This window comes from Amphiprion ocellaris, chromosome 15 (genome assembly GCF_022539595.1).
Source record: "Amphiprion ocellaris isolate individual 3 ecotype Okinawa chromosome 15, ASM2253959v1, whole genome shotgun sequence".
NCBI lineage: Eukaryota > Metazoa > Chordata > Actinopteri > Pomacentridae > Amphiprion > Amphiprion ocellaris.
In genome coordinates, this window is record NC_072780.1 from 23,065,652 (window position 1) to 23,207,180 (window position 141,529).

General features: G+C 39.2%; 9 protein-coding genes and 1 long non-coding RNA gene across 18 annotated transcripts in view; 5 read left to right on the top strand and 5 right to left on the bottom strand.

Moving 5' to 3' along the window:
* Positions 1–1,108, bottom strand: part of ssr2 (signal sequence receptor, beta) — a 4,646-nt gene extending 3,538 nt beyond the window's left edge. Inside the window, exons 1-2 of the mRNA XM_023294847.3 lie at positions 957–1,108; positions 195–355 (exon numbers count right to left, since the gene is read on the bottom strand). Coding sequence (XP_023150615.2) covers positions 195–355; positions 957–1,007 — 212 coding nt within the window. The 5' untranslated portion in view covers positions 1,008–1,108. The remainder of the gene's footprint in view (positions 1–194; positions 356–956) is intronic.
* A 66-nt stretch (positions 1,109–1,174) lies between these two features.
* On the top strand, positions 1,175–2,758 carry LOC129350724 (uncharacterized). 2 transcript variants are annotated; one of them, XR_008604211.1, is made up of 3 exons: positions 1,175–1,413; positions 2,010–2,058; positions 2,414–2,758. It is a non-coding gene; the product is annotated as an uncharacterized LOC129350724 (long non-coding RNA). The 2 variants fall into 2 exon arrangements; XR_008604210.1 differs by having other exon boundaries at positions 1,175–2,058.
* A 3,390-nt stretch (positions 2,759–6,148) lies between these two features.
* On the top strand, positions 6,149–11,078 carry LOC111585302 (sclerostin domain-containing protein 1-like). The gene is made up of 2 exons (XM_023294747.3): positions 6,149–6,394; positions 7,945–11,078. Exons 1-2 carry the CDS (start codon positions 6,214–6,216, stop codon positions 8,352–8,354), a joined length of 591 nt encoding a protein of 196 aa, XP_023150515.1. The 5' UTR covers positions 6,149–6,213; the 3' UTR covers positions 8,355–11,078.
* A 17,133-nt stretch (positions 11,079–28,211) lies between these two features.
* On the bottom strand, positions 28,212–40,474 carry LOC111585722 (ankyrin repeat and MYND domain-containing protein 2-like). Of its 3 annotated transcripts, none has more exons than XM_023295323.3 (10): positions 40,208–40,399; positions 38,814–38,878; positions 36,490–36,628; positions 36,305–36,403; positions 35,430–35,590; positions 33,473–33,687; positions 32,299–32,407; positions 31,928–32,056; positions 31,566–31,689; positions 28,212–29,141 (listed from the first exon to the last, which is right to left on the bottom strand). In XM_023295323.3, exons 1-10 carry the CDS (start codon positions 40,272–40,274, stop codon positions 28,972–28,974), a joined length of 1,278 nt encoding a protein of 425 aa, XP_023151091.2. In that variant the 5' UTR covers positions 40,275–40,399; the 3' UTR covers positions 28,212–28,971. The 3 variants fall into 3 exon arrangements, with proteins under 3 accessions (XP_023151091.2, XP_023151084.2, XP_054874218.1); XM_023295316.3 differs by having other exon boundaries at positions 32,272–32,407; positions 40,208–40,397; XM_055018243.1 differs by lacking the exon at positions 36,490–36,628 and having other exon boundaries at positions 32,272–32,407; positions 35,430–35,541; positions 40,208–40,474.
* Positions 40,475–43,329: 2,855 nt separating this feature from the next.
* Positions 43,330–47,211, bottom strand: agr2 (anterior gradient 2). The gene is made up of 8 exons (XM_023295260.3): positions 47,081–47,211; positions 46,243–46,359; positions 46,069–46,132; positions 45,913–45,965; positions 45,625–45,701; positions 45,026–45,089; positions 43,759–43,842; positions 43,330–43,592 (listed from the first exon to the last, which is right to left on the bottom strand). Exons 1-8 carry the CDS (start codon positions 47,157–47,159, stop codon positions 43,543–43,545), a joined length of 588 nt encoding a protein of 195 aa, XP_023151028.1. The 5' UTR covers positions 47,160–47,211; the 3' UTR covers positions 43,330–43,542.
* A 7,596-nt stretch (positions 47,212–54,807) lies between these two features.
* On the bottom strand, positions 54,808–65,225 carry ppp1r10 (protein phosphatase 1, regulatory subunit 10). Of its 3 annotated transcripts, none has more exons than XM_023295184.3 (18): positions 65,099–65,225; positions 61,354–61,462; positions 61,160–61,246; positions 60,280–60,415; positions 60,141–60,192; positions 59,971–60,060; positions 59,754–59,882; positions 59,567–59,672; positions 59,344–59,447; positions 59,092–59,219; positions 58,604–58,763; positions 58,319–58,462; positions 57,960–58,206; positions 57,678–57,753; positions 57,353–57,571; positions 57,065–57,188; positions 56,559–56,924; positions 54,808–56,268 (listed from the first exon to the last, which is right to left on the bottom strand). In XM_023295184.3, exons 2-18 carry the CDS (start codon positions 61,458–61,460, stop codon positions 56,108–56,110), a joined length of 2,436 nt encoding a protein of 811 aa, XP_023150952.1. In that variant the 5' UTR covers positions 61,461–61,462; positions 65,099–65,225; the 3' UTR covers positions 54,808–56,107. The 3 variants fall into 3 exon arrangements, with proteins under 3 accessions (XP_023150952.1, XP_023150951.1, XP_023150944.1); XM_023295183.3 differs by having other exon boundaries at positions 64,889–65,197; XM_023295176.3 differs by lacking the exon at positions 65,099–65,225 and having other exon boundaries at positions 61,354–61,480.
* Positions 65,226–65,830: 605 nt separating this feature from the next.
* Positions 65,831–70,328, top strand: mrps18b (mitochondrial ribosomal protein S18B). The gene is made up of 7 exons (XM_023295297.3): positions 65,831–65,979; positions 66,248–66,416; positions 66,507–66,604; positions 66,690–66,758; positions 69,120–69,186; positions 69,286–69,345; positions 70,002–70,328. The coding sequence occupies exons 1-7, from the start codon at positions 65,899–65,901 to the stop codon at positions 70,196–70,198; spliced, it is 741 nt and encodes a 246-aa protein (XP_023151065.1). The 5' UTR covers positions 65,831–65,898; the 3' UTR covers positions 70,199–70,328.
* Positions 70,316–98,210, bottom strand: abcf1 (ATP-binding cassette, sub-family F (GCN20), member 1). The gene is made up of 25 exons (XM_023295285.3): positions 98,037–98,210; positions 95,878–95,924; positions 95,696–95,773; positions 91,802–91,922; positions 91,677–91,708; positions 91,496–91,585; positions 88,256–88,345; positions 87,236–87,307; positions 86,980–87,075; positions 84,682–84,804; positions 84,401–84,501; positions 82,434–82,519; positions 82,199–82,338; positions 80,339–80,487; positions 80,153–80,236; positions 78,599–78,723; positions 78,091–78,203; positions 77,799–77,973; positions 76,985–77,059; positions 76,534–76,604; positions 76,414–76,446; positions 72,078–72,246; positions 71,920–71,984; positions 71,767–71,839; positions 70,316–70,690 (listed from the first exon to the last, which is right to left on the bottom strand). The coding sequence occupies exons 1-25, from the start codon at positions 98,095–98,097 to the stop codon at positions 70,524–70,526; spliced, it is 2,436 nt and encodes an 811-aa protein (XP_023151053.1). The 5' UTR covers positions 98,098–98,210; the 3' UTR covers positions 70,316–70,523.
* Positions 98,211–102,201: 3,991 nt separating this feature from the next.
* c15h6orf136 (chromosome 15 C6orf136 homolog) lies at positions 102,202–118,452 on the top strand. Of its 4 annotated transcripts, XR_008604185.1 has the most exons (9): positions 102,245–102,455; positions 104,590–104,828; positions 108,764–109,444; positions 111,893–111,981; positions 112,096–112,296; positions 112,489–112,558; positions 113,799–113,969; positions 116,536–116,579; positions 116,875–118,452. XR_008604185.1 is itself a non-coding variant. In XM_055018049.1 (8 exons), exons 2-7 carry the CDS (start codon positions 104,730–104,732, stop codon positions 113,940–113,942), a joined length of 1,284 nt encoding a protein of 427 aa, XP_054874024.1. In that variant the 5' UTR covers positions 102,245–102,455; positions 104,590–104,729; the 3' UTR covers positions 113,943–113,969; positions 116,536–118,452. The 4 variants fall into 4 exon arrangements, 3 of the variants coding, with proteins under 3 accessions (XP_023150658.2, XP_054874024.1, XP_023150650.2); XM_055018049.1 differs by having other exon boundaries at positions 116,536–118,452; XM_023294890.3 differs by lacking the exons at positions 116,536–116,579; positions 116,875–118,452 and having other exon boundaries at positions 102,202–102,328; positions 113,799–114,106.
* Positions 118,453–123,172: 4,720 nt separating this feature from the next.
* Positions 123,173–134,531, top strand: LOC118469206 (mucin-2-like). Its single transcript, XM_035941235.2, has 7 exons — positions 123,173–123,312; positions 124,214–124,356; positions 126,283–126,362; positions 126,828–126,967; positions 127,076–128,334; positions 132,692–132,853; positions 132,989–134,531. Exons 1-7 carry the CDS (start codon positions 123,258–123,260, stop codon positions 133,034–133,036), a joined length of 1,887 nt encoding a protein of 628 aa, XP_035797128.2. The 5' UTR covers positions 123,173–123,257; the 3' UTR covers positions 133,037–134,531.
* Positions 134,532–141,529: the final 6,998 nt, after the last annotated feature.

A 141,529-nucleotide genomic window follows, 5' to 3' on the forward strand; every position in this document is an offset into this window, starting at 1 on the left:
TGAATTTATATAAATTTGTATCACTGTTTCAGGTGAACTCAGAAGGTATCCACACTAATAGTAAATCCCAAAACAGGTTACTCGCAAAAAAATATTTTCATATAAATCAATGACGGGTTACACACAGTCATTGACGCTACACATTTTTTCACACAGTGAAAAAATGTGTAGCGGCTAACTCTAAGACATCTGACCTGGAGCCCACGTTGTAGATGCTGTATTGAAGGGTGAGGTCCCGGCCTTCCACAGCATAGCGGTTCAACAGAGATTTAGAGGCCAGCAAACGGGCTCCCTCTTCTCCTGAGGTCAGACTGAACAGAGCCAGGACCAGAAACGTCTGTAGCACCTTCATCATCTATAGAGGAGACAAACAGCAATGATCAACATAATGACAATCTACTGGTGAGATGGAGTATAAAGACACATGCCGTATGTGGCTACAAAATGTGGACATCTAGGTCATTCCAGTCAGAAATCAGACACTTGGTTTGGAATGACTTATGGTAGTAATACTTCAGTGTCCAAACAAATGTGTTGCTGTGAAGAAGGGATCCTTTGGGCTTTGATTATTGCATTCAGCAGTTCTATCATCTACAAAGGCAGAAGACATTTAGAGTCTTTTACCTATAAACGCACCCTGCCTTCCAACTGTTTACGAATACAACAAATACAACAGCAGGGCCTTGGTTTAAAAAGCTATTCAGAATAGATGATGTTATTTTGTTACATGTCAGACACAAACTGCACAACACTGACAGTCACAGACGCTTACGTGGACCAGACGAGCAATACCATCGGTAGTCAGTGACACAATTACAATGAAGAACAGCGCTTACTGTCGAAATATACATGACAGACACGACCTCGATACTACTGATAAAGCTGGTCCTGAAATATTACATTAATAGATTAAATGATTTTGTAGAATTGGGAGAAACAGAAGAGCGAACGGTTACCTTCCAATAGTCGTGTCGAACAGCAGGAATTGAAGGGATTGGACAGCGCATGCCCAGAAGCTTTAACTGCTGTTTGCATGACGTGTATCGAGGGAACGTTGAGGACAGCTTCAAACTGCAGTGCCCCTGCTGTCTGGGAGGAGGACTGAAGAAGATGTGAAATTAAGGCTGCGTGGACATAGCAACCATGACGTCACCGGTTGGTTTCAGAGTTAGCTCCTTCTTGGTTGACATCTTGGATTTTTGGAGATTGTTTTCCACAATGTTTTGTTAAATGAATTTGTCAATAAAGGGGAAAAAATATCTTGGATTTTTGGAGATTGTAAGAGGGCTGAGCCAGAGAGCAGTGATTGGTCAGACTGACTGAGAGCCCCGCCCACACTTACCGGCTGCTGCCGTCTTTACCAACTCTGCATCTAACAATTTTAGCATACAAAAATGGAGCTAAACTCTTCGGGTAAGTGTAAAAGTCATCTTGGTAAGTTGTTGTACTTCTCTCCACATCTTGACAATATTCTATATAAAGCAATGACCTACGTTACTGTAGCTGAAGTTACTGGCAGTTAACATCAGACTGGAACCACTGATGGTAAAACCATAGACTGCATAGTCTATGGGTCAAACATGTTCTAATATCGTGTTTTAAAGTCATATTGTAAATCTCAGATGACGTATCTTAATTTTGTGTCAACAGTGATGAAAAGTCAGGTTTGTCAGTGTCAGAAATTAGTTAACTGTTAGTTGTAGCTAAGTGTCCTGTAGGTCACAGCTGATCAGTTATAACGGATCAATAACGTTCTTACAGTGTTTTAACTACTGCCTTCTTGCTGTTCGTTAATGATCAGCAGATATAAGTTAATCTACGTTGGCGTTCCTCCACAGAACACTGTTACTGATTAATGTTGATCTCTCAGTTCAATGAATGAAGCTCAGTTCAGTTCTGTGAGTTCATGTCTCTGTTCTGTGGTTCAGTATCAGACTGTGGACAGTTTTTAACAGCTTCTGTTCTTTCACTGAGAAAAACATCTGTTGAAATGATTGTTTGTCTTTCAGAAACAGTAAAGTTACTGAGGTCTACACACCATCACACTGAACCACAGAGGTGAGTGGTGCTTTGCTGCTATTAAATGTAAAACAGAACAGCAGAACAGTGTATTGTCAGATAACTGTGTACAGCTCATGTAGTCAGAGTGCTGTTTCTCTATAGCTCACATTATGATAAACTGGAACTGAATACAAAAAAATAAAGTTTATTGTCCATCTAAGGCAGTAAAATGTTCTTCAGCCTCAACCAGGAAAACATACATTTCCATAAGATTAAAAAATCTGGCAAACATCACACTTTCTATTGTTCCATTCATATCCTGCTGCATTCACTGTCATAGTTAATGTTCCAGCAGTCTGAATGAAAGAACCTTGTAGATCTAGTTCTCACTGTTGGTGTCTTTTCCTTCCAGCCTTGGTCTAAATCATTAGGAACACCTAGTCTGATGTGGACTGAGTGCTACAGTGAGTATGAACATTCAAAACATTTGGTTGTCTGAGGTCTTCTCTCCTTCTTCATCCCTGTGAGGAAGAGCAGCACCGATGTTCTCGTCATCCTTTCCAGTAAGAACAATAATGTTGCAGATTCAGCTCCTCTCTTCATAATACAGCTTGTCTTGTGACTGTTCAGTATTTACACTTCACTGTAAGCTGGGAAACACATTTATTTCATTCATTTAATACATACTTTTACACATCTTGCAGTTCGTAATTGTTAAATAATGTAGTTTTAAATGTGCAATAAAGGTAGTAATAAAGTTCTTGTCCCAAACGTGTTGATGTTTTAATGCTGCGTATCTGCTATAAGTGACAGCAACATCCATCCATCAATCCATTATCTATACACCACTTAATCCTCATTTGAGTCGCCAAGGGCTGGAGTCTATCCCAGCTGACTTAGGGTGAAGGCAGGGGACACCTGGACAGGTCACCAGTCTGTCACAGGGCTACATGTAGAGACAAACAAGAACACTCACATTCACACCTATGGACAATTTGGAGTTACCATTTAACCTTAGCATGTTTTGGACTGTGAGAGGAAGCTGGAATACCCAGAGAAAACCCATCATTACTGCATCACTGCCCATCCACGACCCCACCCAACTCAAGTTCACAGACAAAATATGCGCACACACATGCATGCACACACACACAGAAACTGAGATTGTGTGTGCTACTGATTGATCTCAGAAAAACTAAAACTTTCTTGTGCAGGTGCCGCATCACCCAGCAACAACAAATCTCAAGTTTTAACGATTTCAAACAAATGAAACATTTCTTGAAAGCATCGTGTACTAATGCGGTACGTGTTCAGAGGTTATAAAGGTGCTGCAGATGACAGCACCGCCAGTTCCCTCTTTACTGAAGCTATGACTGCAGTTTTCAGTCAACAGCAGATCATAGATCAGCTTTTTCACGCATCCAGGAGTAACAAGAAGGACTGTAAAACATACTGTGTACTGCACATGTGAGGAATACATTTGTAAAGTCCATGCACACACACCTGTATGCTGTTATACAAGTGCTAATTAGAGTTTAATATGATCTTCATATTTTTATTTTGCATCTGTTATTCTATTTTATTCTTATTGTTGTAGGTTATGCACCTTGTGGGTGGGGGCAATGACTCAAAAGATGTGAGAAGACTAGTATTTTGGAGCTGAGTTTTGTAGTAGTTTACAGTACACTGTTGTTTCCCTTCAAAAAGCATTTCAAGCTACTTTCTGCACATTTTTGGTACTTTCTTAGGATACAAAAGTACTATCTCTTGCTAAACAAATAATGTTTACACCTATGCAGTACCTTTAGCAGCAATGATAGTGATAATAAACCTCTACTTTAGTAAAGGAAACAGTTATAACGTGTGATGTAATAAAAACGAGTGGTTTCCACTGATTAAATACAGTCTTTCTGCTCTCTGAAGAACAAAAAACTCAGACATTCACAAAGTGTGTGATGCAGGATGGGCTGTTTCTTCATGAAAAATAGATTTTTGGTTAAAAATTCAATTAAGCTGCTCTATTTTAGAGGCTCAGTGGAGGCGGGTCATTTTTGACCTTGAGGACAAGGGGAGTGTACAGGATCTTCAGACAACATGAAGGTTAAGCTCAAAGAAGTCTTCCTCACACTGCAGCTGCTTACCTTACCTTGAATCAGCATCACACTTTTACTTAATAAACAACAGTGTGTATCTCATTGGTGTTGTGATCCATACTAGTTAACTGCTGAGTTAATTAAATCTCTTAAAAGGTGGAAATTATTTAAATATTTGGCTGATTTAATTTAATTATTTTGGTCTCAAACTAAACAAAAACAAGCAACATATTAGCTTATTAACTAAGTCATTTTCTGCATTTTTTAAGAGAGGTAAATTGCTAAAGTATGACTTACTTTAAATGTAATTTTGTATGGTCAAGATCAAGGTGTCTATATTAGAAAGTATTTGATGTGACATACAATACCGTTCAAAAGTTTGGGGTCACTTAGAAATGTCCTTATTTTTGAAAGAAAAGCAGTTTTTTTCAATGACGATAACATTAAATTAATCAGATATACAGTCTAGACATTGTTACTGTGATACATGACTATTCTAGCTGGAAACGGCTGATTTTTAATGGAATATCTTCATAGGGGTACAGAGGTCCATTTCCAGCAACCATCACTCCTGTGTTCTAATGCTACATTGTGTTAATTAATCATGTTGAAAGGCTAATTGATGATTAGAAAACCCTTTTCATGGAAAACATGAAATTGCCTGGGAGACTCCAAACTTCTGAACAGTAGTATAGCTGTACAAGCTGAACTCCTGTCCTTTTGAAATATGATATAATGTGGACTACCTCTCTCTTATTCAGAAGTAAAAGTCCCGTATTTATAGCAAAAGTATTCACTGCAGAAAATGGCTTCTGTGACTGTTGTACCCCTACATATTGCATCGCAAGATTATTATTACTTGTCTATTCAAATGAAATCTAATTTTACTGTAGAAGTCGACTGACATCATTTTGACGTATTTTGCATCAGACTGCAAATGAAAATTTTCATTATACATTAATCTGCTGTTTATTTTTTCATCAGTAGATTTTTCTGGTCTGAAGATAACCTCTCCACATTTCTTGCATTGCCCACCAAACAATTCCAGTTTCAAAATGATGTTGGGCCATATTATGAATAGTTTTCATGAAACTGAACTATATTTGTCACTAGGTGGAGACAAATAGCCTTCTTTATAGCCTTTAAAAATCAGTCACCCTTCTGTATCAGGTGGTCACTGTTTCCACTGTTGTCAGACATCTAGACATCCAGTCCAAACAATAGGAAAGCATTGACAAAGTTTCACGTGTCCAAATCTGTGCATTCAGTTTGAAATACAAAAAATGGACGCTACATTTAAGCACCAAGTTTCAGAAAATAAATTCAGTGGAACTCGGTTCAAAGTTGAATATAGACAAAATCTTATGTTTAGTGTAAAATACTTCCAACTAGTGACTGCTTTAAGTCTCAGACCCACAAACATCCGTCTTCCTAGTATTACTGTTCCTTTGATACAGATGACAGGTGGATTGCAGTTTAGTTGAGCTGAGATCAGGTGTAAACTCAGCCAACAAAGCTAATTTTGCCTCTTCACCCTACAGGTTGTTTTGGGTATATGCTTATGATCGTTGGTCTGCTCAGTGCTGAAATGTGGTGTAATGAGGACACAGAATGATGATTTTTATGAAGAACATTTAGTAATTCTTTAAAAGATACTTACTCCTGTGAGTAAATATTTCATTTTTTTTATCTTCATAACTTCCAAGCAACTTTTTACTCCTAATTTCATAGACAAATGCTCCTCGGTCTAAATGGCACTTGTGAGCTGTTCTGTGCATGAGCTAATGTTGAATCAGGTGCCAAGCATCCAAATACTATTGCAAATAGTGAATTATGAAAGGGTTTCTAGCCTCCACAGTTCCTTCCCTATTGATGTAAAGCTACTCAAATGGAAGTAGAAACTTTAATGTCGTTTCCATTATTCACTTTTGAAGTGAATGTTTTGGGGACAGACAATGTGGCAGCAGTAGAAGTCACTCAAGCCTAATAGGCTGACATGCAGGTGGGTGTGCCCAACCCAATACATAATGTGGTGGTAGATGATATATAAAGCAGCTCACTCCTTCATCAGGTGCATTATTGCCACTGACAGTAGCACACAGATCAGTCAGGTTAAGCCATGCTCCGTCTTATGTGCGTCCTCCTGCTCCTGCTACACACCAGCAGCTCAGCTGTCCACAATGACGCCACAGAGTCCGTCAGTCCTCAGCCAGACCTGGACTCTCAGGACCCCCCAGCTGAGGAAAACTCTAACCAGGCGAGGAACGGTGGGAGACGGGTCGGAAACACTATGCGTAATGGTAAGACCATGGACACACACGCGCGCACACACACACACACACACACACACACACACACACACACATGCACACACACACACATACAGCAGCAGCTTGACATGATTTCAATAGATAGCTGGGTGACTGATGTCCAAATAGCACCATAGCTGCAGTATCGAAAGAAAGAAAGAAAGAAAGAAAGAAAGAAAGAAAGAAGGAAAGAAAGAAAGAAAGAAAGAAAGAAAGCTCAAATTACTCTGACATCACCTGTGTTGTGTGTTCTCCCGGCCAGTCTCTGAGATGAATGCAATGGAATCCTCCATGGCATCAAAGTATTTGATAAATTCTTGGCGTGACCTCTCACTCCCCTTTTTGTCCCCATGATATTGGACAAAAAGATTTGATAATGGTGATCAAATAGTACCCAGTCATGTCTGAGAGGCAGGGCATATACAGTCATGTTGATACTCAATATTGCCATAATAAAAATGCCCTGTTCACAGGCAAACTTGTGTTTATTTATCCATTGCAAACAAGTAAACAAACAGTAAAGAAATGCCAGCTCCTGTTGCTCTAGACCCAACAGCACACTGATGTTACACCTGCCTCAAATGAAAAATGAGCAAATTAAAATGCTCAATCTCATATAATGCAATATACAGTGCATTTTAAATTATTTACAATAATGCAGGAGCTTCGAACAAACAACATATTAATACCTTTTGCAAGTACCTCACATTCAGATTTTAGGCAGACAGTTTTATATCTGTGGCCAATTAGTACACAGTAGTGATTCAAGGTGCTTTACAAATTATATGGATATGTAACATTTATATAGATTTGTCACTGAAAGAAAATTAATAAGAAATTAATTAGAGAAATTAATAATCAGGAAGTAGAAAACAAAAGCGGAAATAAAAACTGACGTCACTAAGATCATCTGTGTGTGCATATTTACTGTGATTTTAACATACACCTTCATGGAAGGGTTCGTGTTGAGAAAGCAAATACATGTCAGCCCTGTACAGGATCAAATAGCAGTATATCGGTTCACTTCACTGATTGTCATTACAAATGGCAGAGATGAGAGACAGAGTGCTGTATGGTGTTTTTAAAAAAGAACAAAAAAACCCATCTGCCATGTGCATTTAGAACAAGATGGGGTTACTGAAAACAAGACTAATTCTGCATAAGATGACTGCATGGGTTAGCCTTTTTGTGATCCTGTGTTAGGGAGCGTCCTCCTTCTTCCCCTATATAGTTTCGTGGCTGTCACTGTAAGGGCGTGTAAAATTCTTTTTAAAGTGGTACCCCTCCAACTGTTTAGCATTTGATGGGATTATTAGAAAGGGATAAAAAAAAATCTTCAAGCCAAGCTGTTTCACAGATTGTGCAGTATTCCCTATAAATTTGATTCATGTGTAAAATTGGTGGAATACCCGCTTTATTCTGCCAACTCATCTGCAGCTGTGACATTTTCTTTGAAATCAGTATGATTAGTACCATATAAGCACAGTTTCATGTAAGTGGGTCACAAATATAGTATATGTCATTCAATTTTAATGTCATAGGACCAGACCAGAGCCAGGTGGGCTGCAGAGAGCTGAGGTCCACAAAGTACATCTCTGATGGCCAGTGCACCAGTGTCAACCCCATCAAGGAGCTGGTGTGTGCTGGTGAGTGTCTGCCATCCCACCTGCTACCCAACTGGATTGGGAGCGGAGGTTACACTGGGAGGTACTGGAGCCGCCGTGATGCTCAGGAGTGGCGATGCGTCATCGATCGGACCAGGACCCAGCGAATTCAGTTGCAGTGCAATGATGGCAGCTCGAGGACCTACAAGATAACTGTGGTGACCTCCTGCAAGTGCAAGCGGTACACTAGACAGCAGAATGATTCAGACCACAAGCAGACACCTGCCCACAGCAGTAAACAGACTGGACTCCCTGATGTGACAGCCAGGAGGCAGTCTGACAATTAAAGCCCATGTAATCAGTTACTACAAATGGTCTCATAACAGCCACTCCTGCCTTCACCATAAAATTTATGGTTGAATTCTAAGTGTGCCAATAGTCACCCAATATTTAAGGACCAGGCTAGATAGAAAAAAAAGATGAAGAGTGATGACTTGTCTCTAAACTTAGATTATTGTGAAACAGAAAGATGTTATGAAATGAGTCTATGGCTCAAAACACAGATCAGCATTTTGAGGAATATGCTCATTTGCTGTCTTTGAGGGAATGAGATATTTAGACTGATTTTAGTTCCATGTCTGAGTTGAACCTGCAGTGCAAAACTTTTGTTTCCCCAGTTAGAGTAATAATTACATAAACACTGTCGATGCATGTTTAATAGCATATAACTCACCATTGATAACTTTCCTTTTACACTATAAGTCATCTTCTAAACATCAATTTTCCTTATTATCTGGATCATCAGAGATGTTTCTTGAATACTTTCTAGGTTTTTCCATCATGCTCCTAGTTACTGTTGCCTTCAACAGCTCTTTAAAACTCTCATATACTGTGAAATACAGAGACTTGCATGGTACTGATAGCCTTAATGACCTTTGTTAAGACTTGTTTGGCTTGAACGATGCAGACATTCATTTATAAATAATAGTTCTGCACTCCAGCTTTAAGTGCTGGCAGACAGTCTGGAGAACATCTCCACTTAACAGGCTGTAACTTGTTTATCCAATCTGTACACACATATTACAAAAATATGTGGAACAATTGCTGGAGCTGGGACTTCTATTGATTAACACTACTTATCCACTGAGCAGTTCTGTAGCACTTCATTCACTGAACTGCATGTTGCCTGCTATGGTCAGTGAGCCTAGATTTGGATGTTAGTTTTCATATAGGCACTATAATATAAAATAAGCAACTTTGCTGTTATGTCAAGACCTCAGGAAGCTATGTACAGTCACTGCACCTGGCTCAAGAGATAGTTCCAGCATATAATAAAGTATAAGCTCTATTCTTGTAAAATGCAGCTAATGGCAGTTCTAACAGTGGCATCTATTAGACTAGGTTACATTTGTATAAATTTGACAGTTATGGGCATCTGACCACATGCTGCAGCTACAAAACAACTTGACTCTAGAGTATTTAATATATCGCGAGTGCACCAAATACGCAAGTGTAACTATTACTGAAAGCCCAGCCATTACATAGATAACCAAATGTGCAGACCTGTTCAGCATGTATGAAATGGGATTCTGGCATTGGCATAAGTGAAGATGAGAATGTCCCTGTAGAGAATAATGGAAGAAAAGTAGATTCTGATCCAATTTAATAATTTAACTGGAATAATTTTAGACTTAATCATGAATTTTGTGATTACTCCACACTGTCTCTTGTTTCAGTTTTCTGTAAAATAATGATTACATTATCACTGTTTTTAAAAAAAAAAATATATATTGTGGTCACAACTGTGATCATTGGCTGGATAATGTTCACAGTGTTTGTTGTTTTGTTTTGTTTTTTTTTAGTTAATGAAGAGCTACCTTTATGTACTTTACTTAAGTCACATGGAGTGGTTGGGGCAAGTGTTGGGCAGATAAGTTAATTTACATTTCCTTTTGTTAATGAAAACTATATGGTGTATGTATGTGTAGTGTATTTGGTCCTGCATGTTTGTCCTGATACTGCCCAGAGATATGATGTTAATGGCAATCCAACAATGCCAAAACGATGAAAGTTCCCACCACAAGGACTCACAGATTAGGCCTATTTCCCAAATAATGTTAAAGGAGGTTTGGGTGGAACTGAAGGCATTGTGTAATGTAGAAATATGAGACAGGCTGTCAGTATAGGAGTTTTTGGCTTCTCTTAAAAGGGAATGTTTCCATAGTTCTTAGTTTAGGTTCATTGCATCACAAATGGCAGGTAGTTTTGCAATAGAGCATGTTTATGGGTGTGTATATAATAGAAAACATTTACTAAGTATTTCAGCCTTACCAGATGTTGGATACAAGACATGCTGAACATGTTACTATGATCAATAAAAGTTTCAGATGTGAAGTTAGAGTTTTATAATATATAGTGATGCCTAGCATGAACATAATGTAGAATATGCGCAAAAGTTTTATAGAGTTTTCAGAGTGGATAGGAAGTATCTTTTGTACTAGCAGAGTTCAAGTTTGTTTTTTGTTTTTTTTTAAAATATTTTTGTCATTGTCTGAAGTAATGAGAGCTGCTTAAAAGGCTGTGGTTCTGACATAATGCTGCAGGCATGCAGGATAGGAAACAGGAACTCCTTAACAACAGAGGCACTAGTCAGTGATGACTCTATTTTCAACAGCTTCCATACTTTGTTTCATTGTACAGGGGATACCTTCACCTCCAGGCTACTGCAGCTTGTTCCAGCTGCAGCAACATGTTAAGACCCTTTGTCTCATATATCTATTCATTTTTTTCCTATGAGAACTGTAGGCAAAGATAGGCAGTGAAAAGAGTCACCTGCACTGGATGACAACAGGATGTTTAACTTGTGTTACGTGCAGAGGGAAAAGGATTCGTGTCTCTTTGTCTGTTATATCCTGTAGTAGAGTGAAGGAACTTGATGACAAGATCAAATCTAGGAATGTTGGTCAGCAGGTTGGTGGGAAAGCTCGCCTGTTTAGGGCATTGTTTGAATTGAATTTGTATGTATTTGGTACAAAAAATAATTGAGGTGAAAATAAATATATTTACTCAAATACACTGGACTCTTTGTTTTATTCTACTAATTTTCATATTTGAGTATTGTATAATGACTCCGCACCATGGTGACTGTAGATATGTTGCAGTTTTAACTCAGTAACATATGCCACCCATATACAGTACCGTTCAAAAGTTTGGGGTCACTTGGAAATGTCCTTATTTTTGAAAGAAACACAATTTTTGTCAATGAAGATAACATTAAATTAATCAGAAATACAGTCTAGACATTGCTAATGTGGTAAATGACTATTCTAGCTGGAAACACCTGAAATTTAATGGAATATCTCCATAGGGGTACAGAGGCCCATTTCCAGCAACCATCACTCCTATGTTGTAATGGTACATTGCGTTAGCTAATCAAGTTGAAAGGCTAATTGACGATTAGACAACCCTTGTGCAATCATGTTTGCACATGAAAAAAGTGTGAATTTTCATGGATAACATGAAATTGTCTGGGTGACCCCAAACTTTGGAACGGTAGTGTATGAAGTAGAATGGCAACACTGTATTTTATCTTATAGACACTAAAGCTAAACTGCCTGATACCATAGCATTGACATCACCAGATATGTTTGTTATGACTGTTGTCATAGCAGATTATTCAGTATTTTAACATCCAGCAGCTACAGAGCAACATTAGCATTTTACTGGAGGCATGTCTGTGTCTACCTAATAAATATAGGACCAATAATCACTATTTTTAACTCTAAGGAAAACTGGCTCTTTAGCTACTAAATCCTCCACTATTTTACCAGCCTCTAACTGTGTCTGTCTGCTTTTAGATATGATTACTGAAGTTGAGTAGCTTCTCCCTGAACACACCTGTTAATTGACTGTGCCACTAATCTATGCCTCAGGAATGGGTCAGAATAGTTGTTTCAATGAGCATATATTTAGTATGCTGTACTTAACACCCGTCCATCCAGTAGCTATACCCGCTTTATCATGTCTGTACTTCTGAGATGGAGGTTGGAGCTTGTCCGAGTTGACACTGGGTGGAGGCAGGGAATACAACACCACTCACAGGGCTAACGCAAGAGACAGAAAGTGACAACCAGTTACACCTACGGACAATTCAGAATCACCAATAAACCAACCTTCCACGTGTTCATGGGAGAAAGCTAGGCCACCGAGAGAAAAGTCTTGTGGACTTTGATAGAACATCAAAACTCCACACAGAGAGGTCCCAATTTTGTCATCCACCAAAGTCCACAATTTGTAATATTGTGAACTGTCCTTATTGCAAGCCAGCTAGCCACACGCACAGATCTTTATAGAATACAATAGAACACATTTTTTGCGTTTTTCAGACAGCGTTTCTGCTAGTAATTTTCTAACTGCATACAAACTAATGAATCGGGATGAGCTAGCGAGCCAACCTGAAGAAAGCCTGCAGAGAAGTTAAAGGTCAAGGAAGTGTGGCCATCGAAACAGCAAAGGATTTTTGAAGAAAGACCAAATAAATGTGTTTTTAAAATGTTTTATAGGTAGACTTGTGATGACACAGTGAGTCTGTTACTCTGATTTTATCTAGAATGTAAAAATCTATTTCTTATAACATCACAACCTCAGAGCAGACAAAGCTGTCGCTGCCATGCCTTCTTTACTGTTGCTGTGGTGTTGGCAGTCCAGGAAAGATCTTTATCAAGGTGTATACCAGCAACCTGAGGGCAGGGACCCTTTCCACACAGTGTTCATTGATGGTAAATTCGTCATTAAAAGAGCTATAATTAAAGCAGTCGCTGACAGATTTTGGAAGTGCTTTGATTTGAAGAGAGACATTACAGTATCAGCATCACCAACAAAAGTTCATTGTAAAGTAACCCTGGAAAGATTTCCTATTTCATATACAGTTTTCCAAACACTTAAAGGAAGGCCTGTTGTTGCCTCACATAGAGGGGACAGTATTTTTTTCTCCTTCAGTTTGTCTCTGCTGTAGTTTAAATGTTACATGTAACTATAGTGTCAGCTATTCCTTTGGTCATATTCTGGGTGTTTATTCTTCCAATCTACAGTGCAGCAAAAAGTACTACACCATGTGAATTTGTTTTACCTCTATATCAAACTTCAGAAAGAATGTCTATGTTGAAAAAAAATGACATATTCCTTTACTTATTTTGTATCCTCCATAATAAACATGTAAGTGGAGTCAAACACATCAACATGTGAAATGAGAATCGGTTCACAAAAGATTGTAAACTTCAGTTGTTCCCGTCTATTCACTACTGCCAACAACGTAGAACTTTAACTTTACTGTTTTAATCATGTAGGTTTTCTAAACATTATGTCAACGTGAACCAGTGTCTACACAGACAGTTTTATTAACTTAATATACCATATTAGAGTAGCAACACAAACATTGTTAGCTTAATGCTGCTACATTTAACTTTTCAACATGCTACGACTGAGCAGCTAGCTGGGTTAGCATCGCTAATTCACATTAAAGGTCATATTTACTGAATGCTAACCTCTCTTTTCTGGTCAACACACACAGAAATAAACTGCACCAACTTCTGGAGTGCATTGCACACATTATATCTCACACTAAAGCTGCATATAAAGTGCATTAAAATGGGCACCAGTAAGAAAATAAACATTTACGTGCCGATCAGGCAGGCAGAGTCCTTTTAGTGTCTGCTGGTACAATCAGCTGAAGAAAACTATGGAAAATGTGCTGCTTATCCACCGATAAAAAAAAAACAGTTATCTAAATTAGAAGTAAATCCAAGCTAGATGAGACCAGAGCTCATGGTGAATCCATCCATCCATCCATCCATCCATCCATTGTCTTCTGCTTATCCGGGGCCGGGTCGCGGAGGCAGCAAGTGAAGCAGGTCATTCCAGACATCCCTCCCCCCAGTGACGCTTTCCAGCTCTTCCTGGAGGATCCCGAGGCGTTCCCAGGCCAGACAAGATATATAATCCCTCCAGCAAGTTCTGGGTCTGCCCCGGAGTCTCTTCCCAGGCGGACGCGTTCGGAAAACCTCCAGAGGAAGTCTCCCCGGAGGCATCCGAATCAGATGGCCAAACCACCTCAACTGGCTCTTTTCGACGCGAAGGAGCAGTGGCTCTACTCTGAGCTCCCTCCAGATGTCTGAGCTTCTCACCCTATCTCTAAGGCTGAGCCCAGCCACCCTGCAGAGGAAGACTATTTCAGCCACTTGTATCCGCGATCTTGTTCTCTCGGTCACTACCCAGAGCTCATGACCATAGGTGAGGGTTGGGATGTAGATGGACTGGTAAACTGACAGCTTTGCCTTATGGCTCAGCTCCCTCTTCACCACAACAGTTCGATACTACACTTGCATTACTGCTGACTCTGCACCAATCTGCCTGTCCATCTCACGTTCCATTTTCCCATCACTCATGAACAAGATCCCGAGATACTTGAACTCCTTCGTTTGGGGAAGCAACTCCCCCCTAACCCAGAGGGAGCAATCCACCAGTTTCCGGCAGAGAACCATGGCCTCAGACTTGGAGGTGCTGATCCGCATCCCCACTGCTTCACACTTGGCTGCAAATTGCTCCAGTGCGTGCTGAAGGTCATGATGTGAGGAAGCCAACAGAACCACATCATCTGCAAAAAGCAGAGATGCGATCCTGAGGTCCCCAAACCAGACACCCTCCTCACCTCAACTGCGCCTTGAGATCCTGTCCATGAACACCACGAACAGTATTGGAGAGAAAAGGGACAGCCTTGGCGGAGTCCAACACCCACTGGAAACATATTGGACTTTGTGCCGAGTATGCGGACACAGTTCTCACTTTGATTGTACAGGGACTGAATGGCTCGTATCAGCGAGCCTGGTACCCCATACTCCCGCAGTGCCTCCCACAGAGCCCCTCGGGGGACACGGTCATAGGCCTTCTCCAATTCCACAAAACACATGTGCACTGGCAGGTCGAACTGCTGAGGGGATCATGCTCCTTCAGCAGCTCCGCAAGAGTAAATAGCTGATCCACCGTTCCACAACCAGGACGGAAGCCGCATTGCTCCTACTGAACCCGAGCTTCGACAGTCAGTCGGAGTCTCCTTTCCAGCACCCAAGAGTAAATTTTCCCGGGGAGGCTGAGAAGTGTGATACCCCAGCAGTTGGAACACACTCTCCTTTTTGAAAATTGGGACCACCACCCCGGTCTGCCACTCCCCAGGTACTGTACCTGATGCCCACATGACATTGTAGTGATGTGTCAGCCAAGACTGTCCAACAATGTCCAGAGCCTTCAGCATCTTAGGGCAGATCTTGTCCACACCTGGCACCTTGCCACCGAGTAACTTTTTAACTACCTCGGCGACATCTGCCATGAATATGGACGAAGATTCCCCCGAGTCTTCAGGCTCTGCCTCCCCACAGAGGACGTGTTTACCGGGTTCAGGAGTTCCTCAAAGTGCTCTTTCCACCGCCTGACAATATCCCCAGTACAGGTCAACAGTTCTCCACCCTGACTGTACACAGTCTGATCAAAGCCCTGCCTCCCCTTCCCGAGGAGTCGGACGGTTTGCCAGAACATCCTTGAGGATTCTAGTTCCAGAACCCTTGCTGTGCGTGGAGGTGAGCCCAACTATATCTAGCCGGTATCACTCCATCTCCCGCACTGGCTCGGGTTCCTTCCCTGCCAGTGAGGTGACGTTCCACGTCCCCAAGGCTAGTCTACACCACCAGGGGGCGGTGCGCCTAGACGCCCGCTCCTGCCTACTGCCTGGTTGGCATAGCACCCGACCCCGACTTCCTGCCTGGTGGGTGCTGGGCCCACCAGGCTGCAACTCCATGTTACTTTTTCAGGCTGTGCCCGACCGAGGCCCACGGAACCCCAAAGCTTGGCCACCAGGTGCTCTCTGACGAGCCCCCTGGTTTCCCTGGTCCGGGCAAAGTAGCGGCTTTCCTCTTGTGTGCTGTCATCAGGGTTTTCTGAATCGCTCTTGTCTGGTCCCTGCGCCTAGGACCAATTTGCCTTGGGAGACCCTACCAGGGGCTATTGCCCTGAACAACATAGCTCCCAGGATCACAGGGACACTCAAACCCCTCAAACCCCCTCATGGTGAATGAGTCTACTATCTGCTTTGTCCAGATGACCTATCAATCATTATTTTTAATTGTATTTTATTATTTTCAGATTGACCACTTGATCCCTGGGTTTGATCAGAGACATGAATGAAAACAAATGTCCTGACCAGTGGAAAAATTGTCTTTGGTGATCTGTACATTGACCTGTAGAATTGGGATGTATGGAGCCAGAGCTTTTTGGAGCCAGCCCCTGTCAGCCATGGTGTTTGACATTTCTGGGTTGCCTTCAGTTTTCAGGTCGGTTGCTGCGTCCGACTCTCTTGTACAGTCTATGGTCTACGCATGCATACATGAAAAGCAGGAATTGGTCCTTCTTGGTGTTACGCCTCTCTTTTGTTGTCTGCCTCCAAGGAGTTCGGATCTGTATTCAAAATTATTCAATTCAATTCAATCCATTGTTGTTCTGCATTGTTTGCAAATGGCCTTAAAGTTAAATCTTCCATTCTGAGGATGCAATTAACCAATGCACCTTCCTGAAGTGACAAAAAGTCCACTAACCAGATTGAACTGACCCATTAGGCACCATTACCATTAGCATTACCATCAGATTTTTACTGTATTCCTACAATTTCTATAAGTGCAGAACAGGCAAGTAAATTTCCATACATTCTTCCCTGGAGCAACATCCAAGTGATGATTCTGTCATAGTCTTATCATGTAAGGATGAGTTATTGAGGATTTCACTGCTGAAGGAAGCAGGGTGAAGATAAAGATAAGATAAAGATAAAGTTCTTTATTTCTCCCCACTCCAGGGGAAATTTACACTGTTACAGCAGCTTTATTTACAATATATACAAGGGTGGCAGAATTTTTTAACAGAAAAAATAAAAATAAAAATAAAGTTTAAAAGTGCAGAGATGAAGGTGAACCCGAGATGAAAAGGTGGAATGTTCTAAGTGGCCAAGTTAATCACCTAATCTAAAGATGACTGAGCTGCAGTCCACCTGCTAAAGACCATATGGAAGGTATAATGAATGTCACTGGCATTTTAAGTTGCTTGATTTTCTGTTTTGCTTTATTACAACACATCTGTTAAACTTCTCACTGCTACATTTTCCTCTCTCTCATCTCCTTTTACTTTTTCTTGGTTTGCTTTGACATTTCTTCAACATCCTCATGCACATTTCTCCACTCATTCATGCCCTCATGTACACTACTGTTCAAAAGTCTGGGGTCACTTAGAAATGTCCTTGTTTTTGAAAGAAAAGCTGTTTTTTCAATTAAGATAACATTTAATGAATCAGGAAAATGTCTGGACATTGCTAATGTGGTAAATGACTACTCTAGCTGGAAATGAAATTTTTTTAAAAAGATATTTTCTAGGGCCTTTTGTTGGCTTTATTGGATAGGTCAGTAGAGGCAGACAGGAAAATAGGGAGAAGAATGGGGGAACAACCTGCCTTCGAATCCAGACCGCTGTGTGAGGGATTATAGCCCCTGTTTATGTATCCCCTGCTCAGCCAACTGAGCGATCTGGGTGGTTTTTTAATGGAAAATCTACATAAAGGTACAGAGGCCCATTTCCAGCAACCATCACTCCTGTGTTCTAATGGTACATTATGTTAGCTAATGGTGTTGAAAGGCTAATTGATGATTAGAAAACCCTTGTGCAGTTATGTTAGCACATGAATAAAAGTGTGAGTTATCATAGAAAACATGAAATTGCCTGGGTGACCCCAAACTTTGGAACGCTAGTGTATATCACTGATCTTACAGATTTTTCCACACCTTGTTCTATTAATTACCAGCTTACTGAGTGTGCCTCTTTGCTTAATCAGGACTATGAAACATCGCCTAAAAGCTACAAGCCATAATTACATGTATATTGATGCACCTCTTAACCACAGGATTCCAATGCTTTATCTGAACTGACCACACATCCTGTCAAACCTATTTCAAACACATTTCAATCTGCAGAGGTTCGCACATAGCTGAATGGTAGGATTACAATACTGTTGATGCTGTTGTTTTCTCAAAAGTAGTGGATGTAATATTACAAAGAAGTGTCAGGAAGTTGTGTGGTAACAATCCAGACCAGAGCAAGCAGAAAATAATCATGTGCCACTGCTTGGTCACAGCCACATTATATTAAAGCCTCTCTGCTTTAGGAGTTAATCTTCTTCTTTCCTATATTATGAATCATATTGGTGGCATTTTGTTGTATTCTATACATCAAAGAGAGGATGGTAGCCACATCAAAAGCTCCAGAAATTCATCTTCTGCAAACATGTGATGTATAAAGACAAAAATAAAATCATACAAAGGTCTATTTTGTTGAATGTCCTGGGGCCTGAAGCTGTGAAAGGTACTTGCTGCTTAATGTCTGCGTGTTCTGTAGTCAATAGCCTGAAATAGTCAAAGAGAGTTTAATCTCTCTGCTGAGGACACACCTGTTTCTTATTCAGGCAGGATGTAAGCTAAGGATGCCCTCTCAGCCACAATACTCAGAAAACCCTCGCCAGACAAAGACACTGTGTTTCACAGTCACATTGGGATCGCATGGCTTCCCTATCTAGCAGATCCAATTATGCTGCTATCACTAAGGCTGAAATAGAGAATACAAAAACGAAGAAACATCTTTTAAACCAGTTTCTAAGTTGCACTGTTTTTGCAATCTTTCTATGTTGTGCATGAATCATTTAGAGAAACACACAAGGTCAGTTATCATTACAGTGCATATTTTGTCAAGAGGGGTCCCATGATTATTAAAGATTTCCACAGTGCATAAGCTGTAAAGTATGTGAGGTTTTGGAGAGGTGTGAGTGTTACTTTTACTTGCAATTAGCTTACCTGAGCAAAAGCAAAACAAGAATTTAGTGATAGATAACTGCAGGAAAAAGACTGGGTCTGGATGACCTTTTCAGGTGCGCAGTAGGTTTGCCAGCTGGAGCTTTGCAAGACTTTGCTCTGGAGTTTAAATTTATTAAATTAAGTTTATTGTGTTTTTACTCACAATATAGATGATGACAAATGAATGCACATAAGCCACAACTCCAATATTTTATGAACATGATGTTGTGAATCAGTGAGTTACAGACACAAATGCAGACAGCCACAACAAACGCGAACTTTGTTCAAAAGCTGATACAAAAAACAAATCACAGTCCAGATAAATCAAAGCATGGGGAGCTGGCAAAAAAAAAAAAAAAAAACTTACAAAAAGGTGACACAAGAATGGCATGCACTGACGCAAGAAATAAGGAAACACAAAGACTCTCAAAAACTAAATGTACACTGGAGGCAGGTGAACAGAAGGTCTAAAATGAGGGTAAAGAACATAGCAAAACAACAAAGACAGAGGGAGGGTGTAGTATCTGATCTGATATGGGTTCTGATAGGAGTTGTTTACCACAGAATGGGACCTGACTACAGGTGTTCATTAGTACGTGTTTTTCTGCTCAAGAAACTCTATGCTGTGTTGATTTTGGGGTCCACTGTCTAGCTAGAGCTGACTTGTGGCCCTTTAGGACATGCAGAGTCGAGGAGTCTGGTCGAAGGGGGGTATCCTGTTTTTACCAAGTTTTCTAACAGAGACCAGATGTTGTGACCTCATATGTCACCAAAGGGTATAAAATGACCACCAGCCCTTTGTTCAAATGGGATTTTCACATTGGCTCTGAAGTCTCCATGGTACCTGAACAGATGCTGTCTTTATTATATAATAAAATCATATTATTATATATGTTATTATATTATTATTATTATTAAAAGCAACAGTGTCAACGGACGTTTTCTTCAACATCTGCACATCCTTGAGGTCTAAGAGAAACTACGACAAGGGGCAAGACTATTTCAAAACTCACAACTGATTGAGAAGTCGAGACAGGTGATTGTGAACGCACGGGTGAAACTAATCCAGCCAAACAACGGGAAGGGGAAAGAAAGACAACAGAACTAAGTAAACAAGCGGCACACAAGGAAAAATCAATTTCAGAATAAAACAGGAAGTAACTTAAAAGGGACTTGTCAAAGAAACTTGACAAAACAGAGAAATTGACAAAAACAGAGACACAGGAAACACAGAAAAGGAAAACACAGGGATGCATCTCAAACCACATCCAGAAACCATGACACATGACTACAAGTGGCAAAATAGAGAACTCACTGTAGTAATCTATCTGCTGTGACAGAACAGTATTTGTTTACAAGACTGTGTGCTTGCATTCAAAGAAAAGGTCTGCATGATTTAATGTGATGTTAAGAATACCACGGTCAAGGTCTGCACTTCTGCTGGAACTGGCTGAGCATTTCATCAAAGCTGGAAACCTACCCTTGAATTTATCTACCATTTGAGATTCCACAGAGTGAAGGTTCCAAACCTAGAACAGACGGAAAATTTTGGTGGTCACAGATATGGATTACCATAATTGCTGTTGATAGGGAGCACTGCTAAAATGCATGTAGCAGTGCCTCTAACTCTTGCTAAGCCAGTTTAGCACCACCTAGCAAGTCATAACAACGCCAGAGCTTCTACCTACTGTTAGCTGGTGACACACCGATACTAGCTTAGTAGTTTGCAGAGGTCTGCTTTACTTCTTTTTGCCCAGTCAGAAGATAGGATTGAGTTGCTCTAAGTGTGGATTGAACTCATGCTAGTATTATATTCCATCCCCAAAAAGAAGCTGCAGCATTTGCCTTGGAACAGGGATACTGGTAGCCAGGTCTTAACCTGTGTCACAAGCCTCATGAAGAAGTGACTATCCTGTGCACCCACCACCCACACAGCCAGGCATTGGACCAGAAGGAAAGAAAGTTGAAGTGTTACTAACCTGCAGCCTATGCCTGGGCCACTAGCGTTGTTGCTTCACAGTCCAAAGTAACTGCAGAGCAGTAAGGAACAGACATGATTATCTGTGTGTGACCGCTGCAAGCGTTATTTTATTCTGCCACTAACATGACCAAAACATATTTCCAACATGCTCAAATTCAAATTCCATATTTCTTGTATTAACTAAACATATTCATACCTACCATGTACATCATATTCACAATTAACTAGCTTTAACCTATTAATTCATCTGATCCAAGGTTCTTCTTACAGAAATTTAACAGTTGCGAGACAATCTCATTAGTGCAAAATCACGAGGCAGCTACCATTCGTACACTACAGCGTCACAAAAGTCATAAACTCTCCAGAATAGGACAGATAGCAGCCTTTTCAGAAATGACCATCTTGGTTCCCTGAACTAAGAAATTAACATCAAAAGATTCAACAATCTAAACACACAAATCCGAAGCAGGAGAGGAATACAGGGAGAACTCAGGCAGGTGAACAAGAGATCAGCGAACAGACAAACTGTCAAATGGCAATGGAAGGTGCAGAGTGATATATACACAGAGAACTAATGAGGTAATGATAATAATGATAATGAGGGCAAGAAAGACAATCAAAAAGGTGGGAAAACACATGCGCACAAAACCCAAAGACCATGATAAGTTAGATATACAATATGTGTCTTAGGGCTAGACAAAGGTCTTATCTGTGCCTCAAATCACTCATTCAGTCATCCACTGTTTACTAATCTGGTTATAAAAAAACAGATTAGTAAGCTTAACCCTTTGCCACTGATAGACATGTATAGGAACACTAGACCTATGCAGGACATTTATAACACTAAAAAACTACAAATTAAACTTGCAAACTAAAAAAATATAGCCCAAACATTTTACAGTTAATTTGAAGCTACGTGGTAAAACTTTTTGGAAGTTAGGTGGTAAAAGTTTGCTGCTTATAATTCCCATCATTTAATGAGGGTTGTTGACAAATTATCATATAGATTTACACTATAAGGTTAACCCTTGTGTTGTCTTCAGATCCTGTACACTCCCCTTGTCCTCAGGGTCAACAATGACCCGCCTTCACTGAGCCTCTAAAATAGAGCAGCTTAATTGAATTTTCAACAAAAAATCTATTTTACATGAAGAAACAACCTGTCATGCATCACACATTTTGTGAATGTCTGGGTTTTTCCTTCTTCAGAGGGCAGAAAGACTGTATTAAGTCAGTGGACACCACTCGTTTTTATTACTGTGTCCTTTACTAAAGTAAAGGTTTATCATCACTATTATTGCTGTTAAAGGTACTGCATAGGTGTAAACATTATTTGTTTTGCAAGAGATAGTACTTCTATCTCTACGAAAGTACCCGAAAACTACAAAACTCAACTACAAAATGCTAATCTTCTCACATCTTTTGAATCATTGCTCCCACCCACAAGGTGCAAAATCCATAACAATAATAAGAATAAAATAAAATAATGCAAAACAAAAACATGAAGAACATATGAAATTCTAATTAGCACATGTAGGACAGTATGCAAGTGTGAGTGCATGGATTTGGCAAACATATTTCTCATATGTGCAGCACACAGTATCTGTTTTACAGTCCTTCTTGTTACTCCTGGATGTCTGAAAAAAAATCTGATCTATGACCTGCTGGGTACTGAAACCTGAAAACTGCACTCATGGTCAGAGCGGAATCCGGAATACAGGTGACGGGAAGCAGGACTGGTAGAACCGGGCAGCTGGGCCAGCGGAACTGAACAGAGAGAACAAGGTTAGTCAGGAAAAACTTTCTCAAAAGAGAACACAGCAAGGTGCAGAAGACGAGACAAACTGCATGAGCAGAATTTACTATCTGGCAGGGTGTGGCATGTGAGACCGGTTTTTATGGAGAGGATGATCAACAGGTGTGCTGCACCACAGCTGCCCGGAGTTCCGTCGATGAGTGATTAGAGATGCACGGCAGCTGGGCAGAGCCGCTCTGCCAGGCTTCAGCAGGAAGGTGGAGAGAGGGAGAGGAGGAAGGAGGATGAGGGAGGTCAGGTGGAGGCTAAAGCTGGGACAGAGGAGGGAGCCCTGACAGAAAAAGCTTTGCAATAAGAACTATAGATAATAACTATAACATAAAAAACTACATTACACATACAAAATCTGTGTTTGCTATCCAAAAGCTTTTCCCCTGCAGACAGAGAAGCATAAAAGTCGCACTGTTTGCTTTTCATCAGGTATTAGGTGACTTCACAGAATGCTTAAAGAGCATTTGATAGCCTTGTTATGTTCTTGGTGATCTCATCCCTTGGCTCTGAAATCACAGATCAAAACTGAGAATGCACACAGGTCTCATTTACTACCTTTATTTGTAAAACATGTTTGTTTTTTTATTAGATACATGGATTAATTTTCAATACACCATTTTTCCCTCTGTAGGAGTCATTTCAGCTGACTCAGGGCAAAGGCAGGGGACACTCTGGACAGGTCACACAAGTGCATCACAGGGCTACACAGAGACAGACAAATTCACACCTATGGCCCATTTAGAATCACCACTTAACCTAACCTTTCTTTGGAGTGTGGGAGGAAGCCGGAGGGCCCACTGAAAACCTAAGCAAGAACAGGGGGAACATGGAAAATCCACACATTCATGTACTGCTATACGTGTTACATGATGACGTGGGGACACATGAGGACGGAAGTGAGAACCACGGAGGCGGCATGTTGGTGGTCCACATTTGTTTAATAAAAGTACCGAAAAGACAATGCTTCATGTCTTGAAGTTTTACCTAATTGAGTATCAAGGTAGACGGTACAAAACACACACAGAAAGACCCCAGGCCAAGACTCGAATCCAGGACCTTCTAGCTGTGAAGAGACAATGCTAGCCACTGCTTCACAATGTTGCTCTTTTTTCTACTAAGTGACAGAGGTAATTTCAATATATCACTTACTGGATCTTCCAGTGTACTTTCAGTATTGAACTGATTTGCTTTAAATATCCTGGGCTGGTTTCAAAAAGACAGATTCAAATTCCAGTGGTATGAATGTAGAGACATTCATCACAGCCATCTTTAACACAAGCAACAAAGACAGCATGTTACAGGGTGCAAAACACAAGGGTGTAAATTTCATGGAGGGAATACACGTCCCTTTCAACTGTAACTTCTTTTCTTTCCAACCAAGCCTTTGCCAACACTGTCCAACCAATGTAGTTCTGAGATCAGAAAAGTTGCCAAAAGTGAGGCAACTGAGTTGCCTTCAGTTATTACTGTGCACCCAACGCAGTCAGCTTGATGAGCAGAAGCATGGTACACTGTATGTTATTTAGACTTTTTGCTCTGGATTAACCTCTCAAGCCAGGTACAGACTACATAAATAATGTGCATGACAGTTGTTAACATAAGACTTTTCCCATAGGGAAATTGTTCTCTGGCACGCAGAACCAAATAAATTAATATAGAGGAAAACCAGCTGCACAATAAACCATACAGATTTTTTATTTTTTTTAAAACAACAGAAAACATACAAACAAAAAACAACAACAAATGCACATGATTCTGGAAAATATAATATAAAACACATGATGATACTCAAGTATATATATATATATATATATATATATATATATATATATATATATATATATATATATATATATATATATATATATACATCTGTAAATCTGCAAAGGCCCCTTTTATTCTGATAAGACTAGTTTTTCTGGTTGCTAAACTGTTTTCAGTACAGTTAGTATTCTCCTAAGTTCAAGACTAGAGAGAAAGCACATGTTTTTCAACTTCTCAGCCATTCCAATTCCAAAAGCAAATCTACACTCTTGCATGAATAAAATGCTGTTACAAAACAGGTGGCATATTTGTCAGATACTGTAGTAAAACTGTAACTGTAATGAAAAGGATGTTTGTCAGATGTTCAGTTCTATGTCACATGTACTTAATTATTTGCATCTTGATAAAATTCCAGTACAGTAGTCTTACTCTACAGTATTAAAACTACCTTTACAGAGTAATAATATGAAGGCATGATACACTATACATTAACTCTGCATGAGGAGGCACATAAAGCAAGTCTGTAGGATGAAAATCCGGAACATCCTGTCTCAGAGTGACACTGGCTCCCTGTCAAATTGTGCTTTTAAGATTAGGCTTAAAACTTTCCTCTTTGATAGAGTAAGAGCTGCTCAGGATCACCTGAGCCATCCCTTAGTTATGCTGCTAAAGGTTTAGGCTGCCTGGGGGTTTCCCATGATGCACTGGGCACCTCTTCCCTATTCTTCTCTCTCTTCCTTCCATGCAGTTTTACACCACCATTAAATATCACTAACTTTGTATCTTCAACAAAATTCTGTTTGTTCTCTCTGCAGGAGTCTCTGGATCTAGAGCTACATGTCTCTCATCTGCAGTTTCTGGCCTCAGTGACTTCCAAAATATCCATTGCACTGTTTGTATTGCTTGTCTGTTCCCATCTGCTATCCTGCTATCCCCATCTGAACCCCTTCCTGCTATCCCACATCCCTCTCTTCCCCACTCTTACCCCAACCAGTTGAGGCTAATGGCTGCCTTCCCTGAGCCTGGTTCTGTCTTAATTTTTTTATTCCCCTCCATGTTAAAGGTTTGTAAATATATGGGATCACCCAGGCAATTTCATGTTTTCCATGAAAACTCGCACTTTTGTTCATATGCTAAAATAATTGCACAAGGGTTTTCTAATCATCAATTAGCCTTTCAACACCATTAGCTAACACAGTGTAGCATTAGAATTCAGGAGTGATGGTTGCTGGAAATGGACCTCTGTACCCCTATGGAGATATTCCAATAAAAATCAGCCATTTCCAGCTAAAATAGCCATTTACCACATTAACAATGTCCAGACTGTATTTCTGATTAATTTAATGTTATCTTCATTGAAAAAGACTGTTTTCTTTCAAAAATAAGGACATTTCTAAGTGACCCCAAACTTTTGAACAGTAGTGTGTACATACAAGCACTCTCATATTCACACCTACAAACAATTTTCAATTACCAATTAACCTAAGGTTGTTTTTAGCTCAGTTTAACTCACAAATGAAAGCAAATGCTTCATGCTGTTGTCTTAATAAGATGGAATACATCTCCAATCTTAGCCATAACCTTGACCGAATTCCAGGAAGGATAAACAACTAAGAAGTTGAATGGCGCATAAAATCATATTTTTCATTGTGTGAAAAGAGTTTTGGTTTGTCTACCAATTACTACCATACTTGATGCTGCTGATACAGTATTTAACCTCAAACAAATATTCAGTCTATAGATAAGAGAGGGACAATGCTGCCATCTAGTGTCATAACTAGAATAATGTTACAATGCAGAAGGTCGAGGAAACACCAACCATATACACTATCAGTAAAATGTTTGGACAAATATACCTATGTAAGCCTTTTTCTTACCATTTTCTTCAGTCTATAACTAAACTGAGAACAGCAAAACTATGACAGAAAACATAATTCCATATATGGAATTATGTTTTGAGAAAAAAGGCTAAATAAAAGTAGCCCACTGTAGTATAGTGTTGTATTCAGGAGTTCATGACAACTTTGCACATTTGACAATATCTTAACCACCTTCATGATGTCATCATCTGTAAGGGTTTACAGTTACTGGTGAGCCTTGGCAAAATTTGCCACAGAATTTCTTCCTTCTTCATGAAACAAAGTGGTGTTAAGGTGGTTTTATCAGATACATTCTACTTAACTCAGGAAGAAGGTACAGGGTTCCTACACAACAGATACAAACACTCATTCATTCCTCTGTCAGTGAAGCTCATTAATGAGCAGATAACCTGGGATGAACAGATAGACAGGAAGCCAGGAAGGTCACCTAGATAACCATGTATGTAACAGTGTAAGGGATGGGTTCTGTTCTGTATCATTTTTATAAATATTGCTGAAATTGCACATTGCATTTTTGTTCTTAACCAATGTGATAATGCATTGCACTTTTTTTCACTTATTTATTTTTAAATTCTGGATGTTTGTTATTTTTTTGTTGTATGAGTGGTATGTGTTGTCTGTGCAGCAGACCCCTCTGTCCAAGACAAATTTCTCTCAAGGGAGACTAAAAAGGCACGTTGATCTTGACCTTGGTGCTGGCATACAGCAGAAAGTCCTATTCAACTACTGTAAGACACAAAGGTCAGTCAGTTCAGAAAATTGCAAGAACTTTGGAAGTTCCTTGAAGTCCAGTCACAAAAATCATCAAAATGCAACGAAGAAACTGGCTGTCATGAGAACCGCCTCAGGAAAGGATAACCAAAAGTTCACACTCTGCTCCAGAACATATTTTAAGAGTTAGTGGCATCAGAAATCGACAGTAAATGGTACCAAAGAGTAGAGCTCATATCAGTGTACCTCAGAGTTGAGCAGCAGCAGGACTGCACTTTTTTTTTTTTTTTTTTTTTTTAAGAAACACATCACTTTAAAACTTGGTACACAAGTCAATGCAGCTGTATTAAAAACTTCACTCACCCTTTCTGATGTAAGCAATCTTTATTCAATTGAAATGGTAAGGCAGATGGCCTAGGTAAGTAGACACCAGTGTTTTATCAGGTAAAACAACTATGGGAGTAATCTTACATCCTTTAATCCCATGATCTTGTTAGGTTGATAGACATAGATATTCCAAAAACATGTCAAAAAAGATAAAAATGAACATTACTACATAAAATACAGCCTTTCCAAGACCACACAAATAACACTGTTAAGGTTACATGATAAAAAACTGCTACCATTTCACAACCATATTTTTACACATCAGTTCCAGAAATAGATTTTTTTAAATATATATATATATATATATATATATATATATATATAAATACAATTATTCAATTTGTAATTCAGTTATTACAAAACTTTGTATGATCCTACATGCAGGGCTGAAATTTGTGCTTTCTTTATCGGTGGCAAAAACAGCCTCTAAACAATGCACAGCTTGATATTCTAATCCACTTAAAGCAAAGTCTCCTTCAAGGTATACGCATTAATGACTCCTAGGGATAACAAATGTGTATAAAAACGGCTGCCACTCACGGGCTGTTATGTACAGTCCAGAAAGTAACACATTTATACTCTTCAGGCTCTGATCTTATATAACATTCTGTTGAATCTTTATCTGCCAGATGGGGACTAGTGATGATCTTGCAGCTTCGTCCAGAAACTTCTTCAAAAATCACTTCTGGATCAACTATTAGTATCTTTAAAGGTCTTCACGCAAAAGCCTTCAGTCATCTGAGTCTGATGCGAATAATGTTTATTCAATACATCAAGTTAATATATACATATAAGCAACAACAAACATGAGCAAAATCTTGGGATTTCAACAGTTTAAACAATGCGTTCCAAGTTTTTTATATTTTGCAACTTCTCCAACTCTCCTCCTTCTCCTGGAAAAGCACAACCCATACTTGTTATAAAGACCAAATCCTGATATTTCTGCCACCTGCCATGTTTGAATTTATTCATATCTGAGGGTGTGACCTAATTGTGGTAAACTTCCAAATGCCTCTTTTTGAAAAAAAAAAAAAAACAAAACAAACAACACTCCCATCTGCGGCCTACTGGACCTCGAGGGAGGACCACTCACCCTCTACTAGCTGTCGAGAGAAGACTGCTGGAGTGTTGCACCTGTACCTACTAGATATCTATTAGATGCCCACTGGACAGACAGACGTCCATCAGACACCAAAAACATAACAAGGGAGGACTGCCAGTCTGTTGCTAGGTACCACTGGCATGACATCCTACTGAGGCTTGCGTTTTAGCTCATCAGGCCACCATAGCCCACCAACACACACAAGCCCCACACACATAAACTCACAAGCCCAGGTTTCACTCTAGAATCTCTCCTCTGCTTCTGTTTGTAATCCAAATCCATCTGTGTGGCATGTATAAATCTATACAGGATGTATCCTGCTGGCATGGTTTCTGTTTAGCCATGCCTTTCTATGTTTGGCCTTTTTTGAAGACTCACAAAAACAAGTCACTAAGCATCGTTCATTGTTCTGCCTCAGTCTTGGGTGCAAGATGTGGTCCCTCAACAGAGGTGGAGGAACAGGCTAGCAGATCTGCAGGACAGCCTCCTGCAGCAGCAACCTTCTCCTCCGCTCGCAGACACAGCTCCTGCAGGAAGTTGGCTGTCTCCGTTACCAGGTTACTTTCATCCTCTAACAAGGAGCAGAGATACACAGAGTAATTGTGCTGTGGTAGCTCACAGTGCATTAATCATCAGAGAGGGCTCAACTGTGGCAACTGCTGCTCAAGAAACAGTGCAAAATAGATTAAGATACAGTACTGTTTTCTTTTGCAAAAATACAAAGGAAACATATTTTGACAATTTTAAGAGGAAAGATATGAACTAAACACTGTTGTGCAAGTACTAAAATGACAGCAGCTGTTGCAGCACTAGCTGAGGCTCAAGCTTGGGAAGAGTTAATGCAGGAACAGCCACAGGTGGACACTGGGGTGCCCACTATCAACTCAACTCAAACAACATTATGTATATGCATGTGCAAGAAGATACAATTCGATTATTGTGATCTACAGATAACACAGACACGGGCTTCTGTTGAGCCCCCTCCTTCATCAGTACAACAGCTGGTCAGACAAACTGATAAAGTAGCAGAATGCCACAAAGAATTGAGGGGCCACGGTTGGAATCAATTTCGTAAAGAATGGTTTGTCAGGTTTCAAGTACTCCACTCAGCATTGTATGTGCTTGTATAAAAGTGAAAAACTCTCTCTGCAGGCACTAAAAGCTTTATACAACTTTTTTTCATATGTGCAGCGTGTAATAGCCCCTGAGGTCATCTTGAGGGTGGCTCTAATAATCTGTATTTCCTTTAATGTGACTAGGAGCAGCTATGGCATCCAGTGTGTTCCTGAGATACTTAAGTGGTGGCTGCAGTCCTGTCACTCTCTCTCTGCTTCACTCCACCGGCACATCACACCCAGATTTGGTGGTTTACACTTCATGATTAGGTTTGCACACTAGAACACCTGCACCGACATCATGCACACACATACCACGTATTCTACTGATATCCACAACCCCATAATGTGCTTGGCTACTTTTGCTTTAATTTGGCTTGATTAGATTTAAACAACATGTTACAACTTGGTAAAACATGTCAGTTTTTATACTTGGCACATCTCCCCTTCTGTTGTGGCCATTTGAGCTAGGTCATGACAAGCAGCATTCCCAAACGCCAGTAAAAACAAAAAAAAAAAAAAAAAGCTTAATGTGTTTTAAGGAGTTCCCTTTTGAGGTAATTATAATGAAGCTCATTCATTCAATCTCAGGAAGGGACTCACCCATAGGCATTCACAACAATATACACTACCAACCCCCACAACCCCCTCTGTCAACATAAAAGTAGTGTTGGAACACACCGTGGCACCATACCCTCACGAGCATTATCTGAACTGTACTGTACTGCAGAAAGTAGCGTGATGCTATAAAAGTGGTGAGGAAAAGGCAATTAACAATAGAAGAGAGACAGCCAACATAACACTTAAAAATGTAGGTCTTTCCTACAGAGAAATTGTGAAGAAAGTCAAGGTGTCAGTGAGTACAGTTTTCTTCACCATTAAAAGGCACTCAGAAGCTGGGGGAAACTCTGACAGGAAGAGGTCTGGAAGACCCAAAGCCACAACAGAAAAGTTACCAAGTTTCTGAGAGTCAACAGCTTGGTGATAGGCAGCTCACAGGACAACAGCTTCAAGCACAGCTCAATAGTGGTCGTAGTAAGCAAGTCTCAGTTCCAACTGTGGAGATAAGGCTTGGAGTTGTAGGTTTGACAGGTAGAATTGCAGCAAGAAAGCCATTGCTAAGACATCAGAATACGAAAAAGAGGCTTGCCTGGACCATGAAAAACCGCCAATGGACTACTGAAGACTGGAAGAAGGTACTATGGACTGAATAATCAAAATTTGAAATCTTTGGAAGGATGGGTCCTTAGTGTGTGACATCAACTGTCAAACATGGATCCAGGGTTGTTGACTTGTACAGAATGTGAGGTACCCTGAACCAAAATGGCTACCACAGCACTTTGCAGCACCATGCAGCACCTTCTGGTATGTTCCTAGTTGGCCAAGCTATGCCAAAACTACCTTAGGAAAAAAGAACAAGATGGTGAGCTTGAAAACATGGAGTGGCAGCACAATCTCCAGACTTAAACCCCATGGAGCTGGTTTGGGATGAACTGGACAGAAGAGCGAAAGCAAATCAACCTTCAAGGGCCACACATTTATGGAAACTTCTGGAACAGAGTTGGGAAGAACTTTCTGAAGAATACGTGATTTACATTGTGGAAAGAATGCCATGAGTGTGTTCAGCTGTTATATTTGCCAAAGGTGGCTACTTTGATGAGTCAAAGTTTAGAACACATCTAGGTTTCTATATTGATTTTGTAAAACTTCATTTATTTGTTCGATGCTTTCATTTCAGAGTACAATGAGACATTAACATGCATAATTTCCAATAAAAAAATGGAAAAATTTGGGTGTTCTAAAACTTTTGACCGGTAGTGTATGTTTAAACAAACAGGTCTACTTGACATAACTGTAGAGCAAAGATAAAAGCAGAGCACCTTTTATTTCTTTCAGCCTAGGAGTGTTCTTCTCCAGGTCAGCATCCGGGTCTTGCAGAGACCTACACATCTTGCTGTGGGTGAACCAGTGGAGCTTTTGGCATGACAAGCTGCAGTATGTCACCTTAAAAGACAAAAAACAAAGATCATGACCTTCAATGGGTGGGGATAAGGGGTGCGATTGTCATGCATGGTTGTTCGTCTCTCTCTGTGTTGACTCCCTGATGGACTGCAGCCAGTCAGAGGTGTACCCTACCTCTCACCTTAAGTCAGCTGGGATAGGTTGTAGTCTCCCCACAACGCCCCCACATGACAGACAAACAGATTTTTGATGACATGATATTGGCTTTTAACAGACTTACTGCTTTACAAAGGGAGCACCATTTGTCTGCTCCTCTGTCTCCACATGTAGCACAGTAGTCAGCATCTACAAACACCACCTGACCTGTCAGGGCCTGGGTCAACACTGAGTACGCTGTTGGGTCATTGCCCTGGAAAAGAGATGTCATGATATTTGGAAGTTCAATCATGAGCAGTAATCGAAAAGAAGGTTATTCAATAATCTACAGAAGAACACCCCTATCAACACTACTACTAACTGTTCTGACGCTGTTCTTCCTCATAGATCCTTCAAAAAAAGGATTTTCTCTTAAAAAGTATCAATTCATTTAGTCCACTTCAATTACCTGACATCTTCTTAACTTACAATATCAACTGGTGCAATGCTCCTCACCAGCTGCTGAAGGAGTGTGACCTCACAGTAAGGAAACTTCTTGATGCAGTCCCGAATAAACTTCTCCTGGTACTGTGGAAAACCATCACTGTCTCTACCCCTCAGCAGGCTGGATCCCCACAGCAAGTCACAAGGACAAATGAAAGAACATTTAGTATGATTACAATAACAATGCAAATTTTCATTTTAGACTCTCAACGAGTTACACTGTAGAACAAAATCTAATTGTACATAATATACTGCTACGATTCTATTAATACTTGTAGACACTAAGGGTCCCAAGAGGATAAACCTGGTGTTTTTGTTTGACTTCAGGTCAGGCATTCTCAAACTGTGACAATGAAACAGGTGTAGGAGAGTTGAAAGGGTGACACTTCACATGACATGATAGGGACAGGGGCATTGCCATTGTTACTCTGCCAAGGAATGCGACAGAGTTATGTGACGATCAGCGTACATTTGTCTGTCTGTCTGTTTGTCTGTCTGTTCACAACATGACTCAAAAACAGACTAACGGATTTGGATGAAATTTTCTGGGAAGATCAGAAATGACACAAGGGCTAAGTGATTAGATTTTGGCAGTGATGCGGTTTATAGTCTGGATCCATGGATTTGTTAAAGATTTCTGTATCACTGCGAGATAGTCACTGTAACTACTACAAGCAAACACTATGTCAGCTGCCTGCTGATGATCGTATGACTGCGATCCTGCTACAAATTGACTGCTGCAGACCACAATTTTTTTAAGGATTTCATCTGTCGGAAATGATACAATGACTGAACAGACGTGGTGGAGAACTGTGCTCTCTCAGTGCTTTTCTTGTTCTCAATGTGAAGTTTGTTGAAATAGTTTGGCACTGATTTGGCATGCCTAACCACCAGTCAGTAGCTTTAACAGTGGGTGTGACACAGCTCACAGAGGATATTAAGGTTCTTAAAAACCTTTAGCACCTCACTGCTGTAATTTGTGTCAAAAATGTGCCCATTTCTCCTACAAGATGTTTTACCCTCAAAACAGCATCCTACATCATCTCATTCTGCTAGACTTTGTGCCACTACTAATAGTCATGGGTTCAAAGCTGTGCCTGTAATCAAATTACTAAAAGTACAATGTTGGACACAAAGACATAAAGTATATTCAGAAAAATAGACGTGGTCCACTCGGAAGCCTTACCACTTGACAAGTGTGTCCAGTTTTTCATCTTGTTTCTCTAAGGAGGCCACACACTTCTGCAGCACACAGCTGATGTAGTGCATCTTCATAGCCAGGACCTCGTTCATGTCTTGCTGCTTCACACATTGCTCACACAACAGATCCATCACCTGGTAACACTTTTCCAGAGCTGCCACATCCACCAAAACAGAGTTCTCCTTCACCATCATGACTATCTGACAGATTAGAGAGTTGGTTAGACAAATATTTTTAGCCAAAGCTGTTCTGAAGGCAGAAGTAATGTTAGTAAGACAGAAAGATAAGAGTGTGTACAGTATATCCACAAATAATTCAGTCTCTTTTATAGCTTTTGCAGAGTAAATTCTAAAACACTGCAGTGCTGAGGCAGGCTGTAAAAGATGCTTGACACTAATCCCAGTCCAGTGGATGTCAAAGAATGCAAAGTGTCATCGTCTTGTCATTTTCCTCTGGCAGTTCAAGCTTTAGTTTAATATACATCATCCACAATTGTATATTACATGTGCACAAACAATAGCATGATGAGCTATTGGGGACCACAGGACCTATCTTAAAATATGACTTAAGAATTTACAGCACAGTTATGCTTTAATCTAAATGCTAATGTTAGCACGGCATGTACATTAATAACTGGCTGCTGTTTAGTGGGTAAACTTGTTCATAAATGTAGTTTAGTGTCATAGTATTGTAACATTTGCTAATTTGCACTGAATAGAAAGTTGAGGCTGAGTGTTGTTAGTTTTGCAAATATTGATCAGAAGTAAAATTTTGACGAAATAATGATACTAGAAAAAGGCTATGAGATTTACTGTGAGTGGAATGTGAAGTCTGTACTGAACTGCATTCAATTTAATAGCTGCTGAACCATTCCTTTTAAAACTGCTCATTTGTCACAATCATGACAGAATGGTCCGTGGATCACCAAAATTAGAAGGGTTATCTTCTCGTCACCCTACATGTACAAGATCACAAAAACAAAAATTCAAATTCATGGTTGAAGAAAAGTCAAGGATCACTTGGATTCCTGATTTTGGGAGTATGAAAGTCTATATAAATTGTATTTATATAAATTGGTATGGCTAAAATGTCATATTGTTTTTTTATATTTTTGGGATACTTCATATACAGTGCAACACTGTCTGCTGTCTCAATTATTAACATTCAAGGGCAACTCAATATATCTGACTGACTCCTGGTCAAATATATTTAGATGAAAGGTGCCACAGTGCTGGTGGTGGACTGATTTTTGGGTTCAAGTAAAATGTCTGAACAACCAGGAGAAAAGGGGAATTGTAAATCTAGCTCCTAGCTTGCATGATCTTTACTGCATGTCAATCCCTTACTCTCTCCCTGCACTTCCTGTCTACCTCTTCTGTGTTGTTCAAACAAACCCCAAATGCTCCAAAAATGTACTTTTGAAAGAAAAAAAATTTATAGATAAATTGCCATAAGATTTAATACAGATTTTCATGTTCCCTTCAGGGTAGATTGTAAAAACATGGTTGACATGAACTGATTGGCGTTTGTGACTTACCTTGTCAATCGAATGCTCTAAACAGTCTGACATTCTCGGGAAAATGTTTTGACTAGTCACACGATGAGTAATTAACTTGCTATGGATACTGAAGGTCCACAGATAATAGTTCATTGTTCTTTCATGACTATTTCTTTATTTTTCATTTCAACATGTAATGGGTAGGCTGGCAGGAAATATATTTAGCACCCTCATACTTACACATTGTTTATCCAATATTTTACCCATGTTTAATAAGATTTGGCTTTTTCTCTAGAATAACAACCTTTACGTTTTTGTCCTTACAACCAAGAACAAGGAAACAATTATTTGTGCTTTTGAACTTTTCAATAAGACTCACTTTGTCACTAAGAAGGGTTTGCGCTGTTAAGTGTCAGTATATATCAACAATTTTGCAGACCTCACCTTGACTGGGTTGAGGTTGGTGGTCATAATGATCTTGTGCAATGGACCTGCCAGTCTGGGAGGCAGCTTGGGCTCCTTCTCCTGCCCCTGTGGTCTGGTGTAATACTCCAGCCTCGCACGTGAAAAGAAATTGTTGATCACTGTTACACAATCATGCTGGCCTAGAAGAAGAATTCAGACTAAGATGTAACACCTGGACAGTCACATGTTAATTATCAGTACTGTTGTTACGACTGTTGTCGTCTTTGTATAGTTTTTTTCTGTTCTGTGTGCCTCCTTTGATTTGCATCTATTTAATATACAAAGAGGCCTGTGCCGTACTGCCCAGGAGCGTGGATGCCAAGGTGTTGGGTCAGCGCGGGATTGGTTGAAATACCAGCAAAAACTGGTACATAAGGTGGAGGAATGACGTCGCCTCCAGGTCAGAGGATCAGATGGATGTGCTATCCTTCACTGAATTCCAACCAGCACACACACATCCAGTACAGAGTGCACTCTGTTTAGTTGAATCTAATAGTGTGGTAATGTATGGTAGGAGTGAGCTGCCACTTTGGTTTAACGTGTTTTCTCATGTTTAAGTTAGAAAGGGAGGTAAGACTCCGTGTTTCCTTTACCAATTTTACTTTGTTAGGTAAGTCTTACTCCAAAGAATAGTGCGGGTTTTGTTTGTTGTTTTGGCCTTGGGCTCACTCTGTTTTTAATTTTTAGTTTTTTCAACGACATCCTTAGTCTATCACATCAACTTTATTGTAAATAAATTATTACTTTCTCTGAGAAAATGCGTTTTGTGGCTGCTTGGGACATATGAAGGATGGGGCTTCATGTTGCGTCTGAGCAAGCCCTAGGCTGGGCATAACAGTCTATGCCTGTCTTACCTACAAATGCTGCCATCTGAGCAGCAGTTCGACCAACAGAATTCACCAGTTCTGTCTCTGCTCCTGCATCCAGTATCATGGAGGTGATGTCTGTCTTCCCTGGAGGAGGTGCAAACAGAAACTTAATATTTAGAAATACAGTAAATCCACTAAATGTTGCAAAGCAGATTGACACACAGTTATACCTGAGAGGCCAGCAAACATCAGAGCAGTGTAACCGTATTCATGCTGGTTGCAGTTGACATCAGCCCCATGCTGCAGCAGCAAACGACATATATCTGCTTTGCCATTATAGGCTGCATGCATCAGTGGAGTCATGCCATACTTAAAAAACAAAGAACACAGACAGCATTACAAAAGGAGTTGCTTTATATTTATGCTGACAAAAAAGTATTATTAAATATTATAGAAATATTAACTTTAAATAACACTACAAGTAAACACTACGTCAGCTGCCTGCTTACGATCATATGATTGCAATCCTACTACAAATCGACCGCTGCGGACCATGAATTTTTAAAGATATCATCCGTCGGAAATCATAGAACGACTGAGCAGCCTTGACAGAGTACTGCACTCTCTGAGTGCTTTTCTTGTTATCTTGGTTGTGGTGAAGAAATAAAAAATATTCTTTTTGTGGATATAGAGACACTTTACCATTTCTCCAAAAATATGCAAAAGTTAACCTCTCTCAGCCAAATAAATGGAGGTGTGAATCCAGACCCAGCATCTCTTGAAGTAATAGAGTTGTGTTGTTTGTGTTGTTTGCATTATCCCAGAAAAAAAGCAAGAAGTTAGCAAAGGCAAAAAACACAGAATTCTAGTTAACATCAGTTACAAAGGACTGAGGGCCAAGATCAGCTGTTTGCCTTTCAACCTTTGCTTGACTTACAAGCTCACATTACACAAATGTGCATCTATCTGAACGTACTTCATCCACACCAAGAAATCTGACCAAGAAGCAGAGTAAAGGAGTACAGCATCAAATGACCTGGCCTCTACAATCACCAAACCTAACTCTGATGTGGCTCGGGATAAGTCTGAACACAGAATGAAGGACAAGCAGCCAGCAAGTTCTGAATGTGTTAGGGAACTTCTACACTGTTGAAAAGCCTCTACATGATGAAACCTGTTTAAGAATGAAGCTTGTGCTGGTATTTAAGCAAAAGGGGACTACTGTGAAGAAACATATATAACACAGAGCATTTTGTTTTGTTTGTACTTGTTGCTCACTGCATAAATTCATGTGTTATTTTTGGGGTTCAAGTAGCAAAGCTAGAGGAGCCCTTCTGTTTTTGTCCTTCTTTTTGTTCTTCTCAGCTAAAAGTGTGAAGGAAAAATTGTAAGACCTGAGCTTGTGGGTTGCAACGTTTATATTTTTGTAAATATCTAGAAAACAACTTGGCTTGGAGTCAACGTTCTTTAAACATCATATACTTTTAAATCTTCTGCACCTTTTGCTCCTTTGTCAAATTTTATTCTCCATTCCTTGAAAAATCTGTTTTCAGTATTGGTCAGAACTTGCTGGACCAATCATGCAAAAACTGAGTCAGAATCATGTATAGACTGTGCTGATCTTAAGTTGTTCATTTTTTTTCAAAAAGATTGCAATAACTAATGGATGCACAAATTTTAGACACAGGCATTTTTTCAGCACACTGATCTGTGACAAATGTTTGCCACACTCCTCCTATGGTCGATTGAGACATCACTCATTCTCTATTTTTTAATGTATGTAAAATCAGTTAACATCTATTTCTTCACAAGTCTTTATTCAAATGTTACCAAAATTGACACATGATTTTTTTGGATCTATATAATCACATTTCAGATGTTGTTCAGACATGCCAAGTGATGAATCTGCAGTGACATTCAACATTTTTCTATAATTAGCACTGTATGAACAGCATTTTCTATTTTACTAAATGTTTAATAAAACTCCACTAAAGAATTTAACAACACACCCAAAGCCAGCAGAATGATGTGTGATTTTTTTCAGAATTTTTTGACCAACCTTTTCCTTGAAATACAATTTCAAACACACTTTTCATTTCAACTTTACTTCTCTTACGTTTGTTAAATATGTCAATGACTTTAAGTAGAATTTTAGGAAGTATGTGTGAAAATAATGTTATGATTCTTAGGCACTAAATGAAGGTTTCAACATACCACATGAGCAAACTTTGAATTTTACTCTATATGTATAAATTTCCTGTTTCCCTTTGACTTTGGGCATCAATGTGAAGCTCTGTCACCACACCTGATTCTGACAGACAAGCAGTCTAAAGCAGCCTCTGAGGCACATGTAGTGACATGATGCTATTATCGAACACCTTCGAGGACCGTCTGCCTCTCAAGAGTCGTCTCCATATGTTTTCATCACAATGGCCAACATATGTCACAGTGATATAAGTCTTGGTAAAAGCGTGTGTGTGTGTGTGTGTGTGTGTGTGTGTGTGTGTGTGTGTGTGTGTGTGTGTGTACCATTCAGCTCTTTCTATTTCCATACCTCATCCAAACAGTTGACTCGTACTTCTTTGCTAGCAAGCAGCTGGGCAGCCTCCTGTACATCACCTGCAAGCCAAAAGAATCACAAATCTTCTTCTTTTAAGGTTGGCCAGAGTTGTGATAGAGTATATAAACGAAAACAAATCTATTATATCCTAATCCTGACACAAATTTCATGGAAACAATTTTTAAACATATTTTTAAGGGAACATCTATGTTGACTTGCACGTCTAAAATTCCAATTCCAATTCTGTATGTTTCGCTGTACTGCTGTGACCCGACTCAAGACTGTGTAGGTTATAGTTAATATAATGAATGAGCGTATACATACATATATACACATATATATATGTATATATATATGTGTGTGTATATATATATGTGTGTGTGTGTGTGTGTGTGTGTGTGTGTGTGTGTGTGTGTGTGTGTGTGTGTGTGTTTGTTCTCACAGTGTGGTCAAGTATGCCATGGACTCGACTGCAGAGACTGGTACTTGAAAAGGCACCATGGAAGAGGCCAAAAACGAAAGCTAACTGAAGCAGATTTGAAGTACTCGAGACAAAAGGAAGACCACTGCTGATCTTCAGGCAGAGATTAATGCTTCTAGATCAGAATCTGAGAAAGTCTCAAGAATGACCAAAAAGCAGACCAGTGAAGGAACAAGGCTTAAAGGGAAGAAGAGCTGCAAATGTAGATATGATATGATGTTCTATTAGTGGAAACGGCATGGGCAAATTAGTTAAAATGGATGGCATCATGGATAAGAAGTTCTATCGCAACATCTTTGTGCATCATGGAACCCCTTCGAGATTGAACCTGATTGGTTGTGGGATCATAGACCAAGAAAACAACGACCACAAGCATACTTCAAAGCTGTGCAGAGACTACTGGGCCAAGAGAAAGGAATCTGCAGTACTGGAAATGATGGACTGGCTAAGTCAAAAGAGACTATGGAAAAGTCCAGAAAAACAATGGCAGCAAGAATGCAAGCTGTTATCAGGGCCAAAGAAGGTCATACAAAATATTAAGATATTTGGTTACAATATACGACTATTTAGTTGTTCCAGTTTGATATTTGCCTCATAAATAACAATAATTTTTTTAGTTTGAAACAAGTTTCTAAAATATTGGTGTTTTCTCGATTTTATGACAGGTGGTCTCATAAATTTGTTTATATATAAACATATAGATAGATAGATAGATAGATAGATAGATAGATAGATAGATAGATAGATAGATAGATAGATAGATAGATAGATAGATAGATAGATAGATAGATAGATAGATAGATAGATAGATAGATAGATGAAAATTGGTTTCAATACTTTTCAATATATTGCAGAACAATATAATGCCTATACAATAAGTAATAATAGAAGGCTACAGACTACATACCAGCAGTGATAACTTGCAGAATCCTCCTCTCAGATGCAGACAAGTCTCCTTTCTGCGGAGCAGCCATCCTCTGTGGTCAGCTCTGTTGTTCCGTAGTCTTATGATGTGTTTCTTAGGTGAATGTGTCCTGCTAGTCAGTGGGTGAAATTTCACAATCACAACCTGCACTACTGAGCTGATCCATGCTTGGAACATACCACAATCTGAAACGAAGGGGAAAGACCGGATGTAGCTTGAGTAAAAATGCTAAATAGAATTGTAGCGAGTACTCGTGCACTCATCGTACATCATTTGGTTTAATTCTTACATTATAAAAATAGGAAATGTGTGGGCAATTCCCTCAAAAGTCCTCGTGTCTACTGCAGTAAATGCTTACATAATGGCAAACCCCTCTGCAATGAAGCGGGAGGTCTGTCCGTCCTGTTGAAGAGCACACGCACCCGTGGACAGTAGTAGTAAACATTGTCAAAGTCTGCCAGAAGCTGGGTTGTGCAGATCAGAAGAAAACGGCTTTGTCACTGCTGTCTCTACACTACGTATGCAGAGTCATTTAGGCCGGCTGCATTGACAGTAGTCTGAACTGTACAATCATTTGGATACATGTATTCCCACAGCTTTCTTCTCATCTAATGATTGGTATATTTAAAGTAGAGTCTAAAATCACTATAGATCCTGTAGGCTTCATTTCACTGTTTATCGTCACTGATGCTGGCATAATTATGTTGGTTAGTTAAGATCCAATAGAAAATACGTCGCATGTTGACGTCAGTTTTAGGTTCACATTTGAACATTGTTCTACTGATGTTGCCAAACTGATGCAGTTGGATTCCACTTGTTAATACTTGAGATTAAAATGGTAAGCCAGCACCTTGCATGGCAGCTCTGCTGCCATTCATATGTTAATTTGTCTGTGTGAATAGATAAAAGAAATCTAAATCTTTATATGCTCTACACATGCATACCATTTGCTCTTCATCAGTAATGTAATAGCATTCTTTTGGCAATTAATTACACACCAAGTCATGAGGCCCGTAAAGAGGCTAGTACAACTTCTCTATAGTTGTATGGGTACTTTAATTCACTGTGTTTATGTTTATGGAATTTTATACTAAAACTCATAACATTGTTCTCCTTGCTCTATTACATTTAGATGCCCATTACGGTGAGTAACTTCGTGTATTAAGATTTGGCTTTCAAAATATGTACAGTACATACTATAGCTGGCAGGCAAGAATGAGAGCTCCATACGTCTGCAAAACAGTTATTGAAGATGACTCTCAAAACCAGCTATAGCAGCAGCATCAGATAAGAATCTTGAGGTGACCAATGATTCTAGTGGGTCATTATAAATGAAGATTATGCCATTTCAATGCCTGTACAATGGTGGCCCACTGTAAATTTGATCATGAGTCTTCATGTGAAGATGCAATGACCAAAACTTATTTGTGGTTTAGACAGGTTGAGAAATCAGGATTATTAGATATGGGCATTAACCGACTTAGTTTAATACTATGGCTAAGATGCCAGGGTATTATTAAATATAGAAATTAACCTCTAATTTAATGTAATAGCTCATAATCATGACTGTAATAGGGTCTCACCCCTATATTTAAAGTAGTTGGGTTAGTCTCCAAAATCAGTGGTATTCTATAGTTTATACATACATACCTATAATAGTAAAAATAATAATATACTTAATGACTGACTGATGGTTATGGAGACCAAACTGAAGCCAAAGCACCTGGCAAAAACCCACACAGGCACAGGCAGAATATGCACACAACACACAGAAAAACCCCAGAACCTTCGAGCTGTGAGGTGACAGTGCTAACCACTGCACTACTATGCCACCTGCACTTGCTATTCTAATTAGTGCAAGGCCTGATATGCATTGAGTAGGTGAAAGAAAGCTGGCACAGAGCTGCTTTGAACCTCTTGGTCATGGGGAACTGATAGGCCGATGACCAACCTTACTATGCCACACTAATGCAAGTTTTACCTATAAGCTTCAAAAGCTACCTTAAACACAATCATTTTAATATTCTATAACAGCCTGGAATCATGATCTTGGGAATAGCAAATATTTCAACACAACCTTGGAGAGTTTTCCTCCCCAGCCTGATTCAGATGACATCAACAGAATTTGAAGGAGGCTGATATTACTGGCTGCCAGTACCTAGCTGCAGAGGTGAGGGCACAAAGCTGTGGCTGGAGGAAAAGGGTCACACCAGCAGAGGGTTCTGGAGCTGCAGGAGTCACAGTGCACCGGTGGATCGACTATGACGTCACTCTCATGGGCAGAGACAGAGGACCTGAACTTGGAAGCTGTACAGCAGGTAACCGTAGTTGAAGAAGTTTCACCAGTTTATTATTATAGTGAATACTAATGAAGCACAGAGACTTACGTTTTACAGTTGCAGGGTTTAATACACACGCAGTACTTGTTTTGTACTTTGTACTTTCCTTGGATTTAGAATACGTTCTGTCTTATTGTTCAACACAAAGACAAGCAGATGTTATTGTTATCTTTGTTTTTAGTGTCTAACTGGTGCTCTGTGAGTTGCACTACTTCCAGGCCCTCTACACTGTCACCTCACCACTTCTATGCACCTGTAAATACAAGACTGAGCTCTGTGTTAAATAGACATCCTAATAGGCAATATCATGAGTAAAATTTGTTGTGCATTGCTTATTTTTCACATTTGGTAGAGCTGCAGTTGAGAATTTTTAGAACAGCTTCAATAACATTAGTGTCATTGGTTCATTGATATAAGGCTGTTTTGACTTTCAATGGTTTAGATCAGTTTAGTGCAGTTCCTTTAAGCCCAATGACATGTTCAAGTCTCTGTAATAAAATGTTGTGATAAAAATGTCACACGCAGCACTGAGATCCAGATACTGTAGACTCCAGCCATTCATGACCCTAATGAGGATTGAGCAATGTATCGATAGTGGATGGATGGATGGATGGATGAATGAATGAATGAATGGTTTAGCACTAAAAGCAGTGGCATCAGTAATGTTTTTCACAAGTATAATATCTTTTTGTATGTATTTGTCTTTTTAAATTTCATACTTCTCTGTAATCTGTTGGCAAATGAAAAGGCAGAGTACCTGTCATATGTATGACGAGATACATACATTTATTCAAAAGACACTCTGATTGTACAAGAATAATAACAAACGTACAAATCAGGAAGGGAATTCAAGGAGGAAATGTTTCAAGTGAAGGTGAGGAGCTGGTTTTCCATGTGTAATCTTCAGTGACATCATGTTATCAGCATCCGTGGCGAAAGCAAAGTCTGGACCAGGGTCACAGTGGCTCCTCATGGTGCTCACAGCTCAGACTTCAGGAGCTTCTTAGCCTTTTGCATGTTACTCAACACTGTGGGTGGACAGGAAACATTTAAATTCAGAATAAAAGTTCTTTTTATTTATAAAGCACCAATTCAATAAAAAAAAAAACATTTAATCATGCTGCATTTCATGGGCACACACAGACACAATATACATGTGTGCAAACCTCATAGTGTGTTAGCTGCAGCACTTACAGAGTTTGATGTCACTTGGTTCATAGGCATACATCCGGTTGGAGTAGCGACCATTGATGTCAGCCCTCACTGTCATTGTGGGGTCTGCAGAGAAATCAGTACTGGGTGAGTAAAAGACTTTTGGGATTCACAGGAAATGGTTGCATCTATTGCTACTGTATGTTTGTTGAACTTGAATGGTGAGTCTACTGGTACCAAGCTAAACGATGAGTTGATTTATATGTGTAGAGTATGTTGCACTGTATTTGTTTATTTGCAGGTTGCACTGACATCCACTTTAAAACTCCCCTTGTCACTACTTCTGGGTCAATAAATAACACAATCTCCCTCTTACAAATGCTATGCTAAATCTGTAAGCTACCAGCAGCAATTGGTTTAATTTAATTCAACAAAACTTTTTCTTCTACAGCTACCATTATGTTGTCACTTGTGGCCAAACAGGTCAAGAAAAAGTTCCTTCCTTGATCCACTACAGTAAATGTATGTGATTACAGTGTGCATGTATGTATGTATAATAAGTACTGAGTCGTAGGTCAAGTACGATAATTAAGAACAGATTTGAGGTACTTGTACTTTATTGAGTATTTCTATCTGAAGCTGATTCATACTAATCCCCTAGGAGACAAAGGAAAATACTACATATCAAAATTACAGCATGGTATTGATGAAAAGGTCCATCAAAATTTTAGTTACACATTAGTGCATCAATAATAACTCTGAAATACATATATATTTATACACTATATATATTTTACTTATGAATGCGACTGTAAAATAGTTTTTTCTCTCTGCATTAATATGAGTGCTGTGACTTTTGATGCTTAATTGTTTTTTCTCTTTACTTTGACTTCAGTGATAATTTAAAGCAGAATTTTAGCTTATTTAGCAGTTTGCTACTTTTAAATAAAGCATCTGAACACTCATTCCTCAGTTAAACATTACAACCAACATTATAGCTTTATTGAATTACTGAATGCAGCATACCATTAAACTATTTGCCCTAAATATGTAAAAATGTTCCCCTTGGAGAACATAAATTAATTACTTCAATGTAATAAGCATCTCCTACCCCATGCATGACATTCTGAGGGCAGAGTGCTGCTGTGACATTGCAGATTCCCTCTTGTGGGATTAATAAAGGATATTCTATTCTATTCAATTGTATTCTAAAAGCATATGATGTAGTTTACATACATTAAAGCTTAGTACTGTAATTTATGAAAGGGATATATGAACTGTGATTGGCATCACCAGACAAATCTCTTACCAACAAAAAGGATTCTGGGAACATACTGGCCATCAGGGGAGAGATGTTTGTCTGTGGTTTCATACTGTAGATGAGGGAAAAAACATATTCAGCATATTTAAGTCTGAACCATTACATCTTTTAAAGGCCCTCTACATCAGCTTATTACTCTGAGCAGTTTTATCAGCATTTACCAAAGGCAGAACCCTTCCTTATTCATTTGACATGAGGTACTTCTGTATTTGGTGGTTTTATCTAAACTCTTCCCACTAAAACTGTCAGTAGGAGGAACTCAGTTTAAATCCACCAGTTTGAAGTCACAGTTTTGCCACATTTGAATGACAATGTGAAGACCGTTGGTTGGTACTTTGCTTTCTTATATAAACTGTTAAACTATTAGTACATAATATCTAAGAATTTTTGAAACCATGTGTGTAGAGTATTTAATGCTAAACAGTAAAATGACCAGGGCTGTACGATAGATCAACAAGTTTATTCTTTGCTGGGTTTTATTGTTGTTTTTGCTTTTATTGTTCAAACTTGAATACAAATACAGTGTTAAGCACCTTTAAGACACTCTCTTTAGCAAGGTAGTATTATCTGAAATGTCTTGGACCTACCACCAGGTTGAGAACAACAAAGTCCTCATCAAGAGTTCTCTGGAGCTCATTGTCCTCAGAAAACACCTTCTTCAGTGCTGCCAGAGAAATAAGATTTTAATTACACAACTCACATAAGTTCATGCATTGCAGCACCAGGATGTGTGAGGTGACATCACACGTGAACAAACAAATGCCTGTTAGCTCTTCAAACAGGTTTGGCTCTTAATTCAACACATTTTTTTTTCCTTTGCATGAGTAACTCCATAACTCAAACAATAGCATCTTTTTCCTGGGAGTTACACTTACCCAGACTATGTGGGCAGTCCTCCAGGTGAAAGAGGACCATCAGAGGCTTGTTCCTAAAACACAGAACAGCTTCACTTACTTCATCATTATCCCCAGTAAATATCAGTGTTAGAGTTAAAGAAATATTCTGATGTCAGTGGTAGAACAACTTCTTACCTTGACCTGGACCAGTAAAGACCCTCCTCATAAGTCTGAGCCCAGATCAGCTGATCACCCCACCCTAAACAGACATGGACATCATTTCAAATTAGTGAGACTATGCTTTATCTCAGTATTTGTCATGATATAGTGAGTTGTACTGCCTTGGAGATGGAAGTGATTGTCACAAACCTCTGGACAGTGTCTGAGGGATCCTCTTCCCAGTCTTCGGGATATATTTAGCAAAGGTGGAGGACAGAGCCGCCAGGACCAAGAGCACAGACAATGCTGCTTTGATCATCCTATAGACTAAATGGAATATAAGTAGTAGACAAAGACAGGTAAAATCAATTCACCAAATCTGACCTTTTTTAATCCTTAAGCTGATCAAAGAACAGTATGGGAATTACATTACACCTGTCAGGAAGGACAGATAGTTAAATGCTTATTCCTTCATAAAAAACTCACCTAACTTTTCTCATGGATCTTACCATGAGAAACATGCATTTTAAAAGACTGTTTTAAAGGCATTTTGATTGACAGACAGAAAATAACTGATTAAGTGCTTTCAGGTTACCCAGTATCTCCTTTTATGCCTACATGAACAATTACTATTATATTTGAGTTGTTTAAAGATAGACAACAAAAATTACCTGATGTTTGAAACTCAGAAAAGGGAACACAGATTTGTTCATCAGCAATAAATCAACTCTGACTCAACTTATCTGAATAAAATGTCTTTCGAATGCCACCACACAGGGTGACTAAACTGAAGAGACCCTTCCATGCACAAGCTGTTTTTTTTTAAATTGTAGTCCTGATTTCAGGATAGCTTTGCTTACTTATTGTTTTGTGTTTTCAACCAGGTTTAGTTCTACTGTTAGTTCTATTGAACTTGAAGCTAACTGACCAAGCAGCAGAGTGAAACAGATTAATATGGCATTTGCAAGTGAAATACCTGGTAAATTTCATTTTCCTACAATTCCAATGCAGCATGTAAAGGTCCTAGAGGACAGGTCCTGGAGCTTACCTGTTTCTGACTGGTCAGGTGAGAATCTGACGAACCGCGGCTTCAGGATCTGCTGCAGAGTGTAACTAACCTGTCCCATATTTAAGCACCTGTTCTCCAGTTGTCCCTCCCTCCCTCTCACCCCCTCGTGTTCCAGCCTTCTCCCTTCTCCATGCCCAAATGCCATGATGACACAAACTTTTTTTCTTTTTTTGCAAGCCAAACTGGGTAAGTGGGTAATCTGAGCTTTCCGTTTGCATTACTAAAGACATCCTGGTATAAGAACATGACTGTAAATATTTTAAGTGATGAATCAGCAAACCCTTAAAATCAGCGCAGCCTACAAACCTGTTTTAATTACTATCAACTTACAATGAGGACCATCAGTGTGAGTGGAAGGGAATTAAGACTTTCATTTTTATGCCCAAAGTATCACAAGACTGCGCTGTGCCAAATATAATATGCAGCCGTCTTCTTCATTTATTGTTAAGACAATGTTAAGCACTCTGACGCGACCCAGTTTGCACATTTATGGGTGACACAAGTTGTTTGGCTCGGATCTGAGCACATGGCAGTATATACTGGAGGAAAGCCATCCAAAGCTGATGGATGACAAGTCTATAGCTTTATGTGATTGCCTAAACACATAAAAGTGCAACAGAATATGTAACATATTTGCTGCAAAGCATTGATACACCACGAAAATGAGCAAATACACATCCAACAAACAACAATTAGTTTATAATTTGAGCTGTTAAGTTTAAAGCTCGGTGAAATACTTAAAAGCCCCGCCCAGGCCATAATTACGCATAAAGGTATAGATAATAAAACATGAATGAATTCAAACACACAGCTGCTCTGTGCCTTTTCACTGAGCTTTGTCTCAACCGTCTCTGTGTGCTACAACAGTCAGCTCGGTATCACCTGGCTGCTGTCAATGGCAGCTTTGTTCAGGCTCAGCCCAAGACGGGCCTCCTGATAACCAGTGTGCCTCTCACTCACTGAATTAGCCCTTTCTCTGCAGCAACTTTGCATCCTCCAACAGTAACCTCTAAGGTCCATGTCATGTTTACCCTCTTTCTGCGCACACTCTAGCAAGTAGCTGCAGTCTAAGAGTGAGCATCTTCTCTGCTCACTGTCATCAAGAAAGCTAGGTTTTCATGTGTGGTTTTTATGCTATTGTTGACTTAGCTGCTGTAAATTTAAATTTACCTCAAAATCTTACAATGTGCAAAGTGTTTTTCTGAGAATATTCAAGCCTTTAGTGGTCAAAAATGGCATCACTTCTGATAAAGCTGGCTTATAAAGGGATTATACTCTGAAGTTATTGATTAAAAATCCCATATTGATGATTTATTAATAAGAACAGGTTTTGAGTCACCAAATCTGGGAGAACTCTCTTCCAACTGGATGTTTGCTTTTACTTTAGAAAGAACTCTTCCTGAGAAAGACCCTGACTTCTGATGATCTGGAAATGCTGCAGAGGAGTTGGACAAAAATCTTTTTAAACCCTGAGTACTTAGAATTGTACATTTAATGTACTAGTGCCAAAGAGCAAAAATGTATAGTTAAGAAGACAGATTATTCGCTTACTTTTGAAGTTCACTTATTACCAAGCCAGGAAATCTGAGATCATTTGTTAATGCCTTTATTTCCATTCTGCGAAACAGCAGGTACAATTGTGATTTAACTAAACTTAGACATCAAAACAATACAGGATAACATTTGTAATTGTAGACTTACAAAATCTTATAACCTGATCATTTATTAAAAAGAGAAAAGTCATGTCCATTTATTAATCATTATATTAATGACTTTCCCAGACAGAGAAATCCTTCACCTTGGGACCTCAAAATTTACATGTCACTGAAGTGTTTATAATAGACCTGTTTTGTTTCTATTGTAAAAAGTCTAGTAACATCATGGCAGATTGCTACACTCTCAGTAAAAAGCGGAAAGCTGCTAAACCAATATTACTGATAGCTTCTGTACAATGTCAGTTGCCTTTTGTAGAAACTGGTTCTATTAAGTCCATTAAAGACATCTATGAGAAGGATTCTTTTGCACCATTTTGCATGGATGGTTCAGTTGCCATCGCTGAGTCAGACAACCTTGTTCCGATCCGCATTCTAAGGGATGCAGGAGCTGCTCAGTCATTGTTGTTGGAAGGAGTCTTGCCGCTCTCTCAGGAGACCTAGATGGGTAGCAATGCTTTAGAACAAAGTTGTGGAATGACCTGTTTACAAACCCTCTACATGCTGTGTATCTGCAGTCTGGCTTGGTGACTGGCCATGCAACAGTAGCTAGTTGTCTATAGCTTCCATAAGAAGAGGTAGAATTGATCTTGAGTAATGAACAGGCTAGTAGGAGGGGTTTTTCTCTGATTGTTGATAATCCAACTGTTTCTGTCACAGATAGGCAGGATGACCTGTCTGTTCAGTTGCCTACAGTTTCCTGCATATCATGTGTTGTGCTCAGTCACATAAATGTGAAGATGTGGCAGACTTTTCAGAGATGGCGACAACTTACCACTGTGAAATTCTAGAGCCTGTCTGCTAATTCTACTCCTGAGTTGCATGTGGCTATTTAGCCCACTAATTCTCCTGTTACTGAATACTGAAATGCCTTGTCTCATCCTCTCATCTTTCCTGAGTCAAGTTAAAATTGCTAACGAACAGCCTATAGGATCACAGATGTCATATCCTTTCTTAGCTAAGTGCACTACATAAGTATTGGCTAAGGATGGTGTTATTCCCCATGCTGTCTACTACAGGGAAGATGGCATCTTCATGCATATGCTCATGCATAGATGGAATCCTTAAGATGATGACACTTAGTGGAATCCTGTCTACCAGATTGCTGTTCCTGTTTAGTTTAGTTGGCACAGTGTTTGACATAATTGACCACATCCTTGTCTTGTCCCGCTTAGAGAAGTCATATGTCTTTCACATCTACGATGCACTGTGGGGTTCCTCAGGGCTTTAATAATTGGCCCTACTCTGTTTGCCATTTATATAGTGCAACTAGAATGGCTTGTAAGATCACACAATTTCATGGTGTGATCCCTATAACTTGAATGGATTTTTTTCCACTCATGAAATGTCTCAATGACATTCATAATTATCATTGGCAATTGGGTTGCCAATGATATTTCTGAAAGAGTATCTTAACTTAACTTAACTTTCCAGAAGAGATTAGGATAACTAAATTTTAAAATAAGATATTGTCAAGCAGTTTAATATGCATTTTATATCAACTGGATCTATTTTTAACACATAAAGAGCAGGGTCTAGGAACTCACACTCTAATACTAGAACACTTCTATCCTGTACTGACCTACCTAGGGTCCAAGAAACAGAAATGGACCTATTTCTAGTTGTAAAGCTTTAAAGGATATTAATACAAAAAAGTCATGTGTGCCTGACCACTTAGTTTTCTTTCTCCTAAAGCTTGCAGTTGACTTTATTACTTAGCCTGTTGCTCATATTTTCAATCTGTGCCTTCAGACAAATTATATTCCCAAAATCTGTAAAGCAGCCTATGTTTTCCGCATAGTGAAAGGTGAAGGCTCTTCAGATGTAAACAACTATCGCCCTATCCAAAATTTCCATCCTAGCTTAGATTCTAGAATCTCATGGAAATTTTCAGTTGAGCAAATTTTTGGTTAACAATAACATCTTAGGTGTAACTCAGTCTGGCTTTACATCAGGTCATAGTTCAATAACAGCAGCTGTGTTAGTCACAAATTATATTATCAATGTACCTATTTGTTGATCTGTCTATGCTTTTGATTCCATTGACCATGAACTGCTGCTGAAGAGATTCAGTGACATTCATATCTGTGAAAACTCTAAAAGTGGGTCAAGAGCTACCTTGCAGATAGAATCCAGTGTGTATACACAGATGGGCACAAGTCGAGCTCTATGGAATTTTCTAAAGAATTCCCCCAAGCTTAATTGGAGCTCCTGTTCCATTTTCTCTTTTATAAATAACAGCGGGAGAAGCATGAATGCAGCTGAAGTGCATCTTTATGCAGATGACACAATGGTGTATTCAGTTGTGTATTCTCTGAGCCAGGCTGAAATTGGCACTGCTTTAATCTACCAATGAACAAATCACTTGAACAGGCTACATTCTTGATGGTTTTGGAATGTAGGGACATAATTTACATGCATGCTGCTGACTCTACTATTTGCTGCATGGACTGAATGTATTGCAACTCCTTACATTTTATGTCAATCTCACTTTCCAGGACACATCACTGTGAGGCCAAGGAGACAGCCGCACTGGTAGAGCAATACTGGGTAAACTCACCTTTTGTGTAATTTTCTGTCACATACCAAAGCTGCTACAACTCCTGCTTATTAAAATGGCTGCTATACAATGTTTCCCAAATTTGCTCTGAACTGAGAAGAGCAGCCTTCTTCTGTTTTGGTCCTTGGTCCTGAAATAACCTTTAGAACACACAACAGCTTCATGACCTCGTCACACTAGGAGAGTTCAAAGGTCTGGTCAAAACATGTGTAACTGAAGAATGTAATTGCTAGCTGGATTTTATTTTGTGTAATCCCCTGGCTTTTCTAATGTGTTTGACATTTGTCCTATGCTAATTATGTCATGTTTGATTTTATAACATTTGTAACTTCATAATGGTGTGCCTTTTTGGAAATGTCTCCCTCAAAAAAGAGATTTCAATCTCAAGGACTTGTTGGATAAACAAAGGTTACATAAATAAAATAAATAAAAACAAGCTTCCTTGAGTTTGTATAATGAAATGTTAATATTATTTGTAAAGCATTGTGGAGCCTAACAACTGTACTATGAAGCAAGTTTGCTATAGCTAGGCTTTCTTTGTGTAAGTTGGCTTGACAAAACTAAAGCCCCAGTCAGAGATAACAGATATCAGCAGGAGGTTATGAACTTCCTTTGTCAACTCAGACCTTCTGCTTCAAACTCTGAGCATGTTCACATGAAAGGGGGGCATTTAATGCGCCATGTGACTCTTCTTCTGCACAAAATGAATCGTGTGCAACTGCTTCAGTCAACAGGTTGTTTTAATGGCGAGCAACAAGGAATATACAGACATATGATGTTAAAAAAAACTGCTGCAAATGATGAAATACAGGAATGCTGGTATTTCTAAATGGCAGCTGCACATTAGAGCTGTTAAACTTTAAACCTCATGTATTTAAACATGATATTGAAATATCTTAATGTTTTTTTTTCAGTTGTGTGTGTTTTGTTGATATTCTTTATGTTGCATGAACTGGAATGGCAGGCAGCATTTTTTTTGTTACACTGTCACTTGACCCCAAAACCCACGGACTGTTTCCCTCCCCTAGACTCACACAAATGATGCTGGTTCTGCTCTTGCCCTTCTCCACACCACACTGGTGCTAAACTGAACAGATGTGTCTGAAAGTTCTCAGTCGAAGCATCATTGAATTTAATTTCTGTTCCTCATAAAACTAGTTTGACCACAGTGAAAGTCAGCCTCTTACTTGTAAACAAAACAGTGTGCACTAATCAATATGCAAGTGATTCGGTCCAGTGGCAAGCATCCCCTGGATGAAGACCCCTAATGCAGTTAATGAAATGACTGTTCCAGGTTGCTAAAATCCGTGTTCACCTTTGATCAGACACAAAAACAAACATGTAAAATGTTTCATATAGAAACCACCTTTCTTTGGAGGGCTACAGGAAACTCATGCTAACGGTCTCATCAAACATTGCTCTTAAGCTGTTCTGTGCAACTTTTCAAAGCCAAATATTTGTGACAGCGTGGACTGTCCACACTGCGGGTTTGTCGACTATGCGTGTGCTGGGAACACAAGTCATGCTCGAAACGAGGGCTTGTTGGGGAGTGGGACTGTGTGGGGGGAGTCTCCGTCATTCACACCCTAAGAGTGCTTTAATGGGAGCTGTGACTGGGGTAGTTACTGCTGAGCCTTGGAGGTGCTTTGATTTGTAGCTACATTGTATTGAAGTGCATTCAGGTCTGACACTGTTCATTTTTGACCAAATGAAATTGTAATTAATGTAACTGATATTTCATGTACAAAATATCACCCATCCATTATCTATACGCTGCTTAAGCCTCTGTTGGGATGTGGGCCTGGAGTCTATCCCAGCTGGATATTCTAGCCGTGAAGTGTGAACAGTCTATGCAGGACATCAGTATCAAACATAAAAAAATATTTATGGGATTTCTGCATCCCCAGCTCATCACGTCCGGTTCTGTGGCAATACAACACATACAGTGTGCGATAGTCTAACTACATGGCTTCATTTAGTGGTTTTAGCAACACACAGCTCAACAGGTTGTAGATGTAACACATTCCTTCAGCTGAGAATCTGTATTGCTCATAAAAAAACAGCCAGGACACAATTTGGTTAAAGGAAGACTGCATTTTTGAGAAACTAAAATCTAAAACTCTGAAAAGAGATCAGATGTACACAAATTACAAAAAACAAAAACAAACAAATAAGACAGAGGAGAATGCCAACAAAGCCAGCTAATCAGAAATAAATGCTTAACTAACAATAGAACAGTATGGAGTTGGAGTTGCAATGCGAGAAAAATGTCCCCTTTGCCATTTACACCAATAACTACATCCCAATATTGGGTTGAATGCTATTACATGTTAAATTATTGTGGTTCTCCCAGATAGTTGAGAAAAACAGATCCTGTGGTGACTTAAAGCATTACGTTACCTTATTATTTATTCCATATGACAATAAGATTCGTGTCATATTTTTATTTAAATCGTACAGTAAAAAAAAAAAAAAAAAAAAGGCTGACATACAATTTAATAATCTTTCAAGCTAAAACCACCGAAAGCATTTACAGCAAAGAGATTAAATTTCATCACCCAGGAGTCAGGAAGACATTCACTGAAGACCATCTTTGAACAGAGACAGATTTTACCTCTCTCCATCTATACACAAGAAAATTGTTAAGTTCCACAACAACTACTGTATGTCTCATGTGGCTGTACATTCAGTCAAGTTGAAATACTGTTAATGACTTGTGCACATATGCCCCATGTCCTGCTTTGACTTTACTTCATGATTTATGTTGTGTAACTGTATGTAACATTGACATTGCATGTAAGTTCTGTAAGGCTTCATGCTAATTTAATTTCTGTTTAATGACTCTATAAAGCCATTTTACACACATTAATCTTCTGGTTTTCAGTCCCTTGTTAAAACAAGGAACTGAATAAATAATCATTTTTGATGCTGCTTGCAACCAGGATGTGGGAGCAATTTAGTGCTGAGGTGTCATTACCCCCATTCTTTCTGCACTCCCTTTCACTGTGTCTCCCTCTGTTACTGTTGTCACAGCACCACGGTCAATATTTGCACTAACAGGCAGGGTAAAAAGCCACTCCTATTAACAGTTCACATTCACCAGCTGCACTCAGCCCTGCCCAGATAACACGGATCTAATGTTAACTCTCGAGACACACTATTGACTGGCCTGCTCAAACAGCGTGCATTTCCTGGTTTGAAGTGATGCACAAAGCAAGCTGATGAACACTTCAGCTTACCTTAGGCAGAACTTGGTAACAGTTAACATGACGTGTAACTCCACAAGTCTGAAACGTCACACTTTTCTGCAAGTTTGATCCAATTTAAATGCATAATTCATAGTTGAAGAAATATTTTGTGTAGAACTGAATTCACATTTCATCCAACCTGCTTGTTGCTTTCAGCAGTCCTACTTTTGAAAGAAAACACAACAATTATATTTCCACATTTATTCAATGCACTGCGTACAAAAGAATTTAACTGAAAACATGTATGAATTGGAGTTCTGTATTCATACAAACGTCATGCTGACAAAAAATTAACCCACCTGAAAATGGGGCAACAATAGTAAGATTTTATCAAAAAAAAAAAAAAAAACAGTGTGGAGGAAGCATCAAGAAAAATTACATTCTTATAGTCCCACAAGAGACGCAAAATTGTTTGTTTTCACAGAAAACAATATAAGTGACCTACAGAAGGATTCACCATTCCTATCTTTAACACTGACAACATAAACCACTCCGGGGTCCAGATGAGTACAGACATTACAGGCAGCAGCTCTTGGATCAAGGAGAAACTGTTCTTCTGACAGGACCACAGTATGCCCTGATTGTCTCGCTCATACTCATCCTTCCTCATACACACACACACAACGTTCGGACTGTGAGCTGCTGAGCCCACGCGTGCGCGATGCAAGTTTTACAAAGAACTCACACTGCTGTTGCTTCCATATCACTGTTTCACATTCAATACCAGCTGCTGTAAGTAAAAAGCAAGGCCCTCCCAAGCAGGTCAGCAGGGTTCATTGCAGATATTTTTAAAACTGGGCACAGGTTATACATTATGTCATTACTTTTCAGACCAAGTTTTAGTAAATCATATATGTGGCAAAATTCTGTTTGCCTTTGTCATTATAAAGTGCTCCTAAACTCTGTTTTACATTTAATAATCATGAAGGAAGGGAAATATTTCAGTTTTGTTTTTACAAACCTCATTAATGAAGTAAAAAAACTACAGAAAATAGGAAAACAGTATCACCTTCTGAACACAGAACAGCCACAATAAAAGGGACATTCACTCAAGTGGAAAGCTTTCAGTTGAATAGGACATATCCATTTGGTCGACCATGTTAGTGGGGTGACGAGTGACAACAGAGATAGGAAGCTAGCTGCAGCAACTCAGCAATAGTGGTCAAATGCAGTGGCTTGGTTCAGTCACACTGTTAAAAATAATCACAATAAAAGCACAGTCCCATCATCGATCATCTCACAGCCTTTGAGTCCCTAATTTACACTTCTGTTTTCTCATTTGTTCTCCATCAGCTGAGGCAGAGCTCACTTTTTCAAGTAAATCACCTGCATAATGACTTCAGAAACTTCAGAGTGTAGGACAGAAAGTCATACTCTTTCAGTGCCTGAGTCTTAAGCTGCAGTCCTGAAACCCTGCACTGATGTGATCACAGAGAACAGCTGTTCCAGCGGCCAACAGTCATTCTCGGGCTTGCAACACTGTCATCTAGTGGCCATGCTGTGGGTGCTGGTTGTGTTGGTTGTTCACTGGGTAGTTGGGGGGCAGTGGTGGTCCGTTTACACCAGGGTGGTAGAAAGCACAGTTGCTCTCATACCTGCAGCTTCCCTTCATCATGAAGTGACGGCATACAGGCCTCTTGGACATGTCTGGCAAAAAAAAAAAAAAAAAAAAAAAAAAAGGACTATGATGAGATATTTTTAACTGCTCTTTCCAAGGTCAAGGATGAACTGCAAGGTTCAAGCACGTGTGTTAAGCAGAGAAAGTAAAAGCAGAAGAGTGGTGGGTATGAAAGGACTTGTTGCAGTCAGGGTTAGCAATGTATGCTACTAAGGAAATAAACTATTTCACCTCTACTCCGTTTAATGCAAATTTTGTGCTGGGTGTGGCTAACATTTAAGACACAGGGAATATCTGAGAATAAAGCACTACCACATACCGTTCATATTGTTGTGCCCTCCTCTGGGCCCTCCTCGTCCTCTGCCCCTAAAGCCTAGCTCTCCTCCTCGCCCACGACCTCCTCGGTGGAAATGGCCCCCTCTGTGGGGCCCTCCTCTCATGGCGTCTTCTCCCCAGTAGTTGCCATTATCTCCTCTGCCCTGACTTGGCGGTGGTCCCATCATGCGTGGGCCACCCCCGGCGTTGAACGGTGGTCCGTGGTGAGGGGGCAAAGGGTGGTTAAAACGGGGACCACCAGGTGGGTTGTTGGAAGGGTAGCCACCATTCATTGGCATTTGCATGTGCATGTTGGTCATGTTGTTCATACTGTTCATGCCTGGACCATGTCCCAGAAGACCCTGGTTGGCTACATAGAGAAAAATACAGGTTAAACAACAATGCGGAACAGGAGAATATAACACAAAACATGTCATGCTATGACAAAATGCTTTAACAAAATTCCTTTTGTATATTCCTCTCATACAGTGGACTGAAAGACGAGGTTACCTGGTGGAGGTCCACTCTGGTTCTGGTTCTGAGTCTGCTGCAGGGAGCCCAGTAACTGTTTAATCTTATCGGAAAAGTCCGGCTGCTTTATTAAATCTTCAGTTGACTGGTTGCCAGAAGCACCCTGGTGACAGACAGCTGTTATTAGCACATCATGACACCAGACACTTTTACATCCAACTAAAGGCATGTTTTATACACGATGGACAATGGGATTTAGGTGCACTTTGATTATCAGTTTTGATAACTGAACAAGGATGCAGAATGTCACAAACTAAATATATTTACCATGATGGAAGAGAGCAGCTCCTGTACATTGACAGATGGAGCCACAGTGTTGGTGACAGTGTTGGTTGCTTGCGGGCTGCGTGAGCTGTTGCTAAGGTTGTCCATGAGGTTGGCCAGGACAGGAGGCAGCTTGGAGGTCTCGTTCTGTGCCGCAGCAGAGTCCTGTTGTGATGTGGTCTCCAGGGGCTCAACATAGCCATCATCCAGCATGGAGGAGTCCTGTAGTGACGACCAGACTAACAGCTTAGCGGGCTAGGAGTATATACATATGTGGAATATTACTGAGAAAAAACAGATAAGAGAAACAGAATGTGCATGTGCTAACCTCATCCAGTGGGATAAGACGAGGCGGCATGGGTTCATAAGGCTCTGGATCTGGTTCATGTGGACTGTCCGGCACACTATTGATAGGTAAAGATGGGAAATAATCAATATTAACTTCGTACAGAAAATGTTTAAGTTAGACATATGAACAAAGAAATTTTCCAGATTTCCTATGAACGTTGTCTATACTGTTTGGCATTTGAAGCGGTTGTAGTTTGACACAACACAATGGAAAAAACTACAAAAAACATATATGCATAACAGGCTTTGTCTAGTATCCTACCTCTCTTTGCTGAGGAAAATCTCTTGCAGGATGCCCATCTCACGGTCTCTTTGGGTGAGCTTCTCTGTGCTGTATGCCCCAGGGATAACCAGACTGCCAGCCAGCATCAGGGGTCTTGGGGGTGACCAAGGGACCCTTTCTTCCATGGTGTCATGGGAAAGTCGACGAGCCATCTCAAATGTTTGCCTGTCCATCATCAGCTCTCGCTTGGCAGCCTCACCGAAGTCCTTGATCTTGTTGACGTTGACTGTGAATTCAATGCAATATAATTAAAAATTCATATTTTTTTCAGATGGCTTACAGACCATCTGTAAACTCTCAACTTAGATACATTAAGTATTCAAAACCGCTTGCTTCACCTCTCTCTGTCTCATCTAGATCAAAGTAGAAATAGTGCTTAAGCTGCTCTTCTTCAGCCCAATGAACCGTCTTCTTCTTCTTGCCCTTCTTGGTTAGGCTTTCTTCTTCTCCATGTGGTTCTGCCAGAGCATTAGGCTTCTCACCTATAACCAATAAGAGGTGATCAGAAAGAAATATTTTCAAACATTCTTCAGCAGAAAAGCACATGGTCATATGCTGTCAAAGAGGCTCATAAAAACCTATTATCATCAAGAACCATGCAGGTAAGCTTGCAAGGGCCTTACCATTGTCAGAGGCCTCTGGGTCCTCTGAGGGAACAGGGGTCCCAGGCTGCTCTGGTTCCTGGTTTTCATCAGCAGCAGTGTTGGAAGCAGCAGTTTCTGGAGATGATGGTTTAGTAGAACACGAAGAATATGCAGAAGGTTTGCTATCAAACGGACTCGCCTGAGGACAAAACACAAACAAGAGTGAGTGGCTGGTATTTGATGTGTAAAAATATTTTCTCATTCTTTGAAAGTCCTGCGTGAGGATACAGACCAGTTTTCAGATTTAGCGATTTACATCAGAGTGGAAACTATTACAAAGCACAGCACAAAGTCTATCATGAGCTATCGTGCAGAATCAAATCTATTTTGAAGATCTGCAAAAAATAAAATAAATGTAACTAATAAATAAAATCAAAATAAAGAAAATATTCTAAGGATGTTTTGGCCAGACAATGGCCTTAATACTTGTTCATTCTTTGTCAAAATCTTTTGAAATTAGTCTGTACCTTGTTAGATGTGGGGGAGACAGCCTTGGTATTGGCTGCAGTGTTAGCACTAGGTTTCTTCTTCTTGATCTTGATCCCAGGCACTGGGGCAGAGTTCAGAGCATCTAGGAAACCTGTGCACTCCATTGCTGCAATAAACACATAAGAGAGCACCGAACACCACTTGCTGTTACATCACTCTCGTCTATTTACAACAGAGTTGTAAAAAAAAGAAGTGTTTTTTTTCATTGAAAGCAGGATGTTTGAACTTACGCTGTGCTGGAATGATCTTAACTTTAATTTCTTTGGCAGAGTTAGAGGGCATATTTAAAGGTTTGTATTTTTTCTCCAGAGGTGGAGCATCTGATGGACCAGAGCTGATGATAGAAAACAAATGTAAAGGGAAACATGTTAGTCCTATGATCAGCCACCGATAAGCAGGGTGATGCTTTGCACAGAGACAGTAAGGCAACAGACCAAATGGATTGTGCATTACCTTGGCCTCTTGAGTACTGGAGGCTTGATGTTGTACTTGTCACCCAGCTGTGGGGCAGTGGGCGTTTTCTTAGTAGGCATTGGGTTAGGAGAGTCCATCTCCAAACCTAAACAACACAAAACACACTGATGATCATTTCTAAAACAATAAAAACTAGCTGCATCACTGTTAATCAGGTAATGGTTACCTATGGAACGAATCTTTGTGTGGCTGGGTGCATGAGCTTTAGGTTTCTCTTTCTTTTTCTCCTCTTCGACACTCTTTTCCTTCACATCCCGCACAAGCACCTTGCTCTCCTCTTTCTTCTTTTTCTTATCTAAAGGATAAAGTCAGAGTGTGTTACAACCTGCTGCGAGGAGAAGCTTTTCAGGCAGAAATTTGATAAGTGAAAATTAAGTCTGTACCAGCAGGGGAGGTGCCACTGCTTGAGACACTCTGTGAGCGGATTGTAGCCATCCAGCCATCAACCAGCACAGCTGCCAGCTTCCTCAGGTCTAAAAATAAGAGAAAAGATTATTTGTGGAATACATGTGTTGATACAAGAATTTGGATTTTTGATGTAAAGGACACTGACCGTCGGTCTCTGCACTCTTGCTCAGCTGCTTCACCAGCTTGGCTGTATTGTTCTGTGATAACATAGAAGCCAGTTAGAAACTACAGTTTGCTGCATAGAATCCTAGAGCAGTGTTCTGGTGGAAAAACTGAAAACATACCTGTTTGAGGTGATCTACTTTGAGAGGCAACTTCTGCAGTGTGAGCAGGATGAGCTGAAGCAGAGGTGTGTTGTTAGTGGTTTTGGAGTAGGTGAGCCAGGAATTGAGAAGCCTGTAGCCACCAACTCTGATAAACCTGTATGAAGGAGGGAAATCAGACTGTTAATGAAGAAGGCCTGCAATGATGGACAGACACTTGCAGACCAAGAAATAACAGTAAAACATGGTAATATTTGCTGAGATAGTCCTAAGTGGCTATTTTCATTTAAAGGCATTTTTCTGATTAGTGTGATGAGACTGGAGCTCTTGTGGTCAACACATTCAATGTGCAAAGCCAAATCCTAACAACTGGCTGCAAATATACCATATGAAGCAATCCAAACAGCTGCTGAATGATTATATTATCAGAAACAGTACAGAAAATTCAAAAGATCATTATTCCAAAAAATGAGGTTCCTATTGTTTTCTTTAACAGCATAAGTAAGCTACAAAGTACTCATCCCTGATTACACTGCAAGACTGCAAACAGCTCTAGTCATAATACTGTGTGGGATGTGCAGAAGCACTGTACACATGTAAACATAGAAATAATGATGGCAACCTCATAACAGTAAGAAAAAGAGTTCTGTTGTTTTTTGTTTGTGGATTAAAATTAATACAATCTTAAAAAGTCAGGATAGAAAAGAATGATACATTTCTGTTTAAATAGTCCACTCACACTTTACAACTTTATTTAAAAATGTACAATTTGTTCACGTAAAAATGTATGGTTATTTCAGTAACATTTAGTGGAACTCTTATTTTGTCAGAGTTCACAGTTCTTCCAACTAGGAATCCAAGAACTGCAATATACAGCATACAAAGTAGAATAAAGGCCTACCTGTTAAGAACATCATGGGATTTTGTCTGCAGCAGTATGTTCAGATACATACATCTACTGACCATCTTAGTTGAAGCTTTCATTAAGCTGCATTGAAAAAAACAAAGGTGTTAAAATATCTAGTAGCTTAAGAGTCATGATCCAGTTAACACTGACAGCAGATAAATGCACCATGTTGAATTTCAGGTCCTCACCTAAACACCTTTGGGACTCCTTCCAGGCTGCGGAGCTCTCCATCCTTTCCTAGCAAAGCCTCCACACCTTTCAAAATCTCTCTGGGGTCTACAGGTCCCCCCGCCATTTCTGAAACACACATTTCCAAGAATCAACACATGCCAAAGGGATGCCTTTGAATTACATTTTCTGTTATGTCCAGGAAATCTTTAATCTGTAGTAAATGGTGTAAAGTGTTAAGTGCGGACTATTTGCCTGCCAAATACAAAAAGTAAATCCATTCAACAGAATTCCATTCAGACTACTGTGGATTTTGGACTTAACAGCTCCAACTTGTTTGCTTCCAAAAAAGTCACATCTGGCCTCAAAAGCAGGTTCACATCAAACACAAAAATCCAAACCATATTAGGCAAACAAGGTCACAACAGTGAGATTCACCTCACCACACACTATCAAGATTCCACGATGAATCATCTCCCTTCTGACTCACTGATTTAGTGTTTGATAACACCAACCTGGTCGTATTGAGGGCATTTTATTAACATCGCCATCTAAATAACTGATGCACAACACGATGAGCCAACAGACAAAATCTCATCCGATTCGTCGAGGACCTGACCAGCAGCGCATTCATCAAAGTGCAAAACAGCCCTACTTAAAAACCACTAACACAGTAATTACTCTGAAGACTACTCTGATGTACTATTCTTAGCCAGCTGTATGTACTTGATACATCTGGCTAAGAAAAAAACACAAACATCAAGAATGATGATCTGGGTAACATGGTCCAATACAAATCATCCAAAGTACAGATACAGAACTCTGGTGCTTTGACAAACATCCATAATCCATGATGGCTTCAGGATGCTGTCTCTTACTTCAGATGTTTACACAATTTCATTGGATCAACTTGACACCTGCTTAGCAGGGATAAGGGCAGGATGCTGTAACTTACTGCTCAGTCCCACAGTGTCTCTTCTCTCTGGCACTTTTACTTGCAGGACAAGACATAGTCTGATATAACAGCCATTCAGCGTGTGAAGCAAAACTGTTTATTCCAGTTCCGGCTATGATAAAAGAAGCAGGAGTAATGCAGACAACAACTTTTCATGTTTGAAAAAAAAAAAAGGATGTACCAAACATAAATTTGACTTTTTATTATAAGATTTAACTTACATATACCTCTAATCAAGTCATAGACTGTTATGAAAAACCTCATTACCAGGGTATTAATATGTATCTAATATCTATTATTTGTGTCCACATATAAGTATATATGGATAAAAACAGGTTGAAAGTTTAAAATAGCCAGTGAGTACTTTTAAGAAACATTACTGATGATTTATAATTTTTTAATAAGACACATCTATCACAATCATTCACATTTTTGAAAAAAAAATGCTACTCAGGTAAAGAGAATGACATAAAAAGATCAATAAAGTCTTTTAAAAATCTACCATTAACTATTATGATATCAGATGAAAAGACAAATGGCATAAATTCAGACTACTTGCAAAAGGTAACTGCATGAAGTATGAGATGCTTGAAAACTGTGGAATTAATTTGTTAATGTTTATCTGTGCCTTTCAATGTGTGATACGACTGAAAGTAAATCTATAATGGGCACCGTGTTATAATGACAGTAGTCAACGATCCAAGGGTACAAGATGGGTCACTTACTGCCACCTACAGGTAAGTTTATGTTTTCCAACTGGCCCTGAACTGTCTGTATAGTTACACAATACAGATATGCAATTCAAGTTAATTCAGTTTTTAGTGCAACATTACATGGAAATACTCTGATCTGTAAAAAATGAAACTGATTGAAAAACAGATTTATGACTGACAAGTGTTGGATGTTTCATAACTTCAGTAATGTACATATTATCTTTGAAAAGACAGATGTGACCCAAAAAAATAGCCAATACCAACTCAGTTGATCACGATGAATGTCTTCACTTTAGTGGATTTTAAAAACTATCATGACTACAGGTCATCTGCATAACCTCCAAAACGGTTCATAATTTAACTGCTCAGATTGAGCTTTACATGCATGCACTTATTTTTGTTTTATGCATTTTGTGAAAAAACTGCTTTTGTGCCTATTTGTCAATTTATGTACAGAACCTACAGTTCTGGTGGAAATCAATTCACTACAGATGTCATGATGTGAGGAATCAGTTAGGTCTTACCCGTTTAACTGTTGTAGGAGAAGTTTTATATAGTCTCAGACCTCCACAACACTGCAAATAACCCAATTCCTGCAAATGTCACAAATGTTATACATATACACAAAATCAGTGTTAAAAATGGCCTTGGCTCCTGGTTCAGAGGGGGAAAAGAACATTGTCATTACTTTTACTGCCATCTTGTTGTGTTACTATATATCACTAGGAGATTATGCAAAAACAATCCATGTCTGCACACAATGACGAAGTCTTCGACAAAAATCATACACTGTACTTTTTATAACAGTTGCAGAACAACAGATTTGGCTATGAGTGAGGCAACAAGGTAAAATAATCAAGGAGACGCATAATGAATCAAGTGTAAAACGTCCTTGGTTATGAAAGGGCGTTTCACTGCCTATAAAAGGCTTGTGCTTAACCTGACATCTGTCAAAGCTGACAAGAGGCCCGCTCCTGGGGCTGAGCTGCTTCACAAAAGGGAGGGAGCTAGAGGCTGACTACTAATCAGAGCCCTCCTTCCATTAACCATTTCGACGACAAACCAGTTCCTTCACAAGCAACAATAGCTCTCCGAGCAAAGACTGACCGTGCAGACTGTTCGAAAAAAAAAAAACAGGGCAACGGCCACCAAGTATCTAACGGAACACCCGCGGATCGAAGTCAGACAAAGCGATCTATTAGACCCAATATTCGTTAGAAGCATATTAATATTCCCAAATGTTGTACCGTGCAAAACACGACTAGTCCCCGGATCTGTGGAGGACGACAATCAAACCACAACCAGTCCACCATGTTTGTCAGTCCCGGCAGTTTGTGCTTCGAAAGACCACTTCGCGGATCGTCCTGCAATCTTTATCCGCAGATTGCCGAAAACATGATGCGGAATTTCGGGAAGTCCCTGTGCGATAATTATCGGCATTTCAACACACACAATGCTTGATAAAATATGTCCACAATCTTCACCTAACGCAATCTTTATGTATAGATTGCTGTGTATATGATAGTTCCGTGGAGCAGCTCCTACAAAACAAATCTGGCAGGCAAAAAGTCCGACATCATGAGCTAAAATTTGTCTTCTGTGCCTACGGCAATCTTTATCAATAGATTGCTTATGGTTATATTACGAATTTACTGATTATATTTAGTTTTATTTGTCCATTCCGTCTCACACACAAAGAAACGGAGCTTTGTGCGTCCGTCCACTTTCCTGTGTGAGCTCATACTATAGTAGTCTCCTTTGAAACTGCTTTCCAAAAATTAAGCTAACTCACGGTGCCTGTTAGCCAGCTACAACTAGCTAGCCTATTATCTACGGCTGTTTTCAGTTTATGAATCTCGATTCAATTTAACTCCAAAATCAACTTACTATTGATACTATAGGTCCTCAGCGTCTCCAGTATATTATAGTATGCTTTTCAGGCACTTATATCTCTTATTTCATCACGTTTATGTCGTCAACCTTCATGGTTTTAATAACAACTGAAATACTTCTTGTGGGTGGGGCTGTGATAGCTAAATGCTAGCTTTTCCTTCAGGAACAAACTGGAGGCAAAAATAGTAATCAAATGTCCATTACTTGAAGAAAAAATATGAATTTGGGTAGAGGTGTTCGAAGTCCTCGACGGTTCAGTCTTCAGCAATGCAAATTCATACCTGCAAAACACACAAAAAGCAAACGTTTAATTTCTAAATTCTGTTGCATACCCTCTAACTTTATCTATACCCAAGTCTTTGAATGTTTAATCACAAATTCAGTACAGCTCTTCGCAATAACAAACACACAATGTTAAAAGAAAGCTTAGCTGTCCTTCTGACTTCACTTACCTTTCACCAAATCCAGGAATGAGCTCCAAGGGGAGGGACTTACTTTTTATACTCCGTGACGCTTTTTACGTCACGGACAGTGTTTTCCCCCCTGGTTTTGCTGAAGCAAAATGGTGGATAACCGACCTTCAGTGTGTAGTCAAAGGCATAATGGCGTATCTGGCATTTTGGAAAAAGTTTTTCTATATTACTACCTATATTCACCCGTACAGTGTTGTATTTTCACATCATTAAGGAGATTGATATAGACAGCAACACATTTTGCTGATTAAACCGGGTTGGAGTCCTTTTTTAATATATAAATTTAGTTACTAATATTTCTTCAAAATGGCTACTGGTTTGTCTGTCACATGTGGCAGTCAGGCAAAAAAACATGCATTTTTTACAAACGTCTACACTCAGCAGAATAATATAAAAATGTCAGGATGGGGTTTTCGAGGCAATGTGAGTGATTTATTATTGGTTTGCTTTTGATATAAAATTTAACACTTGATACAGTTACGTATCGCTTGAGCTTTGACCTTTCACCTAAAACCTCACTGGCACACAGAAATGGCTGCCTCTACACAGTCCTTTGTGAGGGTATTGTGCCGTCTGTCGCCTTTTACCTTCCAACCCTTTCGTCGGTATCCGGTAATTTTTTTTTTTAGAACATTCTGTTAATGTGCCTAATCCATGAACGTAACTGGGACAAGCTCGCGAGATAATTTTTTCATGGTGAAGATATGAGAAACGTATAATGTATACCTATTCATATGCGATGTATTAGCTACCTAGCCAGTTAGCTTAGCAAAGAGTAACGGTAGTACTGTGGTGTTATGTCCCTTAAAGTTGTACACGTAAATGGCGTTTGGCATGCTGTGATGGTGGTGGCAGTGAGGTGATTTTCCTTTGCATTCAGTTCTGTCAACAAAGGTTTCCTGTGAGGACATGTGCGGCACTGTCTCCATTTGAGCATCCAAGTCGCCTTTACTGCAAGACAGCATCACTGCAGGATAATGCTGCAGCTCAGGCTAAGGAGACTCTGCAACGTTACAAGGACAGACCCTGGGATTACCTGGGGAGTGAAGGTAATGTAAGGACAATCAAGAGCCTTATCTCAAGCCCTCACGTTTTTGTTTGTAGGATGGGGTTTACTATGTATTCCTTCTCCATCACAGAGTACATTGAGAAGTATGGAACCAATCCGGTGTGGGCAGGGTACAGGAGGAACCACAAAGGAGGCATTCCCCCACAGAAGACACGCAAGACTTGCATTGTAAGATTTCTATTTTATTCCACAGGCCATCGAAAGCAGTACCCTAGTTATCTAAAATAACAGTGATAATGTTTCTGTTCTGTAGAGAGGAGACAAGATATGTGGAAATCCCTGTCCAATTTGTCGGGATCCGAACATTATTATCCATCATCAGGTGGGTTAGTCCTCAGTCTGATCGCCTCATCTGATGGCATGTTATCCACACGCATGCTGCTGATTTACAGTGCATTGTAGTGTTCAGTTATCAATCCTTTGCCATCAAGGTCTGAAGAGTGCATATTTTCAGTTCAAAAGCAGATATTGTGTTATAGATGGTAAGAATCTTTAATTATAACAGGGTTCTTTTACATTTCTACTAAGGTGTCATGTCCAAAATTATTCATAAGCCCAGAAATTGTCACATTTTTTTATTTATTAGTTGTAAATTAGAGCTTTTGCACCATCATTCCAAATGGTCCTAGTAATTTCAACCATGTTCGAGAGCACTGGTTCTCAAGTTTCTTTCTACCAGTGCTCCCTTACAAGATAGAAAATATACCGGGGACCCCCTCATGTGTGTCCCTTGGAAATATTTGATGAAGACTATTTTTCACTCTTCTATAGTCTTAGTTGTGTAAATGAGCAACACATGAGAAATGTATTAGGACAATATTTGACATGTAATGTAAATACCTGCATCATCTCAAAATAGAAAAAAAACAACAATGCAGCTGAAATTTGGTAGCTGCACATAGTAGAGCATGGTAATAATTCACCTTGCATGCTGATAAATAGTTACAAGTATAAATAGTCTTACTTGACATACCGTTGTTTTTCATTGAGGGAAGGATTGACAGTGACTTGACATATACAAAATATTTTAATCAGAAAATTTGTTGATTTTGTCAACAGTGTTTTCCTAGATGTTGTCTGATATCACTGCTTTAAAATGACCACAGGCTAAATACTCACTAAACATGAACAAAACTATTTATTGACATACACTACAATTTACCATTGTTCCATAAATGTATCACATGCCGGCTAAGGTAGATGCTGCTAGGCAGCTGCAAATCATTCAGATAGGTGTGTGACAAAATGCAGTAAAGTCAATAAATATTTGGACATTGACACAATTTTCAGCATCTCTGCTCTTTACACCACCACAATGGATTTGAAATGAAACAATCAAGATGTGCTTCAAGTGCAGACTTTCAGCTTTAATTTGAGGATGTTTACATCCAAATCAGGTGACCGATGGAGGAATTACAACACATTTTAGATGTGCATAGAAAGCACATCTTGATTGTTTCATTTCAAATTTATTGTAGTGGTGTACAAAGCCAAAATGCTGAAAATTGTGTCAGTGTCCAAATATTTATGGCCCCAACTGTGCTTGGATAGTGAAATAATATGAAACTCAGTGGTTTTATGGACATGGACTGTTTTCTATGAGCAGAGCACATTTTACAGGGTTTCTGCAGGGCATTAAAAAGCATTAATAGTCATTAAATTGATTTTGTGAAGATTAAGGCCTTAAATGGCATTAAAAATCATTAAATTTGATTCTCAGTGGCATTAAAAATTCTTTCTGCAGTTTTCAAGAAAAATATTTTATAATAATATGTAATTATAGACTGCGATTCGTCAGATATGTGCATCTCCGTAAACATGCCGAAGCATTGCAATAATTGTTTCGGCTGGTTGGGTACAATTTCCAAAAACTGCATGTTTTTAAAGTGGCCAGCAGGCTGAACCAGGTAGAGGAGAGCTGGGAAATGGGGAAATGCAAATTCCAGCAAAAAATGGCTCAAAAAGGTGGATTTCAGAGAATGACTACAGCCCATGGGTGGTCAAGGGTGGTTCCCGGATTCAGAAATAGTGAAATGTAGGGACAGGTTTCATATAAAATCATCTTTTACAAAAAATAAACCTGTGTAATTTGTTGAGTTCACGGTCATGGCATTGACATTTTTACAGTATAGCATTAAAATGGCATTAAAAAGCATTAAATTTCACTGGTTGATTTCTGCAGAAACCCTGATTTAACTGTCAATGCTGCAGTCGATTGCATTCATACAACTGTGGGATGCCAAACTCATGATTATGATTAGTGTTCATTTAATTTTGCAGCCATAGTACTGTGCTTTCCATCACTAATGGCTAATGCAGCTTTTGGCTGTGCAAGGCACAGAAGCAGTCTGCTAATCGTAATACACTGGCATGTATGTAAACACGTGAAAGTCACAAACCCTCAAAACTGGTGGCATATGTGACAATTTGGAATGTCGTTTGGGTATTTTTTTTATACATCATGGTCATTTAAATTAATGAATCAATTTGTTTTCACTTACCCCTGACAGCATGACCCTTTAAGAATATATATTCATGTTTATTTACAAAAAAAAATGCAGTTAAGTAGCTGTCTTGAGGGTAAATAAATTCTTATGTATTGATAGCTTTATTTTGCAGTTCAGCTGGTTGCCTTGTTTTCCCTTATGGTACACTTCTAACCCATGTGTATGTTGTCGTGTAGAACGTGAAGCTCCTGCAGCAGTTCATTAGTCCCCACACTGGAATGGTGTTTGATCCCACTCAAACTGGTAAGTCACCATATTAATCAAAGTTAGCACATTTGTTAATATACAGCAGTCTCCCTGTTGATTTAAAGGTCACTCACATTGTAATGATTCTGTCTTCAGGTGTGTGTATGAAACAGCAGAAGATGTTAAATCAGGCAATCAACACAGCACGAGACCACGGTATGTAACACAAAGCCAAACCTACTTTGAACTACGGAGTACCTTAGCTTCGCTCTGCCCCTTTAAAGTCTTTTGCTTGGTTCTCTCTTGTCTACATATACTTTAATGATCTAAAAGTACATTTCCTGTCTGTGTAAGTGACTGTAATGCTATTTAATGGCAGCAGGCAAGTATAACTATTGTCATGTCCTGTACAACCCAGTATGACAATATATAATATGATGATTTGATTCTGTATTGGGTGTTGATCTCCAGCTAACTCCAAGTTGGGTATCTGAAACAGTATTTTAGGACTAAGGCTGCCTAAAGTGACAAGGACAAGTTGCTCTAAAGAACTTGAAATCCAGTTAGTTCACAGCTGACTCTGGTGAGATGGAGCTACAGCATCTGAGCCAGGAGAAATGGTAAAAGATGTACAAGTAATTCCCAGCAAATACTATCGCATGTTTGCAGATTTTAGGCTCTCAAAACAGAAGAATGAATAATATTTAGTGGATTCCTGCTCATATCTTTTTTTGCTGGAAATGTCCATTGCAGCAGCAAAAAAAAACTGCTACTTGGAATTGGTTGAAGGTCTACCTACCTAGAGTAGATAACTGGCTAAAATTAGATTAGCTTCATATGAAGAATGACACTGCCCATCTGCCCTCTTTCAGGCTTACTTCCCTTTCAAATTCCATATGTGGAATTTTCAGGAGAGGACTACTCCAATTCCCATGATGCTGTGGGGTCCACACCACCTCCCCCATGCTTAACCACCAGTGATACCTGGTATACCTGGTATAGGGAAATTACACCTGATGACAATGAAGTGGCTAAAGTTAAGACGACATACAAGGCATTTTTAAAGTGATAGACAACAGAAATTATACCACTGCTCATGAGTTCTTTGCAAGTATAAGTTCTTTGTTTTGCTATACAATTGTATAATATACAAGTATGCATATCAAAATTGCTCAATAAAACCACATGATGAAAGATGACTTTATTTTCTTGTTTCGCATTAATAGATCATTATTTCAAGACATTTCATCTGACTGTATTTCTAGAAAGTCTTCAAAGGATTAACTCTGTGCCATAATCCATCTTTTTTTATTAGAGTATTAACTTTGAGACATGCCAGACAGCCTACATGGAGTGCAGCTAGCATATGATATACAGACATAGTGACTCTGTGATCACGCATTGACTTTGTTGATCATGGTCTCGCCCAAAGCCTCCAGCACCTCCCGCTTGTAGTCATCAAAGTCTCCGTCAATCTGGTTGACTGTACAGTCCTCTACGACCCAGAGCTGGCACTGAGTTTCTGTGATGAGCCGGGCGTCATGACTCACAATGATCACAGCTGGACGACAAGGGACAGAGATTTAGTAGCATATAATAAACACTTCTATAAGTGTTGTGCTGTAAAGCTTTATATAGTCTTGGGTTCAGGCATCACTCACTCTCCAGTGTCATCCTCAAAAAGTATTTGCACATTTCAGTGTAGACCCTATTGCACTATTAATCAGGTTCTACTACAGTTTGATAATGTCATTTAAAATTGTACTATTGTTTTCAATGTAAGCCTAGTTCCACTAGGAAAACAAAAATTCATGAAATTTTCTGTGCTAAAAATGTCATTCAGTTTAGTATGTCTTTCACAACACAATAAGGACTTTTCTGATGTGATTACTTTCTAGTATCCCCAACTTTTCATCCTTTTTTCTAGCAGTAACAGCTTTTCATGTTAAATGAGCTGAACAGTGCACGGCAGCACAGGAAGTCAAAGATGTAGATCACGAGTATTTAGACAGCTGAACAAGTTTTGTTCATCAGGCTCTGCTTCAGCACATTTGCTTTGAAATAAAATAATGGATACTAAAATTGAGTTTCAAGTCTCAGCATTCATTTATGTAAGCTAAGTATAAAAAGTGCTATGTAGAGCCCTTCTAACATACAGAGCCGAAAGTTTAGGGGATTTAAAGCGATGACAGATACACATGAAACCTAACAAAATCCTTTGCAGACAGTAACTGAAGTCTTGGACCTATGGACAATAGCAGACACTCTTGGGCCCTTGTGATGCTTACAATGCAGTCAATGTTTAACACAATCACATGACATGTTTGGTCTAAGTATGTAGGAGCTCACAAGACTATGGAACTAGACCTCATGCCAACAGTACTACATCTGGCTGTACGAGTAAATGGAACACTGCAGATGCAAACTGAGGTAGAAACTAAAATTTAAAAAAGGCAAGTGTACCTGTTATCAATACCAAAACTTTGGTATTGTAATTTGTTGAGTGCTTATGGAGCATTTCCTGCCTCTTGACAGCTCTTTTAGTTGAAGAGTCACTCATTCGTGAATTAATTCCTTTCTAACAAATGGCTCACAGAAAATATACAATAAACATTCTTCCTTAATCTTTCTTCTTACCTCCTTTGTATTCATTTATGGCCTCTGATAAGGCATCAATAGACTCAATGTCCAAATTGTTGGTCGGTTCATCCTATGACAGAAAGATACAGAATCATTTATACATGGAATTCATTTATCAACAGGAAGGATAATAGCCCGTATGGCCCTTACCAAGATCAGTACATCTGGCTGACGGCATGCCAGTTCAGCAAACACTACTCTGGCCTTTTGACCGCCTGTTAGAGACAAATTCCAGACACGTTGCAATGAAATGTTTTCTTCATGACAATCTACAGTAAATGTTCCTATTGATTAGTTCATTTTCATACCAGAGAGTTTAGATATCTGAATGGTGTGGGCGTGGCTCTCAAGGCCGAAACGTCCCAGGCACTTCCTGCCATCCTGGTAGGGAAGGTTGAAGTTCCTCATCAGGTACTCTGTGGCTGTCTCCTCCATGTTCAGCTGGTCAGCATACTGTTGGTTGAAGAACCCCACTTTCTGTAGGCACACAAAAACAATCCATTTTCAAATTTTTCTTCATACAAACTGACAGTGCTCTGGAGCCACTGAAACATGATCTCAGTGACCAAAACACAGTACAATATTCAATGGGAGCTAGGTGTTAGCTGTCCAATCCTGTGCTAACACCTTGTAAAATTGTGAACTCGCTTCCAGAGTTCTGTTTAATAAAAATCGAACACAGCACCACTGGCAACCTTGCTTTTGCAAGGAAACTGATCAGTCTTCAAAACCAGTAACTTTTTTACTACATTTGCTATTTGCTTTGAATGAAGATAACATCAAGAAACAATTCAGGCAAGTAACAGCTACTTGATCCCTAAGAAAGTTCTTTTCTTCTTTACTGAATTGTGTGAGACGGAGAGCTCAGTTGACCAATTACTATTTCCCATTTCCCCATTCTATAAAAAATAATAATTAAATAAAATTGGTATTGTTTATGTAACATGCCCAATGAACAATGGGCCATTCCATATAATTACAATCAGATTTTTATGGACAATAACTTATATACATATATTCAATAAAGCCATGCAAAGTTACACCATCATAGTATGAATATTTTCAGTTATGGGCCCTTGAACTTTGTAAGGCGCAGGATAAAATTTTACACCATAGAATTGGTGTTACTTTTTCCAACACTTTCGAGCCCTCGTAACATCATATGCAAATGAGATAGTCACATAAAATGTTCAGTTCTGAGAAACACATTTGGGCCCTGTTAAAAATAACCAAATTAATTTTACATTCACTCCAGGTGTCACAATCTTAAGCCAAACTCTTGGTTTTGTTCAGCACGTTTCTCTCAATAACCAACTTTAACAATGAATATAATGGGTTTCCCTACAGTCACCTCTAATATTTCCTGCAAACACACAACATACAAAAAAGTGTATATATATTACCAGTCAAAAATTTGGAGACACCTACTTATTTAATGGTTTTTATTTCATTATTTTGTACATTGTAGATTAATACTGAAGACAAAACTATGAAAGAACACTTATAGAATTATGTTGTCAACAAAATGTTAAATAAACCAGAAGTTTTATATTTTAGATTCTTCAAAATAGCCACCCTTTGATTACTGCTTTGCACACTCTTGGCATTCTCTCGATGAGCTTCATGAGGTAGTCTCCTGAAATGGTTTTCAATTAACAGGTGTGCCTTGTCAAGAGTCCATTTTTGGAATTTCTTGCCTCCTTAATGTGTTTGAGACCATCAGTTGTGTTGTGCAGAGGTAGGGTTAGTATATAATGAATAGCTCTATTTGACAACTGTTAGAATCCACAGTATGGCAAGAACCAATCAGTTAAGGAAAGGGAAACAATAGTCCATCATTGAGAACTGAAGGTCAGTCCATCCGGAAAATTTCAAGAACTTTGAATGTATGCTCAAGTACAGTCGCAAAAACCATGAAACGCTATAATGAAACTGGCTCTTATGAGGACCACCCCAGGAAAGGAAGACGAAGTCACCTCTGCTGCTGAGGTAAAGTTCATCCGAGTCACCAACCTCAGAAATCACAAGTTAACTGCACCTCAGATTAGAGCCCACATAAATTCTTCATAGAGTTCAAGTAGCAGACAAATCTCAGCAACTGTTCAGAGGAGACTGCATGAATCAGGCCTTCATGGTGGAATTGCTGCAAAGAAGCCACTACTGAGGATGAACAAGAAGAAGAGAATTGTTTGGGCCAAGAAATACAAGGAATGGACATTAGACCAGTGGAAATCTGTACTTCGGTCTGATGAGTCCAAATTTGAGATCTTTGGTTCCACCTCCCCTGTCTTTGTGTGAAGGTAAACGGCTGGTCTCTACATGCATGGTTCCCACTGTGAAGCATGGAAGAGGAGGTGTGATGGTGTGGGGGTGCTTTGCTGGTGACACTGTTGGTGATTTATTCAGAATTCAAAACACCATGAACCAGCATGGCTACCACAGCATCCTGCAGCGACATGCCATCCCATCCAGTTTGCATTTAGTTGGACCATGATTTATTTTTCAACAGGACAATGACCCCAAACACACCTCCAGGCTGTGTAACGGCTATTTGACCAAGAAGGAGAGTGATGGAGTGCTGCATCAGATGACCTGGCCTCCACAGTCACCTGACCTAAACCCAATCCAGATGGTTTGGGATGAGATGGACCACAGAGTGAAGGCAAAAGGGCCAACAAGTGCTCAGCATCTCTGGGAACTCCTTCAAGTTGGAAAATCATTGCAGGTGATCACCTCATGAAGCTCACTGAGAGAATACCAAGTGCGCAAAGCTTTCATCACAGCAAAGTTGGGGTACTTTGCAGAATCTAAAATATAAAACATATTCTGGTTTGTTAAACACTTTTTTGTTTACAACATAATTACATATGTGTTCTTTCATAGTTTTGATGTCATTAATATTAATCTGCAATGCAGAAAATAATTAAAATAGATAAAAACCATTGAATGAGAAGGTGTGTCCACACTTTTGACTGGTACTGTACTGATGTACTTTGTGTCTCCAGCATTCCTGAATTGTAAACAGCAGCATTTCATACAGACTATAGATACATTATTTTCATTTGAAAGGGCTGTGGTAATAAGCTGACAGAAAAATAAAGCTTTTAACAGTTGAATTTTTCCTGTCAACGTGCACATCCACTGAATAGCTACTATTGTCAATGAACGTGATTTGTTTCATGAACAGCATTATTAAACCCATTAAGATACAAAGCAACATAAATGTGTACCTATGCGTGTGTTTAGAGGGCAGCTTAGGTCAAAAGTGGGTTAAAGGTGTCATATGGAATTCTAATCCAGTATATTTTTGTCAGATTCAGTAAATATTTCCTCATAGACAGCTATGTGCTTTTTTTTGTTTGTTTGTTTACTGTTTTTACCATTTTACTGTATGTGGTTTTTACTTTTTTAAATTTGTTTGTTTTTATCGTTTGCTTACTGGAATGCTCGTGTAAACTGCTGTAAAACAAATCGCCTTTCATTGGACAAATAATAAAGTTGAGTTGAGCTGAGTTGAGTGCTGTCAGCTTCTCTGTGCAAATTTTTAAAAATCTGATGTTCACATGCAGTCATGACTCTGTAACCTAACCAATCCACATAACCCTATTCTAGCTTGTAATGTGACTGTTAGAGCTTGCGTACAGGACATGGGAAAATAATAGAGGGGAGATCAGCAGAAAGCAGACAGTGGGAGCAAGAAGACACATGCCAACTATCTAGATATGTTACCTCGTGAAATATCAATCTTACTCCAGAATCATAGACTCCATCTTTAATTACCCCACCAAGGAATATGGTTGAGTTATGTGATGATCAGTGTCTGTTTGTCCTTCTGTTGACTTGTCTGTCAGTCTGTGCGCAACATTACTCAAAAACAGACTAACAGATTTGGATGAAATTTTTAAGGAAGGTCAGTAATGACACAAGGATTACCTCATTAGATTTAGGGCAGTGACGCAGCTTACAGTTTTGATCAATGGATTTGTTAAAAATTTCTGCATCACTGTAACTATAACAACAAGTGAACACTACGTCAGCTACCTGCTGACGATCACAGGTTGCGATCCTACTACAAATCGTCCGCTGCGGACTTACTGGGACTTATCTGTAGGAAATCATGCAGGGAACAACTGATTAAATTGTGGGGGTGTTTCTGAGTCCCATCACTTCCCACCGCCCGCTACTTATGTAAGACACGCCATTTGGTATCCGCACATAACGTACACATGCATAACACACGCCTGTTCTCAGCACAAGGTCATTTTGTTTGTCGGTGCATCTATATTAAATGGTCACATTCTATGTTGCTCTGATCTCAATTTTTTCAAGATTTTAGCTGTTGGAAATGAAACGACTGAGCAGCCTTGGCAGAGTACTGTGCTCTCTGAGTACTTTTCTTGTTCATATTTCTTCAGCCATGCTGGGCTACGTTAACACAATATAATGATGAAAACATTATAAAAACCAGTGTTAGAAGAGTAAATACAAATGTTTCATTAGCTCTATGTAAAGGCAAACAGGGTGAATCAACACAGTTTAGAAGCTTTGGGTCCTGCCCCTAGTTGGTCAGAAGAGAGTGACTTTGTGTGAGTATATTGTAGAATATGTATTTTAAGAGTCTCTCCTCCACAGTAAAATACTCACCAGGCGATGATTCTTCCTCATCTCCCCTTTTGTCTAAAAAAGAAACAACACACATGAAACCAGTGTACTCATTTCTATTTAAGCAAAATTATAATTGCATTTGCATATGTACACTCTTACAGGATTTAATTTCCCAGTAAGCAGCAGCAGCAGGGTACTCTTTCCAACACCATTAGGCCCAACAATGCAAACTAGAGTAAGACAAAAATCATGTTAGAGAAAGAGAAATGGTGTGGACAGCATTTCAGGAAATACTTCACATTTTACAAAACAAACTAGAATAAAAGCTGCAAGCAGCGTTGAACAGGCCCTCGCACACCCACACATGCTAAGACATGGCACATGACGAGGTGTGGAGTATATCAGGGTGGGGCAGAAATGTCAAGGCGTTGACACTCAACTCCAGCACTCCTGAGATATCACTTAATGGCAGTCTAGTGATACAGCCCTGTTTTCCTCCTTTTTAAATCTTCTACCAACACAAGTACACAAATATGGGAACAATGTTTGCTGGGTTAATGTCAGTGATTTCAGCAATATCCTGAAATGATCACAGAAGCACCATACTTACTCCTGGAGTCCATGTCAATGCCAAAGTCCACATTTTTGAAAAGGGGTTTCTGGCCCTCATAGCCAAAATCAACACCTGTAGAAAGCATACAGACAAGACATCAAGGCTCAGCGTTTCACCAGCAAGACAGACAGACTCAATTTTTTTGTCAAAATTCAAATTACACATTGAAGCAAGTGGACAGAGCTGGAATAAATAAAAATAAATAATAACTGTAACAAACAAAGTTTTCAGACTTTTGAAATCTCCACTACCACTGTGAAAACATATAGTTAAAAAGTGACATGAAGGAAGCATTATTAATTGGTCCACTTCAGTTTGACCCTGTCATGACTGAAGGTTTATCTAACTACACTATGAAACCAGCCGCTGGGACATGGAGCACGGCTGGTTTCAGCAATTGTCAAAGTCAGACACACAGTTGTGATCAAAACTTTACATACATTTGTAGACAACACATATATAATGGCAGTCTTCAGTTTCAAGTCACTCCTACAACTCTTAATTTTTTTATGATGGAATGATTGAAAGACATGCATCTTTGTCACAAAAAACAATCATGCATTTCAGTTCTTTTAATATTTGGATCAATATTGGTGCTGAAATGTGGAAAATTCTTCCCTAATTACTTCACACGACTCAAAGAATTGCTGCTTGTGCATGCCTATCTGTAATTGTGACAGTTCAGACTACGGAAATGTTAGTAGGATCAACTTAGTAAGACTGTCTGAACAATTTTACAGAAATGTGACCGCGGTGCGCATTCAGGATAAAAATGAGTAAACTGAAGTCCTGCATTTGTAGATGTTCTTACTGTGTAGTCCCAGTATAGGTGGTGAGAGAGGGGGTGGGTTGGGGAAGGTGAACTTGACAGTGTACTCTTTAGGTCTCTTCAGCAGCTCAGTGGCATCCTGGCTCTCCTCCTCCTGGCCTCCCTTCTTCTTGCCCTTCTGTTGCTTTCTGGTCAGGGCCTCCTTAGTCTGCTTCTCCTGAGAGGAAACATTTTAACCCATCTGGTGTCAGCTGCAAAACCAACTTCATGAAGAACTGATGGATAGAAGCATTCGTGTCAACATGAAATCGTTAAATACGGCAACCATACTCACAGCCTGTTTGGTGGACTTGCCGCCAGCTTTTAGCTCTTTGAGTTTCTTCTCCTGTTTGTCATACTGTTTCTGCAGCTCTTTCTGCTTCTGCACATACATCTTCTTGAAGGTCACTTAAAGAAATGCAGAAAAAGAAATGTAAAACAGGATTTCCACTATAAGATTTCAGCTGTCTTACTCCCTTTCAATCTAATTCTAACAGAGTCCCCCTTATTTTCCACAAGATTTCCCCACATTTCAAGCACCTAGCCTGATAAAATATCCTATTAATTTTATGTAATTCAGTGCAGCAATTATTCAGAGTTGATTCAATTTTAAATTTAAGCAAACGACAAAAACGTGTACTAAAACTGCAAAGCAAACAGGGTTTCATCACTGACAAGTACACAGTCAAATCGTTCTTAAGAATACATTTGAGATCCATTGAGGTAGACATATTACGATTTAAAATAAAATAACTCTTGACTGTGAAAATAGACAAGTAATGGTGAATTGAATGAATACTTACAGTAGTTCCCCCTGTAATAGTAGAGTTTCTGGTTGTCTAAGTGGATGATATCTGTACACACATCATCAAGGAAACTCTGGTCGTGAGATACTATGAGGAGAGTCTTCTTCCATCCTTGAAGGTAGCTGTGCATGGAAAAGACAATACACAAATTCCTTAAGAACAGGCTAAGACAATTCATGCAAATATTTTAGAGCTACAATGGCATAAAATCATTTCCAATATCAATGCTGCAGCTAGTTTTGTAACAGGTGTAAGTCAATCAGCGAACAGACTAGAAATGATCCAATGTTGTTTTAATTTAGGTTTTCCTTGCTTTCATATGGATTTAGGCCCCAAGTGTGCTCTTTGGTTCAGATTCAACACACTTCTGATGACCCTGTTTTGAGAGATCTGAAGAACTCAAAACACAAGAATTTGCCAGAATTCTTAAACTTTCATTACTGATAAAACTGACTTTTCTCTTTTTGAAAATTGTTCAGCTGTCTTTTATATTACTGTCTCAACCCCAACTACTGCCTAACAAGGTGACAGAGGATTTGGCAGGAAACAAATGGGCATTTACAAATGCACTGGACAAACACAGTTTACTTAGTTGAGATGTTTTTTTTTTTCAAACAAAACATCCAATTAAATGATTTTTCATTTTGGAACAACTTCCAGGACTTAAACTAGATGGCCTTGAATCTCAAGTCACTGTGTCAAATATGAAGTCAACCATTTCCACATGAACAGACACAGACCTTAAGCCAATAGCTTCTTAAGAAAGTCACTGCAATACACAGAATCAAATATTTTTTGCAAATTGCTTACAATAATCCTCTACATTTTTTTCTACATACATCTCTTATGTTATTTATTCAGGATTTAGATTTTTAATAAATATGCAAAAAATGTTTCATTTTGTAATTGTGAGTTATTGATAGTTTTTTGATGGCAAATGGAAAATGCATCTATCTTGCAAGGAGCAAAATGAAAAGTAATACATAGATGTAATAGATATGTGATATGAAACTGATATTTTGTGTACTAGTTACCTAGAGCTATTGAATACTGCTTTCAAATCAACACAGTAGCTCTATTTATATGGCTCAGTCTGCCCAGCTTTGTCGACCACGTGTTGCTATCAGGGACGGAAATAAATTCTAAGATGACAAAATTTAAAAGGAACTTAACCAACTGGCTGAAAGCAGTCAGAAAGAAGGAGAGAGAGACTTAAGTAAGAGGGAGAGAGGGAGTAAAGAAAAAGTGTGCATGTGAATGACGTGAAGTGTGTGGACCTTCACACAGAATTGGAGTCCCTGTTAAGACTTAAAAGCAGGATGGCTGCTGACTCTGAAACCAGTAGCACACTGAGAACCAAGCAAGATTCCAAGTTAAAGCTCTAACAGGTGTAACCCTGCTTGGCTAAGCTAACTTCTCTAATCCACAGACCAGTGTCAACTGACCTAATTAATATTCTTTCCCATTCTCAATCCCAATCAAAGATTACCACTATTAAACGATCTATCGTATGATTCAGGAAAACACATTTGCTTAAAAAGATGTTTATACTTGTTAAGCCAGATGACAGCATTTAGGTCCAAGTGGTTGGTGGGTTCGTCCAGCATCAGTAGAGTGGGTTCCATGAACAGGGCTCTGTGGGTGCAGAAGGGTGGGTGAAAAAGAACCTCTGACAGGTTAATGTTGGACCTATTCCACCCAGAAATTGTGGTGTATGTGAATGTGTGAATAGTGTACCTTGCCAGGGAAACCCTCATTCTCCACCCACCAGAGAACCTCTTGGTGGGTCTGTTCTGCATTTCAGGGGTAAATGACAGACCAGCCAGGATCCTTCTGGCCTTGGCCTCAGCTGCTGCTGCTCCAATTGCCCTTAGCTCTTCATAGACCTGTCAAGTAGAAGAAACACTGAGATAGTGACATAGAGGACGCACAGCTGTACCTGCCTGTTAGAACATCTGACCCTGGTATGCTGTGTTCTCTTAAGGACTGCCTATGTGATATAAAAAAAATAAATAAACTGTTGCAAAGAATCTTGGCAACTGGTTTGACAGCAACTTAAGTTTAGCACAGCACACCACAAAGCTTGTGCAATCCTGCCTTTATCATCGTTGTCTCATCGTCTCCTCAACCCTAGGAAAACACACTCTAACAGTCTTTTTCCCGTACTTGAATCAAATATCACTTCATAGACTCCAGATTGTGCAGAACCCAGCTGCCAGGCTGAACCAAAACACAGAAACTAGAAGAAATCACTCCCATTTTAGCCTACTTACACTTGCTTCCAGTATGTCTTAGGACAGATTTTAAGGTTTTACCGATTACTTTGCTTTTCTCCCAGCTGTATTGCCGACCTTTAAGTATGTTACGTGTCAACATGTACTTTGAGATCCTCAGGCAGAGGTCTTTGTCTGTTCCAGGGGCCTGACTGAAACCTAAAGGGGGCAGGGCATTTCCAGTCAGGACCCCAAAGCTCTGGAACGACCTGCCTGAGGATATCAGGTCAGCCAAGTTAGCAATGTCTTTTAAATCAATTCTTAAAACATATTTTTATCAAAGAGCCCTTCCTGATTGTACATGAGTTTTGATTTTCTTCAACTGTCTTTTTATGTCACTTACTACATCTTTTTACATTTCATACAATGGAAAGCTATCTTATAGATCTTTTATTTTTTTCATATCTTTAAACCTTTCCTACCCTGCATAGGTTTTTATATAAATCAGTTTTTTCCTGCCTTTTAAACTTGATGATTAATTTGCTGCCGAAGTGAAGCACTTTGTAATGTGTTTTGAAAAGTGCTGCATAAATAGTAAAAAAATTTAAATAATACACTTTTTTTAAACATGGCTTTCAGTCACTCAGACATACACAGTTTTATGTAAATGTTTCTCACAGACATACCTACAATAGTCACAAAGAGTGTAATTTGTCAAGCACGCGAGATTGTACATTGTATCAAATGATGTATAATAGATAAATGTAACAATAAAATTTGTCAAGCTGCCCAAATAACTAACAGCCTAGTTTATTTATGATTTTCTAAACACTGAAAATTCTGTCCATGTATGAGGACAATCCACCTACAATTTATGAATAGTAAAACAAAAAACATCCAGACAAGTGTGATGAAGCTCAGGATTCAACCTAAGGATGGTCACTCTGTTATAAACGACTTGACAGCTGAGTAGCTGTTTGTATTAACAAGCCATTGAACAGTTATACCTAATAAAGTAGCCGGTGAGCGTAGATTTAGTGTATGTCATGGCACAGAAACATCACCAGTGATAGCTACCAATTATCTTCCGATAGGCTTAAGCAGGGGACCCATCTCCATTCTAGCCCTGTTTGACTTAAGTGCTGTAATACAAGGATCAAAATATTTTGTTCTAAATCCTTGAAGAGATGTTTAGATTGTCTGCCATGAATATAAAAATCACAAAAGCAGCAGCATTGCAACAGGTCCTAAGTGGTCATTTCCCAGGTGAGGGATCAATAAAGTTTATCTTATATTAACTCATTAAAGGTTACTGCTATTCCACTCTGCCAGTTAACCAAGCTGTATCTGGTTTTAAATGATCACAGCAAAGTTATACACGCACCTTCTCCAACCTCTCAGCCACAGCGTCCTCTCCCTTCTCCAGACGAGCCTGGAGCTGTTTCTCCTCCTCCAGAAGCTTTAGACGGCGGGTATCTGCCTTCAACACCGCCTGCACTGCCGGCGTGTCATCAGCTACCACCTCTGAAAGGAATACAAATGTATGACAGAGTCAGTGAGTTACAACGGCATGGATACAGACAGAAAAATGACAGTGAGGACACTGACAGGTCACCTACCCTGTTCACACAGCAGCACATCAATGTTGGGGGGAATACTGAGAGCTCTGTTGGCTATGTGTTTCAGTAATGTGGTCTTTCCTTTGCTAAAAGATGAGATGAACACGAGAAAACACTGATTCAGTTATTACAGTGTGAACAGCAAACTAAAAGCATAGGCTACTTTTACAAGCTACAGTAATATATATTATATGAATATTAAGCAAAATGTCTGGAACAGAGGTGAACTTTCCCATGAGTGTCTGGCCTACCAAAATTTTTCCAAAAGCATGTCAACATCTCAGCCAAAAGAACCCAGGTGAACATCCAAAGAACTGCAGACCTCACTCTCCTCCATTCAGTTCAGTGTACATAATTTAACAATAAGGAAGACACTGGGCACAAATGGCATCCATGGAGAGTTGCAAGGCGCAGTCCACAACTGACCAACAAAAACGTAAAGGGTTGTCTAGCAAAGGCAAAAAATATCGAGATGAGCCCCAAGACTTTTGGGATAACATCCTGTGGGCTGATGACCGGGAACGGGACCTGTCACATCTGGTGTAAAGCTAATACTGCATTCCACAAGAAGATCATGATACCAACAGTGAACCATGGTGGTGGAAGTGTGATGGTGATCTATCAGAAAATCCTCCTGGAGAATATCCACCATCAGATCATGACATAAAGTTCAACACTAATGGTTTATGCAGCATGACAATGGCCCAAAGCACACAAAGAAGTCCACCTCTGAATGGCTCAAAAAGAACAAAATTAAGGTTTTTGAGTGGCTGAGTCAAAGACCAGACTTGAATCCAACTGAGATGTGGGCTTTAAAAGAGCAGTTCAGCCTCAAAAAACATCTAATGTACCTGAATTAAAACTATTCTGCAGAGAAGACTGGACCAAAATCACCTCCATGGTGATGTAAAAGACTGATTGCAAGCTATCACAAATGTTTAACTCCAGTTATTGCTGTCAAAGGACCAACTAGTTATTAGGTTTAGGAGGGCAATTACTTTTTCACAAGAGGTGATACAGGTTTTCAACAAATCATCATTTAAAAACTGCATTTTGTGGACTATCTTGGTCTAATATTACATAAATATAAATATTAGTTTTATGATTTGGAATGTTTGGGTGGGACATTGCTGAGACCACAGAGTGACTGCAGAGAGAGAGCCGGCTGAAGCTGTGCCAAAGAAGCATAGTATGTATGTATTTTGCAATAATTGGTCCAAAAAATATCAATAATCTTGAAATGTTAAATATAGGCTGGGCTATAATTGGTAAATCCCTACACTTGTACATCAGAATAATGTTACTACAACTAGTAGTTTTTGTTAGTTAGTAGTTTTTGACAAAGCTTATAGTTAGGGCTGACTGGGGGACCCTGACGGGGTGAGCTGGTGTTTTCATTTGCTCAACTGACTTCCCCTCTTGATGTCCCTTTAGTTTGCCCCTAGTTATGCTGCTATAGGCCTATGCTCCTGGGGGACCTCTCTTGATGCACTGAGCCCTTCTCTAACTACTTTTGTATTTACTATATATACCATTATTGCATTACACTAACTCTGTTTCTTTCTGTGTCCTTTCTCCGAGTGTCCCTGGTCCCAGAGCTGGATGCTGGATGCTTCAGATGTGTGGTTGTTCTCCCACCAACTGTAACCCTCTACCCCTTTACCTCTACCTCTCTACCTCTTCTGGCCCTCTCAACCCGCCTGGCCAGCAGGCAGATGGGTCCCCCCACATTAGAGCCGGGTTCTGCTCGAGGTTTTTTTCCCTGTTAAAAGGGTGTTTTCCTTGGCACTGTCGCCTTTTGGCTTGCTCTGGAGGTCAGGCATATGGGTTCTGTAAAGCGTCTCGAGACAATTTGACTGTAATTGGCGCTATATAAATAAAATTGAATTGAATTGAAATAATAGTCTATCTTAACCCCATTTACAGCTACAAATAGCAAGAACAAAAAATAACCAAAATATATTTACCCATTTGGTCCAACCAAACCATATCTTCTTCCTGCCACAATCAGTAGATCAGCATTGACAAAAAGCTCCTTGCCATGAGCAGATATGCTGAACCTCTCCAGCTACAAAACACAATATAGATCTTAACTAACAGAAAATACAGAAAACAGACTGCAGCACATCAGCTGTCATTCAGAATTTGAAATCAAGTAGAATTAGCAAAATAAATATACTTTGATGTGTTTCAAGAGAACAGGCAATAGTTAAATCTTCATGAGATTTAGTGAGAAAAATGTAGTAACCTTGATATCAGAGGCATTCTCCAGCATTGCCTGTCTGGAGGACATCTCAGCCTGGGAAATGGAGAAATCTCCCTCCAAAGCATTCTGAGCACGCACACTGGCCACTTGACGCTCATACTCCATCTGTAAGAATACACAACAACAGAAAGAGATGAAAGCCAATTCTTCCTGGTTCTTCTGAAGCAGAAAGTTGACATATCACTTCCTGTTTTCCTAAATTAAAACTGCAAACATTTCTTTGGTCACAATTATTCAGTTGCAAGAAACGTTAACGTTTCACAAGGAAAACTCTTTGCTGTCACCACAGATACAGTTATGCATATTTGCATGTTAAGGCTGTTTGATCCACATAGAAGCATTTGTAGATGTATGTAAGCTAAGTGGTAATCAGGGTGTGGTAGCGGATCACTTTTTGGCACAACACTGTAGGGCTGGGCGATAAATCGATTTTATCAGTTAATTCGAGTTTGTACTTAATGTCGATTTGTTTTAATGAAAATCAATTTTCTCATCAACATCCGCCACCAACGCCTTCCCGCTGGGCTCCCGTAGTTCAGAGTGCGCCCCCCTCCCCCCCGCGCTCGATACACAAACAACATGGCGACGATCGGTGCAGATCTAAAGGCGCGTGTCCACTAGATGCTATTTCCCCGCACGGCAACGCACCGCATCTGAAAATAGCACGGACGGCGGTCACTAGCGGACCACAACATGGTCACATGACAGCTCTGAGCAACAGCAGGCCGCTACGTGCTGACGTCACCGAGCTTTCAGCTGGACAGTCCGGCAGATGAGTCGGATAAACACAGCAGCTCGGCCGCAAATTTCCCCTTTTATTTCAAAAAACATGTCAGCGAAAAGTATTTCTGAAAGCATCTGAGGCGAGAAATAATCTGTGCAGCAGCTGAATCTGTCCTCGTTTTAGGTCACCGACGCCTAGTTTAGAAGTTTGAGGACAGTTTCACGATGCGTGGAATCTCCGCACGCCGCATGCAATTTGCATAAAGTAAAAGTCAGTCTACTTAATGCAAATGAGCTGCAGCCCTCTCCAGGTAAACACACCGGATCACAGCTGGAAACGCACTGCAACCGGACCAGCATGCCACATGCGGCGCATTTCCAGCTGCAATCCGGTGTGTTTACCTGGAGAGGGCTGCAGCTCATTTGCATTAAGTAGACTGAACTCCAGCGTGCAGAGATTAGGTAGGGGATAAAAAAAAATTGGATAAATCGTGAATCGAGATTTTTTGTGAAAAAATCGGAGATTATTTTTAAAGGCCATATCGCCCAGCCCTACAACACTGGTACGAAGCGTCCCAGCATAGCTCTTGTTTTTTGACAAAACCCTCTTTTGTCTAATAATTTTTTAGTAACATTGGAATTTACAATAGTGGACTACAGAGCACCTACCAAGAAGCTCTAATACAGCAGATGTTTATCTGACAATCCAATAATTAAATTTAAGGACATGATTCTGTTAGTATTTACTTCAGTGCCATATGCCAACACAATAGAGACCAGCTCCTCTGTTAGCCTCATACAGGTGGACAATCTTATTGATAGAACTTCAGCTTTACTATGTACATCAGCTGACACTGTTGTCCCTATGAAAAAAAGGCAATAAATGATAACATAATAGCTCCATGGTATAATGAATAACTGTGTCATCTTAAAGTCTTATTAAGAATACTTTTTTTTAAACCCAGAACATTCACACGACAGTGGACGTAAACAAAGGATCGGGCTTGGGTCCATGCTGATACCAATCAGTTAAGAACTTCCTTTGCTCCGATTCTGATCTTAGGACTGGGACATCCCTAGCATTAGGTGCATAAAATGTCAAAATATTAGGAAAATTCTTATTAAAATGTTCATTATTAATATGGACGCATATTTTCTGTCGATAAATTTAATCAGTAAACACCATTCATTGTTTCAAGTCTACATATTTAAATTACCTGTTTTAAAGAACATTCAAATTGAATTAGGACTAATAAAGTGTAAGAAATACTGGAAGAGTAAAAGCTACAAGGCTTACAACTCAGACAAGATGTTCCCTCAGACTGAGATCTGGGAAATTAAAAGGCCAAGTCAACACCTGGCAGTCAGGGTTCAGGGCATATATCCCAGACTTTCCTAGATTTTAAATGACAACATTACTTCATGGGGATTTCCTTCTGGTTCCTCAGAGAAAAAGCTATGATGCTTTACGGATTTGCAAAAAAAAAAAAAAAAAATCACACTTTAAAATAAATTACTAACATATTTTCATTAAAGCATATTGTACATAGCAAGTACCTGTTTTTTCTTCTTCTTTTTGTCTTTTTTGCTAAGATTAGCAAATGGGTCATCCTCCTGCTGCTTAGCCTGTTCTGCGATGGCATCCTCAGCACTCTAAACGGTACAGCCAGAGAAAAAGGCAAATTAACACAATGACCAAAAGCAGAGAATTTAATTGCTTTTGAACTGAATTTTGAATGGCTCCCAGGGTGCAAATAAAGTATTTTGAATTGAATCGAAGAGAAAGAGACAGGACTGTGGACGACAAACATACCATCATCATGTCACCTCCATCGCTATCTTCCTCCTCCTCCACACTGCGTGACTTCTCAGCAGGTTTACCTTTCTACATGGACAGAGTTCAGTTGCAAGAGTTATTTAGTGCTGAAAATTAAATAAACATGCCAAGACCAATATCAACATCAGCACATATCACTTGCCTTGTGTAGCTCTTTCTTTCCCTTCCTTTAGCTTCTTAGCATCATTTATTTTTGGACTACAAAAGTTTGGCTTTTTATCTAGGAAATAAATGCAATTAAACATACTGTATGCTATTTTGTATAAGAAATGAAAGTGTGGAAGGCCTTACAGCTGTTCTTGTGTTCTGTTACAGCTATTTCCAGCCACCAGTGATTTTGATTCACACAGAGCCTTAGCAGTCAGGAATACTGAAATACAACCCATTTTTCCACCAGAACACCCCCCCCCCCTAAAAAAAATTAAAAATAATTTTTTTTTGGTCTTTTAGTTCTAAACCAAAAATGAAAAAACTGCCATTTCTCCATGAGTCTCTATGAAGCACTTTGCAGATGATGTGGTTGCTTCAGAAAACGTGAACGTTAGCTTAATGAGATTAGACTAGATGGACACTTTATTCCTTCCCGTGTGGAAATTCACTAATTGCTGGTGACAGCATTTTATTTGAGAGGCATCAATGAATATTGTGGAAACTGTTACAATTATTCCATATTCCTTACCTAAATAAAGCAGAACATACATGCCATATCATTTAGAATGACACAGGGGAACATAGCATCAAACTGCAAAACATTTCTGAAACCACACACATATTAACAAGCAAATAAATAGATAGCCAAAAGGTTATGATACAGTATTATAAGTAACTGCAATAGCATGCTATTCATTCTAGCATAATCCTGGGATAGCTTGGATGGTGGAACAATTGCTGCTTGAAGGGCTGGGTTTATCAAACAATTAATGTTAAGTGGTGAAATCGGTTGAGTGTCTGCGCAGTGAAATTTATGTATTTATAAAGATTTTAAACAGCACTCACCCTGGACTTGGCTTCAGCCTTCTTGGTGTTCTTTGTAGTTTTCTTTTCACCATCATTCTTCTCTCCTTCATTGTCCTCATCAGACTCTGTCTGAAAATTCCATAAAAAATGACTGCAAGTAAATTTTTTGAAAGGTCTTCACACTGAAATTCTGTTTTGAAAAGGACCTGTAGGTGTCAGGCAGAGGATACAGGGAGATGACAGTCTTGACATTTTGCCCAAGATTGAGTGAATAAAATGCAGTAGATAAAGTGCCCAAACTTCCTGTATTAAAGAGACACAGAAATGGCCAGAAGTTTTAGACTGTAGATTTATGCAGTTTTCAAAGGAGACAAGACACTGCTCCCTAGACCAAATTCAAAGCACTGTAAGATGCTTTACATGCATCATTAGCCTCTTGTGTGTGGAAGTCCTATGTACAACAAGCTAGTTTACAATGCCATATTTATTAGTATTTGGATAATAGGAAGAAGGGTCCATGCATTTAATTTACCAGCAACTTTAGATAATGGTGTGCTTCTACTAGTATTAGTACTAGAAGGCCATTTTTCCTGTTGAAAGGGAGTTTTTTTCATTCCAGTGTCAAGGTTGCTCAAAGGGAATCAAAGGTTATGTACGGTTTCTCTACATATTCTAATATTGTAACCTTACAATGCCCACAGAATCCTCAGTAAATGAGCTTTAACTGACTAGTTACAACATTAAAACCACCAGCCTAACATTGTGTAGGTCCCCATTTTGCAGCTTCAGACCTATTGAGGCATGGAGTCCAAAGAACCTCTGAAGGTGTCCTGTGGTACAGGCACAAAGACATCAGCAGCAGATCCTTTAAGTTCTGGAAGTTGGGAGATGTGGACTCCATAGATCAGAATTAACTTCTAGTCCATCTCAGAGATACGCAGTCAGACTGAGCTCTGGGGAATTTGGAGGTCAAATCAAACTTTAACTCTTGCTAAAACTGTTTCTAAATAAGCAGGGCTGATTATCCTGCTGAACAACACTACTGCCATTGCCTTCGTCCATTGTTTCATGATCCATCTCTGACTCTGAGACTCCCAATGTAAGAGTTTTTGACGGTGGACAAGGGTGGGTATGCACAGTTGACCTCCCTACAGCTAAACAGTACCATACACAGCAAGCTGTGATGTCTTGTTTCTATCATAGTGAGGTAGGTTGCTGATTGGAGATTGTCGTTGTTTCCTGTAGTGAAAAGCACTACCACAAAGAAAGTGGAAGGAAAGACAAAGTAATCTATAAACTGCAGTGGTATATACCCACATTCTACATCCAGTGAGTCATACCAGTGGTGCAGTAACTGTTCTGTTGGATAAGATCACAGAGGCCAGCCTTTTGCTTCCTAGGTGCATCAAACAGTCTTGGGTGCCCATGACCCTGTTTGTTGGTTCACACTTTGGCCTTCCTTGAAAAACTTTTGGTTGGTACTAACCTCACAGGACCTGTGATTTTTCAGATGCTCTGGGACAGTTTCATGGTCATCACAGTTTGGTGCTCGTCAGCTTCAAGAATTGACTATTTAATTGCTGTCTAATACATTCCACCACTCAACAGGTGAGATTGTGATGAGGTAATCAATGTTACTCACAATACCCATAGTTTAATGTTGAGGATGGTCAATGTTATCAACAATGTTTCAACAGTGCACTTCTCCTCAGGGCTCAGAGGTCAGAAATGGCATCAAACACCAATCAATCAATCAATCAAAGTTTATTTCTATAGCCCTTTACAACAGCGCAAAGGGTGACCAAAGTGCTTCACAGTGAAAAACAAGAGAATTACTTCAAAACAATACAGTAACTTAAAACAGGACAAAAAAAAATCACACTCGCATTCACACCTACGGGCAAATTTAGAATAATTAATTAACCTCAGCACATTTTTGGACTGTGGAAGGAAACCAGAATACCCAGAGGAAACCCATGCATGCACAGGGAGAACACGCAAACACCATGCAAAAAGATCCTGGGGCGCGAACCAGGCATCTTCTAGCTGCAAGGCAAAAGTGCTAACCACCACACCACTGTGCAGCCTGTAAAATATACCTAGCTACCCAGCTATAGAGAACGTCCGGTCACCCCTGTCAATTCTCAGTGTCAATTCATGGTATTTGCAGATGCGGCTCTGTTCATTCTTCAATAAAGCCACACCATCTACTAGGCGGCTGGTTGCATTTTCCCTCATATTGCATGCAGAAAAGCACAAGAGGAAACAGCAGCTGATGCTGTATCACTTGTAGGATCCACCAGCCATTATCAACGGTGAAACAGAACCAGAGCAGGATTTGTTTATTCCCCTGCCTATAGCTCTGGAGCCCTAAAACTTCTGCAGCCACAGGTTGGAGATGGGCTCTCCTTTTGACCAGCGAAGCAAGAGGGACACCAGGACACCACGCCAGGTGTGGACCATGTCTGGCACGAGGGCGCAAAGCAGCAAGTCAGCAGGAAGCAAGCACCAGATCAGACTTCAAAGGATTCCCCTACACAGACCTCCAGGATGTGTATTGGGCCTGTCTCAGACAAGAGACTGGTTTAAACCCCCAAGTACCACCAAGCCTACAAGGGACCAAATGACTGCCAATAAACATTCAGACTGATTCCTGAGCCATTGAAGGGGGGAGCCCCAGAAACCTGGAGGACAACTTCAAAGAAATTTCCACTCACTGACAAAGGAACTCTGGACTCACATCAGAAATAACAAAGACAATCATCCCACAAATCTGGACTCACCTCCTTTATATGTACATTCATTTCACAGAACAAATGAACTTTTCAATAACTTAACGGTCAATCTACATAATGTCTTGCCTTTTTTTGTCCTCCCTTTTTTCCCCAGTAAATCCACTATGTGTCCACCTGCTCATTCAGCATGTTATTGTTTTGACACATACACCAGATCTGGGTGAGTCTCATTCTGAGGGTCAGACAGTTAGGATTACTACAGCAGTAGAATCTTGCTTTTCTCCTGATTTTCCTAATTATACTTAACTTCCTTTACTTTAAGTAACATTTTAAATGCAGGAATTTTACAGTGTGCTGTTAAAGCTACAAGCATTACCTGTGAGGGTATCATAATATCTATGCCATTGTTTGGTTTTGCTAACTGACTTTCATTACAAATGCATAAACTTGAATAAAGTAAATCTTATCCACCCTCATGTTAATAATAGTATTAACACATGTGACTTGCATACATTAAAAAAAATGAGAAATTAGAGCACTGTACCATTTTTGCGGGTTTATCTTCTTCATCCAAGTCCTCGTTCTCACCATCATCACTCTGGCTTTGGCTGAGAGCAGCAAAGATGTTCCCCCCCTAAAGGACATCAGAGATGCTTTATACTGACAACATGTAGAGTTAAGAGGGTAGATTTTAAGTAGTGTACCTATGTAGACTCATGACAAACCTTTTTCTTGCTTCCTTTGCTGGGGGCAATGACTGTGTAAACAAAAGACATGTACACTGAGAAATGATGGCACACGTGAGAATAACAATGATCTCATTACAGGCATCAGTCTTAAAATATCATACTTGGCTCATCTTCATCATCGCTTGCTTGCACTGAGAGCTTTTTCAGATTCAGCATGACATCCTCATCATCGTCGTCATCTGCATCTTTTCCTTTCCGCCGGTCTTTTTTTTTTTTCTGGGGCTGAGAAAAAAAAAGTAGTTTCAAACTCTCATTCTGGATTTTGCACAGGCTAATGAAGCAATAGGTCATAACGTGGTCAGTGTTGTTCATACGATCACAGTTGGTGGGTCAGTCCCTTTCAATTCAGTCAGGATTCCGTAAACATGTTGCTGTGCTTTCTCAGATTTAGTTTAGAGTTTACTATTTAGTTGGGACCCAAAGTTAAATTCTGTAAAATATTTTGAATACATTTAGAAAATGTTCTGTTTTCAGACTTGAGAATTTTTGTTTTTAAGAATGTCTTACCTGGGAAACCATGCTAAGAGCTCCATATCTCCAGAGATACAGCCATTATTTTTGGTGAAGACACAGACAACATGAAAGAAACTTGTAACTTTGCACCTTCCATCATTTGGATTTGCTGGAAGCAACATGTCTGTGTCCTGGCCAAATTTCATAGCTATGGAGATACTGAACCCTTAAAATGGTTCCCAGGTAAGATGTTTTTTGATGGTGGAAATACAAAAATGCCCACGTCTGAAAACACGAAATTCTCAAAATTCAACCAAATATTTGACAGGAGTAAGTTTTGTATCCCTAATAACATGAGTTAACTTTGCATAAAACGTTGTTTGTATTATTTTGTTTTTTGGTAAGTTGTTTTGATTGGCATATCATCTCATTCACCTTTGAAAGTTAAAGATGTACAGTACCAGTCAAAAGTTTGGAGACAACTTTTCAATCAGTGGTTTTTATTTATTTTAATTATTTTCTACACTGTAGATTAATACTGAAGACATCTACAAACTAGAAAAGAACACATATGGAATTAGTTTGTCAACAAAAAGTGTTAAACAAATCAGAATGTTTTATATCTTACATTCTTTAAAGTAGACCTGTTTGGCTTTGATGAGATCTTTCACTCCCTCCAGGAATTCGCGATGTTACGATGGTGCGAATTCACACGAATTCAACCAATCTCCGTGAATTCTGCATGACCTTGCAATTTTGTCCAATCACCGGAACTTTTCCGCAATTTTGGCCAGCCTCCCATGAGTTTCACCAATCACAGCAGTCCCCAGCGCAAACGTAATGCACGTACATCACCGAATTCACTTCCTTGTTTTGTGTTTAAAGATGCAGACATGTCCCATTCTAATGTCTCTCATTTACCAACAAAAACTACTGCTGAAAATTGTGCAAAACAATTAATTCCCTGAATGTTCTTCACCAAAGCGGAAGTAAACTGTTTTACACCCATGCAATATTGTGGTGGAATACAAAAAATAAATAACATTTTTTTAAAATTATTGATTGATAAACACTTTTCTACCACAAAACATATTAGGAGAGCGGCTGAAACGAGCGGACCACAGACCAGACAAATCACTGTGATGGAAATTGTTGCATCCAGATCTGTTGGAGCACTAAAAGAATGAAGGTAAGTTAGATTAATTATTCCACCAAGGAATGCAGTGGAGTTATGTGACGATCGGCATATGTGAATTATTCCTCTGTTAGCAACATTACTCAAAAACGGACTAAGGGATTGGATGAAAATTTCAGGGAAAGGCAGAAATGACACCAGGACCAAGTGATTACGGATTTGTTAAGGATTTCCCATTTAGATAGCGGCACGCTGTCTGATAGCAGCCGGTAACCATGGCAGCAAGTGAATGCTACCTCAGTGGCCTGCTGATGATCACATCATTGCGATCCTAATACAAACCCACCACTGTGGACATATCAGAAACGATACAAGGAACAATTAATTAAATTGTGGGCATGTTTCTGAGTCCCATCAATTCCCGCCGCCGCTACATATTTAGGTCACGCGATTCAGTATGTACACATGCATAACACACGCCTGTGTTCAGCACAAGTTCAGGTAATGAACAGTCTTGGCGGAACAGTAATGAACAGTACTGTGGTCTCTGAATGCTTTGTTAACTCACATGACAAGCTGTGAGCGCGTGTGAAAACGCGCGTGAAGTGAAATTAACTTTTAAAGCCACTGACAGATATGTCCAAATGTGACTCATTCAATAGTAAATTTTCATTTTGTGCCTTAAATTTATCAACCACTTCATGTTAAACCAGTATCTGGCTGCTGCTAATTTCCCACCATGGTATGCCAGCTTTTGTGTAAATGGGTTGGAGCGTTAAAGAATTAATTTCGGAACAAATATTGTTAATTACAATGTTGGAACATGTTCTAAAAGCTCAGAAAAATGCAAGTTTTTAGCATTTGCCACTGTCTCCCGCAATTTCATCACAACAAATAAGCTTAAAACATCGCAACTTACATTGCAATTTTTTACAAAAGCTGCCGCGAATTCAGGCATTTTTGGCCGCAACAATCTCAAAAAACACCCAAGAAATCCTGGAGGGACTGATTTTTGCACTCCCTTGTTATTCTCTCAGTCAGCTTCATGAGGTAGTCTCCTGGAATGGTTTTCAATTAACAGGTGTGCCTAGTCAAGAGTCAGTTTGTGGAATTTCTTGCCTTCTTAATGTGTCTGAGACCATCAGTTGTGTTGTGCAGAGGTAGGATTAGGACACAGTTGATAGCACTATTTGACTACTGCTGTAATCCACAGTATGGCAAGAACTACTCAACTCAGTAAAGAGAAACGACAGTCCATCATTACTTAAAGACATGAAGGTTAGTCGATCCGGAAAATTTCAAGAACTCTGAAAGTATCCTCAAGTGCAGTTACAAAAAACCATCAAATGCTATGATGAATGGCTCTCATGATGACCGCCCTAGGAAAGAAGAACAAGAGTCACCTCTGTTCCTGAGGAGAAGTTCATCCAAGTCATCAGCCTCAGAAATCTCAAGTAAACAGCACCCTCAGATTAGAGCCCACATAAATTCTTCATAGAGTTCAAGTAAGCAGACAAATCTCAACATCAACTGTTCAGAGGAGATTGCGTGAATCAGGCCTTCATGGTGGAATTGCTACAAAGAAGCCACTACTGAGGATGAACAAAAAGAAGAAGAGATTTGTTTGGGCCAAGAAACACAAGGAATGGATATTAGACCGGTGAAAGCTGTACTTTGGTCTGATGAGTCCAAATTTGAGATTTTTGCTTCCAACAGCTGTGTCTTTGTGAGATCAGAAAAGGTGAACGGATGGTTTCTACATGCATGGTTCCCACCGTGAAAAATGGAGGAGGTGGTGTGATGGTGTGGGAGTGCTTTGTTGTTGACACTGTTGGAGATTTATTCAGAATTCAAAACACCATGAACCAGCATGGCTACCACAGCATACTGCAGTGACATGACATCCCATCCAGTTTACGTTTAGTTGGACCATCATTTATTTTTCAACAGGACAATGACCCCAAACACACCTCCAGGATGTGTAAAGGCTATTTGACCAAAAAGGAGAGTGATAGAGTGCTGGGTCAGATGACTGGACTTTCACAGTCACCTGATCTAAACCCAATGCAGATGGTTTGGGATGAAATGGTGAAGACACAAGTGCCAACAAGTGCTCAGCATCTCTTGGAACTCCTTCAAGACTGTTGGAAAACCATTACAGGCGTGTGCAAAGCAGTAATCAAAGCAAAGGGTGGCTATTTTGAAGAATCTAAAATATAAAACATATTCTGATTTGTTTAACACTTTTTTGTTGACGATATAATTCCATATGTGTTCTTTCATAGTTTTGATGTCTTCAGTATTAATCTACAATGCAGAAAATAACTAAAATTAAAAAAAAAAACATTGAATGAGAAGGTGTGTCCAAACCTTTGACTGAACCTTTGACTTTCACAGAAACAATTACCTGTTTTCCTTGTGAGTGCGTCACAGCTACTTCGTCAGCCTTTTCAGGTTTGCTATCTGTGGCAAGCTCCTCAAAGAACTGGAAGAAAACATTTACACAACAAATCCAATTAGCATTGTGCCACAAAGATAAAACACCTTAAGGTACTTTAATGCCAAACAAATATATGAAGAGGTACTCACACTCTTTTTGCCCTTTTTATCTTTCTTCCCTTTTTTGACAGTTTTTTCTGTTGGAAGAAAGCTGATCTTTAATTTCAGAAAAAATATGAGGTAGGCATCGGTAATCTGAAAAATTTGCACGTACCATGCTGTTACACATTATTAGGACAATGAATGGCATGTCAAGTCTGTACTCCTGCATAAAAAAATTGGAAGATGAAGTGTAATCGCTCTTTGAGAGCAATGACATCCCTAAGTAAATATAAATATGAGACATGTTGTGAGGAATTTCTTCATTAAGGGCTAAATATTTAATGAATGTATTGTCGGTGGCTGCTTAAAAAACATTCATGAGAAAATGGCAACTACAAGCGAGCATAACTTTCAACGAGAAGGACATTACAATCAAACTGTAAAATTGAAAAGATAACAGCCTTTGACAATCATTAACTGGAACAATTTGCCTCCCACTAGGAAAAATAGATCAACTGTGTAATGCATCAGACCTGATGTTATTTTTGCTAACTGATTAGGATACTGTAAAGGATCCCTCCCTGTATATATAAAGTTACTCTCTTGTGTATTTTTTCTTATATCTGTACATTTTTCAATAAAGAGTCAATTTTAAAAATTTATTTAAAGAATACATAAAAGAAAACCTCTTTTCATTGTGATGTGGAGGATGAATTCAGTAATCTCAAATTCAATCTGATATTCTCATGGCATTTTAGTTTCCTTTATTTTCCTTTAGCTGCTTGACAGTTTTAGGAGCAAGTAAAGAACAAATATAAAAACATCATTCACACCTAAACATTGAATTGGTAAATGATAAATGGTCTGTACTTTCAGCCAGGGAGTATAGGCTGCACAGTGGCTCGGTGGTTAGCACTGTCGCCTTGCAGCTGGAAGAGCCCCGATTCGTGTTCCCGGCCTGGGTCTGGGATCCCTGTGCAGGCTTCCCCCCACAGTCCAAGAACATGCTGAGGTTAATTGGTCATTCTAAATTGTCCTTAGGTGTGAATGTGAGTGTTCTTGTTTGTCTCTGCATAGCCCTGTGATAGACTGGTGACATGTCCTGTCTCCTGCCTTCACCCTAACTCAGATGTGATAGACTCCAGTCCCCCATGACCATAACGAGGATTAAGCGGTGTATAGATAATGGATGAAAGCCTGGCAGTATTCAAAGCACGTCACAATAATTGTCTTTCACCTCTTCACACACACACACACTTGCACAGCAATGATGGCAGGACTGCTTTGTCATGCGACTGCCTGTCATCAGCAACAGCTTTGGGTTTAGTGTCTTCCCTGCTTCTCTGACATCTTCAAAACTCCCTCCAGTAGTGTTCCACACACTCTGAGCAGCACTGGAGCTGTTCTGAAGGCTCATGGTGGAACAATAGCCTACTATAGTCGAAACAGCAAAGGTATAGTACATTATAATACACTTTACCTTCACTTTACAGAGAAAATTTGGTTCCAGCGATGACATCTTAAAACACTCTTAAAACGCAGAACATTAGTTTCAAATAAAAAGTCTGAATAGTATTTTGATAAACTGTTATTTTCGTCATGCCCCCATGTATGATGACAATAAATCTATTCTACTCTATTTCACGTCGTTTCACAATCAATTAATATTTGTCACTTAAAATTACGACAAATATTAAATTAGTAAATGTTGACACTGACACATTAGTGGGGGAAACGTGCCTGGTGTATGTGTCGTATTATTAAAGCAAAACACGTGTTCTTGATTGCTGATATATTGCTGGTATAAAATCTAACTTCTACAGTCAGAGGCAGATTAGTTAATGTCTAACTTAGCTCATGTTTGCCTCAGTTATCACGGACTGGCTCACAGCTTCGTGACAGCTACGCGGCGTTAACGACACTATTACAACGTCGTAGTAAAGAGCAATTTGCTCTAAAACAATCTTTCACCGTAATTACTGCCTTTAGGTAACATGTATAGATTCTAATTCCTGAGAGGATGGTTAAAATTCATGAAAGACTAAAGGTCATTTAAGAGACTGGTTGTTGCCAAGACGCAGTTTAAAGTGAAAACGTGATATTTTCTATGTAGTTCTGATACCTCATGTGAACTCCTGCTCGTTAGTTAGCTGTAATGCTACTTAGCATGATGGCTAGCTTCCCACACTACATAAATATTATCTCACCAGCTGCTGGGTCGACTTCATCGTCCACCCACTGTGCTTCTTCTTTCGCTTTCCTTGGCATTTTGTTACTGTAACGTTCTGAAGATAAAGTGGCTAAGAATATGTATGTTTTCTGTCATACGGCCCAACGACGTGATGAGGCAGATGCCGGGTCACCATTAAAAGTTCTTCTTCTTCGTCTTCATTAAATTAGGCAGACTAGAAGCATCACTGGCGTATGGCTGCCACCTACTGGCTGTTATTCGTGGTCCATAGATATCCTCTATATTTTCTTATATAGTCATGTGGTTATGAAAAAATTCAGAAGTTTCTTCATATTTGTCCACTCATCCATGTTAAGTAGAGAGAAAAGATTAAAAACTGTTAGTCCAGCCACTCCTAGGTCTCTACATAGTTTCCTCCATTGGGATGATTGGAACTCCTGCTTAAGAAGAACATGTGTGGTTGAAGTCTCCCAAGATGAATTTGGGAGAGTCTGGAGATATAAATTCAAGTCTGTCTACAGTGTTCTTTATTTACTTAGTGGCTGCTGTAGCATTTGCTTTGAGATGAATATAGACCAGGATGAAAAGGACCTGAGGGAATTCTGTGTGATGATAGAAGCTGCAGTGTAACGGGGAGTCAGAGACCCAGGGGCAGACAGAAAACTCAGCATACCAAAACTGAAATGACAAAGAATATATCACAAAATGCACGTAATAAACACATCTGGAGGGAGAGAGGTAAAGGTGAATAAACTAAGAGAAGGAAGAACTAAAGCTAAACAGTACAGGGCAGAGTGGTGATAACAAGGCTCAAGGGAAACTAAGAATAGAACTACAGCTATGTTAGACAAAGGACCAAATCAATAACGTATGCTGGACAAACAAAATTCAAGACAGACTGGATAATAGAGGAGCACACAGGGGAAGGGGAACTAACCAGGGCTAGGTACAACCAAGCTAAGAAAGCTGATGGACAGGGACAATCATATAAGAAGCACACATCCACCAAATGCCAACACAGCTAAGAGCAACACAATATTATTATTAATATTAATTCAGACACAGAATGCCAGAGTAACCAAAATCCCATTGTAATACAAACCTAATATGATCACATTATTCCTAATTTAACTGGGGAGCGTAGGATTCAGCAAGGGGAAGGAGGTCCAGGCAGGGAGAAGCACAGATACTACACCTCACCTACATTTGACTGATTTTGCTAACATTGATACATTAGAGGTGAGGTGATATACCTCACCTCTAGTGAGTGGCTCAGCCCTTTGTATATTTTTCTGTTTGTGGCACTCAGTGAATAAATGTAACAGGGTCAGTAGTGCAGCAGTGGTTGTGGGTTACCTCTCCCCTTTTGTCTATGTGTTCTGAGAGTGAGGCAAGCGAAATTGTGCTGTTGTAACTTGTGTGTTTTAATGTAATATAATTCTACTTATAAGTTCTTTTTCCCATTCTAATGTGGTTATGCATTATTTAATTTCTGTAGGAGTAAAAGTCTTGTGTGACGGAAGATTTTGTGTGTCTTTCTAATGGACTGTAAAGGGCTGTAATAAACAGAGATTGCCTCCAAAAAAGATCTATGTGTCAACTGAGTTAATACAATGCAGAGAAGAGAAGCCACCAGTTACATGAAGTTTGGACACTCTTGCTGTAATCTCAAATGGGACCTGTGAATTGACCATATAAGCATGAAGACACAACAAAGATTGTTCCTTTGAAAGAAATTAGTATCTCTTAATGTCCACAACAAAGTTCTTCAAATGTTCTACTGTGTTTTTATTCAAAGTGTTTGCTGGTTTTGCAATGTTCATGAGGCGCAAAAAAGTACAGTCAGAAAAACTCTAACAATGACCAGTAAACTGTTTGAGAATTTGTTACCAAGGTGGAACCTCAGTGGATCCCTTGCAGACTTCTTTCCTGCACTTGTGACATAAAAAAGGATGACACATGGCTGGAATATGTATATATATATATATATATATATATATATATATGTATGTAACAAAACAAACAACAGATATTGCGACTGTCCCACATGTCAGATCTAACTAACATTGCTTTGAAATAACTGCTCTGAAACAAAGATGTCTAATTTCGTTAAATACATGTTACCTCGACCACTCTTCTCCTGTCTCTTCCTTGCCATTTGTGTACTGTAACTGCACACCTTCCTTCAGCTGCATTACCAATGAATGATTCAATAGGTTCGTGTCATCAGGAAAAGAATTGGTGAAAGCATTCCTTACAGTCATTTTAAATCCAAAACTCTGGAGCTGGTTAGTTTTAGGTAGTTGCAGCATGAATTACCATGATTGTCTAGACAGATTAAAAGAGAGCAACCTTTGTGAAAACTCTGGTTTTAGGCTGAACATACCTTGGTCACCCATTAATCTTGCTTTGTCGTACACCCCTCTGCCCATCTACCTCCTGTTTACCTGCCTGTTTGCTGTCTTAATTTCTTTTGTCTGTACAGCTCCCTGTGTCTTTTGGATTTGTTCTCTTAATTGATGGTTATGCTCTGTTTATTCATTGACCTGCTGTCTTCTGTTACAGTTTTGCTACAATGTTAGTTACTATCCACCTCACCATTATCTTACAGTATCCATTCATTCATTCAACCTGCCTGTTTGCCGTATGTTCTGCATTTGGATAATTACACACAACACTAAACATCACTGTGGGTTCAACCCTTGCATCTACATTAGAACAATTCTGTCTATCTATCATTTCATATTTAAGTCAGCATGAGCTCAAGCGTCATGATATTATGGAGCCAACTGGTCTGTTTCACTTCTGAGAAGGAGATCTGTTGAAAGTATAATTGGTAATAGACTTCTTCACATGTCACCATCTAAGACCTTTGGTGTCAGTGTCTTCCTCCACATATTATATTAAAAATTGTTAAAACATGCTTTTACGGGTTTTGAGATCCCCTTCAAAGGTATTTGGCTGGTCTTACAGTTGCAAACCTGACATACATCAAATAAGCATCTCTTGCTGGTGCATGGAAAACGTGAGAATTTGTCTTTAGCCTTGACTCACCTTTACAAATTGTTTTTTTTTTAATGTCCCATGTCCTGCTCCCCAATATTTGTCAACTTATTTGACAATATCTGACTTGATGCTTTATGTTGTAAATTGATGTTATATATAAAAATGAATTGAACTGATATGAAGTGTAGTATGGTTGAGCAGTTAGCCATGCATGGCAGGATAATCTGTGATTATAAATTGATCCTAGCTGTGGGTATGAGCATGAATGGTTTTCTGTCTGTTTATGTCAGTCCTGTGATGATTTGGCAACCTGTCAACCCTGTCTTTCACGCATTGTCAGCTTTAATAAACTCCAGTCCCCACAGGACCCTTAACAAGAAAAAGCAACTTTAGCTGATGAATGGATGATCTGTTACTGGCATGAGGGACTAACTGTGAAAGTGGATGCAGGTGAGTAGAGAGCTAGTTCAGGTGGCATTACTAAAGCTGCTGGTGGAAGTAGGTCTGAAATTACAAGAGAACTGGGAATACATGCAACCAGAATTAATAAATGGCAAAATAGCAAATGCAGACAAAGTCTTTAAAAAATATTAATGATACAATCTTTGTTCAGTATGGAACTATTCTAATTGTCACCTATAATTATCATACAATAATCATGAAATCTTTTAAAAATTGTAACTGGAGTAAAAGCAGTCAATTTGCCATCTCAAGTAACCTCCTCATTTAAAATAGCATTGCTGGAATTTCTATAGCACACCGTGGCAGCCGGTTAGCTGTGCTAAACTGCAGTGTCCCCAGTTTTTGAGCTTGTGTTACCACTGGAGCTTTTGGTGCCGATCTGTTGTAACTAAGAGGACATCAGGCCAAAAAAATGTGTAATCACGATCCTAGACTTTTAATGCACATAAATAGCACAACGTATATTTATGTGAAAATATATGTTTTATATTAGTCACTCTGCTTCTATGTCGCTATAGCATAGAAGCTATTAGATGATATTATAATGTGAAAATTAATAGTTAAATTGGCAAAGTGCTAATCCGCAATTAAGGAGTGTACAGTTTAGAATTGATGAAGCTAACCACTCATTTTAAATAACTTGCACCTTTCATTGTATTTAAAAATATAGATCCACTTCATACAAGAGCTTATGCTCCGCCTCGTATCACACTGTTGGGTCGTCTGTAGTTCTTTCTGACAGTGGAAGCATTTCCAGCAGTAGTGAAGGCTACGTTTACGACTGGCTGCGTGAGCCGTGTTTGGCAGGGCAAGGACACTCAGGGCTAGAATGACATTTGAGTAAGTTACCTAAGCAAAGCTTTCTAAACTTGCAGTTTGTGCCAACCCAGTTGCTACTGCTGTGCAAAACCTCACACGGATACCAACAACATCTAGACGGATTTATTCGGGTTCTCGTTTGTAAAAGGTAACATCATGGTGACGTTTGCCAAGCCGGTGGTTAGCTTAACACTGCTGGCTAGTTAGCCTAGCATGCTAGTAGCTATCATGGACTGTGACGGAAGGCAGCCAGCGTAAGCTAGCAGTTAGCTGATGTCAACGTTCAAGGGAAAATATCTCATGGTCCATATGGAACCCACATTTTAGACCAGTTTTCTCTACAGCCATAGTTTTGAGAAAATGGCTTCCGAGAAGTAGTAAATAGAGATCCAAAAAAATTCAAATGGGCAGCTGTTTTTCATTTAACCCAAATGGCGTTTGACAATGCTAAAATGGTTAGGCAGATATTATAAAAAGTGTCGACATGCAGGATTTGTTTACAGCAACTATGTACAATTACAGTGATCATTTTTGTCTCCGTTGTGATACCAATAAGTCGGGGAATATTTAATGTATGTTGTCCTTGCAGTACATTATACTGGGACCGTTAAAACGTTGGATAAAATGCAGTTACCGGTTATTTTCTGGATATATAGGTGAAGGATTTGGTTTAGCAGATGTCATAAACCAAGACATGCCATTTCCAAGTTTTGCTATCTTGGAAAAGCAACGTCTAAATAGCTGTTGCCATCAGAAAGGCACTCCAAAACGATTTAGACTAAGGCAGTCATTGCAGTTTTAGTTGGGAAAAAAGAGAGAGTATGTTCTTGTCTGTTTAATTCCCTGTAAGCTGTCACCATGAAGCCTCTGATTATAAACTTATGCTTTGGTGCTGGTCATGTGCTGCTGGCAGTTAGTGAAAACCGTCAATTGTGGGCCCTAATTAGGAAACAACACATTACTGCTTTCAACTAGTAGTTTCTTTTACTCTCATTTCGTACACTGATACCACAACTTTGAATATCTGCCATTGTGATACAGTAATAATTGTCCCTCTTTCATTGTACAAACAGAATTATGGCCAACTCTGCAGTTCCCTTCAGCTCTACAAAGCATTCAAACAATTTTCAGGTCGTTGCTTCACTTACTTAAACAGCCCATAACAACGTTACCAGGTCAGGCCTTAAAGCAGCCATGCATTGGATGATGAAATGTGATCCAGAAAAGCCATTTTGAGATGGAAATCCATTTAAAATGCTATGAGACAACATTTTAGAGCTTTGATTTTGTTTCTGGATTATTTTAATTGCTGTTTATTTTGCTAATTATTTTCTTAATCTTTTGGTTTAAAGTGTCACAACAATTTCTCTGTAATCCTTTTTTGACCAACCAGCCATCTGAAATCAAAAAGGTATTGAGATTACTATCATGACAAGTAAAAGCTGCAAAGCCCTGGATTTGAGAATTTGGACCCCGCAAGTAGATTTTTACTTGAAAACTGAATTGAATAATTGCTTTACCAGCACTGCTGCAAAATTATTTTTTTTAAAGAAAACTAATTTATTAACAGCCCACAGCCTGCATATAGTTAATTTTTCAGAGGTTTGACAGATGATGTTGTAAAGCAGTGAAAGTTATACCACAACCTTAGCTCCACTACCAGAACTCTTTGCGTTTCCTGCTCTACTAATGCAGTGATAGCATTTAAATGAATGGAAAGACTGGGTGTTTTTGTCTATTGTTTTCTTTCAACATAAAAGCGTAGAGACTGGCTGATAAAAGTATATGTTACAGCTAAAGAGATACATATTTCTGTTGAGAGCTGATGGAGACCAGAATCAGAGCTAACTCATCAGCTGAGAAATGACAATTGTTGACCAAGTTCATGTAGACCACAGTTGCATAAATTGCCGTTATATAAATGAAACTGAATCGGGTTGAAATTGAATAAATGAAGCATCTATTGTGCAATATATATATAAAAACATGATGGATGACTTGTCAAACCGTTGGGTATTTGAAGTAGATAAATTATAATAGTAAGCAAACTTTTCCAAGTGTTGCTGCGACAAGACCAATACAAATGACAGTAAAATTAAATTCAGAACAGCAGCTAATCCTTACATTTAAAATATTCAGATCTATTTAGTTGTTTTGCTTGATAACTCACTAATCAATTGTGTTGATGTTTTTCTATACATTTGATTGTCAACAGATGTCCTAGTAGAAACGTGAAGCATTGTCACTTGCTCTTCCCTCTTTTTTTTTGTTGGTGGTCTCAGGTTTTCCATGCTAGAGGGACTCCTGCAATAGCCAGGAATCTTCCAGATTCCTAAAGTCCCAAAGAGACGTTTTTGTGCTGTCATCTGAGCTGTGGGTGATGGTCAGCTGGTGACTGGGGTTACCCTGACCCCTGTGGTGAATGGCTGTGAGCAGAGGTGGCGTGGCCTTCTGGGTGGGTTGTGTCTGCAGCTACAGCAGAAAGCAGCGTATGCAAAAACTGAGCTGGAGTCTCAGTAAGGTAATCTGCCGGATTCTAAGATACGCACATCTTTGGCATTTCTTGTTAATTATCAACTGACAAATACACCAACTGTTCTTATGTGCACCAGCTTCAGAGTACAAAATATTCATCTCACAAGGATTTTCTCTTTACAGAAAGTCTTCCTTAATCTACAAAATGATAGAAACAACAATGTATCATATGCACTGTATTTATTATTTCTGAAGTTTGTGCAACAGGCTTTTTTGTGCTCAGATGGATGTTGGGAGTCAGACAGGGCTGCAACTATCGATGAATCGATTAATCGTCTAAGCATGTTACAGCATCAAAAGCAGAAGTGAGCGCCCTATGCAACAGAAATAATCATCTGGGCAGAGCACGTAACACGGACGGACATCTGCGCTATATCGTGCATATATAATATATGGACATCCGCCATTTATATTTTATATATGTACGATACAGTACGTATGTCCGTCAGTGTTCAGCGGTCCACCGGGACAGTTCATTCCATTGCATAGGGCGCTCACTTCTGCTTTTGATGCTGTAACATGCTTAGACGATTAATCAATTCATTAATATTTGCAGCCCTAGAGTCAGGATATGGTTAACTTAGGCCCCATTTACATGACAACGGTTTTGGGATGAAACACAAAGGTTTTGTTGCATTTCGGCCTCACGTTTACACAAAAATGGCATTTTAGATGATCTAAAATGGAAACTTTGTTTGTCTGTATATGTAGCCCTGCGACAGACTGGCGACCTGTCCAGGGTGCCCCTTGCTCTCACCCCAAGTCAGCTGGGATAGGCTCCAGCCCCCCGCAACCTTAATGAGGATTGAGCGGTGTATAGACAATGAATGGATGGATAAAACGGAAACTTTGAACACGGCCTCCAGAGTGGATTTTTTTCTCAAACGCAACAGCCAGCGTTGCTGTGTGAACTAGTAGCTTGTGTTTTCAGTGAGAACGCTGGCGTCACACTGCGCTTTGTGCATGCACATTACGCTTACTTCTAGTTGCCATACGTGAACCGGACGACAACAGGAACAATGGCATGTGGGCTTGTGCTGCTGAGTCCACTGAATTTATTTAATCTCCTTCAGCAAACTGTGCATTTGTTGCGCCATTACTGCAATCAGCAGAAGACACATTCAATATATACGCCAGATAATCAGCCCACCTCTACGTCGGTGGCTATTCTTCTTCTGGTCTGTGGAGGAATGGGTAGTGGTCACGTGGATTGTGCCTCTACAAAGTTACATCCCTGAAAACCGGCCAGCATGCATACAGCGTTTTCAGTCCTTTCAGCGCTCCAATGTAAACGCAGATTTGTTTCACTCTGTTGTCGTGTAACCTAACAAAGTAAAAGAAATACTTTTATGATTTTGGGCAAACGTTGTCGTATAAACAGGGTCTTAGTATAAAATCTGAAAGCAGGTAGCCCACCTCTAATGAAAGTGGTGAAAGGCCTATGAACACCTGCAAGTGTCTCATTACCACACAGTGCATTTTCTTTATCTAATCTGAACATACCCAGAAATGTAAAAACCACAATTTGGGATTTTTAAGAGGTTTCTGTGTCATGGGATATTACTTCTAAAACGATGTTGTCTTGTTCTTGGTGTAATTCACACAGATTTAATTGTTTGTAGATCTATTTTTTCTTCTTTGTTTGAGCTGAACTTGTTACTGTCTAAGCGGGTAGGAGTGTAACATTTAAGTTAAAAGACTGTTCCCAAACAAAAGTCTACTATAAAGTGAATCAGTAAAACTCAGTGTAACCCTTTGTCTAAATGGCATCAATGGCAATTCATCCCTACATCTTCATTGCCTTGCTGCAAAATTTGTATTATTTTTCTATTTCCAAAAATTACAAAGATACATACACATGCACAAGACCCAACAACATGTCAGTCTAATATACACAGTCAAAAAAGATTTGGAGGCCTAGGACAGAACAGACACCGTGATCAACAGTGCTGCCACTGGTTTGCTGAGACATGACACATTTATAAAGGCAGGATGTTTTGAATTAACCAATCAGTAAGAGGCATGTGTCAGGCCGATCCATGGATTTGGTCAGTCACATTGAGATGCTCATAGGAACAGAGTGAATAGTCACATGCTTTCATTCACAGTGAACATAAAAAACATAACCTAGAATACAGGTTAGGAAATACAACCAAGGAAGTAACAACTGGTTGAATCATGTCTTGTAACTGATCTCAAACTGTCTGTCGTCCAGTTTAACTTGATAATAATTACTAATCAAATATGACCTGATAATACTTTTCAGACTGCTAAAGTAATTCAATTTCAGCATTAGCCCGACGTGTGAGTAACTGTTGTTCATCTACAGTACCGGTCAAAATTTGGACTCACCTTCACATTCAATGTTTTTTATTTATTTTAATTACTTTCTACATTGTATATTAATACTGAAGACATCAAAACTATAAAAGAACACATATGGAATTATGTAGTAAAGAAAAAAGTGTTAAATAAACCAGAATTTTTTTATATTTTAGATTCTTTAAAGTAGCCCCCTTTTGCTTTGATGACAGCTTTGCACACTCTTGACATTCTCTGCTTCTTGACATAGTCTCCTGAAATGGTTTTCCAACAGTCTTGAAGGAGTTCCCAGAGGTACTTAGCACTTGTTGGCTCCTTTACCTTTATTCTGTGGTCCAACCATCCCAAACCATCTCAATAGGGATTGGGTCGGGTGATTGTGGATGCCATGTCATCTGACCCAGCACTCCATCACTCTCCTTGTTGGTCAAATAGCCTTTACACAGCCGGAGGTGTGTTTGGGGTCATTGTCCTGTTGAAGCCATGCTGGTTAAGTGTGTCTTCAATTTTGAATAAATGCCCAGCAGTGTCAACAACAAAGCACTCCCACACCATCACACCACCTCCTCCATTTTTCACGGTGGGAGCCATGCATGTAGAAACCATCTGTTCACCTTCTCTGATCTCACAAAGACACGGCTGTTGGAAGCAAAAATCTCAAATTTGGACTCATCAGACCAAAGTACAGCTTTCACCGGTCCAATATCCATTCCTTGTGTTTCTTGGCCCAAACAAATCTCTTCTTCTTTTTGTTCATCCTCAGTAGTGGCTTCTTTGCAGCAATTCCACCATGAAGGCCTGATTCACGCAATCTCCTCTGAACAGTTGATGTTGAGATTTGTCTGCTTACTTGAACTCTATGAAGAATTTATGTGGGCTCTAATCTGAGGGTGCTGTTTACTTGAGATTTCTGAGGCTGATGACTTGGATGAACTTCTCCTCAGGAACAGAGGTGACTCTTGTTCTTCTTTCCTAGGGCGGTCATCATGAGAGCCAGTTTCATCATAGCGTTTGATGGTTTTTTGTAACTGCACTTGAGGATACTTTCAGAGTTCTTGAAATTTTCCGGATCGACTAACCTTCATGTCTTTAAGTAATGATGGACTGTCGTTTCTCTTTACTGAGTTGAGTAGTTCTTGCCATACTGTGGATTACAGCAGTAGTCAAATAGTGCTATCAACTGTGTCCTAATCCTACCTCTGCACAACACAACTGATGGTCTCAGACACATTAAGAAGGCAAGAAATTCCACAAACTGACTCTTGACTAGGCACACCTGTTAATTGAAAACCATTCCAGGAGACTACCTCATGAAGCTGATTGAGAGAATACCAAGAGTGTGCAAAGATGTCATCAAAGGGAAGGAGACTACTTTAATTAATCTAAAATACAAAACATAATCTGGTTTGTTTAACACTTTTTTGTTTAAAACATAATTACATATGTGTTCTTTCATAGTTTTGATGTCTTCGGTATTAATCTACAATGTAGAAAATAGTTTAAATAAATAAAAACCATTGAATGAGAAGGTGTGTCCAAGCTTTTGACTGGTACTGTAGTATAAAGACAATAATATGTAGATGTTATTGCTACTTTTAGGTGGTCAACTGGCAATGGACCGGTCAAATGCACCCCCTGAGCAGTGCAACATGGGCTCTGGCACCCCCCAACAGCCTGAGATATCAGAACATTAAGCAGCCGGTGCTGTCCTACCCGTTGCACCATGCCAACTGGCCTCAGAGACAAGATTACTATGAAGAGGACTGTGAGGAATCTATCAGTGTGTGTGTACTGGTACGACAGGGCGAGTCAAAAGGCCTCCACACCCTGCTGGACATCCCTCTCTTCGGTCACAATAAACCAGGAGAGCTCCTTGCTCCAGGGACTCGCAAGTCTTCTGATTTCTCCTTTCCACTGACAATGGTGGACGGCAGTAGAGAGGATGACATCAGCATTGACGACTTCAAGAGGAGGAGCATTAACACTGTAAATGGAGAGCACAGCTGCTTCAGAAGCCTGTTTGAAGCGGAGGGTTGTCCTGCACCATTTATGTATGGCTCTAGGTTTTATTGTTTTCATTGCCCAGACGCACAGCTCATTACTGGAAGTGCTCTAAAATCCTGCCAAGATGGTGGACTTGACAGAAAACCTGTGGAGGTGCCTCTGCTGCCCTCTGTTTCTCTGTGTAGCCAAGCAGACAGAGCAGAGAGGGAGCATACTGAAGGAGAGAGTGAAGGAGAAGAGAAACTGGCTATGATGTATGAAAGACTGAGGATACAGGTAAGAATGCACAGAATGTCTAGATAAGTATGACAGACAGAAGAGACAGCTTTGTATCACAGTTTTAATATTAACATGAGTCTGATAATTGCATCTTATAGTTCTTATTTTCATGCTGGAGGTTTGCATTGTATCACGGAACATTTCAGCTGCTCTCCGGATAAAATAGTGTCAATAAGTTGAGTAAAACTGAAACTTTAGGTAGGAATTGTAACAAAGATTTTTTTTCTCCAAACAGTCCTACTCAATTGCAGGATTGAAACATTTTAATGTAAGCATTGTGGAGAAAGTACAGACATCCACTCTGCAGTATATGTCTTTCGTTATAATTATTTATTTATTCATTATAAAAAGTTGCTCCATTTGAATAGAATACCCTGTAAAAGCCAATATGGAAAAAATTACAACGACCGGATATTTGGATGTTTGGGCCCAGCCCTTCTAGATTCTGAATTGGATTTGGATTTGGGGAGTCTTGAGTCCAGATCCGCTTTGGGTGCTTTGTTGGACTTAAAACGTTTTACTCTTGAGAACCAGATTTCTTCCACAGCCCGCTGTTTCACTCCTGTGTTTCAAGGACAGTTACAGAAAGAAGGCTTGACTTGTATTTATACACTTAAGCTCGACCTTTGATTCATTGTGAATTTTTATTTGAGCAGCAGTAGGTTTCTTCTCGGTGGAAATGACATAGACCCATAACAAAAGATGGTAAGACACTGTGTTAGAGATTTTGGTGATAAATTTCAACAATTTTTGTATTTTTTTGTTGTTGTTTTGTTTGTTGTTTTGTGTTTTTTTGCTTTTATGGCATGTTTAAAATTATGTATACTACTTGACATTGTTGCAAATTTTTAAGAAAATGCAACTTGTATACCATTTCATATGGTTCATGATAATTTGTGCCATGTTCTAGTCCATTCTAATACTAGAAATAAGAACAGCTGATGCAGCAGCTCTCTAGATGGCTGCTAGTCATTCCAAATGGGTGTCAGTGGTGGTAGCGCAAAGCATCATCTAGAAGTACAAGGAGTCTGACACTGAACAATTTTGTAGGATGTGGTAGGAGGCTAATAGTGATCCCTGCCCAGCAAAGAATGGTATTGTGAGAAGTCAAAAAAAAAAACAAAAAAACAAACATCCTGATGAAGGAGAGTGATTCTGGTACCAGTATCTCAAGGCAGTCATTCTAGCAGACACTGCACAAGACTGGTCTCCATGGATGGTGACCAAGGAAGACACTGTTTGTCCCAGAAGCTCATAAGCACATATGCTCACTTAGCCTTTGCAAAAACTCACATGGACAAAGAAAGCCTTTGTTCAATAATTCTGTAGTTGGATGATATGAAAATGAAGACATTTCAACACAAGAACTTAGCTTTCATTTGACAAAAGAAATGAGAAGTGTTCAACTCCAAGAACACCTTCACCATGGCCAGGCATGGTGGTGATAATCTGTTGCTTCAGTCAAAGGGATACGCAACTTTGTCAAAGAATTACAGCATTATGAGTCAAGACAACAACATTAAAACTCCAATATCAAACCCCTTTTTACTAAGTTCATGCAAGTTTCACCCTTATATTAGGAGGAGCTGCCGTCAGTGCTTATCCTGTTGTAACATCACAACAGCCTGCAAATCTAAACAGACTGTTCAGAAACCCATCTTCTGATTAGAGGAGAAAGGAAAGAAACAAGTGAATGTCTCTTCTCATCTTTTATGGGTCCTAGACACACTGCATACACGTAATTATATTCAATAACAATGAAAAGGTGTGTTTTTCATAAAATGGCCCATTTAAGATTCAGGAAAACTGCAGAAAATGTTTTAGTCAAAAAATGGTTAATGAAAATCCCAACATGAACACTTTGGAGTGGGTTCCACCAGAATCCGGACCTGAACCCCATCAAGAATTTGTGGAGGAAAGAAGACCAGAGTGATGGCAAGAGAAGCCTTTCAACCTCAAAGACCTAGAGAATGCCGCAAAAGAGAAGTGATCCAAAATAATGCAAAAGCTGGTTTGAAGAGAACTATTTAATTGGTGTGGTGGCAAGCACAAGTTATGCCATTGATTATATATAATTTTGAACTCATTTATCATAAGATCTTTAATACAATGCCATGCATCTTGGGTCTCTTGTTTGTCAATTCCAGCCAGAATAAAACTACCAGTCAAATAACAGTTCACTATAAATTAAACACTTGGTATGATATCCAAATATCTGCATATAGTGATGTATAATGCAATGGTATGTTAAACAGATTGAATGTAAAAGCTAAATTTACACCTCTTTACCCCCAAAAGCTGATCACTATAACTACTATAATAAAGATTAAATTCACTGTCAGTTTGCTGAAGGCTGCACTTAAACTTACACAGCACTAAACTGAAAACTCAGTAAACCTTGGTACCTTGCTATCAGGGAATTAATCTTTTGTGTTTCTTTTACAGCTTCCAAATTTCTTTATGACAAACCATGACTACACCATGTACTCAAATGATGTGGAATTCATCAACGGCATCATAAATGTCAAGATCAGGTAAAAGTGCTTGTTCATGCTGGGTTTATGGTGATACATTATTACAGATACTCTTGTTCTTCGATGCTATCTAAGTGTGCAAACTGATTGCCATTGTTGTGTGTGTTGGATTAGTGGCCGTATGTTGTACCAGCTCACCCTTTCCCTGTGGCGCCTCCTGTGTCTGTGTTACTACGCGGAGGCTCGGCTAGATGTACTGAAGCTTACCAAGCACATGGAGGATGGAACCATTAAGGCCCGCTGGAGGATCAAAGGCCTTCCCTTCTACTCTCTGCTGCTGCGCTTCTATCGCAAAGACAAATCTCACCTGTACAGGTAATGCACAGTGCATCCAGAACTGGTTACACATCTGTTACTAGGCTTAGTCTGATAAAGGCGTTTACATTTTATTTGCTGTTTTTAAAGCCTTTTTAAAAATACACTGTACAGAATGTTTGGTTTCAAGTGTTTAGTAGTCTTGCCACAATGGTTTATTATCTTACTTAACCCAAATGTCATCTTTTACAGGACATATGATGCGCTCTCTACTTTTTACATAGGAAAGGATGGACTCATTCATTGTCACAAAGTTGAAAAGGTAAGCAGCTAATTGCTTGTTGCCGTGCAAAGTTAAAAAATGTACATGCACTTGTAAAGACAATGTATATCATGGCATTGAGTGTTTCCAATGACTCCTGTAACTCTTAATTTTCTATGATGGAATCATTGAAGCGTTTCTTCGTCACAAAAACCAGTCATGCATTTTGGTTCTTTTGTGGATTTTTTACATGTCCTCTGGAAAAATTTCCGAAATCTGCGACTTGAATTATAGGTTTTGGTGATGTAGAAAGTCACAGGACAATCAAATTTTCCCTATGGCATCGCCATGTCTATAGCTGTTCACTTCTTGCTTAAAATAAGTAGGGTCCATTCGGTACACTTATTAGCTCAGTGAGCTCAGGACGGATCTTAAAAAGCTGATTGCTAACTCGAACAAGTCAAAAAACCCACTTGTAGCCATTTTAAAACAGTTGCAGATCCCAAAATTATTCGTGCAAACAATTGTAAGTTTAAAGTACATGTTACAGTGGTGTCACGATCAAGACGAAAATGCAAGCTATCGCCTGCTGCTTACTAGAAAGCAGGTCTGCAATGAATGGGAAGCTGCTGGAACACCAGTGTCAGTGTCCACATTCAAGTCGTAGTTTACTTTGCAGTGAGCTAGGAGGCTGCTAAAAGGAAGCCCTTCTTGTAGAAGCGGCACTTTAAGGCTCGACTGGAATTTGCTTGTAATCACAGGGGGAAAAAGGCCTTTTGGAGGAAAGTTCTGTGGTCAGATGAAAAAAAAAATTTGCTTTTTGGCCACAATGACCAGATATGTGGTTGGATGAGAGGTTTTACTGATGTTTTATTTCTTTTAATGTTTTATCTAATGTTTTATGTAATTAAATGCTTTGTGAAACACTTTTTAACCCGTCTTGTGCTATAGAAATGAAATTTATTATTATTAAGGTGAGGCTTTGAAACTTGAGAACACCGATACCTACGGTTAAGCATGGTGATGGTAGTATTATCAAGGGCTGTTTTTGCTGCCCGTGGAACTTGTGATTTAGACCAACTAAACAATATACTGAAAAGAGGGGACTACCACCACATTCTTCAGGAAAACCTAAAATCATCAGCCAGATGATTGGGCAGTTGGATGTTCCAAAAAAACAATGACCCCAAACACATATCAATATTTTAAATAATTTAATCATTGAAAATAAAGAGCTGTAGGAGTCATTGGAAACTCAAGGCTTTTACTGTATAGATTTACCCTTGTCTTTGTGTTGCAGGTGATGCCGGCACAGCCCCCTGTCCTGCCCAGAGTAACTTCCTTCCTGACAGGGGCTCTGGTGGCACTGGGGGTGCAGGAACATCGACCTGCACTCAACCTGTTGCCCCTACTCCTGTCCTCACTGCGACAGAGCAGAAGCTGACTCCAGGACAACCAATAGATGAAAACGGCCAGTGGACTAAGCAATGTGTTTGTGTGACCCTGAAAAGTTTCTCATGTTCATAGGAACAAATTAAAATGGAAGGTTAAGCTCTCTGCTCCAAAATCTCATTTTGCTGTCCCTGAATTAAATACAAAGTAAAAATATTCCCACTGCTTTTTCTTTTTCTAATGCTAGTTATATGTTAAGCTGAACACAGAACTTGATCTTTGGGTCCAGTTTTCACCTGGTTGTCAACACTACCAGTCAGCCACCAGGTGATGTGCTAACGCTACCATTTTAGTAATTTTTCGGCTTTTAAAAGTGAAACCACCAAGTTTCAAAAATCAGTCCTGTGTCGGCTCAGGTGCACCAAAAAATTCTTGTGGAGAAGTGCATAGTCAGAGATATCCACAGCTAAACAATGAGGGGTCTCCCACAGACAGGACAGTGTGTTGGAATTCTCTCTTCTTTTACCTAAAGTAACTTCTTTAAATTATCAAAGAAAAAGTTATTTCAGACAAACTATAAAATAGAGTTAGTGAAAATAGTGGTTATGTTTGTTCTGGTAACTCCAGGCTGCATCCCACTGCCTCCCTGACCTCTGTGGGCTTTGTGTCTTTGTAGTCTAGAAGCAATAAATGCTATGAAAAGGTAAGCATAGGACTATGATTTTGGCATAATGACCACCGTTGGTAGTGACATTCATAGGAGAATCAAGGCAAAAGGAGTGCCTTGTATAGCAACGACAAAAACAATAAGAACACTTAAATTAAGCGACACAAACGCCAAAGTTACTCAAACTAGAACTTAACACAAAGTGCCAAGTATCAGCTTTTATTTGAGTAAGTTGATGTCAATATGAAAAGAACTATGGGAGATACAGTACTTCTACCACATAGTGGCCAATTTGCAAAAATTCTTAAGTCCATCCATTAATTTTCTTCCGCTTATCCGGAGCAGTGTCCTGGAGGCAGCAAATAAAGTAGATCATTACAGTTGTCCCTTTTCCCAACTATGCTTTACAGTTTCTCGTGGGGAATCCCAAGCCTTTCCTAGTCCCACTAAGATATGTAATCCCACCAGCAAGGTCTAGGTCTACTCCAGGGTCTCCTTCCAGCTGGACATGCCTGGAAAATCTCCATAGGAAGTTACCCAAGAGGCATCCTAATCAGATGCCCAAACCATTTAAATTAACTTCTCTAGGTGACTCTACTCGAGCTTCCTTCAGATGCTCAAGCCCCTCACCCTATTTCTAAGACTGGGCACAGCCACCTTACTTTCAATCACTACCCAGAGTTCATGACTAGGTGAGGGCTGGAACAAAGATCGACTGGTAAATCTTCACCCCAACTGCTACAACAGCTGCATTCCTGCTGATGCTGCACAAAGCCACTTGTCCATTTCGCGCTTGATTTTCCTCTCACTGGTGAACAAGATCCTGAGATACTTAAACTTCTTTGCTTGGGGCAGCATACTGGCTGCTTCACACTGGACTGCAAGTCACCCCCTCCATGCTGAAGGTCCTGGTCTGATGAGCCAACCGAACCATGGATGGCATCCACAAGCAGAGACTTGATTCTGAGATTCCCAAACCGGACACCCTCCAGGCAGAGTTCAACAATCACCAGGGATGTGTTTGACTTTGTGCCAAGGATGCAACCTAGCTCTCAATTTAGCAACACAAGGACCAGATGGCTTCAATCAATTGGTCCAATGTACCAATACTTCTGCAGTATAGGACCAGCCAGGGGGCATGGTCATAAGCCCACAAAACGCAGGTGGTCAAATTCCCATGACCACAGCAGCAGCTCTGCAGGTGTAAAGAGCTAGTCCACTGTTGCACAGTCAGGATTAAATCCCCATTGGTCCTGGTGAATTCCAAAGTGATTGTACTATATGTTTTACAGAAGCTGTGCTTTATCATGAACAAAAGAGCTCACACATGATTTAGAGCTGAGAGTTATCATTTAGACTGAAAGGAACCCCCTTCAGTCTAAATGATAATCAAGAAGGTAATAATGAGGCTTTAAAAAAGCTTCTTGTAGGGCCCCCAAATAGCTCAAGGGTTTAAGCGGGCGGCCCATGTACAGGGGCTTCCCCGATGCAGTGGCCTGGGTTCCATTTCTACCTGCTGCTCTTTGCTGCATGTCTTCCCCCCACTCTTCTCCCTCCTTTCCTGTCCATCTTCACTGCACCTATCAAATAAAGCCAGAAAAATAACTTACAAAAAAAGCCTCTTGTAAGTGAAAAAAAATGCTATCTTGACTAATGAGACACAAATCAGTAATTTTGATAGAGGTTGCATTTTTTTGTCCAGAAGAAAAAAGTAACCGCTCATGAGCCAAAGCATCAGCTTTAGAGACGGCTTCTGTTGTTCTAGCATGCATGGCTGTCAGTTGAACTGACACTGACATTTGTATGATATTACAAATGCCAGTGATAATATCTATAGGTCCAAGACTTCATTCACTGTTTAGGATTTTCCCCTGAATGGTAAATATGATGACTTAGTTTGAGTTTATATGTACTTGTCAGTTAGTTTTGAACCCTGAAACCTTGGCCACTGTCTTAAAGGGCTGTATCTTCTACACAGGTCTCTCTATACTGATGGAAGGAGAGTTCACATGCTGTTCAAGGGTTAGTATGTTTCAAATGAAGAGCATGCCAAATTGTTGAACAGTTGTTGACACAACTACCTTTGTTACTTCTTGTATTACCAATTGAATGCCACACCACAGATGTCTTTGAGTGTGCACCTGTATCTTCATACCAACAGTCCATTGCATCACATTTAAACTTTATAGCAGTACAGTCATGTCTAAAAAATAACGTTATCCTATGATAGTTAACGACAAGATGAACATCTTCCAAATATGTTTAAAGTCTCTTCCTGTCCTCCCTAGAGTTAATTTGTCTGTTATTGTTATTCCAGACCAGTTAACCTCAGCATGTTTTTGGACTGTGGGAGGAAGCCAGAGGACCTGGTAAAAACCCTTGTGTGCACAGGGACTCCACACAGAAAGATCCCACCTCCAGGCTGGGATGCGAACCGGTGATCTTCTAGCTGTGAGGCAACAGTGATGACCACAGTAAACCACTCCAAAACTAAAATATCAGTATCTTCTGCTACACAAATTTCAGGCAAATCAGAGATGGTTGAGCAAAAATTGTTCCCAAAATTTGATGATTTGAGATGGAATGAGCCTCTGCTGTTTATGCTCTTAACTTGCAAACTTTAATTTTAGCATTAACTTACCAGTTAAGTTAGTCTACGGTACCCCAAATCCCTCAGAATATAGGTTAGTACAGTATACTATTGAGCAACTAACTGTGTGGTTTGAAACAGAGATGTGTGCTCACATCTGTTCCTTTTATGATGCATTTCCTTGATACCACATGCCCACCCCACAAGTGACTACTGTGCATATAATGTTTGCCAAAACTGTCCCCAGCACCCCAAGATAGTAGCACCCACTTCTGCAATATTTTGGCATCATTTTTGTCAAGTGAAAGAAAGTGTTGCCGCATCATCCATCATTATATACAGTCTTTGGATTAATAAGTTAGAGTCTAGTCCTTTCGGTCTTTGTAGCCATTTGCAAATTGAGCAACCTGTTCTCCAAACCTTACTGGTACAAATCTCAGCATTGATATGCAACTGAATCCTTAAAACAAATATACAGAAGTGGGTCATCAAAGATGTTGCCACCTCAGATCCATTGGTGGTGTCATTCTAAATAATGCAGAAAATGTGGGTCAGCATGCAAAGAAGGGTCATATTGGCAAGATGTGAATTTTTTTTTCAAAGTGGAAAAAATTTTATGAGCCAAATGTAACTGACCATTTCACAGCAAAAATTGCTGCAGTTGGGTAAGATGTTATGTCATAGTTGCATGCTATTTTGTAAATTCAAAAAAGACAGCAGTCAAGCAAATTTCACTCTTCAGTCCTCCTCCATTCTGACAGCCAGTCAGACCTAGGGCTCAGTAGCTGCTTTGTGAAATCAATACTATAAGTATCATTGTACTGCCAGCAGAAACTTGGCAGATGACACATTTACGGAGGTTAGCTCTGTGGAACATGAATAAACTGAAACTTGTATGAATGCATTTCAATAGATTATATGGTTTGCTGACTGTCCCATAAAATAGACCCTACCTGTTTTAAATGTGATTGTTAGAGACATTCACCCCTGCCTGCTTTGCATTAAGACAAAGCAAAACTGTTTCTGTGAAGTTGTACCTAAACTAGTATTTGTACATACTCCAGCTGGATGCTTAAGCATTCATTGTGACTTCTCTGTAAAGTTTCACACAGTTTGACAGAACCAAGGAACAAAGCTTGCTCTAACAGTAACTGGTACACAGGTAATCAGCATTCTAGTGTGTATTTATCAGTCATCTGTATAGTAATATGACAGGTCAGGATCTGTGTTGCTTAAAAAATCACATATACTGCTGGATTAACTTGTGTGTTAACTCTGGTTGTGTGAATAAACTAATGATTAGCAGATTCTTGTGAAGTATAATTTTTGGATAGTGGGCTAATTTGGTCAAGAGGAGGATATCACAACAACTACACCCCAAAGTGACAACTTTTGCTGAGAATGTTATGTTCCCAGAAGATGAACCTTTGTGTATTTGCTGACCCCTGACCTTTCCTGTACCACCATAGTCAGTCCTGACTTTCCACTTGTGCACCAAAAAATATTAAATCTAATGGACAGACTTTGCATGAAAGTTACTGATCACATCCAAGGTTACCTGATGATGCAAACATTCTATTTTGTTTATGGAAACTCCAGGTATTTCCTGTTGCAACAGCCTTAGAACAAATGGTCACCACTCAGCATTAGTTATTTTTGAGAAAAAGTAATTAATGCTGAGTGTCAAAGATGTGGCACCTCGAATTTACAACAAGCTTTTAAAATCACGTTAAATATTAAACCAGTGGTTTCTACTTTTGTTTGTCATCTTCATAAAAAGCAGTGTGCTTTTGGGCTCACGTACAATTGTTAACAGCTTCACCCAATACTGTTTTCCCCTCAAAACTTCACATATGGTTTAATTTCAATGGAAGTTCAAATGATCCAATATTCCTGTTAAAATCTGATTAGAGAAACAGTCCAAATCTACTTAAACTCCATTTTGCTGATAATACTTATGTACTTTTACTTTTACTACAGCATCTTTTATGTAGGTCTTTTACTTGTATTTTACATTGCTGTATTGGTACTTTTACTTAAGTTAAGAATCTGAATGCTTCTTCTATCACTGTGAAAGGGCTGCGGAGCACGTTTCTGTTACCACAATCTAAATCATTAGTGTGATTTTCATTCATTGTAACTAACTTTGTGTTATGACCCAGCCTCTTGGGTCAGCCGGATGCAACAAAAAAACTTCTCATTGGTTAGGAAAAGCAATTTATTTCTTATTGACGAAATTAACACTAAAGAATAATGATAATACAAAGACACCAGGGCCGGTGGATGCTGCTAAATCAAAGAACCACCTAAAATCAAACGAAGGCTAACAGAGTTATCAAACTAGCTAAAGAAAACACCCATTTCCAACAACAGAAACTAAAATAAATGCTTCACAGGGCAACAAGTAACTCCTAAACTGAGTTGAACAGCTGCCAAATGAAGTTTCAGTTTTCACCAAGACATGGATAACTTCCACATGAAATTAACAGCTACCAACAGAAGTTACAATACACACACATCAGTAACTACTTCACTAAGTTGACAGCAGCTAACCCAAGTCACAATTTAATACAATAACACAAAGACACAACAGGCACCAGGGCAAACTGTTGACATTACATCCCAGCCACCCTGACTGAGAGTTTGGTTGAGGATTCATACTCTCCAGGTGTGATGACAGCTGTAGCCAGTTAGATGAAGGTGGAGTGAATCAGGTGGTGCCCCAATCAGACGGGTCGGGAGGTGGGGAGAACGAGGGTTGGAGTGCAGTTCTCCTGATCCAGGCTCATCAGCTGAGATGACTGGTAGCTGGGGTTCTGGAGCAGGCTCTAAAACCAGTCATGGCTGGGCCTCCACAGGTAATCTAACCGCACAACAACTTCAAAAGTCCACCACAGATGTGAGACGGCAAACTATCACCACTTCTATCAACATTTGTACAACACTTTAAGAAATACTGTATTTAATAAATCTGTTTGAGAAACGAATGATTGTTTCCATTCTTTGTCTTTTCGACTTCTTAAGTCTATGTAAAAATAATACTCATGCTATCTGTGCAGTAGTAATTGATCACTCTAGACCTGTCCATAAAATGATGTTTTTAGAGTAACTACACTGTAAGAAAAAGGAGCCAAATCCACAGTTACAGTGCAAAATTGCTTTCTAATGTTGAGCTGAAGCTTATATGAGATTTCAGTAGTCTGAGACAAGCCAAGTGGCATCCTTCCAAAGAAGCAGTCTTTTTAGTATGAAATTTCTTCACTTCAGCAGCCATTCAAAAAATGGTCGCTTCTCAGACACTTTCCGTGTGTCAGTTCAATTATCTATTGTTACACAAAAGAAAAAACTCATTATAGATAATAAACACCTGTTTGACAGATTACCATGGAGTTGGGTACTGAGAGTCCTTATCACCAGAGGGTAAATTTCAATGACTTTGGTGATCCCACGACTTTTCCCAGAGCTTGCATCTGTCCAAAACCTCTAATACTTTGGTTTATGGCTAAATACCAGAACAATCCAAGTAATTGCAGGTATTTATGTTTCTGATTGCATGTAATATATGTATTTTTGTATATGCGCCAAAATATCTATTTAAACATAGTCATGCAGCACTTCATCCAGAACACTTGGACAACTGCTGTAAAAGCAGTTTCAACAGTCGTATAATGTACAAAGCTACTTACTTTCTAGAAGTCTTCTAGATCCAGAGTAGCAGACTTGACTTACTGTCAGAAAATGCAAGCAGGACTGTCATCTTTGTCACTGGCCTGGTGTATCCTTTGCCCTTGGTCTGCATATCAACAGATCAAACATGGTCATCAGCACTGTTAGGTACTTTGGTTGCACATCGTATTGATTATAGACAGTCTGGGAAGTGTGTCATTTCTCTCTGATTTGGAGACTTGGGAGTTACTCTTGAATGAATGTGGACCAGAGCCATCTGCCAAGAGTTGACATCTGCTTAAAGGCCAATATTCAGGGTGGACACCCTGAGGCAGTAATTCACCCCTTCAGCAAGTGGTTGGATGTCACAGGATCAGGGTCAGCAATGCTGCAGGGCCACTACACAACATGGTAGAATTTAGGATACCTTCCACCTCAATAAAGATAGTCCTGAGAACTTCCTCAACACCATCCATTCATTTTATTTATACTGTTTTCTCTTCTGTAGGTGGTGGGGTGGATGATGGCAAATTTCATCCTGTACAAGTCACCAGTCCATCACAGGACTACAGAGAGGCAGGCAACCACACTCACATTCACACCTATGGCCAATTTAGAATCACCAGTTAACCTCAGCATGTCTTTGGACTGTGGGAAGACACCAGTTCGGCTGAAACAGTGGTGTAGAGAGCCGTCTTAGCTGTCATCTCTTCCCCACATGCTTCCAAAGTGTGGGAAAGAGAATTCTGTTTGAGATCGATGTTGTTCACACACTAAAGCTAAATGTTGGCAACCTGTATCAGTTGTGTATTTGCTGACATGACCTTATCCTCCTGCAATGAATGACTTCAGTCACTCACTCATGTGGTTGGCAAAAGCAATCCTCTTGATAGGCCCATTCTAAAAATGCAAGTTTTGAATGTGCACTGCACCAGTAAGGATTAAAAGGTCACCTTATTGGTGTTGTTTATGTAAAGAACAAGTTCATTCCATGGAGGCCAGTGTCCCAAAACCCACAGGATCCCATCCCAGTGCAAGACGGGACACCACCAGAGTATTGGGTCCTTGCCCTGATGAGTCAATGCTGTTTGGGGGAGATTTGGAGGATATTGTTAAAACAATTTTAGGCAGGTAGTTTTAATGTTGTGGCTCATCAATATATGATCATGAACACTGTTCCATCCATAAATGCCTCTTAATATTTTTTAACCTTAGGTTCTACAGCACTTCACAATGTGTTCGTCACACAGATTCACCTCAAACGCCTTCAATTCCTGCAAAGACAGAAGAGAGCCTGCCTGCCTGCCACTGCCCATCATCACTATCTTCTACAGAGATGGAGAGTCCTGACTGGCTGCATCACTGTGTGGTATGGGAATAGCAGAATATCAGAGCACAAAAACCAAAAAAAAACAGTGCATAGTTAGGGCAGGCTCCTCTGCCATGGGGCAAAAGGGTTTATAGCTTTAGAATCAGCCCCAGATTTTGTTGTTGTTGTGAGTATTCTTGTTTTAGCACTAGGTCTTGGGAAATTATATTTTGTTCCCAAATGCTCTGTATATGGAAATGACAACAAACAAATTTGTGTCTCGAACCACACATGCGTACACACACAAACACTCCTAATAACCTACAAGCTGCCTACAGTCTTAAGTGCCCACTCAGCTGTAGGACATTTAAATCCATCCAGTGGTTAATTCCATCGAAACAGATGAGCAATGCTATACACTTAATCTGACAGTGGTTCAACGTTGTGGCTAATAGGTGTAAATTGCAGGCTGTATAATGTATTGTTACAGATGCTACATGTCATTTGCATAGCTATGATAACCAATGCTATGTTTCCTGGATTCTACTTTTAATCTTTAGTTGCTCTAGCATGTTCAATGAATTGCCAAATGTTAATTTCAGATGTCACATTTTAGAGGACGTGTACCAGCGGCTAAGTTCTTCATTTACTGTCTCCATTTAATGTATGTATGCCTACTTATTTCTCTAAGTTTAGTTACATAGACGTACAGTAGCAGATAAATAGTAACAGAAAATCATCCAGAGATATAGAAAGTGTAGAAGCAGTGTTGTTAAAGTGGGTTCATTTTAAAGAAGAAGGAATTTAGTCTGACCAGTAAACAGTAACCAGCTGGAATAAAAAATTGCAACACTGCAATGCAACATTCTAATATGCACTAAATATAGATCTACTCTTTAGCCAAAGTAAATACTGAGGGTATGTGAGGCAGGTTTGCCTTTACATCTGAATCATAGAATCAGCAATGTGAAAGAGATATCATTCATTTCCAGACCAGCCTCTAATCCCTGCCCATTCTTATCCTGATTGAATAAAACCTTTGACATGATAGACTACACAATCATTTATGTAGCCACAGCGGTTGTGGATATCACCAGACTGTAACTGGACTAAAGTGTTCTGGCTTGTATTCACCATGGTGCACCTGAGATGGCTGTTGACCCATACTCTATGTTTAGTGATTATTTCAGGTAAGAAACAGAAAAATCTGGTAGCAGCTGCTGATATTTTGATCATGTATGCATCAGAATGTGTTAGATGTCCTGTTTTATTTACTTAAACTGGTATGCTTTCCTAAAATGAAAATTTGTATTTGGTGATTCATTGATCATGTTCAAGAGATTAGAGATTGTGAATGCTTATAGTAATACAAACATGCAAGTGTTAATCAGCATTGAAAACTGTATTGTTTTTAGGAAATAAGTCTCACCACACAAAGCTCTGTATATTAGCTACTCTGTAGCTTTCAGTAAGCTTGTAATGGAATTGAAGATGTTCAGATTTCCAAATAAAAACTGACGATGAAAAATACGTTTACTGTCAACATCAAATTGCATTTTAGAGAAGCCCAGTATTTCACAGAGAATAGTCCCTGCACTTGGACAGACTCAGAAAGTGCAATACATTAAATGGGCTACACTTTCTCAACCATTATGTCATCAGCAATCAGAAATTGTTTGCTGTTTGTATGGGGTACAGGGGACATTATTGCAAATATCTTGCTTGTAATTTCAATTCTATTAATACTGTTAAAACAGAATACAGAACAATGTCAGACTCAAATTTGTACAAATTCCTACGAATGGACTCACAGGTGGTTGGAAAGGTTGTGAAACACAGTAGTGGTTGTTCTGCTTTTAAGAATCAGTATTTGAAAACATGTTTGATACACAGTGTATTTGACACTGACTGTTATGAGAGTTGCCTGTCATCAATCCACATTTTGCTTCACCACTGTCTAATCAAACAATTATGAAAGCACATGGCATTGACAATACAAAATCAGACTGGAAGATCAGTGTGTGAGTGATAGTCAACCTCACTTTCTTCTGACTGTCCAACCACTTCACCTGCATGATCCTCTTTTTGTAGAGAAATTCAGTTATGCTTCTGGGGATTCTTCCGAGACAGCTTTCTATGTGCCAGTGGAAATCACCAATAGAATCTTCACCCCTGCGCTGCTCCACCCTGGAAACTCTGAATATCAGACCATGTACAAAGAAGTCAGCGACTTGGTAAGATGCATAGCAACAGGTGATGATTCCTACTTAAGTACAGTACCATCAGTGTTTTACATATGACTGAGGACAATAAATGTGATGAAATCTGGAAGATTTTTTCAAGCTACCCATTCTAGTATCCTGGCTGTATGTAGATATAGATCCAACATGTACTCAACTTCAACAAGATGTGGTACAAAAGAACATTTCCTCGATTTTGCTAGTACTAGACCTATGTTTTCAAAAGACAAGTTACATTGCGATCATCTTCCAGCTATTCACACAAAACTCAACCACGTGTTCAGCCAGAGCAGTAATGCACTGGTTAATACTGAACATTAATGGTGAAGTTACAATTTAGGAGTGTTGATGTGTGTATGGAATGGCAAGTCTATGGAAAACCAAAGCTTTTATTACTTAGCCTTGAAATTACTTGAAAAGAACAGAAAAGTTTGTTATTAGCTCACTTCTTTCTATTTTACTACTAACCTCTGTGTAATTGTGTATATTCCACTAACCTTTGTTTAATGTTTGTTGTAATCTTACAAAAATAATTTTCCTCTGGGATGAATAAAGTGGATCTTATCTTATCTTATCTTATCTTATCTTATCTTATCTTATCTTATCTTATCTTATCTTATCTTATCTTATCTTATCTTATCTTATCTTATCTTATCTCATTTCATCTCATCTCATCTTACACGTTTTTGAAAAAATTATAAATGTTGATGTCTATAAAACATATTTGGGGTACTTTGCAATTTTCATCTTATACTGCTTTTCAGCAATGAATCATGGTCAATTTAATTAGACTTTTTTTGACAAGAATTTACAAAAAAGAAACTTTCCTGTCAAAGTGAATACATATTTCGGCAAAGTATTGTGAACTAATTCAAAATATAAAATGTAAAATAAATAATTTTAGCAAGTGCCTCAGACTTGGAAAAATGACCTGACCACTGAAAATCTGACTTTACAGCCCAGACAGTGAATGACACTGTATAATTAACAGTTTCCATAAACTGTTCTTTGGCACCGAACTTCATCACAGAACTTTCTTAAAGGCATGAAAAGAAGCCTGATAACTATTTCGAGCACAATTATTGGCCAGATAAAGCTAAAAAAAAAGAGAGAGAGAGAGAGAGAGAGAGATTAATTTGTTTGGCTAAGGTGGAATGCAGCATGTTTGGTATGAACCTGGCCAGGATGAGTTGGGAGTGTGACTATATGGTTCTGCAAGAGTGCCAATGACATTTATAGATGGCACCATGAATACCTGTGAACATACTAAAACACTGACTGACATAATAACGCCCAGTCTGGAAGAGTCTGGCAGAAGAGGGCTATTCCAACATGACAACAATCCACAGCACACAGCCACAAATTATACAAGAATTTTTAAAGAAAAAAGTGACAATTATGACCAAGGATATTCTCTTACTTGAATCAAATAGAGGAATGTTTTTAAAAGATGAAAGTAGAACACACAATCCAACCTCCAAAGAGCAGGCAAAAAAAGAAAACAAAAATCTGAAGAATGGCCTAAGATTTTTCTAGAAATGTGTGCTACACTGGCATCTTCCACATACCAAGGAGGATTGCATCAGAGATAAAGGCGGACATACAAACTACTGCAAAATTAGAAGATTTAAATCTTAGCAAATAAAAGTGCGATTACTTTTGTTACAAAAAATTGAGTTATCACTGTGGGGCTTCTATCAAATTGTATTAAATTTACTTTTACTTTAAAATTAAATTACTTAAAAAATTAATTCATCATTGCAAATACCTTCCTTTTCAATTCAGAAGTAATCCAGTAATTGTACAGTGATCCAATTTTTAATCATTTGACATTAAAGTGATATTGCACAGGGGTGTATATGCTGTGCATATGTTACTCATCCACGTTTGTTTTTTGTTTGTTTCTTATTTGTTTGGCAGTTTAACAGTCTCTACAACTGCTCAAACTCTGGATGTTCAACAGCCTCCTTCTACGAAGGTGTTGTGTCAATGACGTTCAGGTACTATCAATGATCTCTCACTCAAGAAAGAATTTTGTGTGTTTACTGTGTTAGAATGTGTACACCATGACTAGACAAACCACCAATGGAGCCTTATTGAAATGTCAGGTTGTCTGAGAAGGGTTTTTATTGAATAGAAGTACATGTTTTGAATACACATAAAACATTGTGTGCAACAGTAAGTGGTAAATGTTCTGCACTTATATAGCACCTTTCTACCTTTGTGGTACTCAAAGCATTGTATAATGTGTTCCTCATTCACTTTCCCAAGGACACTTCAGCATTTAGGGGGAGGGAACAATGTTTAGTATTCTAGTATTCAGTAAATCTGTGTTTTACTATATATGCATGCATGTTGAAGAATATTGTTATTTATTTGTCATTTGAAGAATAACAATAATTCAAACAAAAGTGTTGTGTATATCATGTTCTTTTCTGTGCTTATAGTAATATTTTCTTTCTTAGGTCTGGATCTGTAATTGCAAATGCAACTCTACTCTTCAACACTACCAGTATCAACGAAATGGTTGTCTATTATTTATTTATGAAAAATATCGACAACTATACACCCCCGATTCTCCAACTTAATTTGGACTATACAACTTGTAAGATCTCATTTTGTACATATTTCAGTTGTTCCTCTTTAGTCATGTACGTGTTGTGTTGGGAGGCAATGTTCTACTTGTCTAATTTGTTTTTCTTTTTGTCTTTAGATGACAATGTATTGCCAGCCCACGGGCTTACGACTACAACATCCACCACAACCACTACTACAACATCCACAACCACTACTACAGCATCTACAACCACACCACTACCTACTACAACCACAACAACCTCTATTGCAACTACATTACCTTCAACAACAACAGCTCCTACTACAACAACCACAAGAGCTCATACTACAGTAAATACCACAACACCAGCTGCAACAACTACAACATCAACTACATTATCTTCAACAACTACAACTCCTACTACAACAACCACAAGAGCTCATACTACAGTAAATACCACAACACCAGCTGCAACAACTACAACATCAACTACATTATCTTCAACAACTACAACTCCTCCCACAACAACCACAAGAGCTCATACTAAAATAAGTATCACAACACCAACTACAACATCAACTACATTACCTTCAACAACTACTCCTACTACAACCACAACAGCTCATACTGCAATAACTACCACAACACCAACTACAACAACCTCTACTACAACTACATTACCTTCAACAATAACAACTCCTACTACAACAACCACAAGAGCTCATACTACAAAAAGTACCACAACACCAACTACAACAACCACAACCTCTACTACAACTACGTTACCTTCAACAACTACAACGCCTACTACAAATCCTACTAGAACATTAGCAATACCTACAACTACAACACCACTACCTACTGCAACTAAAACTGAAAGTACCACATTACACATAACTACACCGATAACACATACCACAAATATCACAACATTCACACCTACAGCCAAAAAAACCAGAACAGCTACCACAGCTACAAAACTTATAACTACAATAACCACAGCACCTGCAACTACCGCAGCACCCATAAGTCCAGCACTCACATCTACTACTGCTATTACTACTGCTACAGTCAAAAATTCTACAACAGCAACTTCAAGCAGAACAAACACCTCTGCTGATTACACCGTATTGGTGTCAACCACCATGAAAACTCCTGGAAACCATGGTGACAATTACACAACAGGCAGGAGAGAAAATCCGGCACATGACCCAATGAATTTCACTACAGCTGTGAGTCCACATGACAAACACACAGATCCTCAGGATGTTTCCAGTGGAAAGCCCTATGAACCCCCAACATCAGGTGGCGGCAGTGGTTATGTGAGCAGTGACTGGGTACCTGGATGGGGTATTGCCCTCTTAGTATTATCCGCTACCATCTTGTTGCTACTCATAATCATCCTTATCTTAATGGTGAGTTATCAGACAGTTTGTCACAAAATACTTTTTCTTTCCAATTTTTATTGACCCATTGTAGATGAATTACATGTATGTACTGTACATATGTATGTATGTATGTATGTATGTATGTATGTATGTATGTATGTATGTATGTATGTATGTATGTGTGTGTGTGTGTGTGTGTGTGTGTGTGTGTATGCATTCATGCATGCATGCATGTATGTATGTATATTATTATTATTTCCTTTTTTGTGTATGCTTTGGTGATCTTTTAGAGACAGGTCCAAACAATGGTCCTGAGGCACTGGAAGGAAGATGATATTTTAGTCACAGTAACATCCTCAGAGATGTGTGCTGTTCCAAGAAGGGCAATCTTCTGGACTTAGGATATGCTGATGTTACAGTGAACTCTATTCATGAATTTCCCCAGTCCCTTCTTCACAAGTCCTTATGCTATGACAGCCATCGGTGTTGTTTATTTCCCACATCTTGCCAATTTCAATTTCCACATCGTTGACAGAGGCGTTTCTTTCAGGTGGAATAGCCCTATCAGTAAGAATGCACTTGCTCTGTTTTCTTCTTCTTGATGACAAGTATGTTGGGCTTGATTGTTCTGTCAGTTTGGATGTTCATGTCTCATAGGATGGTGACTTGGTTGTTTTCAGTAACTGCTGAGTTGAAGTGGTTGGTGTTCATACAATTACTTGCTTGTGTGGAACTTAGTAGTGCCTACATATCTTCCAATGTAGGTATGGTGCCACCTTTTTGTGTCACTGCACGTTCTCCATTTTGTCAGTTCTGTTCTTTGCTAGTGCAGCCAGAGATGATGTGATCTATGATGTCTTCATGCTTACGTCACATCCGGTATTGTGGTTCTGTACCATGCTTGCGATGGTGATAAGAGCTTGTAGTGAGACTCTTGTACAGCAATGATGAGGCCCTGTTTCAGCTTGCAGTCCAGTGGTTCTCAGCCGCTAATCTGTTGTCTGTTGGCCAACATCTGCTTCTTTTGCTCGTCTACAACATTTCCCATGCACATTTCCTTCCCAGTTCTTTTGCAGTTGTTGCTGGCCACATCTTTTTGCCTTTTTTTGCCCTCTGCATGCATATGCTGTTGTTGCCTAATTTTGTTGTTGGTGGATTTTTGGGGATTCTTGTTGGATCCAAGAAACTCTTTCTGTCATTATTATTTTCCATCCAACCATTATCTATACACCACTTAATCCTCATTCAGGTCGTGGGGGGCTGGAGTCTATCCCAGCTGGCTTATTGTGAAGACAGGGGACACCCTGGACAGGTCGCCAGTCTATCACAGGGCTACATATAGAGACAAACAATCACACTCACATTCACACCTACGGACAATTTAGAGTCACCAATTAACCTCAGCATATTTTTGGACTGTGGGAAGAAACCAGAAAATGGAGAAAACCCACGCATGCTAATCACTGCACCAAAAATAAGAATAAGAAGGAGAAGGAGAAGGAAAAAAAAAGAACAAAGCTGCACTATTCAATATTTTTGGCCTCTTGTCTACTTTAAATTCCAGTGCTCAGTTGTTTAATTAATTAATTAATTCAGATCAAAACTGTATCTGGATTTTGAAATCCAATGTCTGGTATCCAGGATTAGGGAAACCATTTTAATTCTTGTGCTTAACATTGGATTGGATCATTGATCTTGTAGCATAAATAATCTTATACATGGAACCATGATTATAATGTAGTGAAAAAGGACAAATTGTGTAGTAGAAATGTAGTCTCACATCGGTGCAGCAAATAATCATAAGATGTAGCATAACAGCCTCGCGCGGCTGTGCGAAATAAAAGAATATGTAAAATGTGTAGCCTCACGCGGCCGCATCACATAATATTGAAACTACATTTTGTGATTAAAATTGCATTTGTTTATCAAGGACACCACTCATATATTTAAATTAAGCCATCTGAGAGACCTTAATCAAGAATATTTCAGGTTTAATAATCATTAATTAATGAAATCTAAAAGTCGAAAACTCTGATTTCATTGACCTCCAGTTCCCCAAACAAAAAAAACACAGTTGAAGCGACAATAATTATACACAAACATTTATTAACTAATACTGTGGAGAAACAATAAATAACAGTGACCTAATAACAACAGACAGTGAATAAATAAATGCAGATAAACAAACTAATTAACTGTGATGGTCCCTGGAAGCAGCTGATAGAAAGGTGATGAATTTAGAATCACTCTGGAATTGGAAAACCAGATGTAACTTGTAAATTCACCCGTTTACCAGAAAGAAAAAGATACTTGCGTAGCCTTTGTAGGAGGGAGGGGGAGGCTGTTGCAGGATGTGAAGCTGTGATGATCTTCTGGATGAGTTGCTTCAGGAACACAGAGACAAGGAGGAACTTTGGCAAGTTGTGGCAAACGAGTGCCGAAGTAAAAACACTGAGAGTCGAAGCTCATAGTTATACATAAAATATGTGCACTGTTGTATTATTAAAGTTAACTTAAGAAGTCCAACTTTAAGTAAACACAGAAAAACAAAGCCCAACTTAAATTGTGTAAAAGTATCCCTAATCAACACAAAATAAGCAGTCAGAAAATGTGTAAAAATAAGACAGAATTTAAAATAGTATAGAACCCACATAAATATTAGCCATAATTTTTTAAGCCCTTGTTGGATTCCAGTGACTTTCTTTCATACAAAAAGTTTTGTAGATAAATTCGAATCAGCATCTAACTAATCATGGATATGTTCCTCCCAAGAGGTGGTGTTGAGCTTCACTGTCCAGGAGAGGTCAGAGGCCAGTTACCTTTAGAACTTAATTTGAGACAGGTTCTTAAACATACAAGTCCAACTGGTAAATATATATGTTGACCAAAGATCTGAAATCTCATTAATGTGATTACATGTGATTAGAATGACACCAAAGATAATATGTTTAGCTCATATGGTTCCTAAGATAATAATAACAGGTGTAAACATAGGAATAAACTTACAAATTGTAGAATTTTAGGGTATATGAACGCAAACTTATAATACAATTAAGGATACCAGCATCTACATACAACAATAGCAATAAGACTTTGAAATAGGAAATATATACGCTTGGGATAAGTCTCTTTGTGTCTTTTATTGCAGTGACAGAGAGAAGGGGGTTGCTGGAGTATTGTGTGTGCTTCACGGCAAACACTTCAATTGTGCTGTGCTCTTCTTCAGTACTGGTCCTGATGTGCTTAGTATCAGAGACTGACTCCAGATGTTGGGATCATCCCTCCAGTGATGCTGAATTTCTTTATTTTGAGGGTTTATTACTTTATTGTTATAAAGAAAGTTCTGGGTGTTTGGGAGAAAGAAAGATCAGGAGGTCACAGTGAAGAATGCAATCTTCTCCAGAAGTGTAGTTTTCCTCACAATTTGCAATTTATGACCCTTATCAGGTTCTGGTGGAGGCAGGAGACGTCCTGTTGTCTGCAAGATGGCAAATCATGGTCATTTTGAAGTTAACATCCAATCTGCAGATGATCCATTTAGACAAGAGTTTCGGGTTAGCTGTCTTCTGAAATGGTTTCCAACCAAATTCACAGTTGTGGGAAAGGGTCTCTGGATTCTCTGTGTGTCACCTTGGACTGTCCTGCTCCTCAGTCTGATACAATCTAGATGCAATTTTTTCAAGCTTAGGGAAATCTGAATTGCCAGTGCTCTAAATGGGACTATATAACACAATGTAGACTACTAGCTGTGAAAAAGTCCTAATAAAACCTATAGTACACTACCTGCCAGTGCCAAACAGAAAATAATGCTTGTTGTAGTGCTCTGCCCCCAAAATCTCATCAATGTAGTTTTATTAGTTACACTAAATGGGTAGAAACATCAGCGTCTTTGAGTTTTTGGAAAAGCGCTTTATAAATAAAATTTATTATTATTATTATTATTATTATTATTATTATTATTATTATTATTATTATTATTATTATTATTATTATTATTATTATTATTATTATTATTATTTAATTTAATCTTGCACCAGACATAGGCCCAGATCCTTTCAAGTGTATGCTTTAATGCATGACAGAAGACACTATAGCCAGCCTGTCCCGTCCAATGGTGCTTTAAGATATGGCAAGTGCCGCTTTCTTTTGCTCAGATTGGGTGAACACAAATTGTGTATTCTTTGTGGCTCTCAGAATCCTGAAGTCCACTGAGAGCGTATTTCATTTTGGTCTGTGTGAGACCAGGTTCAGGATTTGAGAGGATTTAAAGGTCACTCATTCATATGAGAATGTGATAGGGACATACCTTCCTGTTTTATTTGTTTATTCTACTTTCCACTTTCTGCTGAACATTTTTTCTGTTTTTGATACTCTTCTGTTTCAGTTGGTTCAATGGTGTTATAGGAAAAGAGAAAATGATGACATGGACAATTCTGAGGATCCATATTACCTTGAGGAAAAGCAACCACCTCCTCAGGAACATCTTCCAGAGTACTCACTTCAGACCCCAGTTACACAGAAACCAGAGTCAATCCCTGTCATTAAAGTGAGTATGACTCAGCTACAATAAAAGCAGTTTTTATATGTGTTGCCTATATATTTGTATTACTTTGTACATGATAGTGGACTCTGCTCTGTGTTGAATTTGAATTTTATACTCTTTATGTCTTTTTCACATGAGGACACGCCCAAGAAGAACCGGACAGGTTTCTACTCAGTGAATCCTTGAGATTCCCTTGATGAATGTGAGCCACCCAGCAACCTGCATTTATCCAAATATGAATGCAACAGGCTGCCTGTCGTATCAATTACTTGTATACTAAATCTGACTTAAATTGTTATTAAATTTGAAAGAATAAATCCTGCTCACTATTGTGAACATTAAATGGTCAAACCGATTGTTAAAAACACTAAAGGTGTACCTATATATCATGGTTCTAATGTGATGTTGGCCTAAGTTATTATTTTAACTTGTTTAGTTTGGAAAGATTTGTGATTAATGTTATGATTTGTATAAAAAATTGATTGTGAGAAAGTCATGTGATTGAGTCATGCTCTTCACCCAGAGGCTCTATAATTAGTTGTGCTGGGAGCCTCAGGCTAGGTTTGGTGATCTTTCTGTCCATGCTTCTTAACAGTTAAATGTATAAAATAATAAAATAAATACATATACTTCTCATTAGAACAGTGCAGGTGAAGGCACAGATATTTCATATATATATATATATATTTTTTTTTTTTAAACATATTTAATATTTTGTATTACATGGTTTTGTCAAAACCACATATTTAGAAACCAGTTGAAATTCGAGATTTGAGTTAAATTTAATCTTTTTACTTTTCAGAGAAGTTGAAGCAGTATAGTCTAGTCTCTGCTATTGGTATATATTAAATCAAATATCTGTGGAATTTACGTTACAATCTTTAATTTAAAAAATCCTTTTTTGTTAGTTTTTGTTGTTTGTAATCAACCGATTTTAATTTTGACTTCCGAATTAGTAACAGTTATGTAATGTGGTGTTGTAATGCAGAGGAGGTGAGGCGTTTCTGACCTCTCCCACTCTTACAACAGTAGATGTTAGTCATGGCTTAATCATTTGGGGATTGTTTTGACACTCACACCAAGGCACTATGTGACACAAGAGGGCTGAGCTTTGTGTGTTTTTGTACGAACGCATTGCTTTATTAAACAAAGCCCTCTCAGACATCAAAAGGTATGCATATACAAACTGACATGGGGTTTTAAGTGTACACTTAAGCAAATCCACAACTTAAATGTCACAAAGAAACACTGTGACTTAGAGTGACACAATTCTCAGCCATGTCCAATATGTCCAATTTTGAAATTGTCAGATTTTGTTATTGGTTGCATTTTTCTCAAGCAGTGAAAGCATCAGTGTTTATCGCAGACAACAAAAAACACAATGGATAGTGTGTAGCATGGAACTGGGATGAAGACAGTTATATTTATTACACAGTTTTGCTTTGCTTTTTTTTCTCAACACTTCCCTAGAAAGAATTCCCAGAAAGCTAAAGGTGCATAATTTCTGTTTTTCTTTCATGACTGGTTCTCTGTAAGATTTCAGAAACATAATCACAAAACAAATTCATAGCAACTCAGCATGAATGTTCAAATTGTTACCATATTTATTGCACATGTCAAATGTTTTCAAGCATATGGTGAATATTGATCAAATGTAAATAAATTTGAAATCTGAAATATATTTAAAGCAGCATACTGTTTTTTTTGCACATTTGATCTTTTTACTGACCATTTACTTTTATCAGCATGTATAAACAAAGAACATAGCCCAACATAACAAAAGCACATAGTCTGGCACAAGTAAAAACCTCTGAGACATTCAAGTTTTAATTTCATCAGTAATCCATTCCCTTCACAAGGTAACAACTAGGGGAAAGCAATCCATGTTTCTTATTCCATCCAGTTGATGGCTAGCATTAAACAGGCCAGCGGTAAGGTGTGGTGAGTAGTGGTTTTAAATGTGAGAGGAAAAGTTACACACTCAGGCAGCATTTGTAAGAGATCTTTCAAAAGAAAAATAATGAACAACAGGATGAAGTTGTGTTGTTATTGTTAGTGAGGACCATTCTACCATTTACAAACTAAACAGTGTTGAATACAATATTTTCCTAACAAACCACAATTCAGTGAGTATCTACATCATTCAAGGTAGTATAACTACAGGGCTTGGGGGACAGAAGAAGGTTCTGGTTCAAGAAGGTTCTGGGTTTAGTTGGTTGGTCTTGGTTGGCTATTATGTGTGTCTTGTCTATACCACAAGACATCATTCAAATGCTACCAAATTTGGACACAGCTGTTCTTTGGATACTAGATATGACAATATAATGTTTAAAATAGTGTTCAGATACTGTATTTCAAACGATGAGCCTCCAGTGACATTTATTATCTGAATGTAATAAGTAGTGTATCAACAGCGTTTTCTGTTATACCAAATTGTTAATCACATTTTAACAAAGCCTTTGACAATACATGCAAAACCACCACAATGATGTGGGATTTCCTTTAGAATATTATAACCAGCATGATGTCTGTTTTATGTGTTTCGAATTGAACTAGACAACAATAGCTCAGCTTTGCACATGTATGGAAACCATGTTGTTCCAGGGGTGCAGTCAGTGCATCACTTTCTCTGGGGACACAAAGATCTAGCATTCAAACCCATGGTGGCACCCACATAGTCCAAGAACCCAAAAACTTTAACACTTGTTCTACTTCCGCAATTGAAGTAAGACCCCATGTGTTATTATTCAAAAAGAACACTGTCAGTGTGTGGGCTTACTTGTGGCTATCAGCAGCCTGCTGGTGCTGGGGGAGGCCATCCTTTAAAACCCTGTGACTGGAAACTGAATCCAATAAACTCTGGGAAAGCCTCCATTTCGAAGAACAACAGTCTTGACTAAATCCAATTAGTATGTAGATCTAGCGAAAATGTAAATCCTGATTCGAAAGAATGTAAATATTTGAAGGTGGTACATTTCACAGGGTTATACAGGCATCTGTGACGCTAGCAGACACTAAGAACTGCTATTGTTGAAATGATATTGTGTTACCCAAGCACTAGGAAACAACGCTGAATGCTTTATATAACACAGTTGCTAATCAGTGCATAAATGGCAATGATAAAACACTGAATGTTGAGTATACAGTTATTTATGATTAACTTTGCTCTTTTCTCCATGTTTGAGAGGCAATATTTGCTCACAGCTGTTAATAGAAAGATTAATGCATCTTGCATTGTTAGCAGAACAATAGGCGTGATGGAACAAATACAATGGCAAAGTGAAAGGACAAGAACAAAATGTAGGGTGTAACCAAACACAATGCTAATATGACCACATGAATGTAAGAGCACCTCCAGTAAACACCCACACACACACACGCACGCACGCACACACACCTACACACACACACCCCTTTGAATCTCATCTCTCATTCCCTTTAATATCTTACTTTTTCGATATCTGTCAGTTGTAGACCTATGTTGTACCTCCCTTCCATTTCTAAAGTTCCTGAAAAAGTTGTTGCAAGTCAACTATGTGACCATCTGCACAGAAATGGTTTGTTTGAAAAGCTTCAGTCAGGATTTAGAGGCACCATAGTACAGAAACAGCAGTGGTGAAAGTAACCAATGATCTTCTAATGGCTTCAGACAGTGGACTAGTTTCTCTACGTGTTCTACTGGATCTCAGTGCTGTATTTGATACAGTTGATCACAGCAGCTTATTACAAAGACTGGAACATGTTATTGGTATTAAAACAATCACACTCAAGATTAGATTCCAATTTGTTCATGTTAATAATGGTTCTTCCACTCACACCAGAGTTAATTATTGAGTTCCATGGGTTTCTGTGATAGGACCAAAGGAGCAATTTTATTTACTTTGTACATGCTCCCTTTGGACAATATTACTAGGAAGCACTGTATAAGTTTCCACTGCTATGCAGATGACACCCAACGATACTTATCTGTGAAGCCATATGGTCAAACTCCAGGCATGTCGGAAGGACATAAAGGCCTGGATGACCTCTAACTTTCTTCAGTTAAATCCGGATAAAGCAAAAAATTGTATTTGGCCCTAAACACCTTAGAAACACACTGTCTAACCAGATAGTTACTTTGGATGACAGTAGGACTGGAAGCCTTAGCCTCCAGTTCTACTGTGAGGAACCTTGGAGTTATTTTTGATCAGGATATGTCCTTTAACTCACACATACAGCAAGTCTGTAGGATGGCCTTTTTCACCTACATAATATTGTCAACATCAGGAACATCTTGCCTCAGAGTGATGCTGAAAGTAATCCATCCACTTGTAACTTCTGTGGACTTTTGTAATTCCCTATTATCTTTAGGATGCCCCAATAATTCTCTGAAAAACCTCCAGCTGATACAAAATGCTGCAGCCAGAGTTCTGACAGGAACCAGTAAGTAAGATTATATTGCTCCCGTATTAGCTTCTCCCTGAAAAATCCCAGGATAGAATTTAAAATCTTGATTCTCACATATAAAACTCTTAATGACCAAGCTCCATCTTATTTTAAAGACTACATTGTACCATGTCATACTAACATAGCCCTTCACTCTCAGACCGCAGATTTACTTGTGGTATATAACAGGGCAAGACAATAAGGGGGAGTCAAGTCACTCTTAAATACAATGTAAAGATTTTAAATGTAATGTCATCATTCCAATTTTGTCCCAGCCAGTAATGTGACTCAGACAGATCTGAAACATGTTAAAGTTATGGATGAATCTTACAATAACGCTGTTCAGGTGTTACTGATTGTAATTCAGGTTTTTATAGAAACATTGGTCAAAACTATTGGTATTTTGCTGTTGCCTAAAGTGACTTTGTGATATGTTTTTACTTAAATTCTAGCAGCATCACACATGCAAAAGAGAGCTTCTGCAAACTGAGAGCGATTTGAACATTATGAATGTGGCAAATTTGCTGGAACTTCACAGACACAGGATAGGTCAGTATCTGACAGTAAATAAGGTCAGGTGTTCCACATTACTCCGCCAGGCAGAACACAAACAGGAGGGTCAACTCAGTGGTCGGCATGACGCTGGACTCCCTGGTGACAATGGCAGGAAAGAGGACACTGAAAAAACTGCTGTACATTCTGGACAATACCAGTCATCCTCTGCATCATGTCATCAGCAACCAAAGAAGCATGTTCAGTGACATGTTCAGTGCTCCCTAGGAGCAACACCAACAGGCTTAAACACACAACTTTCGTTTTCATTTTTTGTATTACTTGGTCCTGGTTAGTTTTCAAGATCTGCATATGTAACCAGTGGAACCTGGTGGTCCTCCACTGTCTGCCTCTGATTGGGGAAGGCAACAATTAAGTGAATTAGGTGAGTGGGGGGGATGCTGACGATTTTCTGCATGATGCCAGAGAGTCAAGAGGATTCAGCTGTGATATTTAAGCTTGTCCAAAAGTGAAGGTGTGTTGCAGTGTGACCACAGTGTTATGGAGCGAAGGATTTCCTGCTGCGTATAAGATGCCGCCGTAGCAGAAATGCGATTTTTAAGGATGTTTATTTAAAATTTGTTTTATTCTGCTCTTAGTATGTTTATTCATTCATTTAAACATTAAATTGTGCTTTCATTGTTTGTGCTTTACAGTGACTAGTCATTGTGTTTGCACTGTCTCCTGCTGTTCTTTCTGGTTTTGTTTGTAGGATTTGCTTGCTTTAGTTAGTCCACTTGGTCTTGCATGAGCCACTGTATGAGCCACACCACGTCCCAAAAGTTTGTTCTCCCCTCTGTTTGTCACCAAAATGGGTTAGACCTCGTCAATCAGGTACTGTCTGTCAAGTCCCAGTATGTACATTTCTTGCCTGACCAAAATGCATTACATGAACAACCCAATTTTGGAAGCGTTGTTACCATGGCCAAGAGTAAGGGTGGAAAAACTCCTCTTTCAGAGTGTGAGATTTGTGGACATGACATTGTTCTTCAAAATGCAGGAAAAAATGGTCAGCAGGAAGCTCAAGCCCTTGGCAGAAGTATCCGCTGGGTGTAGAAGTGGTGGCAAAGGAACAACAAAGGAGGATCCTTCAAAGACTTGCCTCGCTCAGGACGACCAACTAGCCTGACTGCAAGAGCCAGGGTTCTGATGAGAAAAGCCAAGGGTAAAAGACAACAGTCATGCCGGCGACTCAATCAGAGGCTGAAAAATCTTGGAGAAGATGTTTCTAAGAGCACTGTGCATCGTTATTTAACAGAAACGCTGGCTGAAAACTTACAAGGGACAGCACACCCCGCAACTCACCAAACTGCAAAAGGAGAAGAGACTAGCTTTCACAAAGAAGTACAAAACTCTGACTCCAAAAGACTGGGAGAACTGAATTTTCTCTGATGAATGTCCTCTCTACTTTTTTCCGACACCCAATAGCCAAAACGACCGCATCTATTCAGGTGATTGTGAAAAAATATCATCTTCTGAGCAGTGAAATTCAGTTCCCATTGTATGGTTTGGTGGGCTATGTCTGCTTCAGGACTCTCAGAGCTGCACACTGTGTCTCAGGGTACCACTGTTAATGCACAATATTATACCAACAACATTATAGAAAATGTACTACTTCCAGTTTTGGCCAGAAGGAATAAACTGGGGCCTGTGAGTGAACGGAAAATTTTTAACAGACGTTCAGAATTGGTATTTATGCAAGATGGTGCCCCTGCTCACACAGCCCGTATGACTCAGCAATGGTGAGCATCTACCTGGCTTTCTGCGTGACGAGGAATGGCCACAAAACTCCCCTGACCTCGATCCAATTGAGAACTGTTGGGGAATCCTGAACAGTCGCATCTTTACCAATCCACCACCCACCACCATGAAACAGCTCAACTATAGGGCTGTGTGGGAGTGGGGGAATAGAACCATCCATACTCAAGAACCTTGCACATTCCATGCCTGAAAGACTGAAGGCCATGATCAAAGTGAAAGGGGGAAATACTGGTTATTGAATAAATTGATTATATTGCATATTTAGTTTTTGGGCTTTGTTTTTCTGGAAAGAATGAACTTTTAGGACATCATGAAGATGAAAAAATCTGGGGTGCATCAGGTGAGAGTGGATTAACTTTTCCTAGTTTTGTTAATTGTATGTTTGTTTTACTCACTTCTCTGTTTTGATCTGTGGTGAGTAATTATAAGCTTTAATCCCTGGTAGCACTGAGACCCAACTTGGGTGTGATGATTGTAGACACAAGTGAATTGATTGCAATGCTATCTGATTTGCAGTGGCGTTTTTAGTGTGTGGTGATTTTTACCCTTGGTACATCGGGCTCATGTGCAATTGGTAATAATAGCATGTATGATTAAACCCCATTCGGATGAATAGGATTGTGACTTCATGATATGCACAGTGGATAATAAACATTAACATTTATACGCCTTCCTTCCTTGTTCTCCAATTTGTTCAATGCTTGGCATGTGGTGTCAGGTTCAGCACATATCTCTAGTATCTCGTGATTAAGTCAGTCTTGTAATTTGTGATTCACATCCCCAGCTTCATGCCCCTTCTCGGCTTCCACAGTTCCCTATGAAGTAATGCTTCCATCAGTGTAGTTCCCTGTCTTGCCTATGAGTGTCACCCCTGTTTCCTCAGCCATTTATATACAGCTATTTAGTTTGAATCTTTGTAAATTAAATGTTTAAACTTTTACTCTGTGCCACTTCTCTCTGTCTGCACTTGAGTTTTTGAATACATCATGACAAATAGACTAAATTGTGTAATAGGTGAATAAATGGAGAAATCAATAAATGTTAGTTCTAAAAAGAGTAATAAATGCATAAAACCCATCAAATCAATCAGAAGCCTGACTATAAAGGTAGATCTTGAGTTTGTCCTTAAAACCATGAACACTCTCTGCTGCCCTCAAGTGTTCGGCAACAGCCTTCCTGCCTTCCAATGCTGCACCCTTCCCCAGGGTATAGCATTTTGTGACTATGACCTCCAGATGTTTTTAAGTTTTTATTCTGACTTGTGGTTTAATTAAAAAGTCACTACCAGAAGACCTGAGTTTTCATAAGATAAAAGCAAATCTGATAACTAAGTAGGACCAAAAGCTTTAAGAGCTCATCAGTAAAATAAATTTAATAGCTTTATGAACCAGTAAAAGGATCTCAAAATCAGTTCTAAAAGACAGGTAACCAGTACAATTCGAAACCTTAAAATTGTTGTAATGTGTGTGCTCTCCTCCTGGTCTTAGTCAGCACTTGTACTGCTAAGTTTTGAAGCAGTTAAAGCATTACAGTAGTCAATCCGGAATGCAGTAAAATCATGCATTAGTGTCTTTGTATTTATTTGAGAGAGGACTAGTTTCTGTCTGGCAATGTTAATGCCATCTTGGCTATACTTTTAATGTGCCACTCAAAACTATGGGGTGAGTTGAAGATGACTCTAAGGGTTTTTGTTTGTTTGTTTGTTTTAATGTTAGTGTCTGCAGTTGTGAATTAAGCTTTTGTCTCTTAATTTCAGTACCAAGGATTCAGTTTTGTCCTGGTTGAGCACTGCTATCTATGACTAATCAAAAATACAGTTAAAAAGTGCATCAATTGGTCTTGAGTCATCAGGAGACAAGGCAATGTACAGCTGTGTATCTGTGTCTCCTGATGACATTTCAAAGCCACAACATGCACAGATTAAAAAGTGTAAGACCTAAA

Coding starts and splice junctions, on each gene's coding strand:
- LOC118469206 (XM_035941235.2), top strand. CDS start 123,258: ATGGTGCACCTGAGATGGCTGTTGACCCATACTCTATGTTTAGTGATT. Junction 126,968..127,075: donor TAATTTGGACTATACAACTT/GTAAGATCTCAT, acceptor TTTTGTCTTTAG/ATGACAATGTATTGCCAGCC. Junction 132,854..132,988: donor AGTCAATCCCTGTCATTAAA/GTGAGTATGACT, acceptor TTTTCACATGAG/GACACGCCCAAGAAGAACCG.
- c15h6orf136 (XM_023294890.3), top strand. CDS start 104,730: ATGGCTGTGAGCAGAGGTGGCGTGGCCTTCTGGGTGGGTTGTGTCTGC. Junction 104,829..108,763: donor TGAGCTGGAGTCTCAGTAAG/GTAATCTGCCGG, acceptor TGCTACTTTTAG/GTGGTCAACTGGCAATGGAC. Junction 109,445..111,892: donor ATGAAAGACTGAGGATACAG/GTAAGAATGCAC, acceptor TTTCTTTTACAG/CTTCCAAATTTCTTTATGAC.
- ppp1r10 (XM_023295176.3), bottom strand. CDS start 61,475: ATGTGTGTTTCAGAAATGGCGGGGGGACCTGTAGACCCCAGAGAGATT. Junction 57,189..57,352: donor AGCTGCTCTCTTCCATCATG/GTAAATATATTT, acceptor GTCTGTCACCAG/GGTGCTTCTGGCAACCAGTC. Junction 56,925..57,064: donor CCAGAGTGGACCTCCACCAG/GTAACCTCGTCT, acceptor TTCTCTATGTAG/CCAACCAGGGTCTTCTGGGA.
- LOC111585302 (XM_023294747.3), top strand. CDS start 6,214: ATGCTCCGTCTTATGTGCGTCCTCCTGCTCCTGCTACACACCAGCAGC. Junction 6,395..7,944: donor CGGAAACACTATGCGTAATG/GTAAGACCATGG, acceptor TTAATGTCATAG/GACCAGACCAGAGCCAGGTG.
- mrps18b (XM_023295297.3), top strand. CDS start 65,899: ATGGCTGCCTCTACACAGTCCTTTGTGAGGGTATTGTGCCGTCTGTCG. Junction 66,605..66,689: donor AGACACGCAAGACTTGCATT/GTAAGATTTCTA, acceptor TCTGTTCTGTAG/AGAGGAGACAAGATATGTGG. Junction 66,759..69,119: donor ACATTATTATCCATCATCAG/GTGGGTTAGTCC, acceptor GTTGTCGTGTAG/AACGTGAAGCTCCTGCAGCA.
- LOC111585722 (XM_023295316.3), bottom strand. CDS start 40,274: ATGGCTGCTCCGCAGAAAGGAGACTTGTCTGCATCTGAGAGGAGGATT. Junction 33,688..35,429: donor CCAACCTCAACCCAGTCAAG/GTGAGGTCTGCA, acceptor CTAATCTGTCAG/ATAGTCATGATGGTGAAGGA. Junction 32,408..33,472: donor CTGGACACACTTGTCAAGTG/GTAAGGCTTCCG, acceptor GTGGGGATCCAG/CCTGCTGAGGGGTAGAGACA.
- agr2 (XM_023295260.3), bottom strand. CDS start 47,159: ATGGGACAGGTTAGTTACACTCTGCAGCAGATCCTGAAGCCGCGGTTC. Junction 45,090..45,624: donor TTGTTGTTCTCAACCTGGTG/GTAGGTCCAAGA, acceptor CCTCATCTACAG/TATGAAACCACAGACAAACA. Junction 43,843..45,025: donor TCCCAGAATCCTTTTTGTTG/GTAAGAGATTTG, acceptor ATTTCTCTGCAG/ACCCCACAATGACAGTGAGG.
- abcf1 (XM_023295285.3), bottom strand. CDS start 98,097: ATGCCAAGGAAAGCGAAAGAAGAAGCACAGTGGGTGGACGATGAAGTC. Junction 88,346..91,495: donor AAGATAAACCCGCAAAAATG/GTACAGTGCTCT, acceptor TGGAATTTTCAG/ACAGAGTCTGATGAGGACAA. Junction 87,308..88,255: donor AGGCTGAAGCCAAGTCCAGG/GTGAGTGCTGTT, acceptor CTGTCCATGTAG/AAAGGTAAACCTGCTGAGAA.